At 44.4% G+C, this 117,421-nt stretch overlaps 1 long non-coding RNA gene across 1 annotated transcript; it reads right to left on the bottom strand.

The window, feature by feature from the left end:
• Positions 1 to 34,826: 34,826 nt before the first annotated feature.
• On the bottom strand, positions 34,827 to 93,927 carry LOC128342128 (uncharacterized). The gene is made up of 8 exons (XR_008314785.1): positions 93,410 to 93,927; positions 84,144 to 84,241; positions 74,770 to 74,849; positions 68,435 to 68,543; positions 66,909 to 67,009; positions 63,591 to 63,724; positions 45,077 to 45,177; positions 34,827 to 35,416 (listed from the first exon to the last, which is right to left on the bottom strand). It is a non-coding gene; the product is annotated as an uncharacterized LOC128342128 (long non-coding RNA).
• Positions 93,928 to 117,421: the final 23,494 nt, after the last annotated feature.

The raw sequence follows: 117,421 nt of genomic DNA on the forward strand, positions 1-117,421 counted from the left end.
CAGACAATCCAGCTCCTTTCACTCATCAAAGCTACATGAGTGATTGAAGCTGCACACAGAATACCAGTTTACATTCTGGAATCAGTAACTAAGTTACTCAACAGTAGTACTACTCAAAAGATACTCTGAACGATTACTTAATTTCAATACAATGTCCACTGAGTAATTTAGTCAATATGCTACCACTATCTTCTATTCAGCATCTGAGCTAAAAAAGAATCTCTGTTCATTCTCAGCACCATAAAGTGATCTGCACCCAATCCTTAACATATTTACTCGGGAATCAGTCACACTGACTTGCATGGCAATTACTCACAAGTAAGTCAGTATAGGATCATAGGCTTTTGCAGCCCAATTCTATGAAAATTGTTCTACTCACTATATTCAATAGTGCTTACTCCGAAGTAAGTATACAATATTACTGCTCTAGCCTCCTATTTGTTAGCCCAAGAAAACTATCAATTACAAGTTGATTATAAATATTTGTTTCAGTTTTGTGTGGTATTCATCTCCATAGATGCTCAACACAGACCTGATCCTGAAGCATTAACTAGATGGCCACAGTTATGATAAATTCAAGTTATCTCCTCTATTTTTGGTTCTCTTTGTCCATACAAGTGTATCTAGGCTGCTGTGCCTGCCTTATTTTGTTTTTGTTCAATGTTCTGTTTTAAAAAATAGAATCTTTTGCACAACACTAGAACCAGGGGTGACTTATTGCCTGGAAATTTAGGATTGACTCACAAAAGGAAGTACTTTTTCATACAGCACATAATTAATGTATGGAATTCTCTGCCAAGGGACGTGGTGATGGGCATCAGCTTGGATGGCTTTAAATGCGGCATAGACAAATTCATAGAGAATAGGTCTATCAATGGCTACTAGTCTTGATGGCTATAGGCTACCTCCAGGCTCAGAAGTAGGTTTAGGGGTGTGCACACAACTGGCCCAGGTGGTTTGGTTCAAATTTTAACCAATTTTGAACTGAACGGCCTGGTCCATGAACTGGTTCATTAGAACTGGCAGCTGTTTGGTTCATGTTGTCAAACTGGGTCTGTAGTGACCAGCCAGCCCTCCCCTAAAGAGTTAACTGGAAATGAACCCTGTCCTGGCTGGCAGGCTGGTGAACTCTGAGGCTCATCCAATCAGCACACCATGTGGGTGGGACCTAGAAAGCCATTGGGAGGAAAAAGAGGCTCTTTGTCAGAAGAAGCAGGTTGGGGGTGAGAGCAGGATGTGTGGTCATAGAGTAAGGTTGCATAAGGATGGCTGCAGATCTTGGACGATAGGACTGCAGGGGCTTGATTCTCAACCAGGGTTTTGGTGAGTTCAAGACAAAGGAAGCCAAGGCTTTGGGCTTCGGGAAGTTTAGTCCAGAGAAAGTTTGTTAGTCAGATTTTGTGTTAGACTTTATATTTCTTTTGTGTGCATTTTGTATACGCCTGCAACTATTCTATGCTTGTTTATCTGTAACATTACTAAACTAAGAAACACTAGCCTTCGCCCATTCTTCCAGCACATTGCAAAAGTCACTCTAAGCTTTTGAATGTGCTTTTGAATTTTCCTACAAAGTGTGCTTCCTCAACATCATCTAGCGTGCTTTTTAAAGTATTCTTGTACCTAACTGAAGCTATTCCCACGACCACTAGAAAGCAGGCTAAGGGAGCCTAGCCCACTTTCTAGTGGTTGTTGGAACCACCAGGCTCGCAGGCAAGCCCGCTGGTTCCAAGGAGGATAGCCTGCCTAATTCCCCCTCTCCTTAAATGAGGTTATCGAAGTGAATGCTCCATTAACCTAGTTTTTTGCTTGTGTGCCGCAGCAACGTGTGGCGACACATGAGTAGACCCCTGACCAGGAGGCTGCAGCCAGCCTCCCAGCCTCGGAGGTCTCTCCAGAATGCCCCACATGATTGTGTGGGGCATCCTGGGACTTCCAGGTGGCAGGCAGCCCCTGATCCTCCCAGGCCCTACCGGCTCTATGACAGACCCAGTAGTCGTGTGGGCAACTGATCCAGCCACCAGGGCTCAAAGTTCAATCGTCTGCAGGGAGAGCAGGCTAAGCCCACTCTCCCCCACAGCAGCCCTGCAGGCTCTACACACAAATCATGTGTAGAGCCTCACTGAGTCTTTTTACCTATAACTAAAAGCTGAGAAAGCCACAGATCGAAGCAGTCTGTAGCATTTGTATAAAACTGTTTTCTTCTTGTTCTTTTCTTGTACAAGCCTCTCCAAGTGGATTTTTAACTCAGGAGAAAAGCGTGGGCAGAAAGGGAGGCCTTTTCTCTGGTGCAAACATGCCTAAGGAGCTCAGCAACTATTAGTTTTCTCACCACATGTAGGCTTGCATGTGGAAGATTTTTGTGCTTATCCAATAGCAAAAGAAGGAGAATTTTCCCTGGAAATTCCACCCCAACCCAGGGGGGTTCAAGCTCTGTAACAGAGAATGGTGGCGGCGGCAGCAGCAATTTTTGAATCTACCAGAAATACAGAAGAGTTTTAGGAGTAGCCTTTGCCAGAAAGCTCAGCAGGATGATTCAGCATTTTCCCCTTTCCTTTGCATGAGCATGCTCTGAAACAAAAGTTATAATCCACTACAGGGTCGAACCAGTTCAACCCGGTTTTAGTGTGTTTCTTGTAAAGGAGAATCCAGTAAGGATTCCCCTTTACAATCAAAGGTGGGAGGATTGCCTATCTCTAAAAAGGGATTTGGGGTGGTGGTGAGAGGGCACCTTACCGGCTGTCATGGCAGCTCTCCAGCAGTGACAGGGGAAGCTCCAGAGCAGTGGCCCCCCATGCATCTCAGGTCAGCGGGCAGCCTGGTTCCAGCCTCCATGCATTTGATACAATTCACAGGGTGGTTCAATTCACAGGGTGATGGTGACATAATTGCCCCCAGTCAAATCAGTTGTGATTCTATTCTACCCCACATCTCACCCCTTTTTTCAAGGTGATTTGATTCAGGGTAGAATAATAGAATCACTCCCAATTCAACCCAAATTAATTTGTGGGCAAATCTATTTTCACATCCCTAGAGATAACCTTGCTGTCCCCTGCGCACGCGCACACACACACACACACACACACACACACACACACACACATTTTGCATAGGTATTATATAGGGATGTGCACAGAACTGATTCCATGCACTCCCAGGAGGGCAGGTGGAGTGTTCTTTAAGGAGCAGGGAAGGCACTGCATACCTGCCAGCCCCCACCCCACTGCTTTTTCCCCACTGGTGCTCTCATAAAAAGCAGTCATGCAGTACTGCAGTGTCCCTTCCTGCTCCCCGGTCAGTGTCACTACGGAAGTTCACCACGGAACTTCCACAGAACTTCCAGGGGAATGCTGACTGGGGCGCAGAGAGGGATGCTGGAATCCCACGCACCTTCTTTTTACAAAAGTGACAGCGGGGGGGAAGTGGCAGGGTGGGGGCTGGCAGGTAGGCAGCACTTCCCCTGCCCCTTAAAGAAAACCTCTCACCCTCCAATAGGCTCGAATGCCAGTCCATGGAACTGGTTCGGCGCTCCTAGAATGTAGCACCGAATAGTTCCATGCACATCCCTAGTATTCTATGGGCCCTGTTCATTTCTTATAATGCACTAAATTGCCTGCCAAGCATGTTCACGATCACGGTGGCAAGTGACATTTGTTAAGAGACAGACTTCTTTCCAAGGGTCCAATTCTGCATCCTTCCAAGTTTCTTGTAGCAAATGAGAAGACGGATAGGCATTTAATGAACCTTGGTCTAACCTGTGTGGAATAATCTTCCCGCTAATCTCCAAACTTCCTTCTTATCTGTCTAAGCAGCAGCAGGACTTAAATCTCTTGTTTACACTTTACTAGCTGCAGATTGTAAATGTTTTATGAGACGCTGAGCTTGCAGCATTACTATTTTATTAGAAGGTTGAATATCTTTGGTTCATTGCTGTCTTGCTAGCAAGTTCTGTGTGAAAACAAATTACCATCTTACTTCATATGAATGACAATTCAGTACCTGCAAGCTGCGACTTGTGGTTCTCCATATTACTCTGTGGTTCTTTAGGTGGGTAGAGGATTGTGGGCTTGGAAGTCGTCCCACTGTCTGCACTGCTGCAATGATATGACTCTTGTGAACTAAGACAGTATCATATTGTGCAGTAATAATATGAATGTTCTGTTAATATAGGTTTCTGCATTAGGCTGAAGGAAGGTGTACTTAGGTCCAGAACTCCGTGCTAATCACAGCGGTGTGCTTGCTAAGGTAATGTAAAACTTGGGGGTATTTATTCCTCCCTCCTTGAAAAAAAGACAAGTTAGGGCTTAAGAGACCAAAGTTTCAAGGGACGATTATGCCGTTTCTTGTTTTGTGCACACAAATATGTCTGCTGTAGGTGCCTGCATCTTTTCACTCCTGCTATCTTAGCCTTGTGTATACACTCAGAAATTATTTAGCCATTGTTGACTGGGGTTTCTTACCTAACTCAATAGTCCTTCTTTAACAGATAAGGCTAGACCAGTGAAGAGCTGGTATGTGGCATCAAGTTGCCATTCACACATCACATTCACACCAAAGATTCTATTGAAAATAACAGTCAGTTGATGGCAATTGAATTGACTAAAAGGAACTGGGAACTGCGGGGGGGGGCATGGCTGGGAGGGGGTGTTTAAGTAAGAGGAATGAAGAGGGCAGGTCAAAGGCATTGGGAAAGGCTATGCCTAGACAGAATATGCCTGACTAGACAGGGAAGGATATGCCTAAGGAGTGTGTGGAACTCTGGTCATGCAAAGCTCCAGTTCTTCAATTGGACAGTTTGGCCAGAGGTTCAGGGTCCTATTCATTGGCCTGAAGAAGTAGAGGTCCAGAAAGTGGGCATGTCAAGAACCAAGTCCATGAAACACTATAAAATGTACTGCTGTACATATTGGCTAACTGCTGCTATGGGTTAGCAATAAGGGTTGATGGCTAACATCCTGGGCAATGTTCTGTCTGCCTTTTAATGGAACGTTCAGCATAGAAGCACAGAAGTGCTACTCTTGCACAGGGTGCAAAAATGGTGTGGATGCAGTGGCACAATCTTTTAAACAGCTGTCCCTCCCGCAACTGTGTTTGCGTGCAATGCTTGTGTCTTGCACAAGAGCACTCTTGCACTACCGACATGTTCCATTAAAAGTCAAACAGAACATTGCGCAGCATGCCAGACAATGTACTGAGCAGCAAGCATAGGATTTGGTCCCACTGCTTTCTGAATAGACTTTCCTGCATGATTGTGTTCAATCTCTTCAGTTGGCAATAATTACAGAAGAGCAAAATATAAGGTTTGACGTTTGTGGAACAGATTAATGGCAGACAGACTTGGTGTTGAAAAGAGGAGAGAAGGAATGTCCTCAAGGAACATGATTAGGAATTAGATTTTAACTTGGGTCACCATAGTACTTTACTCATTCACTCACTTAAAATATTTGTATCCAGCCTTTTTGAGGGTGCACAAGGCAGCTTACAACAACAATATAAAACAAATATAAATAAATAAAATTACAAATTACAAATTAGATGTGATGGAGACAACAGACAGGTTGAATGTTGCAAGCGACAGATGTGAGATTGAAGCATCCTGATTTAGGCTTTCCCTGGACAGCTGCTAGAAGAGTTTTTTTAGTACAAAGTCATGACTGGTGGAAAGGTTGTGCTGTTCCCATAGTCTCTCTAATGGGTACAACATTGTACCTGCAGGAAACATTCTGGCTACTGTGTTAGTGTGCTTCTGCTAGGTGCTACTAGAAGGATACTCACAAACTTGTCCTAGTGCACCACTGGTCCCCTGGTGAGTGATTTGAACTAAGGTTTAAGCCAAGGACTTCCAGTTCAGAGCTTAAGCTCTTAACCTCCACATTGCACCAATAATGAAATCTGAAGATAATCAACCCTTATGAGGCAATGAATTCACATTGTTGCCCTGAAATAATTAGAACTAGCTGGGCCAGGCGTAGAGCATCTGGGCCTCCAGCCAGCCCCCCCCCCACCGCCGCTGCCTTTTCCTCCTCCCACTGCTGGCCCACCCTGCTTTCTGGCCGGTCAGCCCGTTTCTCCCCCCTGCCCGCTTCTCTCCCCCCACCCCGCTTTCTGGCTAACAGGCTGGCAGGTCCACTTCTCCCCACCCCACCCCTGCCCAACTGACCAGGCTGTTTCTTCCCCCCTCCCTCCACTTTCTGGGTGGTGGGCCAGCTGGAAAGCTGGCCCTCCACCTCCTCCCACCCTCCAACTCCCAGCAGTGGCTACATCCTCCCTGCGGCTGGGCCTGCCTGCCGCCGCCTCCTGCTCCTGGTAGCCGAGCTGGCCCACCACCACCTCCTGTTCGCAGTGGCTGAGCTAGCCCGCTGCCGCCGCCTCCAGCCAGCAGAGCTATTTCCTCCCCGTCCCCTTCGCTATCCCATCCGGCAGCTGCTCACGAACTCTTGTGAAAGCTGCCACCCATGGGATTAGCGGCGGGTACATTTTAAGAGAATTATATATGAAGATTGTTTTTTTCTATGGTTAGAGTCTAGTGGGAACCTACTCTAGAATTAAAACATTAAAACATAAATTTAAATACACTGTCACAAAAATCATAAAGCCAGACTAAAATCACAGATTTACTGGACACAATTTCCAAAAGAATATAGTTCTAAAAATCCAGGTCTAACATTAAGTGAATTAATGATCTCTCTATCTCTCTCTGTCTCCTCCAAGGCGAAGTTACTTGTTTCCTTAGCAATCTCCCAACCATCTCCTCCGCCTTGCTTGAGAACTGCCTCAGAAATAGTTATGCAATGAGCCCGTGAAATAAATACTCGCGTTAGAGAAGTGCTGTAAAATGTGACCTGTGAGTGGCAATGTGACCCCACATACCTAGACATCCATATACACTGCATAACTTCTTATTCTGGAAGCTGGCGTAATTTGGAGTCATTATCATCACATCTTTCCAAATGCACAAGCACTAACATGGATTCGAAACACATTCTACCCATAAGCATACATTGAAAGGGCAGCCAAAAATCCCAACCATGTAACCAGCCTGATTTCCCATTGTCCTTAGGACTGCCATTCTGCCTGCTGCCTAACTGCAGATGCAACTGTAGTTGAAGCAGGTGAAAGATGGACATCCATGCTTGCACATGTCTTCCAGGGTCTTCTTCACTCTGACTTCATTTATTGGAAACTGACTTCCCAGTGTCCAGAGACCCAAACAGTAACACACATGTTTGCTCTCACTGATGTGTTATATTTCACATTCTCTCTCTTCCACAAGTATTTCTATCCAAAGAATAATAATAAAAGATTATGACGCAGCCCCAAGAAGGAAGGTAAAGAAGACCAACAGCAAGGACTGATGACTTGGATAAGGAGATACGCACAACCAGCGGCCAGCCTAATTTATCTGGTGGATGCCCAAACTACTTGTGTTGCAGCAGGTAAAAGAGCACCATTTACCAGGCTAGGCAATGCTGGTGCACCATTTGGTGCATTCTATAGCCCCAGTCAGGCATTCTAAGAGGAGGCTGTGCTCATGTACAGCCTCCAAAAATGAGCTGGAAGTCCCGCCCAGCATATCTATCACTCAGCCAACCTGCAAGGGTCAGTCAGGTTACAGCCTTTGTCTGATGCGGCGAAGGCTGCAAGTGTTATGGTGATGGGCACGTCCATGATTGGCAGGCTCAGGCTCATTTTTGGAGGCTGTACATGAGCACAGCCTCCTCTTATAACCTCTGAATGGGGCTTAAATCTTTGTAGACAGTCACGCCCTCTACATTCAGTTTACTCAGTCAGTCACGCCCTCTACATACATACAGACAGCTTTACATTCAGTTCAAATACTCCAGTTATAAGTACCTTAAGGTAAAGTGGGAGGACATTCAACAATAGGGAAACCTCCAGGGTGTCACCGCTGGCCATGTGGGAGAGCAAGCTAAGAACCTATTCCCATGTGGTCTACTGTGCTACAGTCCTCTCACAGGACTGTACCACTTCATGGTGCACGGGAGATTATTCCTGGCTTGCAAGTGTTTTAAATTCTTCCTCCTCGTGGAAAATGTATACATGGTACCCAAGCAATCCCTGCTGCTTTCCAAGGTGATATGTCCCATGAGATGCCTGTACTTTATTGGAAAACAACACATTTATACTTGCTCTTACTTTGGCTCTAAAGGAAAGGTACAAGAGTCCAAACCTGGCTAGAAGGCAGCCCCAAAACTCAGAAGCCCTGACTGCTGATGGCAGATCTGTGGAGATGCTGTAGTTGCTCAGTGGTTGCTCAAAGACACTCTGCATCTGCTCAGAAGCACACTTATTACCATTGTTTTTCATGGTTCAGAGAGAAACAGGCTTATAAGGCTAAGAACAGTGAATCGTCACTCAAATTAAAACCCTGGAGAGAAAACATTTGCTCTCACCATTGTCCATCCAGCTTGAAAGTAAAAACACTATTTTCAGGTGTTTTGAGTTAAAAGGCCTTATATAGTTTGGAAGGTCCACATTTTAAAATTCTTGTCCACTGGAGACTAGCACTCAGGAGTGGTTACAGTTAGCGACCTCTGCGCGGTAGTTAAGAATCAAATATAGCTGTAGCAGATTTAGCTGTCGTGCACTGCCCTCTTCTGGTCACTGCCTAATCTAACAGCCTGAATTAGGTCAAGAAATTGCGGGTCTAGGTCCGATTTATCGATGCAGTGGATTCACAGGGACAGACTTCGGTTAGTACCTGAGCACTAAAAAGTATCATACAGCCATTATCAACAGTTTGTTTAGGAAAGCTGCTTCTGTAAACTAATTCCGTACGGGGCCAAAACTACTGGAAAGATGAGGATTTAAAGCTGTGAAGAGCCATTAATCACCATTAAGGACACTTCCACATGGCAGTGAAAAGCTCTGGAGCAGCACTTCTCCAAGCATGTGCTGAAGGGTGTGGGAAGAGAGTGAAATCATGCTTTCATTCTCTTTTTCCACATGCTTCAGCAAACTCCAGAGGCGTAGACAGCGTTTACTCCTGCTAACTGAGCAATGGAGCACCTTCTAAAGCAGGGCTGCTCAATTTTGGCCCTCCTGCAGATATTGGCCTACAACTCCTATAATCCTTGGCTATTGGCCACTGTGGCTGGGAATTATGGGAGCTGTAGTCCAAAAACAGCTGGGAGGCCTAAGCTGAGCAGGCCTGTTCTAAAGTGATGATGCTCTTATATTTGCGGGGGTGGGGGTTGCAGAGCAAATGTCCATATCCAACCCCAGCCCATCTTCCCTCCAGTGGCTGGTGTTTCTTTTTAGATTGTGAGCCCTTTGGGGACAGGGCCCCATCTTATTTATTTTTGATGTAAACCACTTTGAGAACTTTTGTTAAAAAGTGGTATCTATCTATCTATCCATCTATCCAGGGGTGAATATCTCTATCTCTCTATCATATTTTTATACCGCCTGATATGTGCATCTCTAGGCGGTATACAACATTTATAATATTTAAAAGCCACAGATCAAAATACATAACACCATAAAAACAATAGAATAAAATAATTATTAGAACAAGTTTTTAAAATTATTAAAATATAAGTAGCAGGAGCAGGTAGCAGCAGCAGCAGCAGAAATCCACACTCTGTTCAGATGCAAGCACCGTCCTAGCATGATTTTCTCAAGTGCCCCCTGCTGGCCATCCCTTGCTTTCCATGAAGAACCACAATTCACCAGACAAGTAGAAATCAGGAGCTGGGCTTGCGGTAGCAAGAATGACTAAGCAGGCTAAGCATCTGAATGGGTGACTACATGTGAGTGCTGTCTTAAGATATTCCCCTTAGGGGAGAGGGTCATAGTTCGGTAGTAGAGCATCTGCTTCCTATGCAGAAGGTCCTCTAGGTTCACTCCCTGGTATCTCCACGTAGGGTTAGGAAAGACTCCAACTTGAAATCTTAGACAGCTGCTTCCAGACAGTATATGGACAATACTTAGCTAAATGGACCAATGGTCTGACTTGGTATAAGGCAGCTTCCTATTTTCCTGTGTAGCCAGCAGGTAGCACCGAGGAGAGCATGCAGCTAAGACCCTACTTTGCGTCTGGACAAAGTGTGGATTCCCACTAAGACTCCAGAAGTCTGCTGTAGTGTGTAGAAAGAGATTGAAATCATGCTTGGGGAAGTGCTGTTCCAGAACTTTTTGTGATTGAAAGTGGCCTAATTCCACTGGTCATTTTAGTATGACTTTTAGCACTTTGAAGGACTTTTCAGCCTTATCCTGTTCATCTCTGAGACAACAAAGCCAGTAGTGTAGGGAAGGGAGAGGAGGTCCATGTTCATAAGGGTGGTGCCCCTTCTCACAGCGGTGGTGCAGCCCCTCACAGTGGCACCCCGCCCGGTGGTGCCGCACTCCACTTCACTCCTGCTCACTTAGCAGCCTCTTGGCGTCAGCTTCTGACCTCAAGCTGTCTGGGACACAGAATGCATGCACTCTCCATTCCCAGCCAGCCCATGGGATCAGAAATCGCAAGTCAGGTGGTAAATAGGCAGGAGTGAGGCGCAGTGCGGTACCACCAGAGACAGGGAGTGTGATGATGCGAGGGATGAGGAACGCGGCATGCTTGGGCTGCTGGGGGATTTCAGCATGGTATGCAGGATGAGGTCGCACAGCAGAGGCCCACAATAGCACCCCAGTGACCTCCACATCCCCTGACGGCCTGTGTTCTGTGCATGCATTGGAACAGCACTAGCTCTGTCCCTAAGCGCTGCCAACTATTTTTCTGAGAGGCTGAGGGTGGCTTGCTGAAGGAAGTGGCCCAGCAAACTGTCCTTTGGGCATCACAAATGTCTTGCAAAACCAATGAGCGCATCTTTCATTTCTGTTGGGTTTTAAATCAAGTGACAATATATAGTTTTATATCAGCATCTATCTATATAATTAATTCTCCAGGACGTGCCTGTCCTGGATGCGTGGGATGTGTGGCAGAACTCTCGTGAGAGTGGCAGAAGCACTCGCGAGAGTTCCAGGCTTTGGGTGGGAGGCAGGCACCACGTGAGACAGGAGGTGGCTGGCCAGCAAACAGACGGAGAGGAGTTTGCCTGCTTCGGGAAGCATCAAGGAGTTTAGCGGCTGGGAGCAGCTGGCAGCTGGCCGCACAAGGGCAGCAACAGGAGTTTGGTCGCTTTGGGAAATGGCAAGGAGTTCAGTGGCTGGGGGCAGTTGGCGTCTGGCTGCACGAGGGTGGCAACAGGAGTTTGGCCGCTTCAGGAAGCGGCAAGGAGTTTGGCAGCTGGGGGCAGCTGGCGGCTGGCCGCATGAGGGCAGCAACAGGCGGCAACGAGTTTGGCTGCTTTGGGAAGGAGGAAGGAGGAGGGCTGAAGCGAAGTGGCCACCGGTGGGCCCAGGAAAAGTGGCCTCTGGTGGGTTGGCTGGCAGGCTGAGGAGAAGCGGTTGCTCCTGGGCTGGCCGACAGGCCAAGAAAAAGCAGCCACCAGCGGGCCGAGGAGAAGCAGCTGAGGGGAAACAAGGGGCACAGATGCTCTGTGTCCGGTCAGCTAGTTATGCCTATTTTGCAGGCATATTGCATTTTTTGAGCTTGTAAAATGTAAAAACTTTGTATCTGGGGAAATGTGATTCTTTCCCCAGATAATGAAAATCATTTGCTGGTGTGATTGCCCTGTGGAATGAGACCACACAAGTCTCACAGGTACCTACTAGACAATCTTTTGTGATGTAATCTGTGATCTCTGAAACAACTCTCCAAACCCTAACCACTACGTAAGCACTGCGCCTTAGGAGGCTTTGTCATTATTCAGTATGTGTTGGATATTGTATCATTTCAGCTTCTGGGACATTATTAAACTATATATTGCCAAAGCATTTTCACGAACTATATTGACTTCTTTTAATTTGATGGTTTTGAAAAGTTTGCAATTCCCCACATCAACTACACAATGGCAGTACTTCTAAATTTAATTAGCACAGCAATATCAACAGGTGTAATTAGAAACTCTCACCTAACAAAGTAATGGTTCCACTCACTGTTCCCTCTAAGGCATGCACATGTGCACACGCTCACAAGTTTTTGGATGTCCACTCAGTTAATTTTAGATCCCACTCAGGTTGAATCAGGAAGGCCCCATTCTGAATGCAAGTGCGCGCACACTGCCTTGATACTGCCCAGAACAAAACTCATTCTGCACAGAGATGAAAAAAAATTAGAGGGACCACTGGTCCCACTGTGTGCTACTTTTATGTTTGCTCCTCCACAATGCTAAAAGTTATGCCAGATTTCCTGGGAGATGTCACATAGCTGTGGAACACACACAGAGCGAAAATCCCATGAAAGAGTCAGAGTCAAACACGAAAAGGAGGAACACAGAGAAGAGCAGGTAAAATTGCAGATCTGTCTAACTGGGGAGCAGAAAACACCCACTGCGACTCAGAAGTGATGGAGGAAGCCATTCTTTTTCTTCTACCTGAACTTCCTGACTTGAACTGTGAGAGAAGTCCTTTATTGGGACATTTGGGGGCATTTGCTGTCCTTACTTCAGATCATGGACACCAAGTCAGAAGTTGTGGGGAAAGAGGAACTGCTGTGGCCACATCAGTGGTGAGGAGAGTGCTCACTTCCTTAATGAGTGTCTTCGGGTGCCCTGGGATTTTTAGGTCAGACCAAAGCTGTTCTGAGATGTTCTGAGAGTTAGTCTTTCCTTTTAAACCATCGGTGCTCGCAACGTTCCCTTCCCTGTTGTTGTTGTTGTTGTTGTTAAACATTTATATACCACTTTTGAACACAGAATTGGTAGACCAGTTCTTCCTGGAAAAACAGGCCTGAAAATGGCGCTCAAATCACCCAAATCCATTTGGGTCAAATCGGGGGTGATTCTCTTCAATTCCGAAATGGGCCTGTTATTTTGAGGGTGATTCAATTTGAGGTCAAATCACTGAATCACCCAATTCTTTGCCATTTTAAAATTTTATTGATTTTTACAATATCTTAACAATCAAGTTTCACTTAATTAAGTAAATGTTGACTTCCCGCTTACCAGCCTGCATGGTTCTTGTTAACTATACATATAAGCCATTGCTATAATATTACAAAACATATATACTCCACCTTACAATACGATTTTACCCTACCCCAACCTGCTGTGATACTAAATTTCAAACCCTGCTGTAAGGTCCATGTTAGAAAAATAGTTCTTTAAGTAAAGTAAGAAAGGTTCCCAATCTTCTTTTTTAAAAATTCCAAGTTTTCGTCCCAAAGTGTTGTAAGTTTTGCCATCTCCACATATTGCAAAATTTTTATCAACCAGTCTTCTTTTGAAGGCATTTTATTATATTTCCATTTCTGCGCATAAACTATTCTAGCCGCTGTGGTTGCATACATAAAAAAAGTTAAATTTCTTCTAGAGAACTCTCCTTGAGATATTGCCAACAAGAAGGATTCTGGCCTCTTAGGAAATGTCATTTTTTCTTCAGGTCATTATATATATCCCCAAAGGCTTTTGCCTTCCTGCATGACCACCACATATGAAAGAAAGTTCCTTCACATTGTCCACATTTCCAAGAATCACCCAATTCAACCCAAATGATTTCAAGGCCGAATCAAATTGCACACCCCTCTTTAGAGGCATCTTGCATCTGTCAGAGGTTGTTGATTTTTACCCACAATAGGTAAAACAGCAGAGCAGTAAGGAATGAGCACACACTCCAGTTACAGAGTAGGTAGCAGAGGATGGTTTGGATATTGCAGCTATTTAGAGAAAACACATGGAGATCCTTGTGTGACTAAACACTAAACATTTATTGGTTAAATACACTTAGACAGGAAAGACCTATATGTAATAGTGGATAGGTAAGTGGATAGGTAAGGAGAGACAGAGATGTTTCCATCTGCTCTCTAGGAGGAAAGGAAGGATTGTGACTCAGCACAGGAAGTGCTGCAGAGTCAGTTCAGGGGTCATAGAGTAGGGACAGATAGGGAGACCCTTACTCACTGTCTCTACTCCCAATGCCCCTAGTGGTCATTAGGACAGTTGGTGCAAAAGGTCGATGCACTGAAAGTTCATCTCCAACAGCATCTTAGGCTGGAGGTGGCCTATAGCCCTCAAACTAGGAGCCACTGATAGACTTGTTCTCCATGAATTTATCTAAGCCTTTCCTAAAGCCATCCAGGCTGGTGGCTGTCACCACATCTTGTGGCAGAGAATTCCACTGTGTTGCAACAGAGTGGCAGCCAGTGAGGCAATTCACCAGGTGACTCATAGGAAGGGGAATTCCTATTAGGGATGTGCAGAATGGTTTCACAATCAAACTGGTCCACTGCAAATCTGGCTGGTTCAAGAGGTTTGATTGCAAACTGCTCTGAACCAGTTCAAGCTGGTTCGTCAGTTCAACCAGACCAGCCAGTCACTAAGGCTGGCGCTGTGTTCGCAGCACAGCCAGGAGTCCTGCAGGGAAGAGCCACTCCTGGCTGCGCTGCAAAAGCAGCGGCAGCCTTAGTTTAACTCCCAAAGGGGGCACGCAGCCAGTGCCGGCGCGTCCATTAAGGCGAACTAGGCAATTGCCTAGGGCGCCAAAATGCAGGGGGCGCCACGCTGGCCTGCCTGCCGCCCCCCCACCCCCCGCCACCCCCTGCCACCCCCCGCCGCCGCGAGCAGATTTGGGTAAAAACTACCGCTACCACTGCCGCCGCCCGCCAGCCCTCCCTCCCTCCCAGCCGCCCGCCCGCCCGAGTCCTCACCCGATGATCTTATAAACAAAGAGAGGAGCTGTGTGTGTGTTGTGCCTCAGTCAGGTTGTGGTGCAGGCGGGCGGAGGGGGCGGACTGGCTGTGTGTAGGCAGTAGGCAGGCTGGCGAGAGGGCTGCGCACACCAAGCGGCGCCAGAGGCGCCTGGAGACTTGGGCATGTGATAAAAAGCATGGGGGAGGAGGAGAGGAGGAGGGGAGGGCACCAGCTATAGATGCGCCGGGACTTTGCTGGTTTCTGGGCGCTCGCGAGCGGAGCCGGCGGGAGAAACGTGCCTCGCAAAAGCAGGAGCAGCGGCTTGTGGACTGCGTGGGGACGAGCTGCTTGCTTGCCTGCCTGCCTCCCTCCTTAGGAATCCCAAGCGGCGAAGGAGTGGCACCCGCAGTGTGAGGCTCCCCCAGGCTGCTTGGAGCGGGCTAAGCGAGGGGAGGGGGGAAAGCCCAGAGAGCTGCAAGGAGCAACCGCCGCTTCATCCTGCAGCACCAGGAGGCAGAGGGAGAGAGCGAGAGCGCGCGAGAGAAGAGCCAGGGACGTAACTATAATAGGGCAAGGGGAGACAGTTGTCTGGGGGCCCACTGCCTTGGGGGGCCCTCCCAGGGGCAAGTCACATGACTGACTCCCCCAGCCATGCACCCACCCAGGCTTCCTTCAGTTATATTCATCCTCTGAAATTGATGTGAGTGTTAAGACCTGGAGCTACCAGAACAACATGTCTCTCTCTTGCATCGTCCACAATTTACACAACCTTTTAAAAAACAATTTAGGATGATGTTTTATTGTGGCACACACACACAATGTTTTTTGTTACCACTATTCAGCCTCATTTAAGATTTCTTTACTTCATGGGCTGAGCTTCAGTGAGGGGGGCCCATTTTAAAATTTTGTCTCTGGGCCAACTCCATCCTTGCTACGCCCCTGAGAAGAGCCCATGTGCGCAGGTGGGCAACACCCATTTCCACCGTATTGTCAGCCCCTGGTGACTGCAGCCGTGGGTGGGGGGAGCAGAGCGAGAAATGGGACTCCAGCATCCAAGAGCCAATTGTGAGACTGGGGTGGCGTGTGTCAAATACGAGATATAGCTTATAACTTGCTATCTTTCTCCTGCTGGATGGAGGTGGAGGACTGTGAAAGTGAGTGAGTGATGATTCGGGGTGTGTGTGTGTGTGTGTGTGTGTGTGTGTGTGTGTGTGTGTGTGTTGTGTTGCTCCCCTCCCGCAATCCTCTGTACCGTTTTCTCGAAGTAAGCCCCATTGAACACAATGAGACTTACTTCTGAGTAGACACACCTATGCTTGTGCTGCACAGCTATTAGGCATGAAATAATCTTGTTTTCTTGGCGAGGGGTTACTGGAAAGAGTGACATTTTTTCCTTGTACTACCATGTTAAATTGATTGCAAAAACACACTTATTCTTGCAAAAAGTCATCTTTAGAAAACTGACAATGTCTATTATAATAAATAGTATTTATTTTCACACATTTTATTTTATTTTACTATAAAAATAAAATAGAGAAAACTTCTGTTACAGGAAGATATTAGACACACATTTTGTCTCTGTGGACCCTCTTCGTTTAATGTTGGAGTTTTTGGTTTGTGCTGGCTTCCAAAATGCTTACACTACTTAATTTATCTATTCATACCTTCATAAATAACCATATCATTTAAATTGGTGCTTATAGAGGAATTTCTATTTTTAATTCTAAACTAATTAGTGATGCCTTACGTTATGATGCTAGCCCTTTGAAAGCTATAAAGAAACCTTCAGGCAGGAAGTATACTTTTCTAGCCTTTACATGGTTTATAGAAGCAGTAGCTACAGACTATCCTGCTGCTTCAAGGTGTTTAAAGAGATGGACAAGATCACCAGGTGAGGACTTGACAGTGCTACATTGGTAAGGGGTGGCTAAATCAGTCTGACCCCAATCATCAGCCATAGAATGAGCAGCTTCAGTGATCTTGATTCCCTCCTTCCTGCCAGAAATAATTCTTCTCCAACTGCTCATTCCTTTGAGGGATGGATGGCTTGGTCTGTGCCACTAGCCAGAGAACTAAAGTCCGGGTAGTTGCAGTACTCCTATCCAAGAAAGAACATCAGCAAGAAAAAATCTGTCTGGTGAGCTGGAAGTAAATGCTGTTCTTTAACTTGGCACTTCATTCTGGCCTTGTCAGACATCTCTCCTCTACCTTTCCCTTCCACTCTGTTTTTTATTGAGTGGAAATAGAGTGGTTTTTTTAAAAAAGTAAGTTAAAAAGAAATTATGGAAGCCTCTTTGTATTTATTATTGGTGGGCATGCTTGAGACTCTTAATACAACTTTATACTTGAGTATGAATGTTAATGATCAGCTACCAAGAGACTTACGCCTAATTTCTTCTTTATGACTATAGGTGGCAGTGTGGAAGCCAAGTACAAATTTTGGCAGAAGTTATTTTTTCTCTCCATGAGAAAATGAAGAGAGTGTACACATGACTAGGCTTGGAAACTTGAGAAACCACAGGTATGTAAATTGATTAATCTAACTGCCTATAGTACTGGCGCCCGCCCACTTCTCTTTACCCGCGGCCCGCCCTCCGGAGGCCGAGGCAGACACTGCTGCTGTGCTGCTCGTGCCTCGTGCCTCGCGCGCAGGCGCAGCAGCAGACCGCAGTTTCCCTCCTTGGCGCCTGGCCCGGAGTCGCGAGCGGAGGTGCTGGGCTGCTGGCGGAGCTGCAGACTGGTCAGACAACGACGAGGTAAGAAGGCGGCAGCGCCAGGCCAGGAGGCCGCAGGGGCCTCATCAAGGCCACCTGGGGCCAGGGGCGGCGGGTGAGGGGGAAGGCGCGGCAGCAGGGGCCTGGCCGCGGGCGGGCGCGTGGGCCGTGGCGCGGCCCAGGGACTCCGCGGGGAGAGGCTTTTGGGCATTCTTAAATATGGTTATTTTCCAAGGGAATTATGGCTGACAGGAAAAAACCATCTGGAGCTCAGTTCCGCAAACGAAAGGCAGAAAGAGCCAAGGAAGACGCCAAGCAAGAGGTGTTCTTCCAGAAATACCTTTGTAAAACAAGTACAGAACAAAAAGATGACAGTACCATTGGTGAAACTACCACTGAGGAAACTCCTAGTACAAGTGGTATTGGTCTTACTACAAGTGGTATTACTTCTGAGGACAAAGTCTCACAGTCTGGAGATATTCCAGTGGAACACACAGAGGAAACCGAGGATTTTGAGGAAACTGAGAGTACTGCAATTACTACAAAACACGTTGGTATTGTGCCTAGCTTGGATTACAGTGACCCTGCTAACTGGCCTAACTATTGCAGTGAAAATTTGCAACAGCTTATTGTTCAGCATGGCCCACGGCAGATTGTATCATATAAATTTCCAAAAGACTCCCAAAAAAGAAAATTCTCTCCTGTCTATTACAAGAGGAAACTGGCAAATGGTGAAGAAATGTGCCGTCATTGGCTGATATATTCTACCTCAAAAGATGTGGTTTTTTGTTTTTGCTGTAGGCTGTTCAGCAAAAGAGATGGTGGAGCAACAGCTTTACAAGACCCAGGTTCAAAAGACTGGAAGAACATTGGAGCAATTCTGTCGGCACATGAGAGGAGTACTCTCCATCTATACAGTTACCAGGCGTGGAGAGAACTTGAAATGCGCTTACAGAAAGGAAAAACAATTGATAATATCAACCAACAGAAAATAAGGGAAGAAGAGCAATATTGGCAACAAGTCTTGGAACGCTTGATTGCTGCGGTCAGATTTCTTGGCATGCAAAACATGGCATTTCGTGGTACAACTGAAAAGTTGTACAGTGAGAACAATGGAAATTTCTTGAAGCTTGTTGAATTTTTGGCTCTTTTTGACCCTGTCATGACTGAACATGTGCACAGAGTTAAAGATGAAGAAACTATGGTTCACTACTTAGGAAAAGAGATCCAAAATGAGCTTATAGAGCTTCTAGCAACTTCCATAAAACAGAACATTTTAGCGCGTATAAACTCTGCCAAATACTACTCAGTTATTTTGGACTGTACACCTGATGTTAGTCATACTGAACAAATGACTATGATTGTACGTTTTGTCGATGTCATCATGCCATCAGATACTGAAACATCTGAGCCTGAGGTTACAATAAAAGAACATTTCTTGGGATTTGTTCCTCTAAAGAAGACTACTGGTGCCTTTATGGCAGAAACTCTTCTTTGGCTGCTTGAGCAAATGGGATTACCACTTGAGAATCTGTGTGGTCAAGGTTATGATAATGGGAGTAACATGAGAGGTAAAGAACATGGAGTACAAAAGAGAGTTCTTGATATAAATCCACGTGCCTTTTTCGTGCCCTGCAGTGTGCACTCTCTCAATTTGGTTGTCAGTGATGCTGCTAAGAGTTGCCGGGAAGCAACAGGCTTCTTCATGTTGGCTCAACAGATCTATAATTATTTCTCTGCATCAACTCAGCATTGGCAAATACTAACTAGCCATGTACCTACCATTACTGTTAAGCCTTTGAGTCAAACAAGATGGGAGAGTCGGATTGATGCTTTGAAACCACTGAGATATCATCTTGGTAGTATATATGATGCTTTAATGGAGATCTATAATGAACCACACCCACATAAAACAAGTGAATCTCTTGCTGAAGCTAAGGGTCTTGCTGAAGGCATTAGTAAGTTCAAGTTTGTGGTATCCCTTGTTGTATGGTACAACATGCTTTTTGAAATAAATCTGACAAGCAAACTACTACAAAATAAGGAAACTGATTTAAGTTCAGCTACGTCAATTACAAGTAACCAAGAATTATCTTGTGGGCTGTAGGTGTGATGATGGTTTTGAACAAGTTTTGATAGATGCTAGTGTGATTGCAAAGGAGTTAGAAATATTACCAAACTTTGAGACAGAACAATTTAGACAAAGGAAAAAGAAAAAACAGTTTGGGTATGAGGCCCCAGATGAGGCTCCACAAGATCCAAAGCAAAAATTCAAAGTGGATTTCTATTATGCTATTTTAGATATGGCCATTCAATCTGTTGAAGAGAGATTCCAACAACTACAACACTATAATTCCGTATTTGGCTTCCTGTATGATATATACAGCATCAACAAAAAATGTACTGAAGATGTACGAAAGGCCTGCAAGACTTTGGAGCAGTCATTGACACACAATGAAAACAAAGATATTGATGCTGAAGATCTGTGCTGTGAACTTCAAGCAGTTGCTCGAAGGCTTCCAGAGTCTATGCCACCACAAAAAGTACTTCTCTTCATACTACAACACAAAATCCAGAATAGTGTGCCTAATGTTTTTGTTTCTCTTAGGATCCTTCTCACACTTCCAGTGTCAGTGGCAAGTGGTGAACGCAGTTTTTCAACACTCAAACTTCTAAAAACACACATACGCTCAACTATGCTCCAAAAGAGACTAGTTGGTTTGGCAACTATATCAATCGAACATGCTGAAGCATCAGCACTTGACCTGAAGGAACTGTTAACAAAATTTGCAAAGGAAAAGGCACGTAAAATAAGATTTTGATTTGCTTGAAATTGAAACATTAAAGAGACTTAAATTTCAGCATCACATTTAACATTTTTCAAAGTGATTTCTGTGCTAAAACTGTGTTCCATTTGAGAAAATAAATCAGAAATTGTTTTATGACTTGTTTTCACAATTTTTAAAAAATAAATTAACAATTTCAAATTCTGTGCTTTTCATTCTTCCTATAATACATCTGTGTTTGAAATATGATTGGCTGGGGGGGGGGCAGAAGGTGATCTCGCCTAGGGCGCAAAAAACCCTAGCACCGGCCCTGCACGCAGCCCCTTCAGGAGTTAAACTCCAACTCCCGAATGGAGCCTCAAGGCTCCATTCAGAAGCCAGACCCCACCCCCCACTTCTGACATGAGACGCGGGGGGTGTGCATAAAACCACAGGGAGAGGTCAACTGGATACATAGCAAGTGGTGTCATCTGCAGTCTGATGAGACTTAACTCTGTGTCGCCTTTTCATTAGGTCCTTAGAAAGTCCTGAACCAGTGCTTGGATCCACTGATGGGCTGGATAAGGGTGAGGAAGCTAAAACTTCCCAAGAGCTGCCCATGACAGTTCTTTTGATTTGAAAATGCTTTAGTTTTTGCTAAATCATCATCATCATCATCATCCAAAATGCTCAGCCAGCTCTATGGTCAGACCAAGCTGGACCTGGTTCTACTGAGCCCAGGCTGGGCCAGCTCAAATCCAGTCCGGATTTGAGCCAAACCTGCAAAACCAGTTCCATGCACATCCCTAACCATAAGGTGACTTTCCTCCCATCATTTGTCTGGTGACTTTGTCTTTTGGAAAGATTTGATATCTACCACATCCTGGAAATACACTGATAACTGAAGTCCCAGAGGATGTGGTAAATTCCACTCTCGCCACTTCATGCTGCATTCAGGAGAAAAGGTCATTTTGTAGACATGATGAGGGGAAGTCATCTTGTGGTGACTTTGCCACATCAAAAAAGTTTTTTAAAAGCAGCCCAACCTCAGCTGGAAGTTTTACCTTCAACCAGGGCTTCACATGTTCTGTAGTTCTGGACAAGTATAGACCTCGGCTGTGGAGCTAGAGTTTCAGCATCTTGAGAATTTCCTAAAAACAAAAATAATTTTCTAGTTCACCTGTCAGCAAAGAGAGAGACTTAATTTCATGCTAGGAGCCATTAGGAAGGGGACTGAAAATAAAAATGCTAATATTGTAAAAATACTAATATTATAATGCCCTTATACAAATCTATGGTGCAGCCACATCTGGAGTACTGCATACAGCCTTGGTCACCGTATCTTAAGAAGGATATTGTAGAACTGGAAAAGGTACAGAAGAGGGCAGCCAAGATGATCAGGGGCCTGGAGCACCTTCCTTATGAGGCAAGGCTTCAGCATCTGGGGCTCTACCTTAGAAAAGAGGTGATTAAGGGGAGATATGATCAAGGTGTATAAAATTATGTATGTAGTGAAGAGGATGGACAGAGAAATTTCTCTCACACACAGACACACAACACTATTTATTTATTCATTCATTCAGTTTTTATACTGCCCTTCCAAAATGGCTCAGGGCAGTTTACAATTAAAACATTAAAATCAGTTAACAATTAAGACGAAAATTATAAAACAGTGTAAAACAACAATTAACAATTAAAACATCATAAATCAACAATTAAACAATCACAACAATTTAAAAACCCTGAAAACTAGGTTACATCATTAAAACCAATTACAACTGTTTAAAAACCCTGGAGGGCCAGGCCAAACAGATAGGTTTTAAGGGCTCTCCTGAAGGCCAGTAAAAAAATTCAAATTGTGGATTTCTGCCAGGAGTGCATTCCACAGCCCAGGAGCAGCTACAGAGAAGGACTGCCTCTGAGTCACCACCAGACGAACCGGTGATAACTGGAGACGGACCTCCTCAGATTACCTTAATGCACACTGGGAATCATGCAGAAGGCGGCGCTCTCTAAGATAACAACACTAGAACCAGGGATCATCCCATGAAACTGAAGTTTGGGGAATTTACGACCAACAAGAGGAAGCACTTTTTCACACAGCACATAATTAATCTATGGCATTCTTTGCCATAGGATGTGGTGATGGCCACCAGCTTGGATGGCTTTAAAAGGGGCTTAGACAAATTCATGGAGGACAGGTCTATTAATGGCTCTGGGCCACCTCCAGCCTCAGAGGCACAATGCCTCTCAATACCAGTTGCCTGTGGGCTCCCCAGAGGCATCTGGTGGGCCACTGTGTGAAACAGGATGCTGGATTAGATAGGCCTTGGACCTGATCCAGCATGGCTGTTCTTATGAAAGTGCATGGGCAATGATCAAATCTATGAAGCTGGGCATGGGGTTAAATGGATTTCAAGCGGTTAAGGGAATTCTTTCATGTCCTTGCTCAGCAGAAAAAGAATGCAAAAGTGAGAATAAGAGGGAGGGAAAGAGGGGAGAGAGGGAGAGAGAGAGAATCCACTTGATCCACACTGGCTAATTTTATACACCTCTATCCATCTTTTTTCTAAATGAAAAAGGCCCCAATGTGATAGTCTTCCCCCATAGGGGAGTCACTCCGGCCCCCTGATCATTTTGGCTGCCCTTCTCTACTCCTTTTCCAGCTCTACAACATCCTTCTTAAGGTGCAGCCAGTAACCAGAACTGTGCGCCATACTCTAGGTGCGGTAGTACCATTGATTGATTTAAGGGCACTGCTATATTGGCAGTTTTAGTTTCAGTCTTTCCTAATTATTCCTGATATGGAATTAGCCTTCTTTACACCCGCCACATACTGGGTCAACATTTTCAGTGAACTGTTCACTATGATCCCAAGTTCCTTTTCCTGGTCAGTTACTGCTGGTTCAGACCCCATCAACAGATATGTGAAGGTGGGATTTTTAGCCCCAATGTGCATCACTGTACACTTACATACATTGAACTGCATTTGCCATTTGCACATGTTGCACCAGCGATACTCTGGATGCTACCCATCATGCTTTGCATTGTTTTAATTTTTTTTCAGATCTGCAAGCTGCTGTGAAAGCATTTTTACTGAGCATGTGGGCTATAAATATACAAATAAAATTAAATACATTATATACAGAGAAAGAGAGGAACATGCTCATTTTACAGAATTTTTGCACACGCTGTTGAATCCAATTTTTCTGGGCACAGAATTCAGGTTTGCTTGACACAGATTTATTTTTAAGAGCAGGAAACGTAAGCCTTCTGAAATTGCTCTCAGGCTGTCCATTTATGAGGGGTATAGATGGTGGTTATTGTAGTGCTTCATATGCCCTGAAAACAAATGTTGAGAAGTTATATTTCCCTGACAATATCTGATGCCGGCTTCCAATTTCCTTATATGCTGGCATTTTTCTCAGGAAGACCAACCTCAAGGCCTGCCCCTGGGGCATCAGGTCTTTCATCTCAGGTTGCCACTATGCAGGTTTCCATATGGGGATCATTTGGGGCAACACCAGTGTTGTGTAAGCACACCCTATAGAGCCATTAGCTTGTAAAGGAACTTGTTGCAAACCCATTGGCATCGCAAAACTTCCTCACTTCCCTTTGGAGCAGCCAAACTAAACCTAGTCTTGCAATAAATCCTCTTTAACTAGTTTCACAAGATTAGCTGAACTAGTTTCAAAATTTGAATTTTCCTGGTTTAAAAATACCCATCCTTGTAGTATAGTCAGCAAAAAAACTCAGTGAATGGAGATGAACCCACTTCCCAAGGTTAATACAGGCCCATTACATCAGCTGTGAAGCCTATCTTCTACACATCCCTCTACTTTTTCATCCGCGGGGCATGCACGCTTGCTCCATGCGTGTGGAGAGCTCATTTGCGCTCCTTGCAATGGGCAGAGCCACTGTGCTTCTTAAGAATCGTGTCATCACTGTAAGATGCTTCCCCACTGGGCATGATGGGAGAAGCTTTTCATTAAATAAAGGTTCAATAGCTTTTAGCATTGTTTTAAAATTTTAAATTGTTGTAACATTTTAACTGTTTCTGTTGTCATTTGTATGTTTTATTCTAAACCACCCAGAGACGCAAGTGTTGGGCAGTATAAAAATATATTAAACAAACAAACAAACAAACAAACAAAGTGTCCTACAGCACGGATACAATTCTTAAGAGCTACGGAAGCTCTGCGCATGTGCAGGGAGTGTCGATGGGCTTTCCACACTCATGCAGCAAGCGCACAAACCCTGCTGATGGAAGAGCAGGTGGCTGCGCAGTATCTTTATTTATCATATTTTCATACCGCCTGATACGTGCATCTCTAGGCGGTGTACAGTTAAAACACAACACTATAAAACAGAATAAAAGCAGTTTGTTTGTTTGTTTAGCATATTTGTATACCGCCCCCTACCGAAGTCTCTAGGTGGTTTACAACATTAAAACAAATGTTTTAAAAACAACTTAATACACCTCAATCTTCAACAAAAAGACCCTTTATTACATGTGAAAAAACTAAAAGTTGGTATACATAAATAAATAAATAAATAAAATGTTTCGGTCTAACACACTATTCTCAGTTAAGCAAACAAATTGAGAATTGAGGTGTTTAAAGTGGTTTTAATTTGCTTTTAATGTTGTAAACTGCCTAGAGATAAGGTATACAAATATGCTAAACAAACGAGCAAACAAACTGATTTTATTGTTTTATATTAACTTTGTACACCTGCCGCACATTGAGTCGACACTTTCAATGAGCTGTCCACCATGACCCCAAGATCCCTCTATATCGCAGAATATAGGCTGTTCCCAGTAAAGCTGCTTTTTGTAATTGGCTGGTGGTGATTTCTGTGACCCCTATGGTGTTGAGGTGCTCTTCAAGGTCTTTTGGAACTGCACCCAGGGCGCCAATTACCACTGGGATTATTTTGGTCTTTTTCTGCCACAGCCTTTCAATTTCAATTTGTAGATCTTTGTATTTGGTGATTTTTTCTATTTCTTTTTCTTCTATTCTGCTATTCCCTGGTATTGCTATGTCGATTATTTTCACTTGTTTTTCTTTCTTCTCAACTACAGTTATATCTGGTGTATTGTGTGGCAGATGTTTGTCTGTCTGTAGTCGGAAGTCCCATAATATTCTTACATCTTCATTTTCTACCACTTTTTCAATTTGATGGTCCCACCAATTTTTGGCTACAGGTAGCTTGTATTTTTTGCAGATGTTCCAGTGTATCATCCCTGCTACCTTGTCATGCCTTTGTTTGTAGTCAGTCTGTGCAATCTTTTTACAACAGCTGATTAGGTGGTCCACTGTTTCATCTGCTTCTTAGGCGGCACCATCATCATCATCATCATCATCATCATTATTATTACACATTTCTATACCGCCCAAAACTCACATCTCTGGGCGGTTTACAACAAGCAAACAAACAAAAGGTTAAAACATTAGTTAAAATAAATGACAACAAAAAATTTAAAACAGTAGTTAAAACAAAATTAATGATATAGTTAAAACATTACAATTTAAATTTTAAAACAATGTTAAAACTATTAACGTTATAAATAAATAAATAAATAAATAAATATTATTAAAACAATATTTAATTAAAAGCCTGGGTGAATAGGTGCATCTTTAAAGACTTTTTAAAAATTGTCAAAGATGTGGAGGCTCTTATTTCACATTCCAAAGCTTTGGGGCAGCAGTGGAGAAGGCCTGTCCCCAAGTAGCCACCAAACAAGCCAGTGGCAACTGCAGATGGACCTCTCCTGATGATCTCAATGCGCGGTGGGGTTCATGATGAAGAAGACGTTCTGTTAATTTTCCCTTTTGATATTGCATTCCTGAGACAATCTAAACTGCAAACAAACAAAAATAATTACTCATGTACAGTGAATGGCCATAAAAATAATAAAGGCACAGTTTTGCTCTAGAGACTGCTGACATCTGACAAGCTGTCAGGGACACCAGCTACATTTGGACAAGGGACACCAGCTATACTTGGCCTACACCTGGATTATTATGTTTTAGGTCGGAACATAATTTTACCACAGCCAGCTCAAGCTGTCAGAGCATTTGATTTGCACATGGACAACCAACTTTAGACACTTCCAAAGAAAAAGCACGTTCCCAGCTCCCATTACAGTAGCGCTGCCTTTATCTTCAGGTCTGTTGTGTGCAAAACACCCAGTGCTGGACTTTCCCAGCAGTTTCAGGGTCCTGAACAGACACAGGAAGATTTCTTGGGTTAACAAAAATAAAATTATCCATCATTCATACAACGTAAGCACTTTGTGACAGTCCTGGTGTCGGTCTCCAAACCACAGTGGTCTAGATTATACGTCAACATACAGAGGGGGGTTGGGGAGCCCACAGGCTCTGGGGAGCCCACAGGCAAGAGGTATGTGCATGCCCTCTCTCCTGATGTTGCTCCCCTGCAACTGGTATTGAGAGGCATCCTGGCTCTGAGGCTGGACATGGCGGCAGGGCCAGCTCTATCATGGTATATATAGGGTGCTCAGTTGTGAGGGACTCCAGGTGCTCAGTTGTGGACCTACCCAAACTAATGGGAAGTAACCTTGATCAAAAACAAGAAATCATATCAAGAAAATCAAGGATCAATGTTGCTTAAGCAACATTGATCCTTGATCTTCTTGATAAGATTTCTTGTTTTTGATCAAGGTTACATCCCATTAATGTTGGTTGGTAGGAGATTGATATATTTAGTAACTCTGAGGGACAGATTGCCAGTTTATTAGACACCTCTTTCTTTCTTTCTTTCTGAATTTAAATAAGGATTTTAAGATATATCATTGGGGCAAATATCAACGGCTCTGTGCACAAAAGCCATGAGACTACAATGCCATTCAGGAGCTCTTAGTGAATATTGGAAATCCCATAAGATTCCAAGAGGCTTGAGGATTTTAAAGGACCCAGGTAAGTTTCCACATGATGATGTATTTAAACATACATGGTATGCAGTTGTGGGCCAATTCTGGGGGGTGGGGCACAGTATTATCCCATCCAGCAACCAAAATGGGTGCCTGCCTGCAGAAGAGAGGAAGTGAAATGGCACCACATGGCTTATTTTCTTCCCTTTCCAATTAAAAGGAAGAGGAGAGGAGAGATTTGAAAGAAAAAGGAAGGTATTGGGGCTGTGCTTTTGATCCAGAAAAGGATAAAAGGGAGTGAAGGAAGGGAAGGGGTGCCTGCTAACTGGGCAAAGAAGATGCACATTTTAGAGTGGTGATTCTCTTATATTCAGCAGGGGGAGAGCAACTTTCCTTATCCAGCCCCAGCATTGCATACCTCCAGCGACTGTGGCTGATGTCTACCTTACGTTTCTTGTTAGTTTTTGATAGGGACAGGGAACCATCCTATGTATGCACGTATTTTATGGAAACCACTTTGAGCACGTTTGTTGAAAAGTGGTATATAATATTAACAGCTGCTGTAGTAGTAATGCCATTTGGTGCTCAGCTTCAGAGAGCAAAATGGACTAGCATTGTTTGGAGGGTGTTTTTGCTCCACTGAAAAGTCTACTGAGCCTATTTGATTCACACCAATGGACAACTGACACGTGTAATATGAATTGCAGTCCAATCAAGGGAAACAGAAGGTGTGCAGCAGTTCATATTTGCAAAGGATGTCCACACCATACCATTGCCTGCTACAACATTCTGACAAACATACTCCACAACATTCCATGTAGATTGCAATGAAACATTCATGCTGTTGTGCAAGATTGTAACTGTGTTAAATATAAGAATTGTACAAATGCAGTGAAGCACAAGAATTGCACAAAGGCCATCAAGTGCACTACCGCATTTATGTAATTCTTGCATTTAGCGCAACTGCACAAACATTACATTGCAATGTGCATGTAGCATTGTACACTATGTCTTCAAGAGACAAAGGAAACCTGTCAGGCTCTACCTGCTTATAGTCATGTTGGCACAATGGGAGTGAAAGATGCAGATGTAGCCTAGACAATGATCTAATTTGGGAGTGGATTGTGTTATCCTGCCTCACCCTATTTCATTGTCATGATCTGAAGTGTGGCAGACCAGTTTTTATTAATGTCATGGAATTGTGGTGCATTACTGCAGGGCAGGGCTCCAAACATTACTTGGTTCACATGTTTAAGCTTGTCAGGGATTTCAGGAGCCTTACAGACTGAGGCTGTGATCTAGCATCCTAATCAACACCTAGCAACTATGTATACTGAAGTCAGTGCAAACACAGAGGAGAATAGGACTATACACCATTGACCAATGCAATTGGCAAGCAGAGATTGGCCAGGCCTGGTATAAATACACTCAATTTACAAACAAACTTTTGGAGCACAAGGAAGACCTAGCTATCTAAATTTGCCCAGGCAACAGAGTATTATTTTCACTCCAGCTCAAGCCACTGACCTCAACAGCCCTGAGCTAGATTCAGATATGGCTGCCCAAGGCACTTCATAGCAAAACAATAATGCTTATGGTCAACTTATTTTATTTATTTATTGAATTTATATACCGCCTAGTATAAAAATGTCTAAGCAGTGTACAAAACTAAAAACATAACACATAACACATTTAAAATTCATAAAAAGATAAAACCATAATAGATAAAACATATTAGTAACACATTAAAATATTAAAAAATGAGTCTCAGTTGAAGGCCTGGGGAAACAGGTATGTCTTCAGGGTCTTCCTAAAAGCAAACAGAGAAAGAGATGCTCTTATTTCAGCAAGGAGCACATTCCAAAGCCCTGAGGCAGCCACAGAAAAGGTCCGGTCCTGAGTCGCCACCAAACGAGTTTGCAGCAACTGTAACCAGACCTCTCCAGATGATCTTAATAGGCGACAGTGTTCACGACAGAGAAGGCACTCTTAAATACCCTGGATCTAATCCATTAAGGGTTTTATAGGTAATAATTAGCACTTTGTATTTCATTTGGAAACATATCAGCAACCAGTGCAGTTCTTTTAGAATCGGTGCTATATGGTCCTTTTGTGTAAACCCAGTGACCAGTCTCACTGCTGCATTCTGTACCAATTGTAGTTTCCGAACAAGGCAGCCCCACATAGAGTACATTACAGTAGTCAAGCCTAGAGGTTACCAGCATATGTACCACCATTTTAAGGTCACTAGTCTCCAAGAATGGATGTATCTGGCATATCAGCTAAAGCTGATAAAAAGCACTCCAGGCCACACAGCCTCAACCAGAGAGATCAGGGAGAGTTTGGGATCCAGGAGCACTCCCAGATTATGAACTTGATTTTTTTAGGGGGAGTGTAACTCCATCCAGAACAGGCAGATCTAAACCACCTCTCTGATCCCGACCCCCTACAGACATTACCTCCATCTTGTTTGGATTCAACTTCAGTCTGTTAGCCCTCATCCAGCCCAATATCACCTCCAGGCAGACATTTAGCGAGGTTATGCCATTTCCTGATGAAGTTGGTATGGAGAAATAGATCTGAGTGTCATTAGAGGTGTGCACGGAACCAGGGAGCTGCAGCCAAGCTGGAGCTTTGGCACTGGGGTGGGGGTTTCTTTAAGGGCAGGGGAGGGTGTATTTACCCCTCGCTCCGCTTCCCCCCCCCCTCCGGCACACACATTTTAGTCAGCAATTGGGGCAGCAGGATACCTCCCTGCCGCCCCTTCCCCCGCTCGGCTGCAAAAGGCTTCAGGAAGCCTTTTGTGCATGCGCATGTTGTGTAAAAGGCTTCCTGAAGCCTTTTGCAGCTGAGCGGGGGAAGGGGCGGCAGGGAGGTATCCTGCTGCCCCAATTGCTGACTAAAATACATGCGCCGGAGGGGAGAAAGTGGCGGAAGGGGTAAGTACACCCTCCCCCCCTCCCTTAAAGGAACCCTCACCCCAGTCCACCTGAACCCCGAACCGCCCATGTCCGGAGGCCTGTAGAATGACCTCCGGACCAGTCTGTGCACATCACTAGGTATCATCAGCATAGTGATAGCATCCCAGACCAAACTTCCTGACAATTTCTCCCAGCGGATTCGTGTAGATGTTAAAAAGCACTGGAGACAGTATGCCATATAGTTGTGAATTTTCATGTGAACTTCCCATACCAGCACCACAAATCCTGGATGACAGACATTGTGTGGGATCCTTCCAAAGATCCATCCCATCTTAATTGTCTGCTAAATTGTTTACAAGTATTGCAGCTTCCATGTTGAGCCCCACTACAGGGCAATGCTTTCAGCAATGCTCACATGAAAACCACTTGCAATAACTCTAAACAGGGCTGCACAACTTTGGCCCTCCTGCAGACATTGGCCTTCAGCTCCCATAACTATTGGCCACTGTGGCTGGGGACTGTGAAAGTTGTAGTCCAAACACAGCTGGAGGGCCAATGTTGTGCAGCCCTGCTCTAAGCTAATTTTAAATGAGATGCTCTCTCTCAGTCAGGTCCATGCCTCAGCTACTAGAACAGGAATGGGCACCATCTGTATTGTAGGAGTGCACCCTGTTTTCCAGGCAGACAATAATCCATGGGCTGGAAGTGTGTTTTGCCAGATTGACTGTTCCCATAATGCATGATCAAGCTGTGTGAATGTGTAAATAAAGGCTTCAGAGGAATGAAGTGCATGTGCTCATACAAAGAGAAATGCAAATGGAAAAGCAAGTATCCAGCACTTTTTGAAAATAGGGTGTTTTCCACTTTAAGCCTGCAGGAAAGCATTTTACCATGCACTGAAAAGGCTATCAATTGGGCAGAGCTAGATCCAGTCCGTTGGCTGTCAATTAACCATCAAACAGCAATGGCATCATAATGGATACTAGGGAAGCGGGATAGCCATCCAGTATTGTTCAGTTAATGCTGGAGCAGCTTTGGACATTACAAAAAAAGTGGACACACTGAGAGGCCTATGCTCTAGACCTGACTAAACACCCAAACCAGAGTAGATCATTCACCAGATTTCACACTAGCACCAAACTCGAGGTAGCTGCCATCTCCTTGTCTCTTCATTTACCAGATAAGTAGTGGGTGCTTTGGAATCCAACCCATCGAGCTGAAACAATATGAAACATATGCATGCCCTGTTGATTTTCCAAATGTACTGTTGGGTGCTGCGCCCTATTGCAGAGTAAATCACCTGTGTCCCACTAGGTTGAGTAAGAACACTCCACACACAGGTAAAAGTTCAACAAAAGAATATATTGAAGTTGAGGACACTTACATGATGTATTGTCTCAGTAAGTCCAGCTACACATAGTCATTCATATACATAAGGCACATATACAGCAGCATATATACAACAGCAGCCAGGTGGACCACAGTGGTGCAGCATTTACCACTGTGAACAACTTGCCCTGGTTTGAGCTTTACTCTTATACTAGTAGTGACCAATCACCACAGGCCATTACTCAGGGCCTTATTACTTGTTAACCGGCTTCACATGTTGCCAGTTACACCACCTGCTGTAACACAGTGCCTTGCACTTCGCATTTAAAGCTGTACACACAACACCTCACAGTCAATACATCCTGACATGTACCACTTTTCCTCCGTCTGTATTCATTTAAGAGTAAAGTGTTTCCAAGTGATAAGAAGCAAAAGGGAGATCACAAAAGAAAGGTCACATTCAAGCACATAAGGGATTTAAAAAATGCACCGTTGTGTTCACAAATCGCCACTGATGTAAGATATCAAATGTCATATATCAGCACAGTTGCTTATATACAGCACAAAGAACCACCGAACTAAGCAAGAGGCATGCATGTTGCTGTACTGCACTCTAAAGCACACCCACACTGCTTGTGGAGGCTGGGTTGCTCTGTACCTACTATGCATTGCCTCATTGCAGTTGCAATGCTATTCCCATCTTTCCCAATGGGAGCACAGTTGCAACTGCAATTAAGCAATGCTTAGTAGGCATGAAGCAGTCCCACTTCTACAAGCAGCAGGTGGGAGGTTTTTGAGAGCACCGCAGCAGAGTGCACACCTTTCTCTTAGATCTGTGGTTCTCTGTGCAGTACGTAGTCCAGTATATTTCAGAACTGAGACAATCTGTGGAACTTACCTTTTAAAAAAAATCTTTAAAGCAAAGTTTGGTCTCTCCAAAATTAATAATTTTATATAACAAGAAATATTGTTATCTGAGTTTCACTCAGATATCCTGTCTCGGATATCCTGTCCGAGATAGGACGGCATGGAGTGCAGTGATCCATAGAGTGACCGAGAGTCGGATACGACTGAATGCGGAGAGAGAGAGAGAGAGAGAGAGAGAGAGAGAGAGAGAGAGAGAGTTGAAGGCGAGGAGGTACTCTTTTTTTAAAGGAACTTTTAATCTATATGCCCATCTTCTAGAGTCAAATTCATTTTATTCAGAGTGATTCTTAATAGGATCTATGAAAATCAGCATTTGTAGGGTGTAACCGACATTCACAACATTCCTTTGAAATTTTCCAGCTAACAATGAACTATCAATGTGCAGATGGAAAACCAGAAGAGACAGCAGAAGTAAAGGAGGTTAGAAACCTTATCAACTGTGGAAAATCCTTCTTATTTTAGCCATGTTTTCTCTGCAATGACTTTTCAAAAGAAGAAGGAATGAGACAGTTGCTTTTCCCAAGGATTTGGATGCTTAGGCTGAGTGGGGAGAACTTACTTCAGCTACATGCCAAAGTGGAATAAATTGTACTAGCTGACTCAGCACAGAGCATCTGTGCCCCTAGTTCTTCCTGTCTCTCCTCCCACCAATTGATCCAGCTCCCTGCCCCGTCTTCATTTCGTCTCCATCCCTTCAGTCAGTTTGTTCTCCCCCTCACATCCCACAAGTCAGTTCACTCTCCCCACTCACCCACCACTTTGGTCAGTTCGTTCTCCCCCTCCCCTCCCCACATCCCTTCGGCCAGTTCATTCTCGCCCCCCATGGCACTACCTGTTCGGCCGTCCTCCTTGCGAGGAGGCGGGCGGTTAGAGCCGATGTGTGCTCTCCCGCTGGCTCACAGTGGGGCCACTGCCTCCTCCTCGACCTCCCTCCCTCCTTGGCAGGCTGGCTCGGAAAGAGGTTCCCCCTGCTGTGCTCTGCCCTGTTCTGCTCTGCCAAGGAATCTCGCGAGAGCTGTCATGCACGGGATTAGCCACAGGTATGCCTTAGAGAATTATATAGATAGCTAGGAAAGAGATGATAATCATTCAATTATTCTCATTGTTTCATTCATTACATACTGTATCCTCCCAGACCTAGTTCACATGAGCACTGGCTGCCACACATGAGCTGTGTGCTTTCCAGATCACATGACTACAGCAGTGTCACTACTGTCCACTAAGTGTGCTTTCATACTGCCTGTGTTTTGACATCGCAGTCCCTGTGCTGTCAGCAAGGTGCTGTTCACATTTCCGATGCCTTCTTTCGGATTTTATCCTTGCACTTTAGTCCTACAACGTTGCATGTGTGTCCCAAATAAATAGCTGTATTTTCCCGTTGTAGGAGGGTCGTGCAAGCTATTTACATTTTCAAGACGATCCTGCCGAGCTGAAGCACTTTGCTGCTGAACAGTGTGTAATCTGGAAAGCACCCAGGACAAGAGTACACCCACCGTGATGTCACAGGATGGGCATACTGACCCCACTGTTCGGGCATCCTTTAATCATGTGAGGGGAAGCATTCATCTAAATCTTGTTTAAACTCTGGTTCAGAGTGCATGTAGAGGGGCAAATCACAACACCCCACTCACACAATTAAAGTATACCCCAACAACACATCATGGTGTCCCAATGACATCAGGTGGGCAGGCGTGCACTCAGTGTGACCTCATGCTTCCCAGATGTTTGGCTGGTGCTCATGCAAACTGCCCCCCTCTTCAATGGTTTATGGTCATCTCTGTCAGACTGGCCTGGTCAGTATTCTGAGCGTGACACAGCAAGCGCCCTACACTAAAAATGAGGAGCAGATCTGCGGCTTCTCCCTCATGACTGCAATGCATAATGCAACGCAATTGCCAAAGAACTCGACTTGTAACAGGAAGGATAGAGTTTGTGCATTGTGAAACTCAGATTTTACGATTCTTGGTTTTATAGCTGGAGGGAGTTTCTATACGATTGCTAAAATGTATTTGCCCAGCACAGTTGATATGTGAAGATCCATATCTGCATTCTTCATCAGCAGATCTATTGCAGATACCTTAGCAATAAATAGCATAATGTCAGGTGAGACTGGTGTACTCTCTTGGGTCTAGATGGCATGAATATGAATTTCCCCATTATTCATATTCCTTACTACTTGGCCCCAGTAGCAGGGGCGTAGCTAGCCCACCGGAGGCCTGTGTGCGGCCACGGCGGGCACCCCAATAGCCCCGCCCCCTGCATCTGATGTCAGACACTGGGGATAGCCACGCCCCCGCATCTGCCGTCAGATGCGGGGGGCGTGGTCTGGCTCCCGAACGGAGCCTTGAGGCTCCGTTCGGGAGAAGCAGCTTAACTGCAGAAGGGGACATGCGACCCCTTTGGCAGTTAAACAAAGGCTGGTGCTGCGTTCGCAGTGCAGCCCAGGAGCGGTTCTTCCCTGCAGTGAAGAGCCGCTTCTGGGCTGCGTTGCAAATGCAGCACCAGTCTTAGCTCCTGAAGGGGCCAGGCAGCCCCTTCAGGAGCTAGTTAGGCTGGTGCTGCATTCGCAGCACCAGCCAGGAGCAACTCTTCCCTGCCTTTGCACCAGCCTTTGTTTAGCTCTCGAAGGGGCCGCACAGCCCCCGCTCGGGAGCTAAACTCCTGCCCCCGTGTCTGATGTCAGACGCGGGGGGCGTGTCAGGGCCGGTAATGGTGGCTCCTGATTGGGCGCGGCTCGGGTTCTTTGAACCCGTTTGCGCAATTATAGCTACACCCCTGCCCAGTAGCCTCTGTGTAACATGAAACCCTAGCACATGGTCTTGACAATGCTATGTACACTTAATTGTATTTAGGAGTGTCCCTTTCAACTCAGTGGGAGTTATGTCCAAGAAAACACATGGTGGTTCATACTGCATGCCTGTGTGAGTATTTTCATCTTCCATGTTATGACTGAAATTTCTACAGACAAGGATAGCTGGCTGAATATTCTGGTCAGACTCATTTTCTTTCCTTGAACACCCAGACTAAGATTTCTCAGTCTTAGCAAATCCCATACTGCAAGGTTAGCAAGGAAGTTCTTCGATCTATCTCTGATTGTAGTAAAGGTTTGGTGCATGGCTAAAGCTCAGCATTTCAGTCTAGTTCTCTTTCATCCTAAAGCACCAGAATGGCCCATGTGCTGAAATATAAAAGATAGATTATTATTTTTTACATTTATATCCCGCTCTTCCTCCAAGGAGCCCAGAGCAGTGTACTACATACTTAAGTTTCTCTTTCACAACAACACTGTGAAGTAGGTTAGGTTGAGAGAGAAGTGACTGGCCCAGAGTCACCCAGCAAGTCTCATGGCTGAATGGGGATTTGAACTCAGGTCTCCCCAGTCCTAGTCCAGCACTCTAACCGTATACTATTGAGATCCAGCCCATATAATATTGCACTCCCAGATGAACATTGTATTGCTCAGCAGGTGTGCTAGAATTATCCAGGAACATAGCAGGTACTTTCCCAGCTTTCCCAAGCATCCTCCAATACATTAATGTGAGACGTTGGTTGGTCTGGTGAATGCATACCGCAATCCGTGGTATGCATCAGTGGAACTTGCTTCCATATAAACATGCAGAGGACAAGCTACATTACTGCAATCCTATGAAGACTTACATTATTTGAAAGCAATAGGACTTATTACTGAGTAAACATACATAAGATTGAGTTGCACAGACTGCCAGCAATTAATGATTTGTGTGGCTTGCTCACATTTTGAGCACACTGGTCATAAACAGAAAACATATAGGTGGAATTTTTCCAAATTGGGGGGAATTTTATGTTATGTTATAAAAGAGCTAGGCTTAGGATGTATCAGGGGAAATAACCTGGCTGGGCCCTGAGTCACAATTAGTTTAAATATTTTAAATAAAATGATAGATAGATAGATAGATAGATAGATGGTTCGAACAGAAGAAAGAAAGAAAGAAAGAAAGAAAGAAAGAAAGAAAGAAAGAAAGAAAGAAAGAAAGAGTCAAATGTTTGAATTAAATAAATAAATATAGGAGTTTAATCATCAATAGGTCATCATCTGCATATATCAACAGAGGAATAAACTTATTTATAACATTTAGAGTATGAATATATTTATCTTCCATATCCAGATATTTATCTTCAATATGGCCACACTGGGTGAGTGTGGCCATATTGAAGGGCTTCATTTTGTTTCCTCAGCGGAAGTGGAAGAGGCCCCATTTCCTCACTGGAAGCAATAGCAGAGGAGGGGAGAAGCCTAAGCCCAATAAAAGGAGGCTTAGGCTTCCCCTTAAACCCACCACAATCACAAGCTTCTATCAGTCTTGCACTAAATTTTAAAAGTATTTGAGCTGGGGCGGAGGGAGTTCTGGAGGCAGCATAGAGCAACAGCAAGCATGATTTTACAACCCACATAAAACCCTCTTCAGCAGCTAGAGGTTACTCAGACTAGGAAGGACACTACTAATCAGTTATTATTACTGTCTGGGACTTAAACACAGTTAGGCCTTCCAATACACTATGGTCCAGTTTTGCGACTTTAAGCGTAGTTGAATTGAGTTGTTCCTAGAGCTTTCCAATAGATGGCAGCACATGATACAATGACCTTCAGTTTAAAAGGAGCAGAATATAAAGGCATATAGCAAGCAATGCACAAACAGGCAATGTTTTTATTTTGTGCTCTTTCAGAATTAAGTTAGTTACACACTAAGAAACAGGATGCTGGAGTAGATAAGCCTTAGGCCTGATCCAACAGGGCTGTTATGTTATGTCATGTCATGACTGCCTATCTTAAAAACAAAACAAAACCCTAGACAGACAATGTAAGATTAGACTACTTAAATTTTCCAAAGCATAAAAAAGTAAACCAGAATGTGGTGCAAAAACTCCCATTATAACCACATGCATATGCCAATCTAGATTTTGATCTGAAGCAAAAGAAAGAAAAAACCCCAGAGCAAATCCCCATTAAAGGTTGGAAAACTACAGCTTTGCACTAGCTCAGTACTGAACTCAAGTGCCCACAAGTAATCCAGGAAAATCCACATCCCTACAGAGGGGCTTCGAATATATATGTGTGGGAATGCTCCTGAATCCCTGCCCTACTCCAGGGGTTATCAGACATGTTTGAGAACCCCTTGCCCTAGTCTATAATTGGAGGGCTCAGGTCAGTTAAGGTCTGCCTCCTGGTTTCACTGGGTTAGGACAGGATCATGCGATGTCAAAGCTCACAATTCAGCAGTATTTCATGAGGGGTGCTGGGGCTGTAATTAAGATGTATCATCCTGTTCTTCAGTCTGAAAACTGAGGACAGGACATCATAATATGAAATGTCGTGAGGGGAGAGGGGCGGCTGCAGCTGACACATGAATTGAATAGTGCATAGCAAGTGCTGGCTCTTCCCACAGACTGCAAGGCCAAGTGGCTTTGGGTCCCTCTTCCAGGTGCCTCCATGGAGAAGCCTCAGGGAACTGCATGCATGCTGGTACTGCCACTGCTTATCCACTTTGCATGGGAATTCCTGGGCCACACAGTCTCATACCAGCAACTGCGGAAAACCTCCACCAGCCCCCTCCATGAAGACCCAACTTCACATTTCTTTTTGCTAATATGCCACATACTATATTTATTTTCCCCAGAATTATTATTATTTTAATTAGAAGCATTGATTTTCAGGAAGTGTTCAACATACAGGTAGGCCAGGGTTTGTCCAATTCTCTTACCTGTTGTGTCAGACTCTTTAGCAACTATTTTTATATGGCTATTGCAGGGAAGATGTTATTTAGCTAAAATTGGGGGAGGGGTCAGATAGTGGGGAATAGGAGGTAAGACTCACTGGCAATGGAAGTGGTGGTGTCTTTCGCAATGGCTGCCATTGTCTTTTTCCCCCAGAAGCCACCATGAACTATACTTCATGATGATGTAGCATTGCTAGGATGAAGGCTTCTGTGGGAAACGGTGACCTCAAACACCTGATTCATGACTGTAGCAAAAAAGGTAGGCCATGGAATGGTTTGGACCCTCCCCCCATAATTTGAACTAAAAAACTTAACTGAGAATTCAACTGAGAATTTTCAGTTTACTTCTAATTTAAATAATAATAATAATAACAACAACAACAACAACAACTGGGAACAGCCTATATTCTGTGATGATATCTATAACAACTGACAATAAAATTCAGCCATCCCAGGTCCTTGGGAAGGACTCGATGTCTGGATAAAACAAACCAGTCAATAACACCTGTCTGACTGTGTAAACAAGAAATAATAAAGTGCCCACCTGTTGACATTCTTTGATAATGTCAACAGATGTGTGGATAAAGGTGACCCAGTTGACATAGTACACATGGACTTCCAAAAAGCTTTCAACAAAGTTCCTCATCAAAGACCCTTGAGAAAACCTAGCAGTCATGGGATAAGGGGACAAGTACATGTGTGGATGGCTAACTGGTTGCAGGACAGGAAACGGAGGGTAGGTATAAATGGACAGTTCTCTAAATGGAGGGAAGTAAGAAATGGGCTCCCCCAGGGATTTGTACTGGGACCAGTGCTCTTTAACTTGTTAATAAATGATCTAGAAGTTGGGGTGAGCAGCGTGGTGGCCAAATTTGCAGATGACACCAAACTATTTAGGGTAGCGAAATCCAAAAGAGATTGTGAGATGCTCCAAAAGGATCTCTCCAAACTGGGGGAATGAACAACAAAATGGCAAATGTGCTTCACCGTTAGCAAGTGTAAAGTGATGCATATTGGGGCAAAAAAAACCCTCAACTTTACATATCGCTGCTGGGGTCTGAGCTTTCAGTGACTGCCTAGGAGAGGGATCTTGGGGTCGTGGTGGAAAGCTCATTGAAAGTGCACACTCAATGTGTGGCAGCTGTTATAAAGGCCAATTACATGCTCCAAATCATTAGGAAGGGATTTGAAAATAAAACTGCAAATATTATAATGCCCTTATACAAAAGAATGGTGCGGCCACATTTGGAGTACTCTGTGCAGTTCTGGTCACCATATCTTAAGCAGAACATTTTAGAACTGGGAAAGGTTCAGAAGAGGGCAACCAAGGGACAGATCAGGGACCTAGAGCACCTCCCTTGTGAGGCAAGGCTACGACTGAGAAAAGGAAGTATTTTTGCACACAATGCATAATCCTCCCTGAGCCAGGGGGTTTGTGGAGCCAGCCTTGCCCCTCCCTTTGGCCTTGACCAGCAGAGAACCATCGGCTGCTGAGATCTTGCTGCTGTCTTCAGCCACAGTTCTAATTGTGGCAGAAGTACAGCCCTGGAGCTACAGCACCATGGGGGCCAGATTCATCAGCCGGGCTCCAGAAGTCCACATGAGAGGTGGGGTTTGGGGTGCCTTTGGCTTAAAAGGACTGGGACAAGCCAGAGGCACAGCCATTGGTGTGGCACCATTGGGTGAGCTGTCTGCAGGCAGCTGCCAAAGCCGGCTTCCAAAGGGGCCAGGACTTTGGTGCCAGGCCTTCAATGTGGGACTGAGGTCTGAGGGGAAGTTGTATTTAAGGTGCTCCAGTCTTAGTCTTAGTTTTAGTTTTAAGTTTTTTGTTTTGTTTTTGTGTTATTGTTTTGTGCAAGGCTGTTACAGGGATGTATCTTGGCTCTCTTGCTGAGGATGGAGCAGGGGGTGTGTTCAATGAGGTTGGGGCGGCTGTTTCAGTTGTGGTAGGGAACAGAGGACTGGGCATTGGCAGGCCAGCACTCCGTTACAGGGGGAGGGAATCCAATAATTTAATTAATTACTGTTTTCCCTTCTGGCTGCCCTGTCATCTCTCAGACTTTGGGGAGTAGTTCCAACTCCCGACTGAACCTAACCATGCTCCTTTGTAATGCCAGGTCAGTTCAATATAAGATTGAAATCATTTTCAATCTGATTTGATTGTGGATGAAGGAGCTGACCTGGCTTGTATAACTGAGACCTGGTTGGGAGAGACTAGTGGTCCTGTGTAGGCCCAACATCTTCCCCCAGGGTACTCTGTTGTTGAGCAGGTTCAAGAAGTGGGCAGGGAGGTGGAGTGGCTGTGGCCCATAAGAATAACATCTCCCTTACCAGGATCCCTGTGAGAGAATTGGCCTATATTGAGTGTGTGCACTTTAGGCTGGGAACTCGGGATAGATTGGGGATTCTGTTGGTATACTGCACACCCACTGCCTAACAGACTCCTTAACTGAGCTGATGGAGCTGGTCGCTGACTTGGTTTCGAAGTCACAGAGGCTTTTGGTGCTGGGTGAGTTCAACGTCCGCTTTGGGACTGGCTTGTCTGGTGCTGCTCAGGAGTTCATCTCAGCCATGACAACTATGGGCCTGTCCCAATTAGTCCTAGGACCTACACATGTTGTTGGTCACATGCTGGATTTGGTCTTTTCTTCCAATCAGGAGGTGTTCCGTGGGTGGAGTCTCCTGTAGTCTCCCCATTGTCATGGACGAATAACTTCCTGGTTAAGATTGGTTTCACAATCATGTCTAACCCCTGCAGACCCCTAATAGGTGGACCTATTAGAATGGTCCACCCGAGAAGGCTGTTGGATCCCGTAAGATTCCAAAGGGCCTTGGAGGGTTTGGGAGTTGGTTCTGCTGGTGATTCTGTCAATAATGGGGTGGATACTTGGAGGAGAGAATTTTCCAGGGCAATAGACTAGATCGCCCCTAAGCATCCTTTCCAACCTGCTTCAAAATTAGCTCCATGGTATATACTGAAGAGCTGTGGGAGCTGAAGCAGCAAGGTAGACCACTAGAGTTCAAATGGAGGAGGACTCATCTTGAATTTGACAAGACACACCGTAGAGCCCATCTAATGGCATATGCTATGGCAATACATGCAGCAAGGAAGTGGTTTTATTCCGCATGTATTGTGTCTACAAGTTCCTGTCAAACAGAGCTTTTCCGGATTGTTGGGATTTAACTCAAACCCCTTCTGTTTCAAATCTGCGTCCGGAAACAATGTCTCACTGTGACACATTTAATGAGTTCTTTGCAGATAAAATTTCCCACATTTGGGCTGATCTGGACTCCAATATTTCTGCAGGTCCAGTTAGTGGGGTGTCTGGCAATCCCTCTTGTCTGGTGAGATTAGATTGGATCAGTATCAGTTTGTGATTCCTGAGGATGTGGACAAGCTGCTTGGAGCGGTATGGCTTGCCAGCCACCTGTTCTTTGGATCCTTGCCCAACATGGCTGATTTCGTCTTGCAGTGAGGTTGTTGCAGCTAGCCTGGTTGATATCATTAATACCTCACTGAGGGATGCCATCTTGTCTGAAGGAGATGGTGGTCAGACGCCTTCTTAAGAAGACCACTTTGGACTACCTGGTGATGGATAATGATAGGCCAGTCTCCAACCAGCAATGGTTGGGTAAGGTGATTGAAAGGGTGGTGGCTGACCAGCTCTAAGCAGTCTTGGAGGAAATGGAGTATCTAGACCCATTTCAAACTGGCTTTAGAGTGGGCTATGGGGTTGAGGCAGCCTTGGTCAGCCTGATAGATGACCTTCACCAGAGAACTTACAGAGGGAGTGTGACTCTGCTGTTTCTTTTGAGTCTCTCGGCAGCTTTTGATACCATAGTATTAGTGGTGTGCACAGAACCGGCTGGCCCAGTTCGGTTCGAGTCCAGACCAGACTCAAACCTGACCAGTCCAGTTCGGTCCGGCACCCCTTCAATGCCCCCCCAGTCCAGTCCGGTTCGGTCCAGGGGGGTTCACTATTTTTAAAAATTAAAATAAATGTTATTACCTTCTGCCCCCTTCAGAGGGCTTCCTATAGGCCGTGGGGGGGGGGGCAATGTTCCCCTGCCCCCTCGGCATCTGAAATCACCGCTGTGGCCCACCACATTGTTATTTTTTGGCCCGTTCAGGCCTCCATAAATCGGTGTGGTGGCCACTTTGGAGGCTGTTGTGCATGCGCAAATGGCCTCTGTGAGGCCTGGCATGAAATGGCAGCTGAAAACAAAATGGCCACCACACATGCGCCCTGGGCCATGCCAGGCTTTGCAGAGGCCATTTGTGCATGCGTGGACCAAACCCTGAAGCTTCGGACCGGTTTTGCACATCCCTACATGGTATCCTTCTGGACTTTCTGAAGGATTTGGGGATAGGAAGCATTGTTTTACAGTCGTTCCACTCCTATGTCTCAGGTAGATTTCTGATGGTGACACATGGTGACCATTGCTCTTCAAAATGGGAGCTATTACATGGAGTCCTCCAGGGCTCCATTCTGTCGCCAATGCATTTTAACATCTACATGAAACCGCTGGGTGAGGTCATCAGGGGATTTGGTGCTGGGTATTATCAATATGACACCCAAATCTATTTCTCCTTTGATGACACCCAAATCTATTTCTCCTTGTCATCAACATCAGAAAATGGAGTTCACCCCTTAAATGCCTGTCTACAGGCAGTAATGGGCTGGAGGAGGAATAATAAACTGAAGCTGAATCTAAGCAAGATGGAGCTGCTCATTGTTGGGGGTCGTAATCTGCAAGACAGGATAAAACGTGCTGTTCTGGATGAGGTTACACTCCCCCAGAAAGAACAGGTTCATAGTTTGGGAGTGCTCTTGGATCCAGATCTCTTCATGGTTCATCAGGTTGAGGCTGTGGCCAGGAGCACTTTTTACCAGCGGCAACTGAATCAACAACTCCGCCTGTTTCTTGAGGAGAATGACCTGAAAACAGTGGTACATCAGCTGGTAACCTCCAGGTTGGACTATTGCAATGCACTCTATGTAGGGCTGCCTTTGTATGTAGTTGGGAAACTTCAGTTAGTTCAAAATGCGGCAGCCAGATTGGTCTCGGGGGTATCCTGGAGAGACCACATTATGCCTGTTCTCAAACAGTTGCACTGGCTGCCAATATGTTTCCAGGTAAAGTACAGAGTACTGCTTATTACCTTTAAAGCTCTGAATGGCTTAGGTCCAGGTTATCTGAGGGAGCGCCTTTGTCTACAACATACCCACCACTCATTGAGATCATCCGGAGGGGTCCGTCTTCAGGTATTACCAGTTCATCTGGTGGCAACCTGGGATAGGGCTTTCTCTCTTGTCACCCCTAGGTTGTGTATTGTGATCTGCGTTGATTTATATCTGCTGATTGCCTTCCTTGGAGGCCTTCAGGAGAGCCTTAAAGACCCATCATTTTACCCTGGATTGTAACGATATCTACTTTGAATTCTATCTAGTTTTTTAATTGTAATTTTAACCTGCTTTTAATTGGTTTTTTATTTTAATTGTTATGTATCTTTGATTTTAATGTAAACCACCCCGAGCCACCTTTGGAAGGGTGGTATATAAAACAAACAAACAAACAACCTGTGGAATTCTCTGCCACAAGATGTGCTGACAGCCAATAGCCTGGATGGCTTTAAGAGGGGTCTAGATAATATCATGGAGGACAGGTCTATCAGTGACTACAGGTCTGAGGGCTATAGGCCACCTCCAGCCTCAGAAGCAAGATGCCTAAAAATACCAGTTGCAGGGGAGTAACAGCAGGAGCCAGTGCCTGCCCTAACGTCTTGCCTGTGGGCTCCCCAAAGGCATCTGGTGGGCCACTGTGTGAAACAGGATGCTGGACTAGATAGGCCTTGGGCCTGATCCAGCAGGGCATTTCTTATGTTCTTAAGGTCTTAAATGTTTGATCAGATAAACACACAAGGTGCTTAAGAAACAACAAATTGAAGGAGACAGCCTACCTGAAAGCATGGAGGGAGGGTGAAGATCAGGGGCGTATCTAGGGTAGGGCATGCAGGGCACGTGCCCCGGGCGCCACTTGAAGGGGGGGGCGCCATTTTTCTAAAATTAATTTTTTTTTAAATGGCTGCTGAAAACAAAATGGCCACCGCACATGCTCAAATGGTCCCTGTGAGGCCCTAGAGGCCAGAATGGGGAGGGGAAACCTTTGCAGACCCCCCCCCCACGGCCTTTAGGAAGCCACCCGAAGGGGCTACAGGTAATTTTTTTTTTTAATTAATATAATATGTCACTGTACACATATTCAGTTTGGCACTATGTACAGAGAATCAGATGGGTGTCAGATGTTTGGACAGGAGGCACAATTTCACTGCTTGCCCTAGGCACTATTTTCCCTAGATATGCCTCTGGTGAAGATGAAGAGGCAATCAGCATTCAATTTGGAGGTTGTATGTGTGTCATTTGAGGAGGAATGAGTGGGAGAAGCGGAGTTCACCCTGCAGCAAAAAAAAAAAATCCTCCATTTTGCAAATACATACATTCTGTATTCACTCTAAAAGTGCAAACCGGGAAATACCTGGTCCAAATTTCACCATAAGCCAAAGAAGTACATAGGAACGTAGGAAGCTGCCATATAATGAGTCAAACCATTGGTCTATCTAGCTCAGTATTGTCTTCACAGAATGGCAGTGGCTTCTCCAAGGTTGCAGGCAGGAATCTCTCTCAGCCCTATCTTGGAGAAGCCAGGGAGGGAACTTGGAATCTAGATGCTCTTCCCTGAGCAGCTCCATCCCCTGAGTGGAATATCTTACAGTGCTCACACTTCTAGTCTCACATTCATATGCAACCAGGGTGGACCCTGCTTAGCTAAGGGGACAAGTCATGCTTGCTACCACAAGACCAGCTCTCCACTGGTTGAGATTGGGATATCAACACTGTGGGTGGTTAACCCTTTTCTTCTGTATCATTTCCCCAGTGTAAATCCCCACATCACCTCTGGATAATTTATGGGAATTTTATTCCAAAATTTAGTGATCCCGGAAGTTCCAAATAAATATAAACATGAACAAAAATTGTCATTTTTGGTGACAAAGTCAATTTTATTGCAATGCTACTCATACTTACCTAGTAAAATAAAGCTACTGTAGTGTTGAGATTGCATTACTGATTTTTACTTATCTCTGCCTTTGTATTCTTTGTGACACATGCTATTCAAGCTTCATTTGCTGGAATTACAAATATGGAATTAGTTAACAGCTAAGCTTGGAATGTACCTAAGAGGAAAAGAGAGAGAGAGAAATCCATATCCTTATATAGAATTCCATTCAGAAGCATATAGATATGTTCCAAAAGATATCTGAAAGTAGAAACCACTATAAATCTGTAAGCATATTCCCAGTAAGGATGGAAAGAGAAAGGCAAACAGAGAATAAGAATTATTTAAAATGAAAGCAACACAAAATTAGGAATAGAACTTTTTGCTATGTGTAAGAGTTAAAAGGGGAAGAAAAGAATAGCACAGAGTGGAAATTTGGTATTTTTCATTATAAACAGTCCAGGCAATTGAGGCCTGTTCCTTTTACCAGCTCTTTTCCCAACCCTCTGACCCCAAGGAGCTCTGAGAATACTCCCTCTAGGATTAGGGTGCTGATGCTGCTGAATGCTAGGTCAGTCAATGCTAAAACATCTCTCATCCACGATTTGATTGTGGATGAGCATGCTGACCTGGTATGTGTGACAGAGACCTGGTTGGATGAGCTGGGCAGGGTTGGTCTTTCACAGATCTGTCCTCCAGGTTTCCTGATCATGCAGCAGCCCCACCTGGAGGGTCGGGGAGGGGGCGTTGCTGTCAACTATCGAGAGACCTTTCCCATTTCCAGGAGCCGTCAGGCAATCTCAGAATTTCAAGTGTTTGTCCTTGAGGGTAGACCTCCAAGATAGGCTGGGGATTCCGCTGGTGTACTGACCACCCTGCTGCCCTCCAGTTTCCCTACCTGAGCTGGCAGGGGTGGTCTCGGAGGTGGCCTTGGGTTCCCCAAGCTTATTGTTATGGGGGATTTCAGTGTCCATGCTGAGGCCTCGCTACTGGGTGCAGCTCAGGATTTCATGGCCTCCATGGCAACTATGGTCCTGTCTCAGTTGGTATCGGGCCTTACCCACTTGGCAGAACATACATAAGAACAGCCCTGCTGGATCAGGCCCAAGGCCCATCTAGTCCAGCATTCTCTTTCACACAGTGGCCCCCACCAGATGATGCTAGAAGCCACAGGCAGAAGTTGAGGGCATGCCCTCTCTCCTGCTGTTATTCCCCTGCAACTGGTACTCAGAGGGATCCTACCTGAGGCTGGAGATGGCCTCTAGCCCTCTAACTAGTAGCCAATGATAGACCTCTCCTCCATGAAGTCATCCAAACCCCTCTTAAAGACATCCAGGTTGTTGGCTGTCACCACATCTTGTGGCAGAGAATCCCACAAGCCGATTATGTGTTGTGTGAAAAAGTACTTCCGTTTGTTGGTCCTAGATTACCTGGCAATCTATTTCATGGGATGATCCCTGGTTCTAGTGTTATGTGAGAGGGAGAAGAATTTCTCTCTATCCACTTTCTCCACATCATGCATGATTTTATAGACCTCTATCATGTCTCCCTGCAGTCGTCTTTTTTCTAAACCAAAAAGCCCCAGGTGTTGTAGCCTTGCCTCATGAGAAAGGTGCTCTAGGCCCCTGGTCATCTTGGTTGCCCTCTTCTACACCTTGTCCAGTTCTACAATGTCCTTTTTTAGATGTGGTGACCAGAATTGTACACAGTAGTCCAGGTGTGGCCGCACCATAGTTTTGTATAAGGGCATGATAATATTAGCAGTTTTATTTTCAGTCCCCTTCCTAATGATCCCTAGCATGTAATTGGCCTTTTTCATAGCTGCCGCACATTGAGTCGACACTTTCAACGAGCTGTCCGCCACGACCCCCAGAAGCCTCTCCTGGTCAGTCACTGACAGCTCATATCCCATCAACGTATACTTGAAGTTGGGGTTTTTTGTCCCAATGTGCATCACTTTACACTTGCCAACATTGAACTGCATTTGCCACTTTGTCACCCAGTTTGGAGAGATCCTTTTGGAGCTCCTCACAATCTGTTTTTGATTTCACTACCCAAAAGAGTTTGGTATCACCTGTAAATCTGGCCACCTCATTGCTTACCCCTACTTCTAGATCCCAGTATCGGTCCCAGTACAGACCCCTGGGGGACCCCACTTCTTACTTCCCTCCATTGTGAAAACTCTCCATTTATACCTACCCTCTGTTTCCTGTCTTTCAACCAGTTAGAAATCCATACATGTACTTGTCCCCTTATCCCATGACCGCTATGTTTCCTCAGGAAACTCAGGAGTCTTTGATGAGGAACTTTGTCAAAAGCTTTTTGGAAGTCCATGTATATGATGTCAACTGGATGACCTTGATCCACACACTTGTTGACACTCTCAAAGAACTCCAAAAGGTTGGTGAGGCAAAATTTACCTTTGCGGAAGCCATGCTGGTTCACTCCCAGCAGGGCCTGTTGTTCTATGTGCTTTACAATTCTATCCTTGAGGATGCTTTCCAACAATTTTCCTGGAACAGACGTTAAGCTAACCGGCCTGTCATTTCCCAGATCACCCCTGGATCCCTTTTTTTAAACTGGTGTTACATTTGCTACTTTCCAGTCCTCTGATACAGAGCCCGATTGCAGAGATAAGTTATATATTTTAGCAAGGAGGTTGGCAATTTCGCATTTGAGTTCTTGGAGGACTCTTGGATGGATGCCATCCGGCCCTGGCGATTTGTTAGTTTTCAGTTTTTCCAGAAAGTTTAGAACATCATCTCTTGTCACCTCTATCTGACTCAGTTCTTTGGCCTTCATCCTTAAAAAGCCTGGTTCAGGAACAGGTATATGCTCAGTCTCCTCTGCCGTGAAGATGGACGCAAAGAACTCATTGAGCTTCTCTGCAACCTCCATATCCTCCCTTTCACTCCCTCATTGTCTAATGGTCCAACTGCCTCTCTGGCAGGTTTCCTGTTTCTGATATATTTAAATAAGTTTTTGTTATTCCCCTTGATACTTTTGGCTAAATGTTCCTCAAACTCTCTTTTTGCCTCCCTTATTGTCGCCTTGCATTTCTTTTGCCAGGGTTTGTGTTCCTTTCTGTTTTCTTCCTTTGGACAGGCCTTCCAATTTCGGAAGGAAGACTTCTTCCCTTTTATGGCTTCCTTGACAGTACCCGTTAGCCATGCCGGCATCCTCCTGGACTTAGTGGTACTTTTCCTCCTTTTGGGTATACAATCTAACTGGGCTTCTAGTAATGTGGTTTTGAGTAAACTCCATGCACTCTGGAGCGAAGTGACTCTCCTGATTTTTCCTTTCAGCTTTCTTTTCGCCATACTCCTCATTTTAGAGAAGTTTCCTCTTCTGAATTCAAAATGTCTGTATAAGACTTCCTTGATTATTCTCTCCCCGCATATACGCTGAATTTGATCGCACTATGGTCACTGTTCCCTAAAGGGTTGATGACACTGATATCACACACCAGGTCCTGGGTGCCACTCAGAATTAAGTCCAAGGTCGCCTTCTCTCTGGTTAGTTCCAAGACCAAATGTTCTAGGGCACAGTCATTCAGTGTATCTAGAAATCTGACCTCTTTGTCATGACCTGACTGTGAATTTACCCAGTCTATATGTGGGTAATTGAAGTCACCCATTATTACAGCCCTGCCTCTCCTTGACACCTCCCTGATTTCCTCCTGCAACTCCCAGTCACTGTCAGCATTTTGATCCGGTGGGCGATAGCATGTCCCCAGTAGCACGTTCCCTTTCAGGCCTTGTATTGTCACCCACAGGGTTTCTGTGGAGGACTCCGTCCAGTCCACCTAGGTTTTCTAGCTTGTTAGATTCTATCCCTTCTTTTACATACAGTGCTACTCCACCTCCAAGGCACCCTTCCCTGTCCTTTCTATAGAGTTTATATCCAGGGATAACAGTGTCCCACTGGTTCTCACTGTTCCACCATGGTTCTGTTATGCCCACTATATCTATTTCTGCATTAGCAACCAAGCACTCCAGCTCACTCATCTTGGCTTGGAGGCTTCTGGCATTGGCATATAAGCACCTATACGCCAAATCTCTCACCTGATGTATGCTATCTTTCTTTAGACTCTTTGACCAGCTGGCACAGGCTCCCGTCTGCTCTTTATGTGTCTGCTCTGTCCCCTTTAGTTTTATCTGAATCCTTTGCACCCTCGCACTTTAAAGGATCTGGATACTCTAGATCTGGTTTTTGCCGACCGGGGAATAAATGATCTGGAGGTGAGGGAGTTTGAGATAACTCCTTTGTCATGGACAGATCATGGGGTTTAGTTTGACTGCTCCATCTGCCCAATTAGTGGACCAATTAGAATGGTCTTCTCCTGTAGGCTTATGGATCCGCTTGGAATCCAGACGGCCCTTGGGGAGTTTCCAGTGTCCAGAGCTGGTGACTCTGTCGAGGCCCTGGTTGATCTCTGGAATGGAGAGAGGGCCCGGGCTGTTGACACAGTTGCTCCTAAATGCCCTCTCCAGCTTGGTGGAGCCTGTTCAGCTCCTTGGTTTTCCTCAGAGCTTAGGGCGATGAAACAAGTTGGGTGACGGCTGGAACGATGCTGGAGGAAGAGTTGTGACAAATCCAACCGACCACAAGCTAGAGCCCATTTTAGGGACTACTCGGTGGTGGTGGGGGCAGCGAAGGAATGCTTTTTCTCTGTCTCCATTGCATCTGCTCAGTGCAGACCAGTGGAGCTGTTTCGTGTAGCAAAGACATTGCTGCACACATCCTCCCAGGTAATGGGGCAGGAATCATCTACAGCGCGCTGTGATCAGTTTGCGTGTCACTTTGCAGATAAAGTCTCTTGCATCTGTGCTGATTTGGACTCCAGAGTTTTGGCAGTTCCAGCAGACGTGCCTCTGGTACCATCTGATCCTATTGTGTTGGATTCTTTTCAGTTAGTGTGGCTTGAGGATGCGGACAAGATCCTGGGCAGTGTGTGGGCAACATTGTGTGCTCTTGACCCTTGCCCCTCAAAGGTTGCCAGGGAAGGTACAGGTAGATGGTTGGAGGTGATTATTAATGCCTCATTAAGGGAGTGCAGGATGCCATTGTGCCTCAAGGAGGCAATGGTAAGACCATTATTAAAAAAGCACTCCCTCGATACCTCAAACCCAGACAACTATAGACCAGCCTCTAACCTGCCCTTTTTGGGCAAGGTGATAGAGCGTGTGGTGGCGTCCCAGCTTCAGAGGGTCTTTGATGATACAGATCATCTAGACTCTTTTCAATCTGGCTTCCGCCCCAGATATGAGACTGAGACTGCCTTGGTTGCTCTAGTGGATGACCTACGCCGGGAACTAGACTGGGGGAGTGCGTCCCTGTTTGTTCTGCTGGACCTTCGGCAGCTTTCAATACCATCAACCATGGTATCCTTCTGGGCTGCCTCTTGAGTATGGGAATTGAAGGCACTGCATTGCAGTGGTTCCAGTCCTTTCTTGTGGGGAGGGTCCAGAAGGTGGTGCTGGGGGACTACTGCTCAGCTCCATGGCCATTGGCCTGTGGGGTCCCACAAGATTCAGTCTTGTCCCCCATGCTGTTTAACATCTACATGAAACCGCTGGGAGAGGTCATCCGGGGACTTGGACTGAGTTGTCAGTAATATGCAGATGACACTCAGCTCTACCTCTTTTTGTCACCTGATCCTAGGGAGGCAGTGGATGTCCTGAATCGGGGGCTGAAGGCCGTGATGGGTTGGATGTGGGCTAAAAAACTGAAATTGAATCTGGACAAAATGGAAGTACTGTTCATCAGTAGGAGAGCCAATCGGGATGAGGAGATTTTACCGGTTCTGGATGAGGTTGCACTCCCCTTGAAGGAGCAAGTACACAGCTTGGGGATATTACTGGACCCAGCTCTGCTTTTGGAAGCTCAGGTGGAGGTAGTGGCCAGGGGTGCCTTTGCACAGCTTTGGCTAGTGCGCCAGCTGCGTCCCTTTCTTGAGAAGGCAGATCTGGCCACAGTTACCCATGCCTTAGTCACATCATGGCTGGATTACTGTAACACGCTCTATGTGGGGCTGCCTTTGAAGAGTATCCAAAAACTGCAGCTAGTGCAAAATGCGGCAGCTATGGTTTTATCTGGAGCTGCCCGATGGAAGCACATCACACCCATTTTGAAAGAGCTGCATTGGCTACCAGTTTGTTTCTGGGTCCAATTCAAGATGCTGGTTTTGACCTTTAAAGCCCTTAACTATTTGGGCCCTAGATATCTGAGGGACCGCCTGCTCCCAAGGGTTGCTGCCCGCTTGATGAAGTCATCTGAGGGGGCGCTTTTCCGGGTGCCAACAATGAGGGAGGCTCGGTTGTCGTGCACGCGGGACAGGGCCTTCTCTGTTGCTGCCCCTAGACTCTGGAATGCTCTTCTTGTGGTTATTCGCGCCTCAGTTTCCATCACAGCTTTTAGAAAGCATGTTAAATCTTGGCTTTTTACCCAGGCTTTTATATGATTGTCTCTGCCAGCATAGGCCACTGCTGTCAAGATTGAGTAAATGTGGTGGGGGTAACCAGACTAGAAGTAACAAAAAATGGTTCGATCAAGAATGTATTGCGGCTAAGAGAGCCTTAGTCCAATTATCAGGTTACTTTAAACAAAATCCATCTTTCACCTTACAACAACAATTAAAGGAAAATAAAAGGCAATATAAATCTCTTCTACGAGTTAAACAGGAAATTTCTATGAAAGAGCGATGAGCGGCAATTGTAAAAGCTGTCAAAAATAACTATTCCGTTGGATTTTGGCAGCTAACCCAGATGGAGGCGTATTTACAGAGATCTATCCCCATCTCCCCTGAACAATGGGAGAACCACCTCACAACGCTTTATAGAGAGACCTCCTTTTACCCGCAATCACTATTCAAATTTTCAGACCTAAAAACTACGTTAGATCTGTGGTCCAATCCTCTGTATATGTACCCAGAAATAAAGCTATTGGACAGCATCCAGATCATTTGCACAGCAACCTTAGTTGACCACAGTTCTTTTCCATTGATGGAAGGAGCTTCTAGTGATGATTCAGTTCCTTCCAACAGTGGGGATCAGGGATGTAGCTATAATTGAGTGGATGGGTTCAAAGAACTTGGGGGCCCCCAGCTCCACCCCCCCATCTTCTTCATTATATCCCTCACTCCAAGGAGCCGCCAGAGAGAAGGGTGAACACAGGCCCCCTCTCCCCTAGCTACACCTCTGGCAGGGATTACTCACTAGTAAGAATGTTTTGGATTACAGCCCATTTCAGTAAAATAATCAAGAGCCTTAGCTGAGTGATGATAGCTTTTTATATTATATTTTATCTATTTCTTTATCCTCAGAAACCTACACTGAAATACTGTACTACTAATATGCATATTTATTTATTTATGTATTTATTCGATTTGTATCCTACCCTTCCAAAAATGGCTCAGGGCGGTTTACACAGAGAAACAACAAATAAATAAGATGGATCCCTGTCCCCAAAGGGCTCACAGTCTAAAAAGAAACATAAGACAGACACCAGCAACTGTCACAGGAGGTACTGTGCTGGGGGTGGACAGGGCCAGTTACTCTCCCCCTACTCAATAAAGAGAATCACCACATTAAAAGGTGCCTCTTTGCCAAGTTAGCAGGGTTTAGTTTATAAACAATTAATTAGCAGATTGAGTAGTAATCAGTTGATAAACCATCTTTTAAAAAATCCATAATCTCTGAACAGCTTTATTGATTTTGCAGAGCAGTGTACTACATACTCAAGTTTATCCTCACAACAACCCTGTGAAGCAGGTTAGGCTGAGAGAGAAATGACTGGCCCAGAGTCACCCAGCAAGTATCATGGCTGAATGGGGATTTGAACTTGGGTCTCCCCGGTCCTATACCCATATTAAACCAAATCCCAAACTCTAGATTGAAATCACTAAGTTCCTTTCTTTTCAAACATTTTTATTAATACTTTCAATAAAATACAGAAGTAAAATGACAACATAATTTACTTACAAAGCCCTGTGAAATATTTATTTCTACAGGATGAGCTCTGATTCCAACCTCTTTCACAATTCCTATGTTTGGGCTTTTAAAAAAAATCAGACATTTGGGATGTTCATACAGTATAACATTTATATGGTACCATTCCCCCCCACACACAAAAAATCAACCATTAAAACAAAATTGAAACACTGTTCAGGACAGTGACTCATGATTGACACATAAGCTGTTTGGAAGCAGCTCTTGAGAAGATAAGGCTCAGACCAGGGGAGATTTGCTACCCGAAACTTTGTGAACAGGAATTTGCAAACAGATATCAAAGTAGTTTTGCATACAGTTCAGCAGGGAAATATGCAAGAAGGCACTCAGACAGTCCCCCTTTATCACAAAGGAGACACCCAGCATGAGGAGAAGGTACTACCCCTCTTTTGTAATTTTCTTGGAGGACAGAGCTTAAAACCTTTAATTATCTGACAACTGCAGCTAAGACCTAGCTTTCAAGAAAACAAGCTCTATATATTCTAAATCACCAACAAAACTAGTTATGAAGGTAGAATGCCAGCAAGGGAGGGGGTGCTTCCCAGTGTATTGCATGGAGTGTTGCATGTATGACTATCTGCCTGAGGGTCTTGGTGCAAGGGTCTGAGGGTCTTGGTCTTCCTCAGACATCAGTCTGAGGAAGAGCTCTTGGTGCAAAGAGCTCCTGGTTCTCAGGGAACAAATTCATTCCCTCGAAGCAAGGTGGCTGACCTGGAGAAGCTCAGGAAGGCAGAGAGGTATGTGGATGAGATTCTCAGGGAGGTGATAGAGGCATCCCATTCCAGGTTGACAGCTCCTTTGCTGTCATGGAGAATGAAGGTCTCAGGAAAGAGGACATCAGTCTGAGGAAGAGGGGAATACTCCCTTAGAAGGGGCCCCTTCCTTGGGTGATGCGCTTATAGCCTCTCACAGAGGATACTCCTCCAGGGGTTGGGGACTTCCTAGTAGTGAGTGATTTAATAATTAGGGACATAGAGGGATGGGTTTGTGACCAGCGTGTAGACTACACAGTGATTTACCTGCCTGGTGTGAAGGTTGTGGATGTCATGATAGGTTGCTAGGCAGTACTAGGGAGGAGTCAGCTGCCGTGGTGCACATCAGCACCAACAATGTTGGAAAATGCAGCTGGGGGTCCTGGAAGTCAAATTTAGGCTGCTAGGTAGCATATTGAAGTCCAGGATCCCCAGGGTAGCATTCTCTGAAGTGCTACCAGTTTCACAAGCAGGGCCAGCAAGACAAGTGGAGCTGAGGGGTCTCAATGCATGGATCCTCCAAGAAGCCTCCAAGCCAAGATGGGCAAGCTGGAGTGCTTGGTTGATAATGAAAACATAGATATAGTGGGCATAACAGAAACCTAGTGGAATGGTGAGAACCAGTGGGACACTCTTATTCCTGGATACAAACTCTACAGAAAGGATGGTGGGGGGCAGATTGGGGTGGAGTAGCATTGTATGTTAAAGAAGGGATAGAATCCAACAAGCTAGAAAACCTAGGAGGACCGGAGTCCTCCACAGAATCATTATGGATGAGAATATGAGGACTTGACAAAACCAGGCCCGGTCCAGTTCAGCCATTGAACTGAGCTGAGATGATTCGCAGGGTGGCTCGGGTATACTTGTAACAGGTGATTCTTGAGGATTCTCCCTTACAAGTAAAGGGCATCCCTAATCCTAACAGTAAAGGCAGTGCAGGTGATGGGTGTAGCTAAAGAAAGCAGCCTCCATCAGCCTCTGTACCTTTAGAGAAGGTGGCGAAGTGGCAGAGAAGCAGCAGGGGGTGGCGGCAGGGGATCCTCTAAGACCCCCAACAGCCTCCCAAATGACAGCCCGGGCCAGCTGTGGTCCGGTTCCAGCTTCTGTGCACACAGAAGGAAGCTGGCGGGGGGGTGCTTGGAGGAGCCCCCACTACCACCCACTATTGCCTCTGCCACTTCTCTGCCGCCTCCGCCACAAGTCTTGCCTAACTAGCCTCTTGGAGTTCTTTGAGAGTGGCAACAGGCATGTGGATAGAAGTGTTCTGCTTGACATAGTATACTTGGACTTCCAAAAAGCTTTTGATAAAGTTGCTCACCAAAGGCTGTTGGGTAGACTTAGCAGTCACCGGATAAGGGGACAGGTTCATGTGTGGATTGGTAACTGGTTGAAGGACAGGAAATAGAGGTTAGGAATAAATGGACAGTTTTCACAATGGAGGGAAGCAGGGGGCACACTTAGGTAATTTGGGTGCCCAGACTGCCCAGCTGCAAGCCCCCCCCGTGCGAGGCCCCACAAAACCTCATTTGGGGGGGGCCTATCGCCGAACCTCTGTTGTTTGTTTGTTTGTTTGTTTGTTTGAATCATTACCATGACCATGGGGGGGCTGCGGGGGAGGAGAGGAGCAGTCCTTCTCCCCTCTCCCCCCTCCCCCAGCGGTGGCTGGAGCAATGCTGGGCCCATCCTTTCGGGCCAGCATCTTCCAACTGCGAGGCGCGCCTGTGCAGTTGAGAGAACATTGCAAGCGCATGATGTCATGGGCTTTTGATGATATTAACTGTGCAGGCATGCCTCACAGTTGGAAGAAGACACTGTCCCGAACAGATGGGCCCAGCGTCACTCCGACCCCTGCCATCGGGGGTTGGGGGAAGACCTGCTTCTTAAAAGTAGCCCCCCCCCCGCCCCCGCCAAACCGACTTGAACACCAGACTGCCAGACTGATCCGGAGGTCCGGAAAAGGACCTCCAAACCGGTTCATGCACATCCCTACCCATGAGCAGAGCCAGGACTGAAGCTTGGAACCCCATTCTGCAGCATGCCAGGTGCAAAGGGAGGGGGAAAGGACAGGTGGATTGACAGATGGCAGAAGTGATGAAGGCCACAATACAGCAAGCTGTTCCCCTTCAGTTTGCCTGTCTGTCTTCAGCTCCTTGCTCATCCACTCCCACCTCAGTACCAGGCAGCTGACAGAACAGCTATGGCCCCAACTCAGGACCGCATCCCTGACAGCATACAAAGTAGCTTACCATGTTGCTTGCCAACACCTTGCTTTATCCTGCCTGCTCACCCACCCTGACATGGCTGAATGTGATATAAAAGAAGTTATTCTAGCTGGATGCACACTTCTAGAACGTGCATTTCACGTCACATGTAGTTTGGCCCTAATAGAAGAAGTTAGCAGAGGCTCTAATTCAGACATTTTAAATGGGACTTACTCATGACTAACTTTAGGTGAATTAAGGCCTCATACTTCACACTTTTTAGGTGAATTAGGATCCATACAGTCCACTTTTCAATTTGTTTTGTTTTTATAGATATCTGTACCTCAGTAAAAAGGGGTAAAACCTTTCCTACATCTGGCTCTTTGCTTCCTGTCATCTGTCTCTTCCTCCATTATCACAGCCTTTTAAAAATGTTGCTCTGCAAGCTTGCATCCCTACTATATGCAATGTTCTGACTGGTACATTTGCTGCCACTGCTCCTTTCACCCCAGGGAGCCAGAATCTGGTAAGGAGCACCTGTCTAAATGAGTATTTGGATGTGATTGGGCGGAAGGCACCATACAGGGGAGATTGCTTGAAAGGGATTATTATAATTTTCCAGTTATAATATGCCTTCACTCCACCTTCAATAACAGCCTCAGTTCATTATGTATAAAATATATGGAGATATACATTTTAGGGAGAACGGGGGGAAATTTTATAAGCAATCCCCACTTCACAGAATTGCTACTTTCTTGGCCCCTTCACCAGTCACGCTGGGTGGAGAGGTACTCTCAAAATGTTGCTCCTCGCTGGATCTCCCCTTCCTCCTTCCTACCTAGCTAATAGCATCTTCTTCCACTCTGGATCCCACCTTCTCCTTTCACTGAACCAATGGGCTCAAATCAGGTTCTGAATGTTTGGACAATCATTCCAATCCGTGATCTGCCTGCCTCGCTATCTCTTGTTACTGAGTTTGCAGTAACTGTTCCACAGTAACTGTGGAACATAAGAGCAAGCAGTTCCAAATCCCATCAGCAAGCAGAGGTGCAGCTAGGTAATTTTGGAACCCGGACCTAAAGGCCTTTGGAGTCCCAAAGTGCTAACTAAGAGCTGTAATAACAATATGTACAACAAATGGAAACAATGGTTTTTTTCTATTTTCTTTCAAAACTTGGTACTGCGTACAGTATATGAGGGACATATGATAACTAGAAAATTACAGTATCCACATACAAAAAACAAGGCAGGATTTCAAAAACACAGGAGCTCTATTCACACATTATGTTCAACACTTGTAAATTAGTGTACAGTGTACACAGGCACAGCTGGTTACACAGGTACAGTTATTCACACGTTATGCTGAACACAGATACAGCCATATATATCCTACCTGTACCCTTCATCTGAGGGGCTGTACACAGGATGACTTTTAAAATGAATACTGATATAGTCAAACATACCTGTAAGCAAACATACCTGTACACTCCTAGAATATAATGTCTGAATAGGGCTAAAATATTCTCAAGGACTGCAGGTTAAACTAAAGGAAAACACATGTACAGAAACAGAGCGGGCTAAATCCAAATGCTACCCTCTTGCTAAAAAAAATGGATAGTGTATGTCTGCTTCTCTGTCTCTCCTTAGGGAGTAGATACAAAGACTAGTAATGCTGAAAGAGACTCCAAGGTTCTTCTCAGACACAGCTGACACTTCTCTCAGCACTTTTCCTTTTCAGAGTTAAGTGCTGGGATTCCTTCAGAATAAAGTAAAGTTGTGCTGTTGAGTCAGTGTCGACTCCTGGTGACCACAGGAGTAGAATACTGGAGGGGTTTACCATTGACATCTCCCACGCAGTATGAGATGATGCCTTTCAGCATCTTCCTATATTGCTGCTGCCCAATATAGATGTTTCCCATAGTCTGGGAAAAATACCAGTGGGGATTTGAACCAGCAACCTCTTGTTCAGAATACAAACTTCCCAAACCGTTTCTCTACCACCACACCTCAAGGTTCTATTGACTCTTTTCCTGACTGAAGCCACTCTGCAAGCCCAGTAGAATATTTTTAATACAGCACCTACTTAACAGTGTTGTGACATGATGCAGAAGTCACGCTATGGGTTAAAAAGTTAGAATTCATAGTGCTGATAGGTGAGAGCATAAGTTCTAGCACTTAAGCATGTTTTCAGGAATAATGCAACAGAAGATGGCTAATTTGCCCAGTGGTGGGCAAAGAAAGAGATGTGCTAGATGGCTGAATTGGAACATCAGAACACTGAAGAAGTTTATGCACCACTTTATCCCTATGGAAGGTAGCTAATACACTGGGAACCTCCATGACCAGGCTCTAATATCTATTTGGCATTTAAATCTACTGTGGGTTGCTACATGGATTATCTTAATTGCATGGATAATTGATATATTAACAGTGGATGTTTCTGAAGGCATCTTTTGGTGGTGTGGAAATTCTTCACACCATCTGGTTGATCCATATGTTGAGCGACAGTAGTGGGCTGGTCTATCCATCATCTTATTTCCATTTATGCATTGTGACTCCTCACTTCTGTAAAGTGTGGCTTGACATTTAAATCTTACTGTAGGGACATTCTCTTCACCAGCAACAGGTATCAGGGGCGTAATGATAGGGGGCAGGGGGGGCACATGCCCCAGGCGACACTTGGGAGGGGGCGCCAAAAAGTGCCCCTGCCAGTCCCCTACTTTTGGCAAAAAAAATATTTTTGTGTGATTTTTTTTTTTTTTTTTTTTGGTCATTACGGAGATCTCCGGTGGGCGGGAGCTCCCATTGGCTGCCGGAGAACACATGACCACCATGCTGGTTGTCTCAGTTCCTCCTTTCCTGCTTGCTGCACTCAGGAGGAGTGGAGCGGAGTAGCTTGCGAGAGCTGCTGCTCCTGCTGCTGCTGGGGACGTTCCTTGACTCTGTCTGCCTGCCGTTTGCCTACCACACTGCCCTCTGGCTGCATTTTATTCTTCTGTTCTGCATTAACAAAGTAAGTTTCATTGCTCAAATCTCTCTCTCTCCCCTGTGTGTGTTGTGTGTGAGAGAATGCCCCTACTCCCTTGCATAACGTCCTCCTTTTAGCTCTTCTGTGCTTTGCATAGCAGGCTTCACCCACCCCCCACCCCTAAACCGAGGGTAGCTGCCTGCAAGTGGAGCCAGTGGCGCTCTCCTGGCTTGCATTGTGTGAGTTTCTGGCTTGCATTGTGTTTCTGGCTTGCAATGTGTTTCTGGCTTGCATTGTGTGAGTCCCGGTGGGATTGCAAAAGGAAACTCACGCAATGCAAGCCAGGAGAGCGACTTGTGGCTCCACTTGCATTGCCCGAGTTTCCTTTTGCAATCCCACCTCTGCAAAAGGAAACTCATGCAATGCAAGTGGAGTCACAAGGCAATCTCCTGGCTTGCATGCATGAGTTTCCTTTTGCAGAGGTGGGATTGCAAAAGGAAACTAGTAGTACTAGTACACGAGATCTTTGCAGCTCTGCTAGTAATTACAACTTCTGGATCATCCCTTAGCATGGGGGGTGGGGTGGCAAATTTAATTTGGAACTCATTAATATAATTTTTGAATAATGTTCAGTCTGTCTGGACTAATGCTAGGTTTATTCTTTATAGCAGATTTTTATTAGCAACATACAGTCTACAACATTTTCAGCCTTGTTCATTTGGTGCATATTGTAGATGTTCTGTCTCCAAAACATAAGTACAGCATCTATATTTTTGAAGGGGGGGAAATCCCATTTAATACAGTGTGAACAAATTGGTCCAAAAAGTAGCAATGGGAAGTTTTTCTTTCTGCCCCTGTAGCTTTAATAAGATAGAGTGCACAAATATCACTTGATTAACAGCTGAGATATTAATTTCCCTTTTTGGTTGCTTGACTCACAGCGAGAATCATGTCAAGGCAGTGGAGAACCAATTAAATTGATTTTAATCTTTGTTAGGGAAGATAACATGCCTTTTTCTCTCCTTGTTTAAATAATTAAAGTTTCAGTAGGTATTATTTCTGGCTTTAAAGAAATTGGTATCTTAATGTAATGGAATCCTTCTAATTACATACTTAATAGTTTTTAAAAAGTTAATCACGGTTTTTCATTCAATGTGTATTTTGTTTTAAATATTAAACTTATATTTTCCTTTGAGAGAGTTTTAAAAATAAGAGGAAATTGGGAAGGCTTTTTTAAAACAAAGAAAAATCTCACCCCTACTTATTCATGATCTTTTTGATTTGCCTGTGTAATTTCAAGCAAGTCAGATATATGTTGGGGGGTATTTATTTATGTGTATTTATTTCAAGCAAGTCAGATGTAATTGCAAATAACATGCAGAAGATTCCAGGTTCAATCCCTACCTCCAGGTAGGGCTGGGAGAAACTCCTGCCTGAAACCTTGGAGAGCTGCTGCCAGTCAGTGTGGGCAATAGTGAGCTAGGTGGACCAATATCTGACTCTGTAGACAGCTTCCTATGTAATCAAACCATAACTTGCCCTTACGTTCAATCCAATTGGATACATTCACAGCTTACATCCAATAAACTGCTGAGTAAGCCCTCCAAACTAGGATCACACAGTGTGGTTTGCAATTCTGGTATATGAAGGGCCCAAACCTCAGTTTTGCTGTTCAGGTGCATAGGCAAACGGTGATTTAATTAAACCAGGAGGTTATTTATTAAGACTGTGTATGAGAGGGAAGCAGAAAGAGGAGGAGATCATGGCTCAAATAATGGTGGCTGAATGTGGCCATTGAGTTTCCCAGGAATACAACCAACGTAAAGTGTGCTACAAATAGACATTATTATAGAATTAATAAACATAGAATATCTATGATAGACTAGAATATATGTCTATTATAATTTAAGTCTCTATTATAATATAAGCATAAATCTTGAATAGACTAGAATATCTATGATGGAAAAGACTAGAATACCTGTCTTGTCTTTTCCATTTTGGGACACAAAACCTATTACTATGTTTAAAAGCATTTATTTTCTGGCCATGAGGACTGCAAACTTAGGCTGTTAGTATGCAAGACATTTCTTTAAAATATATATTTCTAAAGAGCCTTGTAGCCTCATGTTTCCTTTTTCCTGTCCCAGTATACTTGCACGGATGCAGCCCACAACCCACATTTGACTATGGCTGTGACACATTTCCATATTTCCAGGGGCAGCCGGGGGGAAGGAGAGTGGGGGGGGGGGGGCGCAATTTCAGTGCTTGCCCCGGGCGCCGTTTTCCCTAGTTACGCCTCTGACAGGTATAGAAACAGTTGGCGCTGGTGTGGACACTCACATGATCAGGAGTATCCATGTACTACACCATGGTAGAATTTACAGACAAGGTATTGGTGAGTCCTGTACAAATGGCCTCCCACAGGTAATTCATGAACCAACCAGCTCAGACAGTACAAATGGGGCATGGAGAGTTTCCCCATGGAAGCAGCCTCCTTTTTGGATAAATCAACATGCCCAATGAGGCACTTAGTTTAGAAGGAATCAAACAGAATAAATTATGATTTGTAGATTGAATCAGGGATAACTCCAAGGGGTAGCAGGTGCCCCCCCCCCACACAGATGCAAATATTTCCCATTCCGCCTGGAACTTTACAGCAAAGTGTTAAACCATACACTTATAATATATTATGGCCCTATAGCTTGAGTTAATTTTTTTAAAGACCTCAATTGTTCAACGAAGCTTCATTCATTCACTCCTCTACCCCAGAACAAGCAGCTAGGGATGTGCATGAATTGCAATTTGCAGAGCAATTAAAAACACAGCCCTGGCACCTTTAAAATGGAGGAGAGCAGGTGCATACCTGCTCCTCTACCACTCGCCGCTACTTCCTGTATTGGCAGTGCTCCCCACCCCAACTATCACCACACACTGACAGTGCTCTCCCCAGCTGCTCTCACACAATACTGGCATACACATGGCCACCGTGTGTGCATGGCGGTCATTTGCATGGTCAGCATGGTCGCTGACCATGCAAATGGCCACTGTGCATGTGCAGGGGCCATGTGCATGTTGGTGTCACATAAGAGCAGCTGGGGAGAGCGCCATCAGTGTATGGTGATAGCTGGGGGGGGCACCGTTGATACAGGAAGTGGTGGTGAGTGGCAGAGGAGCAGGTATGTACCTGCTCTCCTCCATTTTAAAAGTGTCAGTGATGTGTTTCAAATCATGATGCTAATCGCGATTTGTGTACATCCTTACAAGCAGCAAAAGCCAGTGCAGTCAGGTAGTCAGGATACTCATTAATTACCTTAATTATATTAATTAGCTTTCCTCTATAAATAATGTAATGTTTAGGAAAATCCTCACTCCCCTAATAACATTCTTTACTCCTCCAAACTAATTGTTCCCTCCTCCAAACTAGTTGTTCCCATGCAAACGAGTTGCCCCTCGTTTGCATGTGAAGAAATATTCAAACGCTAATACTTTTAATTACATATTGTTCTCTAACCTTCTGTGTGACTGAAGTTTCCCCCTTTCCCCTTAGAAATGGTGAGTATGTCTATTGAATATTTTATATCTATAGGGGATCCATTTTCTTTAAGGAAAATGGGTACAAAACTCTTTAGCTATATAATCTCATTAGAACATACATAAGAACAGGTATAGAAACAGTTGGTGCTGGTGTGGACACTCACATGATCTGCTGGATCAGGCACCATCTAGTCCAGCATTCTGTTTCACAAAGTGGCCCACCAGATGCCTCTGGGGAGCCCACAGGCAAGAGGTATGTGCATGCCCTCTCTCCTGCTGTTGCTCCCCTGCAACTGGTATGGAGAGACACCATTCCTCTGAGCCTGAAGATTGTCCACAGCCATCAGACTAGTAGCCATTGATATGTTTCTTCTTAGTTTCTTTTTTAGACTGTGAGCCCTTTGGGAACAGGCAGCCATTTAATTAATTAATGAATGTATTAATGTATTAATTTTGCTTTGGGAACTTTGATTGGAAAATGGTATATAAATATGTGATGTATTCGTATTGATAGACCTGTCCTCCATGAATCTGTCTAAGCCCCTTTTAAAGCCGTCCAAGCTGGTGGCCATCACCACATCCCATGGCAAGGAATTCCGAAGATTAATTATGCGCTCTGTGAAAAAGTACTTCCGCTTGTCAGTCCTAAATTTCCCAACCTTCAGTTTCATGGGGTGACCCCTGGTTCTAGTGTTGTGTGTGAGAGAGAAAGATTTCTCTCTGTCTACCCTCTACACTCCATGCAGAATTTTATACACTTCGATCATGTATCCCCTTAGTCTCCTCTTTTCCAAGGTAAAGATCCCCAGATGTTGTAGGCTAGCCTCATATGGAAGGTGCTACCCTGAGGGTCCTGGATTTCAGTATGCTACATAGCAGCCTAAACTTTGCTTTCAGGACTCATTCGCATATACTCTCTAGGCTTTAGAAGCAATAGTGGGAGAGTGAGCAGATATAAAGCAACAAACAGGACAAAGTTTAAGAAACCTGTTGCTATTAAGCCAGCCTTCAGCTAAAAGTTCTATGGTACCTTAAATTCTAACTAAAGTTTGGCATGTACTTGCACAGCAGGAACTTACCTCACTGGTAACCTTTCGTACAAGGTTTCCTTTCAAAATGTTCTAGTTCAGCTTAAGTGCCTCAAGGCTAATGTGAAACCTGATTTCATGGATCAGTATTCAGAAGTAGTTCCCACTGAGTTCAATGAGGTTCACTGCAAAGTAAGTGTGAATAGGACTTTAGGCTACCATTCCATAATCAGCTTCACATGTAATGCAGCAAGTAAGCTTGCTGTGAGCCACTTGAGGCCTAGGAACATGTGTGCACCTGACCTCCAGTGTCTAGACGAACCCACCAATGTAAGCATATCCCCCCCCCCCCACTCGTGGTTCCAAACCCAACATCTGTCACCTAGATTTGAAGTAGGTTACAGACCGAGGCATGGCTATAATTTAGGGATGTGCAAAACATTTTGATGTCAAAACGTGTTGAAATGGACCCTTTCGAGTGTTTCAAGCTCAAAACAAAATGCCCTTTTTAAAAGGGGCCTGTTTTGAGCTTGGAACAAAACAACCCTGTTTTGATTTGAAATATTTCAATGTTTTGAGCGCCATTTTGGAGGCTTTTTTCCCCCTTGCTGATTGATTTTCTGGCACTAGCTTCCAATTCGCTTGTGACCCTATGGGGGTTTGGTGGAAAGGTTAAAAAGTTGTTTAAAAATTGCTCACTTGCCCATTTATTTTGTGAGTTGGATGGTAGGTAGCACCCATCATGCCCTACCGCCCAACCCACTTTGGTGTCCCTAGAAGCTACCCATGGGGAACAATGGGGTGTTTCGAGTGTCCCCATTGTTCCCTATGGCCAAAACACTAGAAACATTTTGAGGTTTGTTCCATATTTATATGTAAGCTGGGGGATGCACATGTGCAAGTGTATGCATGTATGATATTAGTTGCACAGAAGTAAAGGAAAGGGCATGCTGATAATGTTTTCCTTTTTCACCTTATACTTCTTTGTTGCAAAGATATGGGTGGGGAGAAAAGGCACCCATCTTCCCTTTTGTCCCAGGGCCCACTCCAGCCTTGCTATGTCTCTCACTACAGATGTTGGGTTCAGAACCACAAATAGGGTGGAATATTTGGTTTTTTGTTTATTATATTTGTATAACGCCCCGAAACGTCCATCTCTGGGTGGATAAAACAAAATAAAACAGAAGTTAAAACCTTAAAACAATTTAAAACTACAAGTCGAGTTAAAAAGCTTGGGTTAATATGCCGACATGGGCAGGTTTGCATGACATGTCAGCATGCTCTAGACACCAGAAGTCAGGGGCGCATGCATTCTCGGGATCGGGTGGCTTGTGGAAACATTACTTGAAGCATAATGTATGAAGCCCTAGGTATACTTGCAAACAAGTTTAAGGGGAGAGCTTACCGAGCACCCAGACACTCCCACAGTTTCTCATTGTCGTTTTTTTCCTGGGATCTGACAGGGATGTCACATAGGCAGAAGACTCCTGGCATGATTTTCACCGTGCCACCTGCTGGCTAGCTCTTGCTTTCCATGATTAAACCACCACATTCCAAACTAGTTTTTCTTGGCAAATGTGAGTTAATCATGGAAAGCAAGAGCCGGCCAGCAGGTAGTGCAGTGGACATCATGTAAGGAGCCTGTTGCCCATGCAATGTCCCCATCGGATCCTGGAGGAAAAGTCAATGAGAATCTGTGGGAGCATCTGGATTATTTGTAAGCTCTCATCTTATATTCACAAGTCCTTTTCAAAGTGATTTTAAATGACATTTGGAAACGTTCAAAGTCTTTTTGCAAACTTCAAAAAGAAAATAGTTGATTCCCAGATGAAGAATTAGTAATGTTTAATATTTTTACAAAGTATGTGCTGTTAGCTTAGTAATTCTTTAAACAACCCTGTGAGGTAGGCCATATAGTTATTATTCCCATATTGATGGGCTCAGATGGGCTGCTGAGGATGAGAAAGACTGGGCTGCCTAAGGTCACTCAGGGAGAGCCGAATTACATAATACACCTATTACATGACTGAGACCTGCCTGCTTGGTTTTTCTAAGGTAAATCGCATGCATCTGGACTGGGACCACAGCAAAATAAAAGTTACCTCCCCCACTATGGTCCAAGTCCAGCTCACCTCCCCTCCCCAACCATTTTTTTTAACATTAGAAAGCATACAGCTCTAAATCCCGCAAAAGGCTTGGCCCTGTTTGCATTCATGGCTGAACTGAGACGTAAACAGGGACTTTCCAGCTCATGCTTTCAAACATACAGCCGAACACCAGCTCACGTCAAATGTGAGAAATGTTAGCAAGCATGAAGCTTACGCTGAAGACTCTCTTTAGTCCTAGTATTTTACCGGAGGAAACATTCCTGATCGCCCAGTATGGAAAGAGCAGCCCTCTAGCATACGTGCTCCACATCATGGTCTAGTGTGGATATGCAGGTGCTAAAATTCTGATAGGGCAGGCAGGCAGCAGTGGCAAAGTTCAGCCCTCTGATTCAGAGACAGAGCCATTCAAAGAGGAAGTGGGTAATTAACCCAAGGGGTTTTCCACAGAAGCATACTTTTGCTTGTCCTACACCTTTTCATTTGGTGATTTTCTTCACACATTGCTAGAACTTCATGCCACTGAAACCTACAGGAAATAATTCAGGTGAAAAATCCCAAGCCACATCCTGCATCACACATGTTCTACCCACCTCGCTCAGCAACAGACCTGAGTACCACCCTCCCTTGTCTAACTTCATAGTTCAGCATTTGAGATCTGGACTATCTGCTGCACAAGAGCCGCTGTGCACTCTAACATAGACACACTTTGCAAAGCAGGCAAAGGAACTGCTTGGCGTGTGTGTGTGTGTGTGTGTGTGTGTGTGTGTGTGTGTGTGTGTATATATATATATATATATATATATATATATATATATATATATATATATATATATATGCAAGCATCATGCTGCATCCTGCAATCAAAATGAAAAAGAAAACACATATATGTGCCTTAAAAACAGGTCCTTTTCTGCCCGAGTGTCCTTAGATCAACATTTCAAAAACAAGGACATTCTGTAATTGTTAACTTTTGAGATCAGGGTCATCACCTATACTCGGTGGAATCACAATATTTCAGAATAACAAGCATTCTTTCAAAACGAATCTCCTCCCTAAGCATTAAGGGATATATAAGTCTACAGAATGAATCAATGTGCTTTTCCATTTAAAAGTTGCAATGATATATAAAGTCTAGTTCCCAGCATGTTGTGTAAGAAATACTGAGTGTGACTGGATTTTCTAATCTTGTGACACATATAACACACATGGTGCCAGTTACACTGTAATTTTTTCTCCAACAAAAAAAAAGTCATCAATTTACACTGTACTTTCCAGTCTCGTCGTTGCTGTTCACTTCCTGTAGACATTCCGTCAGCTGGAGTTGACTTGCTCATGCAGATTAACAGGGTTTTCTCAGACCCACTACAAAGGACCAATGACAGCAGGTCAGAGAACTCATCCTGAGAAAAATGAGACTTTCTTTCCCTCCCACCCCCATTCATAAATTCTCACTGAAAGGTCTTCATTGAGAGGTACTGCATTCCCCCACATTAAGAACAAAACAGAAAGTAATTGAACACATTTCAAGAATACCAGGAATTTAAGAAGTTTAATGAATGAATTATTCAGATAGTTCAAGGCAAACCAGCATTTACACACAGCCATACTATTCTGTTAGTATTCATACTAAATGGATAGGTTGCTGAATATTGGTTGGAAGAACATGGATTCAAATGATTGTATAGCCAGGAAGTTCACTTGGTAGCATTAGGCAAGTTGCTAGTTCTCAGTATAACCTACTTCACAGGATTGTTGTGAGGATTATTTTTTAAAAATGTAAACAACCTTGAATGGAGTATGGGTGGGATACAAAAGTGATAAATAAATAGGCACCGAGAAACAGCATTTAATAGATTGTCAGCCCTTTGGGGACAGATGACCATCTTCTTATTGTCATTCTTTTTCTAGGTAAATCACTTTGAGAACTTTTTTTGTTGAAAAGCAGTGTAATAATAATAGCAGTAATTAATTAATAGCAGCATATAAATATCCATAATAATAAATCGATTCTGTTGGTTTCTGATTACTGCTGAGAACTGCTGAGATACTAGAGGCAAATTAATGAACCCTTTCAAAGGGAAAGGTAAAGGTTATAACAACAATATTCTCACAAGCTAAAAACATTCTCACAAAAAGTGATGCTAGAAATGCTCTTTTGCTTGGGATGCAGCACTTCTGAAGCCTTTTCACATATGATACCAAAAGTGCTCTCTTTGTTTTTTCCACAGCTGTAATGCCAGCACAGTAATGGATTGGCCTTCAGCAGATGAATCATAACCCACAACTAGGTTGCCACCTGACCTAAAGTGTGTGACAGCTCTGGTGCTGTTATTTTTTACTTGCCTGAAGCTGGCCTCACTGGAACATAGGAAACTGCCATATACTGAGTCAGACCATTGGTCTATCTAGCTCAGTATTGTCTTCACAGACTGGCAGCGGCTTCTCCAAGGTTGCAGACAGGAATCTCTCTCAGCCCTATCTTGGAGAAGCCAGGGAGGGAACTTGAAACCTTCTGCTCTTCCCAGAGCGGCTCCATCCCCTAAGGGAAGATCTCATAGTGCTCACATGGAATCTCCCATTCAAATGCAACCAGGGTGGACCCTGCTTAGCTATGGGGACAAGTCATGCTTGCTACCACAAGACCAGCTCTCCTCTCCCACTGCCTAGAGGGCAGTTTGTAGTATTTTGTGGGGGACAAGGGTAGTAAATTCAATTGCAGCACCAACCTGCACAGTATGAATATTCAAAGAACTAGTCAGACATTTCAGGGTCCTGTGCAAACACTACCTCTTTGCAGGCTCAGCCTTTCGTATTGCTGATGATCTCTGCTGGGGGATTGGTGAGTAATTGACCCCTGGATAGCCCCTCTGAGTTGACTTCATGTCAGTTTCTATTCCTGATGAGAGGAAGCTTTAATTATCTATTGCCTTGCATTTTCCCCTTATTCTTATTCATAGTGACATAGAGATAAAGAAAGATGAACACACAGACCATGTATATGTGCAAGATGGAGTGGGGGAACGAGGGGAGAGAGACAGACAAAAATGGGCTTATAAGGCTGAATCCAAACTTGCAGGTTAGTGTTAAACATGGATATGTTTGGAAAGGTAGGAGACCACTGCTGTGATGTAATGTAAAATCTACATTGCTTAGAACGTGCATGTAATATTTTTGAAAAGTGGTTTATGATAAGATCCAGAAAATAACAAGCCGCATAAAAACTATGGGCCTTTGATTAATCCTATTGGAAAGAGGAATAGGACCATTAGGTTGTACCTAAAATATACATGAGACAGAACTGGAAATATCTACTTCCCTCTCCAAATTTTCTGTCTTTTCCATAAGACATTGGACTTGGTAGTCATAGAAAAACTGAACACATCTGAACATTAAAGCACCCACAGAAGTAAAATTACTTTTGGGGCTCAGGGGGCCCATTTTTAGCGTTAGTGTAGCCCAAAACAAATATTGGTTTCTAGACCAGAATGAAACATCGATATGAGGAAAGAAAGAAAGAAAGAAAGAAAGCATCCATGATAAACACCAGCATATCACAATCATGACCCAGGTTTTCAGGGTTACACTCATATTTTTCCCAGGTCCATTAAGAAAGAACCCTACTCATTTGACTGTTTTCACAATTTTATTCCTGAATATAAAAATGGCATGAACAATTCTCTGTATGAAAAACCCATGAAAATTCTTCATATTTTGCATATTCTCTCTGCACCTCTAACATGCACTCTGTACTGCATATAGAAGAAAACAAACATTTTTGTAAATCAGGCATGTTATTCAGTAATTCCATGTCAGGCTAGACAGAGACAAAGGCAAGATATCCTATGATCCTATTACACTGAACAGCTGATGTGCCATAGCTCAGTGGAAGTGTATACATTTTGGCATGTTTAAGGACCCCAAATTAATCCCTGGTGTCTTTGGTTAAAAAGACCTTAGGCTGAAAAAGACCTCTGTCTGCAACAGGGGCGTAGCGAAGTTCCCAGTGCCCAGGGGACAAAGTTGAGCCAGGGGGGCCTCATTCGTGTGCGTGCCCCAGTTCCCCAAGCCACGCCCTCTGTGTCTGATGTCAGATGCAAGGGGCAGGGCAACCTAGCCCAATCAAGGCTTCCCCTCCCCTCCCCATATCCTTGAGATCACCAACACCGTTTGGTGAAGAGCAGGAGGGTGGCCACCACCACCATGGCCAGCAGCAGCACCAGCTCGATGGTGCAGAGCCAAGCCAGGCACAGGGCTGCCAAGGGGCATTGTCCTCCTCCAGGGGCATGGTGGAGGATCAGGGCTGGGCAGCCCTTCCTCCAGCAGCTCCTGCATGGTGGCCGGGGGGGGGGGGGCAGAGCAGCAGCGAGAGGGAGGAGGAGGAGGAGGAGGAGGAAGAGGAAGCACAGGGGTGAGGAAAAAGCATCACATGCACCAGCTGCAGGGTACCAGCACCCGGCGCGGTAAGGGCAGTGTTGGCAGCGCGCACACACCCAAAACCTTGTGGGCCGCTTGTGGGGCCCCTGACCCTCTGGGCCAGGGGGCATTTGTCCCCCCTTGTCCAATGGATGCTGTGTCCATGGTCTGCAACCCTGGAGAGCTACTGAAGCTGCTCTCACACTCAGGCAAAACTGGGCTGACGAAGCCAAGCCTAGTCTTGTCCACATGTGAGAACCACCGGGATTGCACCTTATCCCAGCATTTCCTTGGTGGCAAACCTGCCAAGCCAGCCATTCTCTTAGACAGGGTTAAAATACAGGCGATCTGCCCATCCAGGGGGAGAAGATGGCTCACCTGCAGGGAGGTAAGTGCAAGCAGCCTTCCTCCCCACTCTCCCTTGAGCCCTTTCTCACAGATCATGACAGCTCTGGGTTATGTGAACCAGGAGTAGCTTCATGTGCCAAAGCTAAGATAGCCCAACATCACTGGGATTGTATGTACTCACAGCAGCAGAGCCAATAACACAATAACAGTATTAGAAGAATAACATCAAACATAGCAAGTAACACACTCCAGTAGCTTCACTGGAAACTCCACTACCACCCACCAATAACAACGTTGCTTGTAGATGACCTATACATTGTATCCCACCTACCCATCAATCATCACACAGCCATGACTGAACAAACTCCATGATCTCACCCAACCCACATATACGCACATTCTCACGTAGGCAGTACGCAACTGGGCAACCCACAAATGCTGTACCTTGCACAAGCTCCTACGTGGCAAACCTAGAGGCTTCCCACAATAAAAGTTTGAGTCCTACTATGGAAGCAATAATGGAAGCAATAAATAAATGAATCCTAATAAATCCCTCTAACCACTTAATAAATGAATCCTAATAAATCCCTCCAACCACTCAATTAACTTATAGAGGCAAAGGGTCCAGCTTGACATTATGGTAAATGCATGATTAAGAGGCATAGTCAGGATTGGAAATTTTGCTACCTTAACAAAAAGCAGCTACTGCAGTGAGAAGGGGAACTGTCCAGACTGGGATTGCAACATTTAGGAGAAGGTTAAGTCTTTCCCCCTGCACTGTTTTCCTGTGGAAATCATTTTTAGGCTTGTGTATTTCGATTTGGGTACAAAACATTTTGTGCCCGAAAATGGCAGTTTTGGAGGTTTTGTAACCAAAACAGAATCAAGAATTAAAAAACAGAGATTTTTTGTTTCTAAATCGAAATGACTGTGTTTCTACAGAATGCTTTGTTCTTTGGGAAAGCATTGCAATTGAAATTGACTTCTCTGACTCTCTCCACTCCAGCTGAGGCACTGAATGATTAGCAGAAGATAAGATATCCAAAAAGCTTTTGAGCTTGAATGGTTTAGTTAAGTATGTGTTGTATTCAGTGTGATTGAAATGCAAACTGACCTTGCAAAGGGATTTGGAAGATGGCATTTTGAGACAGAACAATTATCTTTGGGAGCTCAATGCAATTCCAAAGCTCTTGCTAAAAGCCATGGTATAAATTATGTGGAGAAGCTCTTCGAGAAGCTGCTTAGGAAAGTTCTGAAATTACACAGGTTTTTCTTTCCAAAGGTTTAGAAAGAATTTCTTGACTTGTTCAGGGGTCTTTTGAAGAGCTATTTTGTTTTTCTTCTGATTTTTATGAGTGATAGTGGTGTCTAAGTTTTGTTGCCCAAGTTGAGCAGTCAAATGTAATTTAGGCCACAATGTAATTTGGTGGGACATGATTTCTAAGCCAGTGGTTCACAACTTTTGCCATTGCAGGGACAGGTCATCCACATGGGACTACAGAAGACAAAAGGAGGGGGGTGGGAAATACCCCTGTCAATCTACTGACATCCCCAGGAATCTTGCTTCTCTCTTTCTTTTAACCATGATCCATGGTTTTGCAAGATTGCTTGAATCCACAAGTGGGTTGTGCTGCTGTCCTAGTGCCACAGGGACAGGATCCCACCCGCTGCAAAATTCTCAAATAACTGTGCCAAAAAATTAAGTGTCGTTGTTCATCATTCTCTTCACTCTTTCAACTTGTTTATGTGGGGCTTCAGGGGCAAAACAGTGAGTTGGGGGGGCAGTGCCCCAAGGGTGGTGCACCCAGATTCCAAATAGGGCAAAGGGCTGGTTTCTTAGGAATTTTTGAGGTTTACACGTCTTTAAGATTTTTCCCCATAGGGAATAATGGAGGTTTCAGCCACCCCATAACTCCACCTGGGGGGCACTGGGATGTCCCAAAGCGAGTGGTGGCGTAGTGCACAGAGGGTGCCAACCACCCCCCTGGATTGCTAACCCATTGGAGTACTAGGCTTTGTTGTTTCTGAGGTGTTGAGTTTAGAATCTCTGGTAGCAAATGAGATTTTTAATGAAAAACCATGAATCCACTCTCATATGCTACTAGAGAATCTACTCTCAGAATATCTCTAGAACAACAAAACCCTGTACATCATGGGTTGGCAACCCATGAGGGTGGTTGGCACCCTATGTGCACTACACTGCCACTTGCTCTGGGCCACCCCAGTGCCCCTCAAGTGTAGTTATGGGACCAGGGGCGTAGCTATAATTGAGTGAAAGGGTTCAAAGAACATGGGCCCCCAGCTGCTGAGGGCCCTCCAGCTCCATCCCTCCCTATTTTCTTCATTATCTCTCTCACTCGGGGGGGCCGCCAGAGAGAGGGATGAACACGGGCCCCTTCTCCCCTAGCTACGCCCCTGTATGGGACTGCAGAAACCTCCATTATACCCTACAAGGAAAATCTGAAAGACGTGTAACTTCATTAATTCTTTAAAAATCAGCCCTTTGCCAAATTTTTCTGAAAAAATTGTGGTAGTTTCCTTGTACCAACTGGGCACTACCACCAACAACATTCCACTCTGGGCCACCCCTTCCCCCTCCCCCCCCCCCCGCATGAAGCTATACTTTTCCTGAAAGCTCCATCATACCTTATGGAGAAAATCTGAAAGATGCACAAACTTCAAAAATTCACCAAAAATCAGCAGTTTGCCCAATTCCTTTGAAATTTTTGTGGTAGCTTCCACTCAATGGGCACTACAATTTCCACCCACTCTTTTGACCCTGTGACCCATTTTTAAATCTGAATTAATTCAGATTCAGATTTGGATTAATTCGGGTACAAAACAAAACTGGGGTGAATCACATGAAGGCTTAATTTCAGACAAAATACAAAATGAAGTTGATTCATATTTGGTACAAATCAAAACAGAAAAAATACAAAACGCGCAACCCTAATCATTTTATGAATGTTAGCTGTTTGACAAATAATATTTGTCCCCTAAATGCTGCCCCCCACAAGCCGCAGTCTCACTCTCAACCTGCATTTTGTAATGGAAGAAAACTTTCCAGTCTTAAGCACACCTTTTTATAATGCATGTATCATAGTATGTAGTTTTACTTTAGACTGAGACCCTTTGGGGACAGGCAACTGTTTTCTTCTCTCATTTTTTCTCCCTATGTAAACCACTTCTTCTTCTTCTTCTTCTCCTCCTCCTCCTCCTCCTCCTCCTCTTCAGAAAAGAAGTATATAAATAATAGGAGTAACAGTTTGGTCTCAAAATGTCTGTTATCCACATTGGGCCGATTTGTAGGATACATCTGAGCCAGCCACACTGACCATGCATGAGCATGTCCCACTTCTCCTTCTAGCAACTTTCCCCTTTCTCTTATCATTCAAACCTCTTTCTTCACATTGCTCTAAATAGCACATTTATGTGATATGTAGTTCATGTATAAGGAAGCGGTTCAGACAGATCACTTTTCTATGTGATTAGAGGAAGAAAAAGAAACATCGAGAGAGAGAGAGAGAGTGAGTGCGCAATTAACTGTGTGGCGAGTGGGGCCAGCTCAGATATATCATCTGAACTGACCTAAGCTCGTCTTCCCTGTAGGACAACTACTGGGTGCATCAGCTTTTCCATTACTAGCACTTCCCAAACCTTTTCAAATCAATCCATGGTTTCAAGAGTCCTATCTTCTTCTAGCTCCCTGCAATTGTAATCATTGCAAGATGAATGATCAGTTCCATGCCATGTATGTAGGATGAATTGTTCAGAGGAAGATTCACTTGCAAAGGCTGTCTGGCATCCTGTTCTTTCCTTAGACTGGAAATTTCCGTATATTAATACATAACATACTTATATTATGTGACTGCTAACTGCTGGGATAGTAATAGGTTTCAGTTATTAATGGAGCATAAAATACATTCCCAAAACTGCCACATGGGGCACATTGTTGGGCATTATGTCAGAAGTGACTGTTCCTGATCAAACCACAAGCCAGGCAATAGGTAAGACTGGCCAGTGCTTTTACCTTATGGGGAAAGTTCAGAGTCAGCCACAACATTGCCCCACATCAGCAATCAACCCACCTAACATTACTCTAGTTATTTTTAAAATGTTTCTGTGACCACACTTATTCCAGCCCACTCAAAACCTTCTCAGGGTTTCACAAGGGGGAAAAACCAATACCCACCATATTCCTTTCAAAGTGCCTGCAGTATGTTTCCCCACCTCATGTCTCTCATAGATAATTTCTAGTACTCCCACTCTGATGTGACCAAAATACCTTGGGAGGAGGGGAAATTCCATCATGTCTGATGACACATCGTGGTGCTTTGCGTTTTGATATGAGGTTCATTTACCTTTCACATGCAGAAGTCGATAAGAGAGATTCCAGATTCTGGCTGAGGAGTCAATAAACCTTCAATGACTTAAAACCAGTCTATAAAGATAATGATAGGGTATGGGTATGGAAAAGAAAAAAAGATTGGTTCTGATTTTTTATTTTTTTTTAAGGAGAGCATGAAAAAAGCCATACTGATGTTGGAAATGGCTTACAAATGACAATAAATGCATCCAAGTAGAGGCAGATCATACTGGTAGGGCAATCAAGCAACATTTTATTTATTTATTTAAAATAAATATTAATAGCTCTTTTATAATGTTATGTTCCAAACTGTGTTTGCTTTAGAAAAGAAAGCATTATTCAAATAACTGCAAATATAGCATGAGCCATCTAAAGTTAAGAATACTGGAAAAGTTTTGAGTTGTAGCTATTCCATAACAAGTACAATTAGATCCATTGTGTCCTTAAACATTCTGTTAAACATTCTTAAGTGAAAGTGAAAAGAAAAAGAAAAGGTCTGGTTCAGACGATCACCTGCCAGCACACGTGAGTAGGTTAGCCTGACCTGCCCTGGCTTCTGAAGCAAGATGTATTAGTGAACTAACCATAGACCAGTTCAGATGATCACCCGTCAACACATGTGAGCAGAGCAGGGATGTACTGAGCATGCTTCTGCCTAATGTCATTGCAGGATGTCTCGATGGTGTGTCAGAGTGTCCTTTAATTGTGTGAGAGGGGCATTCAACTGAATCCCCTTCTACATGTAGCATGCAGAGCGCATGTGGAGAGTCAGTTCTCAAGAACACCCCTCACATGCGATCATCTGAACCAGTCAGCTTACTAACACACCTTGCTTCAGAAGCCAGGGCAGGGCAGGCTATTACAGACTATAATAAAGTAATATACAGAATAAAAAGAATAACTTTCAACAATGGCACTGTTCATGTAACAATGAGGATATTCATATGACTGTTCGGGAGGGAGGGCTGCGAAACTTTCCCTTCTTTCCCCCCAGATGATCCCTCGGGTGTTGCTAGGAGCACGGACCACGTTCCCAGACGAGCAGTGCTGCTCCAGGCAGTGTGGTGTTCTGGAGTCTGGGATACCGTGTCATGGCTTCCAGGTATCCCCACAATGCACCTTATAACAAGTGTGGTTCATTGGTGGATTCCCACAGGGGATGGGCAGTCTGTCTATCTATCTAGCTATCTTTTATTTATTTTATATACCGCCTGACTCTGAAGGCTCTAGGTGGTTCATACAGCTCTAGGTGCCTGTCCTTGTGTCTCTTTGGGCTGCGTGCAGCCCGAGGAGCACATGACTGTGGAGCATGGGTTAAGGGAGCACTCACCCTCTTAACCCCAACTAGAAGCTGGGCTAAAAAGCTGGGCTAGGTGGCGCTGCCCTGCTGGGATCGGGCCCAATCCCAGTGGTTCTCATGTGCAGCCTAAGGTGAGGTTTCCCTAGCCTGGGTTAGGCTGTGCATGAGAACAGCCTCCTTATGGATATATGCACACATGTTCACATGGATGAGGAACAGGATTTTGCCCACTAGCCCTGCCCCCTGGCAAATGTTTGTATATAGGCCCTGTAGCAGGAATGTGCATGCATTTTGAAACAAATAGAACATTAAGCTGAACGGGGCTCCAATTTCCACACAACCTGAAATGAACACAGAGGGGAATTAATAGATATGAATGCAATTCCTATTCATGTCATTTTTGGTTGGGGAGCTTACCTTCTTGAGTGGCAATGACCGAAGCTGTATTCAGCTTTTTGGGGTTTATTTATTTGTTTGTTTTACTATTTTTGCCACTGGAAGCAGCAGAAGAGACTAATCTCAGTGGTCATCTGGTGGCCACTATTTTACTTTTCCCAGAATTATCTAGGATATTAGCCCTATTCACACATTTTGTTCAACACTTGTGCAACAAGTTTACAATGTAAACAGCTGCAGCTGTGTAGACAGCTACAGTTATTCACACATTGTATTGAACACAGATACAGCAATACATTTCCTATCTGTACCATGCATTTGAGGGGTCTAAACCCATGTTTACTTTTAAAATGAATTTAGGTACTGTCATTCACACAAAAACATGTACAAATGTACAGACATCTGTACACTTAAAACATAATGTCTGGACAGGGCTATTGTGTTGTCTCTTTTCAGCAGTAAATACTCACCACCATTCGTTGCAACCTTTGTTGTCAGGAGAATCTTTTTGTGACCTAGAAGATGGCATACCCACTGAAACATGTTTGGTGTGTTGTAATAAACTGTGCCAGAATTATTTCTGGGGTGTGTGTGGGGAGGCGTTTGGAGAATGGAATATTGAGGTAAGTGTGGGGATAGGGGAAGCATGCTAGGGGGGTGGAATGTTAGTATGAAAAGGGCAGTTAGATGGGGCATTTAGACGGGTGGCTGGGATTGAGTGTTGTTGGAGAAGGGTGGGTGGGATTGTAGGTTAGGAACATGTAGAGGCGCTTCACACAACCTGTGTGAAGCGCCAGGCAGGATTTAGCCCACTCTCCCTGCAGATGATCAAACCCCTAGCCAGGGGCGTATCTATAGGGGGCAGGGGGGGCACGTGCCCCGGGTGCCACTTGAAGGGGGGGCGCAATTTCTTAAAATTAAATAATTTTTTAAAATGGCCACCAAAAACAAAATGGCCGCTGGGCATGCTCAAATGGCCTCTGTGAGGCCCTAGGGCATGCCACGCCTTGCAGAGGCCATTTGAGCATGCACAGTGGCCATTTTGTTTTCAGTGGCCATTTTTAAATATATATATATATATATTAAAAAATGACCACCGCACATGCTCAAATGGTGCCTGTGAGGCCCTAGAGGCCAGTGGGAGGAGGGGGAAACTTTGCAGACCCCCCACAGCCTTTAAGATGTCCCCCGAAGGGGCTACAGGTAGTTTTTTTTTTTTTTAATTAATATAATATGTCACTGTACAAATATTCAGATTGGCACTATTTACAGAGAATAAGGGCTTGTGAATACTGAACTGAAGTTTATGAGCTAAGATTGTATCCATTTGCTCTTACTTTGCTTCTTGTGATAAGTGAGTTAAATGTGATGTCTTAATAATATGGCTATTAATGGTCAGTTTGTCTTTGAATCAATGTGAAATCCTTAGTATTAAGGCCCACTGGGAGTTTTTTGCTCTTTCTCTCATTTTTACTATCTTTCTGAAATACTAGAATATATTCCAAGCAGTGACACAGTTTACTCTGCATATCATTTAATTATTTTCAGAGTACCTGGGAGAAGTCAAATTCTCCATTTATTTTTAAAACTTATGTAATCGTGATGCTACAATGCATAGCAGAGAATTAGACAGGCACTTCTTTTAGATTTAGAGTACAACTCCGCATAATGTTTGGGGATTTCATGAGCCCCAGCATACTGAAATTTGTCGTTTTCCAGCATTTTAACCTGAGCTATCCAAACAAATTAATGATAGCCCCACAATTTGGATAGTTTTAAAAAATAAATCTGAAGTGGTAGATAGGAGCTTGACCACATGTATGATATTGGTAATTTTTGTAATTTTTAAAAATTTTAAAATAAAAGTTTTCTGAAACATGTGTGTCAGTCAGATGTATGTTGGGGGGGTGGCGGGGGGTGCGGCAGGGGGGCGCAATTTCAGTGCTTGCCCTGGGTGCCGTTTTCCCTAGTTACGCCACTGCCCCTAGCCCTGGGTGGCCCAATCAGCTGCCCACACGACTACCGGCTCCATCACAGAGCCGGTGGGGGCTGCGGGGATCAGGTTCCTCCTGGCCCCTGGAAGTCCCGGGATGCCCCACATGAATATGCAGGGCATTCTAGGAGGACCCCCAACACAGGGAGGCTGCTTGTAGCTTCCTGGTCGGGGGTCTACTCATGTGTCACCACGTGCCATGGCAGCACACAATCAAAAAAAGGACACGATCAAAAAAGGGAGGAGGAATTAGGCGGGCTAGCTGCCTCGGAACCATCAGGATCGCCTGCGCGCCCGGTGGTTCTGACGATCACTAGAAAGTGTGCTAGGCTCCCTTAGACCGCATTCTAGTGGTCATGGGAATAGGCTCACAGAATATTATATGTCTATTATTATCATTATTATTATTATTACATTTATATCCCGCTCTTCCTCCAAGGAGCCCAGAGTGGTGTACTACATACTTAAGTTTCTCTTTCACAACAACCCTGTGAAGTAGTCTAAGCTGAGAGAGAAGTGACTGGCCCAGAGTCACCCAGTTAGTATCATAGCTGAATGGGGATTTGAACTCAGGTCTCCCCGGTCCTAGTCCAGCACTCTTACCACTACACCACGCTGGCTCTCAGAGGCTGACATGTGATTTATGTGCTTGAGGAAGTCCAATTGAAATTAAAATGACACGTTAGGTATGTCTTACGTGTTATTTTAATTTCTATCGGACTTCCTCAAACAAACTTATAATGTCAGCCAGAGAAGGAAAACACTAGCATTTTTATATAATTTATATGACATTTATAATGTCAGCCAGAGAAGGAAAAGTTCACATACACTAGCATTTTTTTATTTACACCTATTCTAACTCCTCTTGCTTTATAAATCAACCTGTTCAGTTAAAACAGTGGTCTGGTCTTGAATGTTCACACACTTAGGTTTAAGCACCTGCTCTGAAGGAAAGTCCAGTGTTCAGTTAAAAACTCCAGTGGGTTTGTAACCATTTAAAAAATATATTTTCCACACATCTGTTCAGACATTTGCATCTAGCTAGAACTCGTCTCCTTCTTTTTTTTTTTTTTTTTAATTTTATGGCAAAAATTAGAGTTGTTGGGTTTTTTTGGTAAAGTGAAAAACCGGGAAAAGGTCTGCTGACCAAAGCATATATTGAAATGAAAAAAATGACAATGAAAGGAAACAAATGTGATTTTTTAAAAAAATTATGAATGAAATATGAAGCAAATAGACTTTCAGAGTCAAAAGTAAATGCAATTCACCTCCCCACCCCCCACCGCAAAAAATAATTGCACACTCCTGCTCCATACATACAAATTGTACATGGTCCCCAGTTGCATGGACAGATTCTATACTTTTAGACTGTATTCCAAATTTCTGATAAATTCACAGAGGCTAGGGATGGGACCAGTGGGCACGGTCCTGCTTCCCCCTTCAGGCATTCATATCCTGCTCTCCTGTCCACATTTGGACGTTGGGGAGCAGAGCTTCTCTGCAGTCAGCAAGACTGCAGACAGGAAGAGGACCTGGCTGTATGGGTTTCCTTCTTTCCTGAAGGACAGCCCACATAGCCAATAGCAGAAGGAGCTTCCTCCCTCAACAAGACTAGGGACAAGGTTTGGGACAAGACTACCAGTGGTGCCAGCATTTGGATTTAACACTGGCCCTGCCAAACTGGAGGTTGGGACAATGAAACCTAGAGAGAACCGAAGGTAACAAATTGAGTTAGGGGAGGGAACTCACAGGTCCATATTTATTTATTTATTTGTTTGCTTTAACTGCAGTTCGCTGCATTCAGATGTTCATTTAGTGAAACTGGAAGTGAAGAGACCTCTGGTTTCATGTTACGTCTGAACCCGGCTATTGAGTCTCAAGGCCAGACCTGGAAGTCAACATTCAGTTCTCAAAGAAGGCATTTTTGGTAGAAAATCCAAACAGTGGTTTCCAGGATTGTAAAAACATAACCATAAACTACATAACTGTCATTTTCCTACCCTTTAATAGTATCACAAAATACTGATCACAAAATACTGAAGCAGCCTGAGGTTGGGCTGCTTCAGCCTGTGTAAAGTGAGTCCTGGCGCTGTCCCAGAGAAGAACAAAAGTTTAGTTTTGTTTGTATTGAAACTATGACAACATTTTAGAATCTCTACTGCATGGATAACAGATCTTTGCATGGAGCCATAGAATTCTGGAGTTGGCGAAGTCTTCTAGTCCAACCCCCTGCCCAGTACAGAAATTTGCTATGGTGTGCCTGACAGATGGCCATCCAACCTCTGTTTGAGAACCTTCAGTGAAGGAGAGCTCACAATTGCGTGAAGCAGACTGTTCCACGTTTGAAAGCTCTTATAGCAGCCTTGCTTTTTCTCCCCAAGAATCCTCATTTTTGTTAACATATATTTAAATATATTTCAAATGCTTGCTGGTTTTCACAATAATTAGTTCCCATACGTGCATGAAATTCTGAGCAAAGGAAAACTAGAAATCATTTCACTTGGTCATTTCCCTAGAAATTCATTTTGACACCTTTTTGTGAAACGTCTAGGTATATTTTGAATAATGATTGGAAATCTCAACCCTGTACTGAGAAACTTGTATGGCACCATATGACTCAGTTTGTATGTTGTAATCACTGATACCAGTTAAACTTTTGCAATGCCAGCTTGGAGATGAGGAGTGCATGGGCTCAGAGTACTTTTCCTCTGAGTAAGGAAAAAGGAAACCAAATATAAAATCTTGTATGTGACTAGTAGTGAATCACATTTTTAAAGATTTACTGAAGCCAACAGATTGCAGTGTATCAAACAGAAGTTGATATAAGTTCATTGGTTGCAGTAATGCCAGGGCATTTCATGAATGGACATCCTCATTTTTAAAAAAATTACTGGCAGTTTATGGTATAGAACAGGGCTGCACAACTTTGACCCTCAAGCTGTTATTGGGCTACAATTCCAAAGAACCAAAAGTCTAGTTCTCCATGTGGTTTGGCATACAAATCTACCCTTCAAAGAGAAACAAAATGTTGAAACTCCCACTAGATACAGTCAGACCATTGGGCAGCTCAGGTAGCTCTTTGAATTTTATGGATCATAAAAACATTTGGAACAAAAAGCTGGCACCTTGATTTTAATGGAACTTACTTTCTTATTTTATTTAGAGCGGTTTTCTCACAACCACTGGCAAGTCTGTAAGTAGGGGAAACATCAGGGATATGTTGGGAATCAAGAGCATGCACTCCCAGCGGGCATGACAACTGAACCTGCTCAAGTCCAATTCCCATGCTTTCTATCCTACATTCTCTAACATTTTATCCCCAGCTTCCAAATCTTTGTTGTAGAAGTAAGGCAGAAGTGAGGACAACATCGGTGGAGAGTGTGGGAACTGGTCTTGGGTGGGTTTGGACCCATCATGCCTGCTGGGAACGCAGCATGCTCTCAGTTCCAAACATATCACCAACATTTCCCCCTACTCAGGGGAAAACTTTGCCAGTGGCCATTTGAAGCCACCTTCAATGATAGTATTTGTTGTCTGCTTCCTCCCTCAAGGTAGTCTAAGTAAAGTTGTCCTATGTTATCCTTAAAACAATCCTGTGAGGTCTGTTAGGAACCATGAGAGAGTGTGGCTTGCCCAAGACCATTGAGTTTGATGTCAAATTTAAGCCTAGGTCTTTTCCAGTACAAATCCAGCATCCTAGCCACTACATCACACAGAAAAGCTCTACTCATATATTTTAATACAAAGATTTAATGTGCAGAAGAGCAGCAGAATTTCATTTGCCCAAACCCAGTTCCAGCTCACCTCACCTCTAGGCTCATTCCTAGATATATCATCACCAATGTGCAATGTGCATAGGACTGATATCACAATTTTTACCTGGCAAAAATCAGGAGGGATGAGTGTTATGGTAAAGGATTGCCTATTATTAAATAGGCAAAATAAATATTGTACAGTGTACATGCTGGCCATCACTTGATAGCCACATCATCTGATTGGCAATACATTTGTGATGTGCTGGTGATGTGTGGTTGCATTGATGGCATCTCAGGGCTGATTGTCTGGATCAGATAAGCCACAAGTATGCCTGGACAAGATAAGTGACAAAGAGGCAATTCCTTAGTTTATGGTCTAGAACAGGGCTGCACAACTTTGACCCTCCAGCTGTTGTTGGGCTACAATTCCCATCACTCCTAGCCACAGTGGCCAATATTCAGGGATGAAGGGAGTTGGTCCAACAACAGCTGGAAGGCCAAAGTTGTTCAGTCCTGGTATAGAAGTTACACATGTATCCTGAGAAGGAAATGATAACGCTAACTATTATTATTATTATTATTATTATTATTATTATTATTATTATTAAAACATTTATATCCCACTCTTCCTCCAAGGAGCCCAGAGCGGTGTACTGCATACTTGAGTTTCTCTTTCACAACAACCCTGTGAAGTAGGTTAGGCTGAGAGAGAAGTGACTGGCTCAGAGTCACCCAGCTGGCCCAGAGTCACCCAACAATATTGTCAGTGTTGGTTTTTTTCCTGAAAAGCAAGATGTACAGATTTACTGATAAGTTGGGGAAAGTTAAAGGAAAGAGAAGAAGAGGACGACCAGCAGCAAGGTGGATGGACTTGATTACAACAGCAATGAATGTACCACTGAGAGACCTTAAAGGCCAAGTTGAAAACAGATCATCCTGGAGAGAAGCTATCTATGTGGTCACTAAGAGTCAACACCGACTTAATGGCACTGAATCAGTCAAATTAATCAACTTTCTCCAAGCATATGAGATACATTTGTCATTTTTATTATGAAATTGCAGTAATGGGTGGGGTGGTTCTGGAAAATTTCACAAAGAGATTGGTTAACAGAATAATTGTCTGCAAAGCTGCACAGAAGCAATTTTCTAGTGCTGGGTTGCTGGACTGATGTTACTTTGGGCCCCTACTACATGTATCCCTTGCTTTGCACCTGCTCCACTTGCATCTTTGTAAATAAACTGATATTATAAAAACATTGCATGCATTCAATACACTTTGCTCATAAAGAAAATGACCTTGTAAACTTGCCTCAGAACTTCCTGCTGTTTAGGAAATAGGGCACATGAAACAATATTTACTAAGTAATCCCTGATGAACTGAGAAGATGGAATCCACTTCCAAGTAGAAGTTCAAAACCCAGTTAAATGCAAATCATTATGTTGGAAATATCTAAATCAATTTCCAGTTGTGCTGGAAATTCCTAAATGCCCCTTAGAGTCTGAAATGAAATTATTCTTCTTAGTTACTTTTTTAAAAAAACTGTGTGGGATTAGTACAGCTGGAAAATTCCTAAATGCCCCTTAGAGTCTGAAATGACATTATTCTTCTTAGTTACTTTTAAAAAAAAACTGTGTGGGATTAGTACAGCTTTGAATGGGAGATTCAGAACGTTGTTATATGAATACAGGTTCCTCTAGTTTGGAGCACAACAGAACTGGACCATCACATCTTATGGTCTAACTCCTGTTAAAAATACCATGGCATTTTCTAATGTTTTTACATAGACACCACGACACTGTGATGAGGAATATCTCATTTACAGCAGGGTAATTTCTGCTGCCATCTGGGAATTCCCTTGATCCCCTTCTCAATACTACCTGCTGAATCATTTGTTCCACTACTATTGTGGTATTTTCAGCAGTACCTGGAATTTACTTCTGGTTCTCCTATCAGAGTCCTAAAGAGGTCATAACCAGCTGTTGTTATGATGACAAGATCCGATACACTCAGGTGGTTAGATGTCTGTATGGATAAAAACAAAAAACATTAAAAGGTTATACCCTGGTTTTAGCATCTGAATTTATTACACGGGGGAATTCATTATCCAAGACTCCCAAGGCTTGGTCTGAGGCAGTGTTCCCTCTAACAGGAATTACCAGACATTGTTGAATATAACTACCATAATCCCCAAGCAAAAACTATTTCAGCTGGGGATTCTGGGAGTTGTAGTCAACAATATCTGGGAATCCCTGTTAGAGGGAACACTGGTCTGAGGTCATGTGATACAGCCACTTTGGTGAAGCTAAGTAATTTTAGGTCTGGTCAATGCCTGGGTGGGTGGCAGCCTGGGAACCCCGTGTATGTTGCTTTGAATTCCATGATGAAAGAAAGGTGGGACATACAGAACAGGATATGGACTAGTGTTGTGCTCGCATAAGGTGAGAAAATATGCACAACTGCTAGCAGAAGGAGAGCAATAACCAAAAACAGCACCCTTTCCCAGAACATATATGGAATGTATGGGGTTGTGTAAGGGGTAGCACAACTTGCAGTTCCCCAAATACCAGGTGAGCCTCCTTTGCTAGCAGTTGCACAACATCTTCTGCTAGTCCAAGAACTAGTCTGGTTGCTTTCTTCATGTAATATCCTTATGCTAGCACTACATTAGTCTGGATTCTGCTCATAATAAATAAACAAATAAACCTTTTAGAAACTTTTTTCAGTATTACGGAGGAACTAATTTGCTACAGGTCAGCCACATAAAGTCTATAAAGACTCCTGTTCTGTGTACTTCCTGTGTAAGCACACTCAAGCTGCCGATGGTTACTCAATCTCCTTCCTTAATTGCTTCCTTTTAACTGTCCTTTCTGGTTACACATTCAGCAGTAACAGACATTGGCAATTAATTATGGTAAGCCTTTTCACATAAGCTGATGTCTGAAAGTACCCCAACAGGGTATTTGAAATGGCAAGAACTGAACACCACAAGCCTTGGAAACTCCACTTGTAAAATGTACAACTTACTGCCTTGGTTTGTATTTGGATGGGAGGCTATGGCCAAATTCAGACGTGATGTGAAACCAGAATTAGATGGATCAGAGGTTGCAACTTCATTTTGTCCAAATTTGTGCAATCACAGTTTTGTGATGAAAGCGACCTGTGGTGTGCCTCACCAAACTTCAATTTGAACCTTCAGTTTTCAGAAAGTTCACCACTGAGACCTGAGGTTTGGCTGCTAAAGTGTTGCGTCCAAATGAGGATGGTGCCATAACTGCAGTTCCATGCAGTTTTTGGATCCCCAGTCATGGAGATGGTGGCGCAGACCCACCCAGGATCATGCCTGCTCGATGCCTGTGGTGCTTCTCGCTGGCTGCCTCTCTTATCACCAGCCCTGCCCTTCCTGTCTTCAATGCAGCATTGCAGTTGCCCAGCAATAGGGATGCTGCCACATCCCATCCCAAGCTTGTCAGCCTGTCACACAGAGGCATTCCCCCTTCCCACTCTGTTCCTTGTTCCCCCTTCCTGCCAAGCAGAATGGAAAGGGGACAGGATGACAGGATGGTCACTATGTGCTTCCCACCCCAAGAATAAAGCAACAATGATGTACACAAGCATGAACACTCCAGGTGGTGATATAAGCAGGGCACCCCATCACACTGCCAGGACAGGAACATATGGAGGGGGGTACCCGGGGTTGGGTTTAAAAGGCAGCCCCAACCAGACATTCTTGGACAGCCAATTTCTATCTTTTGCACAAAAAAGGTTGGAGTGGGGGTACCTCCCCTTGGGGGTACTGTGCAGTCCTTACTCATGAGAAGGGCTGGGCAACAGGAACAGCATTACCAATAATGAGAAGGGAGATTCTTTATATGTGATGGCGACGGATGCTGATCCCAAGTGGACTGCTCACTCATGTGAGTGTAAGGTCATGGGGACATCCCCTCAAAACTCCAAAAGATGGAGAACCACCTGTGGGTACAGGGGTGTCAGGCAGAATAGCAAACAATGTGTGATGACAAAACCCCTTATCCCATGTACAGCTCTCTCACAAGAGTGTCCGGCCATGAGGATGCTTCTTTCCTTGCTTTCCTGGGGTTGCTGGGGTTCCCCTCTCTTGCAATTCCCCATGGCAGCAGATCTGCATATGGTGCAACACTGGCCCAAACCCAGGAATTCTGAACGAGAATAAAGATCCATCCTTGCACCCAGTGTTCCCCCTGTCCACACACATGGTTGGGCTCTGTCACATGGAGCATCACAATTTCCTTTGGGTCAATGCAAGGTTTCCCATGGGAGGAGGGGGTTGCAGTGCAAAAGTTCTATCATTAACCAAAGAGAGTGGGGGCCACACACAAGCAAGGGCCCCATTGTTGGGTTTGCTCAATTCATGAGTGCACAGTCCGATGTAAGAGCTGGGTGTCCAACCCAATGATCCTCCCCAGTAGACTGACCCTCTCATGAGGGCCAGGAGTGTGATTTGGCCAAGGGAGCAGGAGCATGATTTGGTCTGCATGGATTGCTTTACTAGGATGAGTGCTTGTAAGAGCATCCTTGATCACAACAGACCACCAGATGCCCTCCACAGCCACCCAGATCCTTTGCCCTCCCTCATATATATATATCCCCTCCAAGAAAGTCATTGTGTTCCCTTCCTTTTCCTGAATAACAGGGGAACTGTACCCCCCTCAAGATTCCCACCACCAAGAAATCATGCTTGTGCAGGACAGTTTTGTTGTGGGGCTCTGAGGAGGGTGATGGTGCAATTGCTGTCAGAAGAAGCACTGGCATTGTGTATCATTTAATGGGATTTAAATGCACTTTCCATGCAAAGTACAGGTGAACCAATCCCAAAAGGCATAATCATGCTCAGCATGCCTCCTGTAAGATTGTGACCAATGACAGCTCCTCTGGTTACATGCTGATGTCTTGCCCACACTCTGGTGACTTGCTGGGATCAACCTCAGCAGACCAGGAAGGGGGATGACCCCCACCCCTCTCCAGAAACTGGAGGTTGCTGGACCACAGGTGGATGAATGTCTGCGATGCAATTCAAAGTTAGAAATTGAAACCACGGGTTCATCAACCTCTGGTTTCACGTTACATGCAAATGCAGCCACTGTTTCTTTGTCTCTGTTTCCTGCAAATTAATACAGAGTGTGACAACGTGAACTTATAAGCCACAGCATCAGCAAGTATGCATTTAGGATGAGGTATAGTGATTGGTACTCCAGTGTAATGCCACAAACTGTGGTGTTATGCTGGCAATGCAAACTAAATGAACCAGGAAGGCATGCTGGCACAGTCCTGAGGTCAGGCACAACCATACTAGCCACCAGTTGGTAGATGTGTCATGAAAATATGTTACGTAGCTCAGAGGCAAGATTGGAGAGTATTCATTCCTGGAACATCTTAAGAGCATGTCACTCACCATACCATCAGAGATGGCTGTACATCTTCTGTTCAGTCCTATACAAACAGTACTTGACATACTGTCTATAATGTCATTACAACTACCAGGAAGCAGAGCAGCAAATACTTGTTAGACACAGAATGCTGCTGCAGCTACATGGAAAAAGGGCAATGCATTTTCTATAGATCTAAAGTTGAGGAAATTTTTTTTTAAAAAAAGTTCTTTTCCCATCAAATAAAGGAGCACAAATACACCTGGGAAAAGGATGAGCCAGCATAGGCACCAGCAGATGCAAAAATAGTGAGCACATCAGCAATTTGCACAGGCTGCAGTGCAGAATACTTAGCTCAGCTCTAGCCAGTGTATAGTTAATGTTTGTTGCAATGCCAGTCAAGTGAGTTGATTGCTTTGGTGGGTGAAGACATAGCCTTTGTCTAATAGTCATCATAGAAGATTCACTAGCTATTTTTAGGTAACTTTTATTTGATGTCAATGGTATATTAGAACTCAGATGTGACATATTGAAGCTCTTCTCACGATCAGTGAGAATCAGTGAGAAGAGCTCAAGAATCAGTGAGAAGAGCTTTGGGTCTGTCTGCGGGGAAGGAGGGTTTAGCTTACCTTCCCCACAGATTATCTCCAGGCGGTCTCTGGGCAGGTGAATTGCCCACCCGGACAAGCGGCAGATCACTGGCAGCTCACCCGCGCCTTGCCCGGCCACTCCAGGGGTCGGGTGTAGGGAAGCGCTGCCACATGACACTCCACCCCCCCGGAGACCCGATAATGCACCACGTAAGTGTGAGGTGCATTACTGGAAACCCTCCCCACCAAATGTGCCCACCATGGCTGCAAGTGGACACAGGATTGGGGGGGGGAAATGCAGCTAAGGGAGTGCTTGCTCCCTTAACCTCATTTAGCAAGGAAGCTTCATAGGCAGGTTTGCCACCGTGGAGCCACCAGGATCGACCGGGATCCTGGTGGTTCACACAAGCATGAAAACCAGGCTGGGCTCCCTTAGCCCAGTTTTGCACACTCATGTGAATAGCCTCATTACTTCCTTGCAAGAAACCCTATAATGTAAAGAAAGGCCAAACTACACGCAATGTTTAGTCCTCATGTGCCCAATGTTTTTTCTTTATATAGAATGCAACCACAGAATATATAATAGGACAGAGGGGACCCATGCAGGTGAAGGATGAACTTCTTAATCTGGACCCACATGTCAAAGGACTGTATCTGGCATGCACACCTATTACACAAGCCTATTTAATTGCTTATAACAAAGATTACACATATTCTAAAAGGGGGGTGTTGGCACCTGTGGCTGCCCTAAATGGCAAACCTGACTGGACTCAGTGGCGAAAATGCTTCACAGTGTGATGCACTCCCTGATCACTCTGGAATGCACTCCCTGCTGAAATAAGAGCCTCCCCCATCTCTGACAACCTCTTAAAAGTCTCTAAAGAGACATTTATTCACCCAAGCTTTTTAACTAGACTTTTAATTGTTTTTTAAATTATTTTAGGGTTTTAATTTCTGTTTTAATTTGTTTATGTTGCTTCAAACTGCCCAGAGACTAATGTTTGGTGCGGTGCACAAATACAACAATTAATTAATTAATTAATTAATTAATTAATTAAGTGAGCAGTTGGGAGCCATCCATACTGCTACAGGCTCCTACAGAATGGGTTAGATCTGTGGATTCTAGATGTGGTTACACTCACCCAGAAGGAACAGGTACACAGTCTGACAGAACTTCTGAGTCCAACCATCTATCAGATACCTCAGGTGGAAGCAGTGGCCAGGAGTGCTTTTTATCAATTTCGGCTAATAGGCAAACTGCCCCCTTTCCTAAAAGAGAGTGATCTTATAACTACTACAATGCACTCTACTCTGGGCTGCCTTTGTACATACTGTAGTCCGGAAACTGCAAGTGGTGCAGAATTCTGCTCCAGGCCATCAGAAGAGACCATATTACTCCTGTTTTGAAAGAACTACACGGGCTGCCAATACGTTTCTGGGCAAAATACAAGGTGCTGTTTACTACCTATGAAGTCCTTAATGGCTTGGGCTCAGAGCATTTAAGAGAATGTCTTCTTTGTTATGAACTCCACCACCTAGTAAGATTGTCAGTGGAAGTTTGTCTGATGGTGCCGCCAGTTCGATGGCGACTCAGAGGCGCGCCTTCGCCATGGTTGCCCCAGGGCTGTGGAACACACTTACTGCTGAAATTAGACTTAAAACCAGGAGGAAATGATACACAAAATGTACAATAATATTTATTCAAATAGTAATATAATAAGACATCTAAAATCAGTAAAGCAGAATAAAATCTAACCTGAATCTAAGCTTTTGGGGTAGATTTTATTCTCTTTTACTGATTTTAGATGTCTTGCTACATTACTATTCGAATAAATATTATTGTACATTTTGTATATCATTTTCTCCTGGTTTTAAGTGCTTTGCCTGTTACACTGGTCCAGGCTCACCTTGTTTTTTCTGGAAATTAGAACGACTCCATCCCTGACAGTTTTTAGAAAACAATGAAAGATGCACCTTTTCAGCCAGGCTTTTAGTTGAATGTTTACATCTCTTGGTTTTAAATAGTTTTTAATGCATTCTGTATGTCTTGCTTTTTGCTTAAAGTTTTACGTCTCTTGGTGTTAAATAGTTTTTAATGCATTCTGTATGTCTTGCTTTTTGCTTAAAGTTTTGGCCATTTTACTTTTGTGTTAATCGCCCTGAGACTTTTGTAGTAGGTGGTATGCAAATACATTAAATAAATAAATAAATAAATAAATAAATAAATATGTGCCAGTGCTTAAGAGCCAGTAGCTGTGTGCAGTGTTCCCTCTATGGTGTGCCCATGAGCGCACACTCATACACTTTTTGATGTACTCTTAGTTAATTTTAGATCCTGCTCAGGTTGAATCAGGTAGGCCCCACTCTGAATGCATGTGCACACACATTGCTTTAATACTGCGTCCCAGGACAAAACTTATTCTGCACACAGATGAAATTTTTTTAGAGACAACACTCGTGTATGTGTGTGTGTGTGGTTCAGAACTGTCCAAATTAGGGTGTGGAACACGTCAGCCAGTGAAACTTACTGGCTAAACATGGATAAGATTGTGCTGCAAAACAAACAGGGCAAAAATGAAAGGGGGTGACAAGATTTAGATTTACTGGTGAAATAATTGTCTAGGAAAGTCCAAGAAAGACGTTTAGGAACATTAAATAAAGAATTTCCTTTTCTTTCTTAACTAAAGGAGATTTATGGGCACAAAGACACCTGATTTATAGGAACACTTCCTAGGAATTCAAGAAATCCATTTCTGGTTCACTTAAGTTTCTCATGAACCTGCCACTAAAAATTGTACTTTTGTGCAACTGCAATTTGCATAAGAACATTTCAAACTCATTTCAGAGGAGTCTTCTCCTCCTGCTGCTGACTTCCTGGCTTCCTTTTAAGGAAACAAACTGAGTCACTGGTCTTTGTTACTCAAGTCTGGCATTCCCCTTTAGAAAATGCATAGTGTTTGCTTTTTAAAAAGCAAAAAAGTATTAGAAGACAGCTTAGATAGGTAGATGGCTAGGCAGGTAGGTATTAGTACTTGCTTAGGGAGAGTTTACTTCTGCAGGAGCTCTCCCAGACAGCAGGCTTTTCTGTGAGGATTTACTGCAAGTTCCAATTTGTCAAAAAACAAACAAAAAAACAACACAAAAAGTGAATAATTTTTTACCCTGGACATAGATTGGGCTAGGCTTTAACACACAAAGAAAAACCCAAATTGTGTGTGAAGCGCTCCCCAATATCTTGCATGGATTATTTATTTATTTATTTATAATATTTATACCCCACCCTCCAGTGCACTACTGCTCGGGACGGCTCACAACAATAAGACAGACAGAAGATACAATAAAAGTAATAAAATTAACTAGATTAAACAAACAAAAAGTTGTCCGATTAAAAACCACAATCATTATTAGGTTCAAATTAAAACTGAAAAATTATAAAAAGCTAAAGAACCTACCAGATATAACAAAATAAATAAATAAATAGAAATAAAATTAAAATGGAGCACTAAAAGGCCTCCTTTTTAAGGTGCATTATAATATGTTTAAAAACACTGAGGGAGGGATGAATCTTTGGCATGAACCTGGCAAATGTGCAAATGCACACCCTCCATTTCGAGCTAAAAGCCCCATCTGGAAATGCTCCAGGTGGTGCATATAGCAGGAAAATGCTCAGGCTATTAGATGAGGTAACTTGAAAACAAGGGTGGCCACCTCCTTAGGGGTGACCTGGGACACTTACAACATTAAATGCCCCCACAAAAAGTATTTGCCCTTGCGACCCCAGTGAAGCACATTTCCATATCCAAATGCATGCATTTGTTATAAAAGGCATACAACGTCCCTGCTGTTTAAATTATCAGTCCTCAAACAGCTATACAGCAAGTTATACAGATAACGAATTCCTTATGTGACAACTGTCATGTGGTTAGAAGAGTGAAGGAAAACAACTCAGCAGCTGGTCCAAAGCACCATCTGACCCACAGATAAGTTGACAGAGTCAAACATCTGGAGGAAAAGGTTTGTCACATGGGGGGCAACACATTACCCTCTTATATTCATTTAAGTGAAAGAAAGGAGAGAGGGAGGGAGGGGGGAGAGAGAGACTGACTGGCTGGCTGCGGGTTGGAAAGGGAAGGACTTGGTTGGTTTGTGCACATTTCTCAGCTCAGCTCAATTGGGAAGAATTTGAATACAATATTTTAAAATCTTGTATCTCTTAAGCAAGCAAAGCAACAAGAAAATTAATTAATTACTTTGGCATTTCCTCACTAGTAAACCTCTCTCTCTCTCTAACATTGTCTCAATCCAAAGTGACTGGAAACCATTTTTGAAACAAAGCCCTAATTCCAGGATTGGTCGCACCACAGAAATCCTCACATCAGTTGTACACAAGGGCCATGTGGTTAAATATTTGCAAAACCTTGCAAGAATACTTGCAAGGTTTGTGGAAAGTCTGGCCCTGGCTGGCATGTGCAGCTAAAGAGCTAACAGGTACGTGGGCTGCAAAAAACCAGCACATGAAAACTCCAATAAGCTGCTGCTTGTCAGAACAGAACAGGGATGCTCTGGATGAAGCAGTTCTTCACCAGAGATATATAATAGCTAGCTATTCTACAGAGATGTGTTGCCCAGACTAAATTGCAGGAAGTGTTGAAAGCTGAATCCTCTTTCTAACTGACAAGGTTTGGGTATAGCACCAGAGTCACACGTCACACCTAAACACTGATAACAGAATCTGTTAGATCTTCTCTCCACTAAACGCGTGAAAGGAAGCCCAGGATCACACCCCTAGTCCTGCCCCCTGACCTTGGGTGCATTTAGAAAAGATCTACAAGGAACCTCTAAACATGAACAGCTGTATAGGAACAGAAGAACAGCCCTGCTGGATCAGGCCCAAGGCCCATCTAGTCCAGCATCCTGCTTCACACAGTGGCCCACCAAATGCCGCTGGAAGCCTACAGGCAGGAATTGAGGGCATGCCCTCTCTCCTGCTGTTACTCCCCTGCAACTGGTACTCAGAGGCATCCTGCCTTTGAGGCTGGAGGTGGCCTCTAGCCCTCTGACTAGTAGCCATTGATAGACCTCTCCTCCATGAAGTCATCAATTCCAAACCCCTCTTAAAGCCATCCAGGTTGTTAGCTGTCACCACATCTTGTGGCAGAGAATCCCACAAATTGATTATGCGTTGTGTGAAAAAGTACCTCCGTTTGCTGGTCCTAAATCCAGCTGTTCAGGTGTACTGGAGCACCTCGCAGTTTTCAAGGGCCATTGGGCCGAACAAGCAGGCCAAGCGGTTGCTCCTGCTCCACTTGCTGCCACCACCACGAGGATGGGGGAGGCCTACTTGGGTGTGGGGGAGGCACATGGTGGCTAGAATTGTTCACATTTTTGGTGCCGCAGTTCGGCACTACAGGGCAGGGCAGGCACAGGGCAGGTGCAGGAGGCCCCCCTGGGCCTTTGGAGGCCTCACTGGACCTTGAAGGCCACAGACCAGGGCCCCAAGATCCGGGGATAAGAACGCCTCTGTCACCAGCTATCACACAAATCAAAAGGCAATTAGCCTCGCACCCTTCCCTCTATTGGGAATGTCTAATCAGACCCGAGTTAGCTTCTGAGTTAACCTCAAGGTTGCTCTGTCCAAAGAGTGACCCTGTTATTCCCACCCCCCGCTTTGGTTGCCTCAAACAAGCTAAACTAATCACCTCAGCAGGGAAGCGGATAAGGTACTGCGGAACGCCACCCCCACCCCCACCCCCTTCCCCAACAAAGCAGGGTGATGGCCAAAGAAACTCAGAAGATATGCTCATTAAGAAAACCTGATCCGTTTACTGGGTCTTTTCGACCTGACAGATAAGCCCTTGCACATCCATCCAGTCCATTTACATACAGGTTGTTTTTGACCTTTTCACATCATGTACTTATACTAGCACAACCAACAAAGACAATGGATTGTTTTGAGATCCACAATAATTCCCCTCCTCAGGCAGGAGGAGCGGTCAGCATTTTGCCCCAGGGCATGTTTGGGGCTATAACTGGCCCTAGTTTCATGAACCAGTGTGCTTCCTTTGGTCTTTCTTTCTTTCTTTCTTTCTTTCTTTCTTTCTTTCTTTCTTTCTTTCTTTCTTTGATTTATATACCGCCCCTCCGAAATAGCTCAGGGCGGTTTACAATTAAAACAGAAAACATTAAAAACAATTAAAACAGAGATACAAATATAAATACCAATTTAAAACAACTTAAAAAACAATTAAACTATCAAAACAATTAAAACCCTGAAAACCTGGTATTAAAACTATTAAAACTGATTAAAAACCCTGAAAGGCCAGGCCAAACAGATAGGTTTTAAGGGCTCTCTTGAAGGACAGTAAAGAGTCAAGATTACGAATTTCCGCCAGGAGTGCATTCCACAGTCCAGGAGCAGCTACAGAGAAGGCCCGCCTCTGAGTCGTCACCAAACGAACCGGTGACAACCAGAGACGGACCTCCCCAGATGACCTTAACGTGCGGTGGAGATCATGTAAAAGAAGGCTCTCTCTAAGATATCTCGGACCCAAGCCGTTTCAGGGCTTTAAAGGTAATAACCAGCACTTTGTATTTTGCCCGGAAACATATTGGCAGCCAGTGTAACTGTTTTAAAACAGGCATCATGTGGTCTCTCCGGGTTGCCCCAGAGACCAATCTGGCTGCCACATTCTGAACTAACTGAAGTTTCCGGACTACGTACAAAGGCAGCCCCACGTAGAGCGCATTGCAATAGTCAAGCCGGGAGGTTACCAGCTGATGCACCACTGTTTTGAGGTCATCCTCTTCGAGGAATGGGACCTGCACCTTGGAACCACCCGCTGTAGGGGCGATTGCACTGACACCCGCCATAACATCAGGCTGCGTTATGCTCTTCGCACCATTCCCACTCTCAGCCTCCAGATCTGACTTTTTTTCTGGCCCAGTCTGCACAACATGCCTCGCTGCTATGAGAAGGTGACCACATGAGACCAGACCCCTCTTGGATTTACCCCTGCTGCCCAACCCCCAGACAGTGTTCAGTTCTCTGCTGCTGCCTCCTGGCAGTTCCAGACGAAAGAGGTTCTTTGGTTGCATCCAGGCTCGGACTGGCCTGCCTGGCAACAAGGCATTCTCCTGGTGCGCCCTGCTGCCCTCCGAGTGTGAGCGCCCTCCCGCCTGTCTCTTTCTTGCAGGGCACAGCCACCAGGGAATCTCACCTGTATGTGTGCCCTGCTGCCTTCTGAGAGTGTAAGCGGCCGCGCCTCAGCCTGCCTGAGCCCCGGCCCCTTCCTGCCTCCACTGTACCAGCGCCTGCGTGTGTGTGCGTGCGTGGCCTGCTGCTTTCCGACTGCGAGAGTATGTGAGCAGTCACGCCTCCCTCCGCCCTCAGCCTGCCTGAACCCCGGTCCCCTTCCTCTCTGGTGGTGCGCCCCTCAACTCTGCGCCCTGCTGCCTCCAGGTTTGCACACACACACCCGTCCTCATCCTGAGCTTCCCTCCTCCCAAGGCACCTGCCTCTCTCTTGCAGGGCAGGGAATCTCTGCAGCCAGACAGGCTGCTGCTTCTATCGAGCGGCTCTCCCTTCCGTCCCTGCTGCTACTGCCATGGTCTGCTGCTCTGCATTCTGCCAGGGAGGGTGCAAGTGTGCAGTTGCACTCCCTCCCTTTGAATGAAATTATGCTGAGAGACTCATGGAGATCAGCAGTAGCAGAGAGTAATTAAACAAAGGGTTAACGTTTCTCCCATCCCTATTGGTTCTCCCCTGGAGTCTTGTGCTCCCCGCTTGGATTTGTATGGAACACTGAGCCAAGCCAAAGAAGTTGCTGCCTGTTGTGTTGGTCTCGTTCAAGAAGGAAAGTAACACATTTGGTTAAAAAAACAACCATTTGCTGTTTGTTTTGTGTGTGATTTGTTCCCCTTAGTCAAGCTACCGTGTTGGTTCTCTCTCCCCCCACCCGCAGGAACCGTGCGTGTGTGCATGTGTGTTTTGTACAAGTGAGAGAAGTCCCATTGTGTGTGTGTGTGTGTGTGTGTGTGTGTGTGTGAGAGAGAGAGAGAGAGAGAGAGAGAGAGTTTTAAGCTTTTAAAAAAAATTCAAAGTATGTAAAAACTTTTCTAGTGCAAACCTTCTTGTGAGAAAATTAGTCAAGCAAAAGTATTAAAAGCTTTGAAAAGAATGGTGTGGGGGGGGGGATGGTCTTACAAAATGGATGTTTTTGTTCCTGTTCCTAGCTCTAATCTGGTTTCTGTGTGGAGGTTTCTTCTCTCCCCCTCCCACCCTTATTAAAAATATTGATATGCAGCTTTTTTAGCAAGAGAGTTCTCAAAATGGCTTAAATAGCAAAATATGAGGAAATGGTTCTCTCAACATGTTTCCCCTTTTAAACATTACTATTTTGTTTTGCTTTGTGCTTGTAGCAGGCTCCCCCACCAAAAGTCTATTTGTGTACACTTGCTTCAAAACAAAGTTTTGCACATCAGTTCACAAGAAACTCATTTTTAAAACTCCTTTGCCCATGAAATGATTGGTTGTCTTTAAATTCTACAAAATTGGGGCTACTCCATATATGACAATCTGCTGTCCTATATGAAATCAAAATTGTGTCTTTTCTTTCTGTAGTGTATAGACACACATCTCGGACTCCTGCCTCAGAAGGCTGGATGGGGAAGGAGCAAGGCTGGTGGGGAGTCCCTGCTTGGAGAGGGAAGGAGTCAGAGCTGGTTGGCCTGGCTGGGGCACCTGGCCATGATGTGAGGCTCTCCTCTTCTACCCTGCCCCCCAACCCAAACACTACAGGCTGCTCTTGTAGCCCAGCTGCCCTTGTCTCACATAGTTATCCACTCCCTTCCACCAGTTATTTATTTTTTTCCCCTGCCGTCATTTCTCTTCACCCCCATTTCTCTGCAATGATATGCTTAAATGCTTTGAAATTCTATGAGGCTATATATATATATTGTTAGGAACTGAAAATAATTTTCCTGTCTTGGGTAGGTGTATAGGGCTGAGGGGTGAGAGGGCAGGCTTCTTGTGGAAATTGGTGGGGAGAGAGAACTTAAAACAGTGCTATTGTAGTGCTACTAAGAAGCCATCCACTTCAGTTTCTAACAATCTTGCAGGAACTGGACTACATAGGAACACATATATCCAAACTATTTTATTAGTATAGAATTGTGCTTCTTAATAGTTACAAGTGATACTTCATTTGAAATATTTATAGTAACCTATAAGTAACAGAAAACAGAAGTCAGATATCAAAAGTTAACATAAAAAAATAATTAAATGAAACCCCAAAAGTATGGTGAAACCCACCCATTCTGCTCAAAAAATAGTAAACCACCCTGAGCCATTTCGGAAGGGCGGTATAAAAATCAAATCAAATCAAATCAAATCAAATCAAATCAAATCAAATAAATAAATAAATAAATAAATAAATAAATAAGATTGGCGCCCTCCCTACATAAATTCCCCCGCCCTCTCAGGGCCCCCAGTCCGGCCCTGGTTGCATCTGAGCCATAAGGAAGGAGCAAGGTAGTATAATAACCACTGCACCTCTCTGAGCTTCTTCCTATCCCTGTTATTCCCTAAATCCAAAAACCTGTTTCTTGAAAGCCTTCTTTCTTGAGCCAGCCTGAAGGCATCTAATTCAGACACCAAGCTAAATTGCCTCTTTGCAAGCTACCTGGCCAAACTGTGATGTATTTTAGTAATAATGTTGCCTTAATCAACTCTTTTTCCACTGTACTCCCAAACCAGTGGTGGTTCCCCCCACCCCAGCCAGCCTTCCCCTGAGTAGCCCAGGCCAGTTCAGGCCTGTTTCAGGCTTCTGAGCAGGTGTGGAGGTCACTAAAATGGCCATTTTAGTGACCTCCACACCTGTGAGACGTCCAAACAAGGCCCCAAACCAGATTAGTTTGGGCACTAATCCGGTGCCCAAACCAGCCCGGGCTACCTAGGGGGAGGCCAGTAGGGGTGGGGTGGAGCCGCCACCCCCACCGCCCCTATCATCACCACTGGCACTTCTAAATTACATTTTTACTTCCCTCCCACCTGCTCTACTTAAGGATGCTCCCCCTCCCCATGCACTTTACTGTTAAAGGAGGAACCTTACCAGATTCCCCTTTACCAGTGGGCCTCCAAGCCTTTCGAACTGGCTCAGTTAGAACCTGGCCCTGATTCAGTTCGAGTGTGCACGGAACTGGACTAGGCCAGTTTGGATCTATTCCGGTTTGGATATGAGCCAAACTGGCTTTTCCAGTTCCGTGCGCATCCCTAGGCTAGAGCTCAGATTCAGCCTTCACCTCAATCAGCTGACCAACAAGCACAACAACAAGGAAAATGTTGCAGCATCTGCCAGGCAGTCACGAGGAGAGGAGGAGGGAGAGATGCCACTTGGCACTCCTCCTTCCCTCCTGAAGCTGAGACAGAGCTGAAAAGAGATTCAGCTAAAGGAACTCAAGGACCATTTTTAAATTCTGCCCTCATTAAGAAGAACAAGGTAAATCATAATACTCCTTTTCTTTGCTCTCTGCCCTCACAGTAGACCTGAGCAACGGGGTTCAGTTGCCTCTAAATTCTGGGGCAAAATCTGGGACTCAGTTTCCTCCTCTGGAAAACTTTGAGTGTTGGCGGGGTGGCGGGGGACAATGGCCAAACAAAAATAGAAGCTTTGTTGATCTTGTACGACTATATGAGGTGATTTGTAGTAGGTATATGTGTTTTTTAAATGTTTCTAAGCCAGGGGAATGTGCACATGCAAGTATGTGTGTGAAAGTATCTATGTACCTGATATTATTTGCATAGGAGCCAGAAAAGGGTGTGTGTGCTGAGAATGGTCTTTACCTTCTTCTGCACCAAAGACATGGGAAGGAGAAGCTGGGAGGGCAAGGGTCCATCTTTATCTGTGCCAGGGCCATGCAAAACTTGCAAAGCGTGCTATGCCCCTATCCTTAAGCCTTTCTCATAATCTTTCACTTCTAAACACTATAGCCCTGATCACATATAATGTTCAATATGCATACAGTCTGTGCACAGTGTACACACTATTGTTGATCTGTACACATATACAGCTATTCACATGTTACATTCAATGTGCATATAGAAGCACATGAGAGCCATACTCTGTATTTTCATGGGATCTTATATCACATGGAAACCTAGCTTAAAGGTACCCTAAGTCCCATGAAATAGAAGATACCCTAGAAAAACCAAAATCACCTCTGACAACCTCACAGTGAAAGAGCATATAAAACTTCCCTGTTCAGCATGTTCCTTTTCCCAGTCATCCTTACAGTGAGAAAAATGTCCTGATTTGCACCCTAGATTTGCAGAGTTTTGGACACATTCATTTATAGAAGCCAAGCACAATTACATTTCCAAGTCAACAAGCAAGGAGATTTTTCATCTTGCATTCATAGAATTATGATCTTTGAGAAAACACTCTATGGCTTTTTCTTATCCACTAGAAAGGAAGTATGCTTTGACTTGACTAGCAAGCCAGAGGTTGCTGGTTCAAATCCCCACTGGTATGTTTCCCAGACTATGGGAAACACCTATATCAGGCAGCAGTGATATAGGAAGATGTTGAAAGGCATTATCTCATACTATGTGGGAGATGCCAGTGGTAAACCCCTCCTGTATTCTTCCAAGAAAACCGCATAGCTCTGTAGTCTCCAGGAGTTGAAGCTGACTTGACGGCACAATCTTTGCTTTTAAGAGAGGAGAGCTGGTCTTGTGGTAGCAAGCATCATATCCCCTTAGTTAAGCAGGGTCTGCCCTGGTTGCTTTTGAATGGTAGACTACATGTGAGCACGGTAAGATATTCCCCTTAGGGGATGGAGCCGCTCTGGGAAGAGCATCTAGGTTCCAAGTTCCCTCTCTGGCATATCCAAGATAGGGCTGAGAGAGATTCCTGCCTGCAACCTTGGAGAAGCCGCTGCCAGTCTGCGTAGACAATACTGAGCTAGATAGACCAATGGTCTGACTTGGTATATGGCAGCTTCCTATGTTCCTATATTCATCGCAGACAGCAACAGCAGCAGAAACATAAGATGAACTGTAAAGACAAGAGGCTTAGACTAGGCAGGCATTGGCTTGGATCCAGAGAACTGTGAGCCTTGTGATTCTCATGGAATGGGTTCTCTTTCTCCCTACCCGTATCCTGCCATCCAGCTGCTCTCAGGGCCCCCTAAAAAACCAATTGTGAAGATTGGGGGATCCCAGGAATAGTGTGGTGTATGGTGGAAGGAGCTTCCAGTGGGAAGGAAGGTCAGTGGAAATTCCATCTTCTTGTGTGACTGAACGTTCACTCAAAGGGCAAACACTCATTGGAATCCAACCCATTATTATTTCTGGCTTGTATATTGCACCACTGAGTCCTACAAAGCTCTCTTTGCTTTGGACAACCTCCCTCCCACCACATTCAGAAAACTCATAATGGGGTGTACAATTGTGCCTACCAGCTGCACCCACCAACAAGCCCATGGCTACACACACACACACACACACACACACACACACACACACACACACACACACAGAGTGGCCATGCATCTGGCATTTGTCTGCAAGGGGCAGAGATGGACGTGTGGTGTGGAAGTTTCCTCCATGTAGTTTTCAACCCTGATCAGATAGGGCAGGGGTCCCCAACCCTGAGGCCTAGCAGTTGTTATACTACAACTCCCATCATCCCCAACCTTCAGCCATTGTGCCTGGAGATGATGGGAGTTGTATGTATGAGTGACCCAAGATTTCGAATCCTTGAACCAGAGTTCCAAATCATGAGGACTCAGAGACTTTCCATATATGCAGTTCTGCCCCTTGCAAACAAACATTGAATGCATAGACACTGAAAGTATGACAAGCAGACACAGCTGCAACTCCACTTGTTCACTTAACTTTTAGGGCAGGGCATTTTTCAGAGAGGGCTTTTGGCTCACATCTCCTCCAGAATGGAGGGTGTGCAGTCACATATTGGCCAGATTTACCCCGATGTCCTTGCGAGCTATCGAGGAGCACTTCACACACGATGCAGGTATTTCATTGTGTATTAGAGTGTGGTCTGATTTATAGCAAATCTAAAAAAAATCCACTTTTTGTGTCCGTGTTTTGGGGCAGCTTGGAACGTGCAGTGAAGCCTCGCAGTAAACACATGGTAACACGTGCTGTGTGAAAAAAGTCCAGCAGGAACACTGTCTGAACAGGGCTACTGTGACTAGCTCTCTCAGCAATGTTTTCTTTCCCCAAAAGGAGCTGCAGGATGGAGTCAGTTTGCAAAGGGGTCACAGCACTAGGGGAGAGGAAGTTTAACACTTCCTCCAAATTAAATCCCATTCCCCAAAGTTGTTATGAATTGCAGAGCAAGGGAGTGGGGAATGATAGAGAAAGTGAAAGTCTGGTCATTGTTCTCCTCTGCAGCTAGCAATTTTAAGGGTGATTTCTTCTCCAGATGTTCCAAGCTTTTATTTACCCCATAAGCAGGTGGGACTGCTTATCAATGGGCAAAAAGAGCTGTTTACCACATACTGTGCATGATAACCTGTACATGAGAAATTATTTATTATCCTATTATTTATTATCCTATTCATTATTATCCTATTCATATACACATTTTCTTGGGAATTTTTTCATTGTTCTCATTCTGGAACAACCTTGGCATCTTCCTAAATGGGCTTCCTTTTCCCGTTCCTAGGATGACATCTCCTGTACCTTTCCAAGGATACCTTTTATACACATGATATCCTGTACATGAGAAATAATTTCTCATGTACAGGATATCATGTGTATAAAAGGTATCCTTGGAAAGGTACAGGAGATGTCATCCTAGGAACGGGAAAAGGAAGCCCATTTAGGAAGATGCCAAGGTTGTTCCAGAATGAGAACAATGAAAAAAATTCCCAAGAAAATGTGTATATGAATAGGAACAGCTTATCTATTGCACACTGGTTTTATTTCTGTCTACTGTGCGGAATAATCACAACTATTTTGTTAATCCATAGGAAATAGCTATGTTAGTTAACAGGAAATAGCAGACATTAGGAAAATCCAGTTGTTTTGTTTTACATGTATGAGGACACTGGATTTTGTTAGCTATAAGCAAGGCTAATTATTTTGACCTCACAAATTAATTTTATGAAATTCATCTAATCATCCTCATCAAATTAATATAGGCATTTATTTATTCTATCAACTTCTGTGGAATATATATAAATATTTGTCTCACGCCAACATTGTTTAAGAAAAGATTTTATTATTGCTTCCAGTTAAATACTATTTAAAAACCATATATACAAGCAATTAAAAAAGAAAAGAATCCTTATTCTTCAATAATATATTACCCAAATATCCACCAAAATATAAATATTTACAACTTTAAAACAATTCCTAACATTTTATACCATAAGCAAAACGTTTGGTCAAACAATTCCTATTCTTATGGTTTAATCTTTTCCCAAGAATCTAATACAAGGCTGCATTTTTTTTCCTAACAAAGAAGTGATTGTCTAGGATATGCTTACCTACAGCCATTTAAAATGAATTACTTGATTCATCAATAACATATTCCCAAACACCTGTAATTTCTGCTGCTAAAATATACAGTTTGTGAGTTTCCTACACTAAATTATCGACATGCTTTGTTTCCAGAAGGGGATACCAACCAGAGGATGAATGTATAGTCATCCTGCTTTTTTCTAGACTTGGGAGTCAGGTGGACGTCAATTGTTATTGCAAATATAGAGGTAAACGTGTTCAAATTGTACAACCACCATGATGAATGGGAATCCACCCTGACTGCGCAAGTTTGGGGAGCAAAGTTTAAATCATCATAACTTGGACTCCATTGTTGAAACCATTTGGAGTAAAGCGATAAGTAAAGATCTTGTACAGTGTATATCATAAAAATCCTCATTTTCCTTTAACATTGTTAAAACATACAAAGCACATTACAATATTTAATTCATCCATCCTCACAAGAACTTCATAGAAGCAGATTCTCAATTTTCTGCAGAGGAAATTGAGAAACACAGAGAGATCCTTGCTAGCTCATCAGGGCTTTGAAACTACACTTCCCAGAGACACATCCAAAACCCAACCCCAAGGTTTGGGGTTGCAGAGCCAGTTTGATTTGAACCAGGTTTGATTTGAACCAGGCCAGTTTGACCAGTTTGAACTCAAACACATTGACCAAAAAAAGGGTGCCAGTTTGAGTTCACAAATCAGTTGGAACGGGTTTGACGGTTCAAACAGCCTGGCAGCCACCATTTTCTCTGCTTTTTAAAAACATGCTTTCTCAGTAGATCATTGGTTTTCTGCCACTGCCTTCTGATTGGCTAGTGATCTCCTTTACCCTGGTTGGATTGTTGTCATTCAGATCTTTGTTTTGTCAGGGCAACTCTACCCACATTGGTGGGGGGGGGGCGAGGGAGGGGAGAGCAAAAAGGAGGGAGTTTCAATGTGTATTTAAAGCCAGGCAGTGGCTTTAAATCATCTGGATTCTGAAAGAATACTCTGAATTCTGGAGGAAGCAGAGCGGGAACCTTGTCTTGCTACCTTGCTTTGGCTGGACCTCTGTCCTGCTGCTGGGCTCATGTGGATTAACCTGTTGCTGGGCCTGTGCAGATTAACTGGCCAAAGACTCAGAAAGGAGATTACTTTGGGGAGTGAGCCCATTACTTTCTTTTAAATAGCACCTAGTTTGGGGAAATGGATCCAGGTTGGTGGGTGCTAGGAGGGTGCTGGAGTAGGCCTAGGGCTTTAATTTAAAGCCCCCAGGGGAAGATGGGCTCCATGAGAGTGCTGACCAAGGCTCAGACCAGAGTGGCAGACAGAGGGAGGGGTGACATCATAAGAACATAAGCTGCCCACTCCCCAAGTCTTTGGCTCTGCCAAGTCTTTTGTGAACAGGCTTTCCTTTCTGGATAAGCCTGGACTCGCACCGCAGCTTCCTGTGGCAGCTGAAGTAGAAGTTGGAGGTGGGCCTCCCTGTCAAGGAAGAAGCTCTTCCCATGGTGGGAACCAAGGAGAAAGTGTTGACAGCTGCTAACCCGACCAGACCCCTTTCTCCTTCCTCGTCACCACTAATCCTCCCATTCAGTGCGACCCCTGCCCCATCTGGGACAGAGGAGGATCAGGAGGAAGTCATTCCTGTTGAGCCTGGACCTTCTCTGCCCCAGACAGAGGGCAGTGGGGATGGGCAAGTGGCTATCTAGCAGGTCCAGTAGTACCCCCAGTACCCAAATGATTGCAGCACCAGGTGAGACCACTTTGAGTGCTGCCAAGGTGAGCCTGCATGTGCAGTCTGCACAAAGCAGACCATATACATAATTTAAGACTTTAAGGGGGGAAAGCCCAGAGCTCCTTTTGAAGTTCATTGTTGGCGTTTTCCACACGCATGCGGATTGTTAGTAGAATTGGCCACTTAGACACATGGTTGGATAAGGATTACATTTCTGGAGATTAATGGGAGTGAAAACATCTGGCAGATGCCGCATGGTATATTAAGCAGCATTATTTGAAGTTAGAACAACCCTCAGTAGGAGTTTCAAGGTGAAACCACTGGTAGGTGCAGAGGCACTAAAAGTGATAAATGTAAGTAGTAAGAAATAAATGAACTCTTTGAGTAAATATAGACTTTTGTTGAAGGTATTTCACTGCTAAGGTGATATATGTATTATTGTGATTTGGTTCACTGTAGATTTCTCCTGATGAAGTCCTGCCTAAGCAGGAGGAAACAGGTTAAAAGCTACCTAGGACACCTGTAGAGCAAGAATCTGAGCAAGAATCTATGAGAGTAAAGACCAATAACGACTCTGAAGGAACCACAAGGATTGTCTTTTATATTTTATTCCTTCATTATATAGCATTTTATATGCATAGAGAAATTTTGACTACAATATTTGACCTTCAAGTAACATCATTCGGGACTCATGAAATAGAAATTATTTCTCCCACAATTCTCTCAAAATTCTGTGTGTTTCATCATTGTATGCAAATTTATCATAGGAGGTTCAATTGATTACTTGTGTTAAAACATTTATATATTTGGTCAATTGCAAATGTTAATTGATTTGAAAAGATTTATTGAATTGTAATTTTGGTATAAATTTTGATATAACCATTTCATATGCCGTGTGTGTGAGTTTTGGAACAGATAACTGTACCCTCAACTAGTGGCAGCAAGGCACATGCTCCTGCTCTCAAGCAGGGCGTGTTGCTAGTCATGCAGTGGGTGCAGTTGGTGGGCAAGTGGTCTGGTTGCCCAGAGGCACGTCTCGTTACCTGGGCCATTGGGGAGAAGATGGCTCTGGACAACCAGCTGTTCCAGATGGCGGAGAATGCCAGCTTCCACGGCTGCTCCAGCTGCTTGCCTCTGACTACCAGATCCCCTCATGCACTACCTTAAGAAGGAGGGAGGTGCCCTCCCTGTACCAGATGTGCAGGGAGCTTGTGTCGGGGCTGCTGCAGTTAGCAGGGCCCAGCACCAGCCTGAATTTCACTACAGATGTGTGGTCCAGCTGCTTCCCTCACTGCACACTGGTGAGGGCCCTGAGAGAGGGGACCTCATCTGTGGCTGGTAGCATGGCCAGCACAGGTGGAATGTGCTGCATGTGGAGCCACTGGACACAGCTCATCCACTGTGTGGTCTGGGCCCAGCAGCTCCACATGCAGCACAGGGGAGTACTTGTCCCCCTTGCAGGGGAGAGCTCTCTATGTTCCCATGCCCTAACTTCCTTGAGACCAAATGCCTCTGTGACAACCAGGTGCAGAAGAATGTGTAGCATACAGCATATGGACACAAACTGCAGCTGGTGTGCTGCCCTCAGCATGTTGGCCTGGGTAGCCAAACCTTCGAGGAAGCTTCCTGATCACTGACAAGGCTGAGGGCAGCACGCCAGATGCAGTTTGTGTACGGCAAGTAGCCTACTTCCACCACAGCATGAAGGGTAGGCGGATGCTCAGGGAGAGGCAACGTGCGTTCGGCCTACCCTGACACATCATCCCTAGGGATGCTGCAACACATTGGAACTGCACCTTCCTCTTGCTCCAGCGCCTGCAGGAGCAAGAGGCAGCCATCCATGCCCTGGTGAGGAACTGTAGCTTGGGAGTCTGCAACCTATCCAATGTGGACTGGAAGCTTATTTCTGAGCTGGTCTGGGCACTCGAGCCATTCCTCTTTTGCAACGAGCAGCTTGAGTGCCAAGGGAACAGCTCTAAGCCAGGCTTTGCTCGCTGCTCTTCTCTCGGTTCAAAATGGGGGGTGCCTTGGCACCTTGCCAGGGTTACAGGAAGCACTGCCTGTGCCTTGCAGCAGTGCTGAGCAGAGCATTTCTGCAGTACCTGCAGGAGCTGGTGGTGGCAGACCCCGAAACAGATGTGATTCAGTTTGGGGCATTGAGTCACCAAGTCTGGCCAGACTTGACAGCGGTTGCCAGACAGCTCCTCTTGTGCCCTCTAGGGTTGCCATATTCCGGCTCTCCAAATCTGGGTGCCTAATTTGAATATTATGTAAATTGGCTTTCAAATAATTTGCATATTCAAATTCGCAGCTGCACTTTCCAGTTGACTTGTATTTGCTCTGGATATCTACCAACAATAGTTGGGGAAGATAGCTTTGCCTGACCATTTTCCTTGACAAATTGACAGCAGTAATATTGACAGCAGCAATAGAACAAGAAAATGCACAGCTTTTTAATTAAAGCTACAGTTCTGTACACACTTATCTGAGAGAAGATCTGATTGAAATCAACAGTGCTTGCTTCTAAATAGGCATGCTCTGAATGTAAAGCCAAGAAAGTCCTTAAACATTACAATACACAGCCTGGTAGGTAGGTAGGTAGGTAGTGATTCACATCAAAAGCAAGCTATCCTCTTAACTGACTGATAGAGATCCTCTGCTGATAGCAAACAAGGCAACATTCCTCAGAGGATTACTGTACTTGTGAAAGTGAAATCCTCCCAGCTAGCCTCCTGTGCTCTTCCTCTCTTAATCCAAATCCAGTGGTTGAGCAGAATAGTGACTGCACACTTTGCTGCATAACTCTGCTTCTACAACTTCCCCAGAAGGAACAGCTACGTAGTCTGGGGTTGCTTCTGGACACAAACCTCTCCCTGGTGTCCCAGGTTGAGGCAGTGGCCAGAGGTGCCTTATATCAGCTTCTGCTGATACGCCAGCTGCATCCACTTCTTGAGATAAATGCCCTCAGAACAGCAGTACATCTGCTGGTCACCTCCAGACTTGATTACAGCAATGCACTCTATGTGGGGCTGCCTTTGACAATATTACTCCTGTGTTGAAATAACTACACCGGCTGCCGATACATTTCTGGACAAAATACAAGGTGCTGGTTGTTACCTATAAAACCCTAAACAGCTTAGGCCTTGGGTATTTAAAAGAACATCTTCCTCACCATGAGCCCCACCGCCTGTTAAGATCATCTGGAGAGGTTCGTCTGCAGGTGCCACCAACTCGTCTGGCAGCTACTTGGGAAAAGGCCATCTCCATTGCTGCCCCTAGACTTTGGAATGCACTCCCTGTTGAAATAAGAGCCTCCCCATCTCTGGCAACTTTTAAAAAGGCACTGAAGACACATTTATTCACCCAGGCTTTTTAATTAGATTTATAGTTTCAAAATTTTAATACTGGGTTTTAAATGTTTAAAATGATTTTTAATGTTTTAAATTATTTTAATTGTTAATTGATTCGATGTTTTAAATGATTTTCACTGTAAACAGCCCAGAGGTGCAAGTGTTGGGTGGTATAGAAATATTTTAAATAAATAAATTTTAAAATAAATAATAATTGTATGAAGTTTGCTTCCACAGTTGCACTTTCGTCTTGTTTATGTTGTGGGCTCTGCAGGTGTTCTTTCATGTTCATCACAAGCCCATACACACCTTCCTTTAACATATGTTTACACTGTAAAATATTTACTATCAGAATTGAGATATAAGAAGCTCTGCTTCCAGATGGCTGCTTCCCACAGCAATGGCAGCATTAAACAGGAAGTGGGGAAGGAAGGATGTTCTGCAAGAAGTACCAACTGTACACGCGGGTTGACATTACTGTTGCCATTTTTGTACCACCAGCACCTACCCATTTGGACCAGCAGTAATCCACAGAGAATTGACACAGCACCTAGATGATTGCATCAGTCAAGTGTATGGATTCTCTGTGTGAGCAATTTGCAAAAGTCTCCATTTGGAAGTACTCACATTCAAAAGATTGACTGATCATTGCTCAACATGGCAGATTTGGCCATGAGAGTATCAGAAAGACATTACTCACTCAGTCATCCAGTCTTTCTTCCCCTTCCATGAGACAATAATCTCCTACATATGAGTTCATAACTGAATAACTGATTTCAAAGTTCACAATGATTAGGTAATCTGAAATGTAGCTTCACCCCTGCCCCGAAAGTGTGGTTTTGATCAATTTTTCGTCTAGAATGTAAATTTAGCCATCTGAATGTATGCCGATGGGCAGCATCCAGACTCCTGAGTAATCCTATTGAAATTAAGCAGGGGTTCAGAGTGAAGGAAAGCTTAAAAACAACTCCTCACTTAAAACCTTTTTCAGGGGGAAGGAAAGAGACTGTTGTGTGGGGAAGAAAAATATGTTTTGAGGACTGAAAATATTGAGCCGGGTCTCATGATTGGTGAGACCCAGTTTGGTGAGCTGAGCGGGGAGAGCGGGCTAAGCCCACTCTCCCCACAGATGATGCCAGCAGTAGCCCTGGGAGGCCAGATCGGCCACCCACATGATTGCCAGCTCCGTGATGGAGCCAGCGGGGGCTGGGGGGAGCGAGGGCCGATTGGCCCTTGGAAGCACCAGCATACACTGCACGAGCACGCAGGGCATGCTGGTGAGACCCCCGAAGTCGGGAGGCAGCTTTTCACCTCCCCTCTTGGGGGTCTCCTCGTGAGTAGCCGTGGCGTGGAGCCGCACCACAGCTACTCACGATTTTTAAAACCAGGTTTGCAGAGCGCTCGCTCCGCAAACCTGGTTTTAGGGCAGGGGTACTTAGGCGGATTACCCGCCTAGGAACCCCCGGGCTCGCAGCCAAGCCCGGTGGTTCACACCATGGGGTGAAATCGGGCTGGCCTCTGCTAGCCCGATTTCGCCCCATCGTGTGAATAGCCTCATTGTGTATCAGATTTGAGGGGGGAGTTTAGTAAAATGATGGTAGGACTCTTCAAATGCTTAGGGAGTATCTGCACCCTGAAATTAAACAGTTCTCCTATAGAGTAACTCCTGAGCAGTAGTACTGAGCAACTTACGCTGGATGCTGCTCCATGTCTCTTTCCATGCATTGTTTTCATGAAATCTCTATTTGGTTTCTGCTTACTGTACTTCAGCCAATCACACAAGCATTTCTGGGTCAGAAAGTCTGCACATGATCTTGGCCTCATAAGGCAATGGAACGAACACACACACACACACACACACACACATCTCCTTGATACCAAAGGATGATAATATCATGCAAAGTGTGAATGTTACTTGTCTCCGGAGAAAAGTTCATCTCTATCTCATGACCAAGAGCACTAGGAGACATAAACGTTACACAAACAGTATGACCCTAGGACAAGTTGCTGGTTGCTGATGAAGCTGAATTCATAACACAGCTGAGAGTGATGTGAAATCAAAATGGATTGATAGATGCCAATCTGGATTATTTCTAAAAACTGGCCTAACACTAAAACATAGCAGAAACAAGAGTGCTTGTCTTTCCATTGACTTCTGGCATCATGCTCTGGAAAAGTTTTATTTTTATTTTTTTTAATGCTCAGTTTATTTCGCAAGTTAGTATTCCAAGGGAGGCAAAATATACTCTTGACACGCTTGACTATAATTAGGATGATTTGGGCTAATTAGGCCAGTTGCTGTAGAAACAAGCAAAAAAGGGCAATATTTTATTCTAAAAGGAAGAAATACAAATAGCACGAATGAGAGCCAGCACAGCATAGTGGTTAGAGTGTTGGACTAGGACTGGGAAGACCAAAGTTTGAATCACCATTCAGCCATGAAACTCACTGAGTGACTCTGGGACAGTCATGTATCTCTCAGCCTAAGCTACCTCACAGGGTAGTTGTGAGGATAAAAATAACCATGTACACTGCTCTGAGCTCCTTGGAGGAAGAGCGGGATATAAATGTATGAAATAAACAAACTAGGGACTGGATTAAGTGGAAGATCAGTCCGGAATGTTTACATCCATGCTTCTAGTTTTTCTATAAGACTTTCAGTTTTTCACATACAGTAACTTATACTGTAAGCAACCTCATTCTGCTCATTTACAAGTCTGATTGTTGTTTAATCTATTGTAGGAATATATGTGCAGCAAAATATCCACAAGAAAGTTTAAATATTATTATCTAAAAAGTATCCCAAATGTAACTAAGTAAGACACACTAATTGCTAGTTCCCTGTCTGAGTGAGTTATGACTTTTTATTTAAGCAGTCACATTCAGAGACTGGGAATACATTTGAGAGTAATTGTATGTTCATGGCATACGTGCCCTGAACCTGCTCATGTGAGGGAATAGTCTCACTGCCCGATCAAAATCTTCTTCTGGACTTTACCACAGAGTCTCTTCACTGTAGGGTTGCCAACAACTCACCAAGAATGGCCTGGAGTCTCCAAGAACTGGATCAATCCCCAAGTGATTACTGAAAGCAATCCTGGAGATTTTAATGGCTCCATCTGGAGGGAAATATTGGAAAGAAGATTTGCAGGAATAGCTTCAGTCAGAGCTGACAACCTTATGTGGGAAACCCAGGGCAAAGCCAAGGTTTTGCTAACTTCCTAGAAGAAGCCCAGGCCTAAACAAGGATTTTATCAGTTTCCTGGTCTTGTACACTCCATGAATTCAAAATAAATTCAAAAACATGAGTAATTACCTGCCGCCGCCCCCAATGGCTGTTCATCGTTTTCTTTTAGACCCCTAGGCCTTCACAAATTCAGTTTCTTTTATAAAACCAAAACATCTTTTTGTAGCAGTGTATTGCACAAGAGTATTAAAATGCATAGGTAGGCAGAGAAGGATTTGACCATGAGTCTAATTAGTGTAATAGGGGGGAAATAGGTTTAATAGTAGGAAATCCAATCTCTTATGATTCAAAATATTACAGAATAGAAAGCTATATTCAGGGCATTGGAAAAAGACTACTTGCCTTTGTTGTCCTCAAGCACATCTTCTTCAAAAAGAAAGAAACAGAAACAAGAATTTACTCCACAGCAACTGGATCTCCAAATGTGGGAAAATTGAATCCTGCCTTTTAATACTGAAAAACTATCACGATTGGGCAAAGCATCACCATCCATCAGTTATGGCATGGACCGATAAATACAGTACAAGTCACAGAGACTGCAAGAGGTAGGGCTTTTGAAAAGCCAATCAGAAAAGCTTATTCTAAGATGAGGTTCCTTGCTAATAAAGATTGTTTTGAATAGAGCAGTATTCAGCCATTAGTTAGTCATCTCCCTGCCATCACATACACTATCTGTGTATTCTGCCACTTCCTGTGGCTGTGCAGAAAAAGTTGATACTAGTTGTGATTATTATCTTTGTTCAACTGTATGCCCTTTCCAGGAGACTGACTATAGAACAGGCCTTGACAAATTATCTTTGGATTTAGGAGCCAGTCCCAAAGTTGGAGAGCTAGATAATTAACAAAATTACCTGACTTTCTTTGGACAGACACTGTGAAAGGGTAAATCTATTGAGCAGTGGCTGGATGCATTGGGAAAAGGCAGTGCCCCTAAGGATGTGCCAGCAGAACCAGCAAAGCCAGATGTCACTTCCCAACCAAATGCACCGGAAACGGATGTTAGTCCTTCTGTTGAGTACGATTGGGGCATGGGATACCTCCACACGCACACCATAGGCTGGTCATATGGGTAGTGTTTGGGGGTGAGTGCCTGCTTGGCTGATATATCCTGGGTGCCCAATGTCCATCTGGCCAGGCAGACCGGTGGCACATGCAGAAGAGGCTAGTAAAAAATCTGTGTCAGCACAGCAACAGTTGACCCCCTGGGAAAGGAAGTGGATGGACCAGGACTGGGTTATGGGCACTAGCCTAGGTCCTGGGGGTATGGGTCGGACTGACAAGCATCTGGAAGAGAAGATTGAGCATTACCCCCATGGTCAGGGTTTCTACCCCTCTTGGGAATCACTTGCTTATGTCCATAAAGGAGAAGATATGGAGGAATGAGTATGTTGACATGTTCTCCTTGCTGTTCCATGAGACTGAGTCTAAAGACTCAGAGAAGTCGGACAATAAGGAGAGTGAGAGGGTGAAGCATAAAGTAGTGTATTGAAACTGGTTCAACTGGCTAGTGGGTTACACGGTGTACATGGGCATTGTGTTACAAACAGAGCCTGGGCCTAGACATCATTTATCACACCTTTTCAGAGTATAGTGGCCCTGCTTGGGTGAGGTATGATGAGGTGTTCAGGATGGGGTTGGCCCTAACCCCACCCTCCCTAACCCCACCCTCCCACCACCAACTCCAGCTTCAGTTGCAGATCATGACCCCCCCAATCGCCCAGTCACCAGAGATTACTCTGATAGTGGGCAACTTTTGGTGAAGTCAGTAGCAGTACTGGCTGAAGGGCATGTTTCTGAGCAGGGGGTGCAATTTCATCCCGTGTTGGGCATTTGGTTCCTCTGGGAAGTGCTCAACACGTCTGCTCCATCTATGGGGGTCTGCACCCCTTCAGTACATATGCCAGGGGCCCTGCCCTGGCTTCTGGGAACCACTGGGTACTAAGAAAGTTGGTGGCCCCACCCCTTCTACTGGTAAAGGGAGCCTAGTCCAATACAGTTAATCCTGTTGCTGAGGCTTTTGCAGCGTTATCCTGTTTATCATTATGTTGGCTATTTCAGAGATAGGTTTCAGTTTGGTTTTTGTATCTCTTACCAGGGCCCTAAGGTGGCTTTTCGAGTGGATAATTTATTATTATTATTTCTTGTTTACACAGTCAGGCAGGTGTTATTGACTGGTTTGTTTTATCCAGACATCGAGTCTTTCCCAAGGACCTGGGATGGCTGAATTTTATTGTCAGTTGTTATAGATATCGTCGCAGAATATAGGCTGTTCCCAGTAAAGCTGCTTTTTGTAATTGGCTGATGGTGATTTCTGTGGCCCCTATGGTGCTGAGGTGGTCTTCAAGGTCTTTTGGGACTGCACCCAGGGCGCCAATTACCACTGGGATTATTTTGGTCTTTTTCTGCCACAGCCTTTCAATTTCAATTTGTAGATCTTTGTATTTGGTGATTTTTTTCTATTTCTTTTTCTTCTATTTTGCTATCCCCTGGTATTGCTATGTCGATTATTTTGACTTGTTTTTCTTTCTTCTCGACTACAGTTATATCTGGTGTATTGTGTGGCAGATGTTTGTCTGTTTGTAGTCGGAAGTCCCATCATATTTTTACATCTTCATTTTCAACAACTTTTTCAATTTTATGGTCCCACCAATGTTTGGCTACAGGTAGCTTGTATTTTTTGCAGATGTTCCAGTGTATCAACCCTGCTACTTTGTCATGCCTTTGTAGTCAGTCTGTGCGATCTTTTTACAACAGCTGATTAGGTGGTCCACGGTTTCATCTGCTTCTTTACAAAGGCGGCACTTGCTGTTTGTGGTGGATTTTTCAACTTTTGCTCTTATTGCATTTGTTCTTAGTGCCTGTTCTTGTGCGGCCAGTATTAAACCCTCTGTTTCTTTCTTCAAGTTGCCATTCTTAAGCCACTGCCAGGTCTTGGTGATGTCTGATTTTCCACTTATATTGTGCAAATATTGACCATGCAGGGGCTTATTTTTCCATTTTTCTGCTCGGTTCTGGACTTGTTCTTTCTTGTAGGCCTGCTTTCTTTCATTGGTGTTGAATAGTTTCTCGTTCTTGACCATTTTAAGTGCATCTTCTTCACTGTCCTTGATATATTCTTCAAGGCCTCTTTTCTCCTCCTCTACTGTTTGATGGACTTGCAGCATTCCTCTTCCACCTGAGCTGCGAGGGAGGTAGAGCCTATCTACATCACTGCAGGGGTGCAGAGCATGATTGATTGTCATGATTTTCCTGGTCTTACGATCTAGCGTCTCTAGCTCTGCCTGGGTCCAGTCTATTATTCCTGCAGTGTATCTGATAACAGGTATAGCCCAGGTGTTTATGGCTTGTATGGTTTTCCCGCCATTGAGTTTGGACTTGAGGATTTTTCTAACTCTCCTGATGTTCCACTTCCAATTTTTCTTTTAACTTCAGTGTGTGCAATGCAATATTATTATTATTATTATTATTATTATTATTATTATTATTAAAAACATTTTTATACCGCCCAAAACTTATGTCTCTGGGCAGTTTACAACAGAATAAAAACAAGGTAAAACATTCGTTAAGACAAAACTGGGAGTGGGGGGACACACACATTACAACAATTTTTAAAAATTAAAATAATATTTAAAACAGCATTAAAACCATTAAAACAACATTAATTAAAAGCCTGGGTGAAGAAATGTGTTTTTAAAGACTTTTTAAAAGCTGTCAGAGATGGGGAGGCACTTATTTCACCAGGGAGCGCATTCCAAAGCCTTCGGGCAGCACTGGAGAAGGCCCGTCCCTGAGTGGCCACCAGACGAAGCTGCAGACGGACCTCTCCAGCAGATCTCAGTGGGCGGTGGGGTTCATGCTGAAGAAGGCGTTCCCTTAAATTTGAGGTCTATTCAAGGAATGGAACGCATAGTGTGAGCAAAAATCAAGAAAGAAGTGAAGGAAGGACGGGTGCTCAGTCCCTTCCCCGAGCCACCTGTGCCACGTCTTAGGGTGTCCCCTGGGCGTAGTTCTTAAAAAGGCCAGTGGAGAGTATCACCTTATCCATCATCTTTCTTTCCCTGAAGGTGGACCTGTGAATGGTGCTTTACCTCAACACTTGTGTTCCGTTCACTTTATTTTCTTTGATTCAGCTGTGGAGATTTGTCCATGCGTAGGAGGATGGGGCTCTGATGGGTAAGCGTGACATCAAGTCCGCTTTTCAGCTTTTACCTGTGCATTCAGATGATTTTGACCTCCTGGGATTCTCCTTTAAAGGAACATTCTATATGGACAGGACACTGCCTGTGTTCCATCTCTTATGCCGCCTTTGAGCATTTCTGCTCCTTCTTGGAGTGAACAGTTCGGGACAGGAGGAATTTGGCCATGCGTCTCTTGGATGACTTCCCCTTTGCCAGCCCTGGTCCTTCTTCTTGATGTGAATTTCTGATGAACACATTTCAGAGTCTGGCTCATGAGTTGGGTGTGCCACTGGCGACTGAGAAGACCGAAGGGCCCTCTCCAACTTTAGCCTTTTGGGGTATCGAGATCAATACTGTAGCCCAGTGTTGCAGATTGCCTGCTGACAAGGTACAAGCTTTGGGGGTGAAGCTTGCAGGCTTTTGGTAGCCAGAAAAGAGACTCTGCGGGAGCTGCAAGGACTTATCTATGGGACTCTGCAGGAGCTGCAAGGAATTATTAGATTGAGAGCCCTTTAGGGACAGGGATCCATCTTATTTACTTGTTGTTTCTCTGTGTAAACAGCCCTGAGCCATTTTTGGAAGGGCGGTATAGAAATCAAATAACTACTACTAATTATTATTATAGGACAACTGAACTTAGCCTGAAGGGTGATAGCGCCAAGAATGGCCTTCCTTAGCAGGTTGTGTGACACCACAAAGGGAGTTAAGGTGGCTCATCACTGTAATATGACAGGGCTACTTGTAATATTAGAGAGGATGCCAGGATGTGGGTTGAATTTTTGAAATATTTCAATAGTGTCTCATTAGGGTGTTCAAGGTTTTTGTTCATTCTGATGCAGTGGGGGGACATGGCTTTGACCTTTACTTTCGGGGGAGAAGGTGTGTAGCTCTGTGCCTGTGCAGAGATCACACACGATCTAACATTTCTGGAATTCTTTCCAATAGTGGTTGCAGTGCATATCTGGTCCAAGGAATTTGCCAATCACACTGTATGGTTTTTGTCTGACAATATGGCACCAAGCAGGTGATCAGCTCCAGGTCTTCTAGGAGCCCCCGAGTGATGTGCTTTGTTTGAAGTTTTACACTGCAGTGTTTGCAGAACATCATTCTGTTTGCCGCACAGCATGTCCCCGGATTGGATAGCAACATGGTGCATGCATCATCTTGGATGCAGGAAGAATGTTTTTGGATGCTTGCCCCAATGGCCAGAGAGTTTCCAAGGTCTTTCCTGCTGATCTGTAGAACCTTGGAGTACTAGAAGTAGAGCAGGCCATTCATTTGGCCCCTAACACCAAGGCATGGTATGCTGTGGCTTTACGTGAATTCAGCCAGTTTAGGAAGGCCTTAAGGACACTTGACCTTTCCCAGTGGTGCCTGCGTTAGGTTTTTGTGTTCAGCTACATGATTGGGGCTTAGTGCCTGGGTCCACTGGAGGCAGGCCGGCAGTGTTGGCCTTCCAGCCTAAGCTTGACAGCCATGCTGATTCCTTGTCTGACTTCAGGATTTGCAGGATGCTAGAGGTGTGGGTGCAGATTCACCCCGCCGGCCCCGATTCCAGGGTTCCTTCCCCCCCTCAACTGTTAGAAAAGTTGCTTATGCATTTTAATTCCATCTGTTTCTCCAGCTTCAAGGTTCTGCTATTCAGAACTTTGGTCTTGGTAGCTTTCTTGGGGGCCTTGCAGATCAGCAAGTTGGTTGTCGCTTCCAGGTTACACACCTCGAGAAAGGCCCTGCAATGGTGGGACATTGCTGTGAAGGGAGCGGGGGTCATTCTGCTCATTTGGATGGCCAAGACCAATCAGCTGGGCAGGCGTGCCAGGATTACCCTTGCTCTGGGGCCATTGGCAGCTTTGTACAGCTTTGGGCAGGCTTTGCTTGCTTATGTTGAAGCTGGGGGGGGGGATGCAGAGGGCCCTTTATTTAGGCACAGGGACTCTTCCCTCCTTACCCACTTCCAATTTTGGTTCATCATGAAGGCAACATTGGTGTGGGAGGGCCTTAACTCTTCTGGATTGGGGTTGCGTCTTCAGCAGCGGCTGCTGGGATGCCTAACAGCCGCATTTGTGTGATCAGGCACTGGGGTTCATCTGCTTGTCACCACTGCATTCATCCTCTAAGGCGGTAAGCAAGCTGCTCTGCACAGGGGTAGTAATACTGTTTTCTCTTTCAGATATGTTGCAGCTTTGGACAGCTATTTGGGTAC

Source organism: Hemicordylus capensis, chromosome 1 (genome assembly GCF_027244095.1).
Source record: "Hemicordylus capensis ecotype Gifberg chromosome 1, rHemCap1.1.pri, whole genome shotgun sequence".
Lineage (NCBI taxonomy): Eukaryota > Metazoa > Chordata > Lepidosauria > Squamata > Cordylidae > Hemicordylus > Hemicordylus capensis.